The following is a 144,179-nucleotide window of genomic DNA, read 5'->3' on the forward strand; positions in this document are numbered from 1 at the left end:
CCATTTCTGACCTTATGACGGAGATAAGGTTATTGACAAAGTAGCAGCCTATGGTTGGGCGCAGGACACAACCTCGAGGAACTCCTGCAGCATGTGCTAGCGCAAAGATGAGTGGCCTTCAACAACCATAAGCAGCTTACTTTGTGCTGGGCATGACTCCAGACGGTGGAGAGACTCCTCCTGATTGCTATTAACTTAAATGTTACAATTTCTCCATGATGCCACACTCAAGTCAAGTGCTGCCTTGATATCAAGGGCAGCCATCCTCACCTCACCTCTAGAATTGAGCTCTTTTGTATTTTTGGACCATGACTGTAATGAGGTTTGGAAGCTGACTTATATTGGCAGAATCCAAACTGAGCAACGGTGAGCTGGTTTTAATGAGTAAGTTTCTGACCCAGAAACGCTCATGCATTTAAAAAGAAACACTTCGATATGTGCTTGAGATGCTGGAACCAACGGGGCTACGGACAAAGAGCTGGAATGTGTCATTTAGATTTCACAGCACTTTTTCTGAAGTCACGAATATCATGACCTGAATTGCCTCCTTCAGAACAGTACATTTTTCTGTGTTCTACGTTTCTCTGAACCCCAGGGAATGGACTGAACTAGATCATAGCAAAAGGTGATAGTCCGTGATATAAAACCAAGGGGAATCGATTGAAATAGCCGTAATACAGGCGATGATCTGATATAGAAATCACAAAGCAAAGTTTGTACTTGACTATAATACTGAACAATCTAAAAATAAAGCCCAGGAGGTGGACTAAATTGGGTCATTAAATAGGGGAGAATCTGGGAATGGGGATTGCGAAGGTTAGTCTGCAGTTTGCAAACAAAGACATATTTCCATTTACGAGTGCAAATGCGATAGCGTCAGACAGCCGGACTTCCACTAAAAAAACAAAACAAATATCAAACTGGAAACACAGAAAGACAATGTGTATTCCATGGAAAGATGGACCTATTGATAAAAAAAACAATGTGTAAACAAGGGATAATGGACTCAGTGAGATCAGACAGTGTGTAACCCAAAGAGGATGGACCCAGAGAGATGAGACAGTGTGTAACCCGGGGTGGATGGAACAACTGAGATTTGACAGTGTCGAACTCAGAGGAATGGCCCCAGTGTTAACAGACAGTGTGAAACAATATGAGGAAGATTCCAGTGTGATTAGACAATATATAATTCAATAGATATGGGACCAGTGTTAGCAGAAAGTGAGTAACTTGTTGCAAGTGGGCCCAAATATATTAGACAATGTGAAGCTGGAGAGGATGGAGCCAGTGAGATCAGACAGTGTGTAACTGAGGGAGAATGGGCCAAGTGAGAACAGACAGCAAGCAACCCAGGGAGGATGACCCAGTGCTTTTGGCTATGTGTAACCCAGTGAGGATGGTCCCAATGAGATCAGACAGTGTGTAACCCAGGGAGGATGCGCCCAATGTGTTCAGACAGTGCATAACCCATGGAGAATGCAAGTACAGAAGAAACAGTAGCAAAATAGACCACTTGGCCCATCGAGCCTGCTCTACCAGTTAATAGGATCACGGATGATCTCCGGCTTCAATTCCACTTTCCTGCCCGCTCCCGATATCCCTTGATTCCATGCGTGACCAAACATCTTCCGATGACAGCCTTAAATGTATTCAATGTGCAGCATCCACAACCTTCTGGGGTAGAGAATTCCAAGGACTCTGAACCCTTTGAGTAAAGTAATTTCTCCTGATCTCAGTCCTGAGTGATTGACCCCTTACCCTGAGATTGTGTCCCCATGTTCTAGATTCCCCGACCAATGGAAACAATCTCTCAGATTTTACCCTATCAAGCCCTTTCAGAATCCTGCATATCTCAATTAGATCGCCTCACATTTTACTAAACTCCAGAGAATATAGTCCCAATTTACTCAGTCTCTCATCATAGGACAGCCCCCTCATCCCAGGGACCAATCTAGTAAATCTTTGCTGCACTGCCTCCAGTGAAAGTATATCCTTTCTTAAATGTGGAGACCAAAACTGCACACAGTCTTCCAGGTGTGGTCTCGCTAAAGTCCTGTACAATTTTAGTCAGTCTTCTTTAGTCCTGTACTCCAATCCCTATTGCAATAAAGCCCAACATGTCATTTGCCTTCCTAATAGCCTGCTGCACCTGTATGTTAACTTTGTGTGTTCCATGGATGAGTACCCCCAATCTCTTTGTACATCAACCCTTACCAGTGTCACACCATTTAAAAAAAATATGCTCTTCTATTTTTACGACCAAAGTGAACAACTTCACAATTCTCCACATTACACTCCATTTGCCATCGTGTTTCCCACTCACTTAACTTCTCTATATATCTTTGCAGTCTTTCTACATCCTTCCTGCAGCATACCTTTCCACCGAGCTTTGTATCATCAGCAAACTTAGACACATTACTCTCCGTCTCTTCATCCAAGTCATTAATATAGAGTGTAAGTAGCTGAGGCACCAGTACTGATCCTTGGATGAGCTGGATGAGCCAGAGGCCTTATTTGCTGAAACTTTCTTCAAGGACCTGTCCGAAGGGGAGGATTTGCTCAGCCAAGCCTCCCTAATTAACGCTCAGTAGGCAGACCCTGAAATAAAGCATATAGCACAGACAGCTTGTTCTGAGGTAAAGGCCACCCCAATCCCTGAGTGTTACTATGTAAGATATGGGGTAGTAATGTGGAAGTGGAGACCTGCGGAAGAGGTGTGGACAGTGCTCCAGCAGATTTCAGTGGCCCCAAAATACCAGCCCGAGATTTTAAGGATAACCATGGCTGGAGATATGGGTATTTGGAAAACTTTAGACTGAGTAAGAAAACACTTTTTCCGGCCTCGCCTCTGGTCTGATGTGGCCGAAAATTGCAAAACTGGCCATGCTTGCCAGGTTGCAGGCAAACCCCAGGCCACAATTAAACTGGCCCCCCTCAAACCCATTCCGGTGTTCGGTGAACCCTTTAACTGAATATTGATAGACAGTGTGAGACCACTACCTAAAACCAAAACCAGCTATCAATACCTCATCATCAGAATGGACTTAGCCACCCGATTCCCCAAAGTCATCGCTCTCAGGAAAATCACAGGCTAGGCCATGATCGAAGGAGTAATCCAGGTCTGCTGAGGGAGATTTAATCAGAGCAGGTATCCAACATCGTGTCCCAAGTGTTTCAGGGAGTTGTACATGGCTTAGGAATCACCCAGCTGAAGTACTCAGTGTATCACCCTCAGTCCCAGGGAGCACTAGAGAGGTATCACCAGAACCTGAAAACAATGATTAGGAGCTACTGAAACAAAAACAAGAAATGCTGGATTCACTCAGCAGTTCTGGCAGCATCTGTGGAAAGAGAAGCAGAGTTAACGTTTCAGGTCACTGACCCTTCTTCGGAACTGACAAATATTAGAAAATTCACAGATTATAAACAAGTGAGGTGGGGGTGGGGCAAGAGATAACAAAGGAGAAGGTGCAGATTGGACCACGCCACATAGCTGATCAAAAGGTCACGGAGCAAAGGCAAACAATATGTAATGGTGTGTTGAAAGACAAAGCATGAGTACAGATTAGGTGTGAATACACTGAATATTGAACAGCAGCAAGTGCAAACCTGAAGAAAAACAAACTGAAAAAAACAGTGGGTAAGCAAACTGAACAAACTAAGATGAAATGAAGAAGGGTCACTGACCCGAAACGTTAACTCTGCTTCTCTTTCCACAGATGCTGCCAGACCTGCTGAGTGGTTCCAGCATTTCTTGTTTTTGTTTCAGATTTCCAGCATCCGCAGTATTTTGCTTTTATATTAGGATCTACTGCTCTGATGATCCACATGACTGGGATAAAGGTTTATAACCAGCAATATCTATGTGGAAATAGAGAGACAGAACATCCGAACGGGATCAGGGTAAGGGTAATGTAGCTTCCAAGTTGCAGTTATGTATTTTACTACAGCTACAGGAGAAGTGCCACGAACAACAGATGCCCCTCCACATTGCTTTCATTGATCTCACCAAAGCCTTTGACCTCGTCAGCAGACGTGGTCTCTTCAGACTACTAGAAAAGATTGGATGCCCACCAAAGCTACTAAGTATCATCACCTCATTCCATGACAATATGAAAGGCCCAATTCAACATGGTGGCTCCTCATCAGAGCCCTTTCCTATCCTGAGTGGCGTGAAACAGGGCTGTGTTCTTGCACCCACACTCTTTGGGATTTTCTTCACCCTGCTGCTTTCACATGCGTTCAAGTCCTCTGAAGAAGGAATTTTCCTCCACACAAGATCAGGGGGCAGCTTGTTCAACCTTGCCCGTCTTAGAGCGAAGTCCAAAGTACGGAAAGTCCTCATCAGGGAACTCCTCTTTGCTGACGATGCTGCTTTAACATCTCACACTGAAGAGTGCCTGCAGAGTCTCATCGACAGGTTTGCAGCTGCCTGCAATGAATTTGGCCTAACCATCAGCCTCAGGAAAACGAACATCATGGGGCAGGACGTCAGAAACGCTCCATCCATCAATATTGGCGACCACACTCTGGAAGTGGTTCAAGAGTTCACCTACCTAGGTTCAACTATCACCAGCAACCTGTCTCTAGATGCAGAAATCAACAAGTGCATGGGAAAGGCTTCCACTGCTATGTCCAGAAAATGGCGCACTGACACGGAACACAAAAGTCCGAGTGTATCAGGCCTGTGTCCTCAGTACCTCGCTGTATGGCAGCGAGGCCTGGACAATGTATGTCAGCCAAGAGCGACATCTCAATTCATTCCATCTTCACTGCCTCCGGAGAATACTTGGCATCAGGTGGCAGGACCGCATCTCCAACACAGAAGTCTTCGAGGCGGCCAACATCCCCAGCTTATACACACTACTGAGTCAGCGGCGCCTGAGATGGCTTGGACATGTGAGCCACATGGAAGATGGCAGGATCCCCAAAGACACATGGTACAGCGAGCTCGCCACTGGTATGAGACCCACCGGCCGTCCATATCTCCGCTTTAAAGACGTCTGCAAACGCGACATGAAATCCTGTGACATTGATCACAAGTCGTGGGAGTCAGTTGCCAGCATTCGCCAGAGCTGGCGGGCAGCCGTAAAGACGGGGCTGAAGTGTGGCGAGTCGAAGAGACTTAGTAGTTGGCAGGAAAAAAGACAGAGGCGAAAGGGGAGAGCCAACTGTGTAACAGCCCCGACAAACAAATTTCTCTGCAGCACCTGTGGAAGAGCCTGTCACTCTAGAATTGGCCTTTATAGCCACTCCAGGCGCTGCTTCACGGGCCACTGACCACCTCCAGGCGCGTATCCATTGTCTCTCGAGATAAGGAGGCCAAAGAAAAAAAAACTATGCAATCGCATAATAAGACGACAATTGCCAAAACGACTAATTGTGGCAGTCAACACACGTTCTGCTCAACACTAACTACTCGATCAGTTTGACTTTTATTTTGAATTTCTGGCAGGTTTGTTTTTACAGATAACTTTCTTTGAATGCAATATTTAATAAGTTTATAACAATGTATTCATTGCTACATTCCTTTAGCATTCAGTTATGGAAACTGAGACATAAAAACAATCCTATTTCTCATGATACTGTTCTCGACAGCACAGAAAGAAGGCTCAACCCGTGATGAGTGGGAGACACCAGTCAGTGGATAATCGACATGTTAATTAAATATCTGGAGCAAAAGAGGTGAAACGTCACATTGATTAGTGCCTGACAGTTTCCCCCATTCGAAAACTTATCATGTGACAAAATCCCTGCTCCATTATCAATGAGGAATTAGGATCAATATTCACAACAAACTTCTCAGAATGTTATCAATATGGACAATCGCAGGATCTTTGATTGTTTCCGCATCAAATGAAGCCTGATTGATGAAATAAGCTGACGCTCCCACCAGTATCTCGAATGTAAGGCCGTTCCCTCTGTTACATATCCGACGCCACTGCTGAAGCCCATCATCGTTATTTTTGAAATGTGAACTTGAAATGTGCTGAATTTACAGGAGTAAGTTATGTTTACTCAATGAAGAAAGGTTGAAGAACGAATGCAATGAAAGTATCAAACTGCTACAAACAGTGCGCACAAAATCGAATCTACTTTTCACATTACCGAAAAGAAGGACGTTGAACGATGGGAAATGAGTTAAAATTGAGCTTCAGATTTGAACAAGCTTCCTCTAATTTTATCCGCATTTTCTAACTAATCTGAGAATTAATGCCCAGAGAGATTTCAACACATTCTTCAGCTCTTCTCTGAATTGTCTCTGGGTTGCTACATAAATACATGGGTTTTGAATACAGCTCAAATACTTAAGAAAAGTTCCAGTTTCATAGGCGATATATCCTGGGGCTGTGTGGTCACCTCGATAATAATTGGTGTTTGGCAGTCTGATCACCACGAAACTCACGGCAGCTGTCAACCACAACAGTATAAAACTGCCCGATACAGTGAACAATAAAATAATGGATTTCCTGCGGTTCTCCATTTCTGAATCACTGCGATTCTCACTCCTGTTACCCCGGAGTTTCCTGCGGATTTTATTGGCCACTAAAATACGTCCAATGGTTGAACAATTAAATGAGACAATTAAAGTAAAAGGAAGCCAAACGACCCAGGCGCTGTGAAACCAGATCCACGCTGTACCGAGTGGTGAAGAAAAAAATTCCACTCTTGCCCGACAGCCCCACTGCATATTGTTAATTATTTGCTGAGGTTCGAATGCAAATAAAAAGCGAATATTCTTGAAAAAACTCAAGAAACAGAACACTGTTATAACCACACCTGCAGTTCTTGCTGAGCAATATCTTGTTTTAAACTTCTGGAAGCAGACAGCTACAAAACGGTCAAATGTGAAGGAAACTGTGAACCAAACAGACAAATCAAAGGTGACAGTACATAGGTATAGAATAACCCTACACACAGGAGTGTAAGACAGGAATGAAAGTGGGAAGCGATAGCTGAAAATACGTAACACTGTTCCGTTGATGATCATAACCAGAAGATCTGCTGTTGCCATGGCCACCATATAAACAGAAATACATTTGGACAGATCGCACTTTCTTCGGGAGAGAATTATAATTGTCACCGAGTTCACTGTGAGAAAGAGAGATGAGATAAATAATATTATAGTGGTTGTTTGAAATATATATGGCGATATTTATTGACAGCACTCTCTTCCATTCATTATGATTATATAGGATTATCCGTGGAGGCATTTCCTGGAAAACCTGACCATATATTTTAATGAGCTGCTGTAGCGCTCACTCTGTACGGGTGATACTTGATTCTTTGAATAGGACCTTCAAAGAACATTATAACATCAGTAAAACTATCAGTTTAAGGGAAACAGAGAAAGTGTGGACCCCTGGTTCACAAGTTTGCTCTGTAACCACCGACTGTGTAATGCCGACATCGGGGAAACACGTTATCCTATTCAACATGTGGTATAAATAGGGAGATATTCACCACAGATTATGACAAAAAATAGTTTATAATGGCTCACCAAGGACACCCACGGCTGCGACAATCGGGCAGTAAATGTCTTTCATCAACAGAATAGCTGGTTTCCTCATTTTATCTAAGAATGGGTGAATGCTGTAGGAGCTGAAAGACTGGTGCACGTCTGAGCTTATGCGGGGGAACCTATAATTATACTCACATTAATCCTCCAAGGAGCCAATCAGCTTTGATCATAATTAGCATTGGTTATAGTCATTTAACAAATAGACTCAGCAAGTTGTTTTTTTTTCCGAACAATTCAGAATTAGGGGAAAGGTTTTCTAAGTCAGTTTTAAAAACACTAAATTAAAACATTATTTACAAGTGCAATGGATATGGATCCTGTTCCCAAAGGACCAGCCAACGCAGCACACTGAGACTGAATTGTTCTGACGCTGTCCTTGACTCTAACCTAATGATTCAACACCTGCACATCAGGCAGCAGAAGAAATCCTGCAATATTTGTGATGAAAATAGTCCTGCAGTAATGCAGGTGATTTTAGTTTTTTTTTAGACTAGTGGGACCAGTACATGTACACAGAGGTCTGCATGCTTATCCTTGCTGCAGTTACACCACATTCACAGTGGAAGTGGCCATATTCCTCGGGTACTATTGGTACCTTTCAATTATGCTATAGCTGAGCAGGTTGGCCCCAGAATAGTGCTAATGTCATCACTTACTCCAGAGGTGAACAGGTTCCTCTGATACTAATGGTATCTATGATTACAGTAAATGTGCCCAACTTCCTCTGTACTAGTGGCACCTACACTTACAGGAGATGTGATCATCCTGCTCCAATACTCCTGGTTAAGCACACTTACATTGGAGATAGCAACCCTTTCCTGATACTGGTTGTGATTCCCTTTGTTTACTCTAGTGTTGGCCACTGGTGTTAGTCCGACAGTTATGTGAGATAAAACAATATTCCTCTGGTACTTGTGATATTCTATAATTGTAATGGTGGTAACAGCACTCCTTCACTCCTAATGGTTCCCTACACTTACATAAGAACTGAAGAACAGATGAAATAGGAGCAGGAGTAGGCCATATACCTCTCAATCCTGCTCCACCACTCAATACGATCATGGCTGATCTTCCACCTTAACTCCACTTTCATGCCCGCTTCCTAAAATCCTATTCCTGGAAAGGCTCAAAAAGTATCCATCTCAGTCTTAAATATATTCATTCAACGATGGTACATCCATAATCCTCTGGAGTACGTAATTCCAACGGTTCAGAACCCTTTGACTGAAGACATTTTTCTTCATCACAGACCTAACCCTAACCATAAACTCTTATCCTGAGAATGTACCCCTACATGTTCTGGATTCCCCAGGCAGGAATCCCTCACAAACACCTTCAGATTCTGATTTGTTTCAAAGAGATCACCTCTCATTCTTCTAAACTCCAGAGAGTAAAGGCCCAATTTACTCAATCTGTTATCATAGGACAACTCACTCATCCCAGGAACCAATCTAGTGAACCATCGCTGTACTGCTTGATATGAAGGCCCAAAGGCCTGACAGAAGGCGGGGTGGGATCTTCTTTGCTAAAGAATAATGATCATAACGTCAAACGATACCCTTTCCATCTGCAATACCTAATCACCCATGAAAACCCTGTGCATCTAAGTACTCTTCTTCATTCTTTTGCACTGTCAGCTGAGATGGAGGAAGACTGCTGGCCTTGCAGCCCCTTTGGCTATCGATGTTATCCTCTGTTTGCCTGAAGCCTGGTGGACCCCGGAATTATGGTGTCCTCTTGTGCAAATACAGCAATACCCTCTGTCGTCAGGCATGAAGGAGCATTTGGCGTCACTGCAAAGGGGAAGAGGAACTGCTGGACTCAGCAGGAGCACCCTGATACGAGCCCCAGAAGTGGTGGACAGCCGCTTCCCCGCTCTTGCAAGGCAGACTTGTGCCTCCCTGTGGACATGAGCTGGTGGTGACTGCAGGTCCCCTGTCACCCTCTCACCTTGCCGCTGGTGCCTTGACCCATGGTCAATCCGCGGGTATTTTGGTCTGTACGAATATTCTGTAGACACTGATTCTTTGCTGAATGTGGCTCTCCATCAGAGCTGCCAGACTCTCAACCGAGGACGCCACTCATGCACTATTCAGAGACAGCACAACCCCCAAGGCCTGGGTGGACACCTCCATCATCCATGCTTGGGCATCATAACCTCTGCCATCTCTGCCAGATGTTGCCTAATGTCTCACTGCAGCCACAGCATTTCCCATGATGCTGGCGAGACCATAATCAAGTCATGCAACTGGAGCTCAGCATGGGCCTTGCCTCCCACAATTCTTCAACTGACAGTAACCTGGGCTGTCACAGCCTCTATCAGTCACTCGGGTGCATGTGTAATTTGCTCACCAAGTTCTGTGTCTGAACTTAACTATCAACACATACCCACCAACCTGCAAGTATATGTGCTGGTGGAGGAGTCAGGGCTATGAGTTAATGCTGGACCCTTGGAGGCCACGTCCTTCCCTTCAGAGTTTTCAGGCTCTTCCAGTGTCTTGGAGGCTGCTTGAGTAAGCACTGCTTGACCTACATGAGAGAACAGAGACATTGACTAGTCAAGGACCTTCCCTACCAATACAGCACACACCCCTACGTAGGAAATCCCTGTAGGCACCGGATGCCTAATGAGCAGCATGGCTGTATCACTGCTGATGTAGCCTTGTGCACCATGACATCATAACTCTGTCTTGGGAAGGTGCTCCTGAGTCTCTGTCATCATCGCTTCCTCTATCATGTTGTCCAGCATCTCTATGGCCTCCTCCACCTCCATCAGTCTCAGGACGTGAAGAATCAGCAGCCCACCACCAGTCTTGGTCTGCTGTCTCTAATTGGGTGCAGTCTTCTCCTGCAGACAGAGGGATGGCAGCTGTTGGTCGCCCAGCAAGAGCAATCCAAAGACATAGGCTAGTCATAGAATCATAGAAAGTTTAAGGCACAGAACGAGGCCACTTGGCCCATCGTGTCTGCGCTGGCCGATAAACGATCCACTTATTCTAATCCCACCTTCCAGTATTTGCTTCATTGCTCTGCAGTTTCCGGTCATCATCCAGCTGTTACAGAAACAGACAGACTTGCATTTATATAAAGCATTTCATAACCACTAGATGTCTCAAAGTGCTTGGAAGCTAATGAAGTATTTATGAGGCGTTGTCACTGTTGTAAAGCAGGAAACACAGCAGCCAATTTTCACACAGCAAGATCCCACAAAAGGCAATGTGAAAATGACCAGATAATGTTTTGGTCAAGTTGATTGTTGGATAAAAATTGGTCAGGACAGCAGGGATAACTCGCGTGTTCTTCTTCAAAATAATGTCATGGAATTGCTTACATTCACCCGAGGAAGCAGCTGGGGCAACGGTTTAATGTGTCATCCAAAAGGTGGCACCTCTGACAGTGCAGTAATCCCTCAACATTGCTCTGCAGTGCCAGTCTTGATTTTTGTGCTCAAACCCTGGAGTGGGATTTGAACTTGAAACCTTGTGACTGAGATGCAAGAGTGCTACTAACTGAGCCTAAGCTGCCAGAAATTGGGGTACACAGATGCCTCCTCCATGGGGCTCCTTTCCAGGGACCCCATGAGGGTCTGCAATGACGAAGGGCCTCCATTCAGGGCCATTTTAGTCTGCCTCAGACAGTTCCTTTGCATCACCTGCCCCTATGTCCACGTCTAGTTGGGTACTCCCTCTACACCTAACGCAACCCCCTTCTATCTCAGATGAAAGACCCAAAGAGGTGAAGGCATTAAGAGGTACCAACGTTCACTGCCTGGATTATTGATCCATTTGTGGCACTGAATCCAGGTCCTTGGTGTGACCCCAGGGCTGTTGAACTCCTCCACAATCTGCAGCCAGGCTCGCTTGGTCAGGCTTCTAGGTCTCCTCCTCCCATCTCTAGTGAATAGTATACGCTGCCTTTCCCAGACAGACTGTAGGAACACCTGGAGGGAGGCATCACTGAAGAATGGGACAACCCGGGGTTTAATTTTTACCATCTATCTGCAGCCTCCATGAGCTCTGTCACTCCTGTGGCTGCAGACAGCAGGATTGAATACAGGGCTGGTAAGCTTTAGTAATGGCACCAGCACCTGCTGTGGCATCAGCTCATGGCAGCGTCTCTACCTCTGCTCCCGCCACTGACCACGGGATTGTCGGCACCCATGCCTCATGGCTCTTACTTGGCTGACTGCCACTGCATCGCGTACTACCGGTCACTGCTGGTATTGACATGGCATTCACTCACTTCTGGTCCAGACAGTGGGACTGGTGCCTACGCAGCAAAATCCAGACTGCAGTTTTGCCAGTTGTTCAAATATCCCTCGTTCCATTTTGATCAGTATCACTGGCTGCCTGCTCGCAACAACAGCAGCAGCAACAGCAACCAATCTGTATTTACATAGCACCTTTAATGCAATTAAACAGCTCCCAAGGTGCTTTACATAGGCGTTAGTCAGACAAATATCTCACAGCGAGCCACATAATAGGGTAATAAAAGCAAAATACTGCGGATGCTGGAAATCTGAAACAAAAACAAGAAATGCTGGAATCACTCAGCAGGTCTGGCAGCATCTGTGGAAAGAGAAGCAGAGTTAACGTTTCGGTCAGTGACCCTTCTTCGGAACTGACAAATATTAGAAAAGTCACAGATTATAAACAAGTGAGGGCGGGGTGGGGCAAGAGATAACAAAGGAGAAGGTGCAGATTGGACCAGGCCACATAGCTGACCAAAAGGTCACGGAGAACAGGCAAACAATATGTTAATGGTGTGTTGAAAGACAAAGCATTAGTACAGATTAGGTGTGAATACACTGAATATTGAACAGCAGCAAGTGCAAACCTGAAGAAAAACAACCTGACAAAAACAGTGGGTAAGCAAACTGAACAAATTAAGATGAAATGAAATAAATGCAAACAAAGATTGTAAAAAATGTAAAAGGGAAGAAAAAACAACTAAAAATGAAAGTAAAATGGGGGGCTGTCATGCTCTGAAATTATTGAACTCAATGTTCAGTCCGGCAGGCTGCAGTGTGCCTAATCGGTAGATGAGATGCTATTCCTCGAGCTTGCGTTGATGTTCACTGGAACACTGCAGCAATCCCAGGACACAGATGTGAGCATGAGAGCAGGGGGGAGTGTTGAAATGGCAAGCAACCGGAAGCTCAGGGTCCTGCTTGCGGACTGAGCGGAGATGTTCTGCAAAGCGGTCACCCAGTCTGCGCTTAGTCTCCCCAATGTAGAGGAGACCACACTGTGAGCAGTGAATACAGTATGTAGTTTCCGCCACCTCCAGCGTGATGCCACTACCAGTCATATCTTCCCCTCCCTTCCCCTGTCAGCATTCCGAAGGGATCGTTCCCTCCGCGACACCCTAGTCCACTCCTCCATTACCCCCACCATCTCGTCCCCATCCCAGGGCACCTTCCCCTGCAATCGCAGGAGGTGTAATACCTGCCCATTTACCTCCTCTCTCCTCACTATCCCAGGCCCCAAACACTCCTTTCAGGTGAAGCAGCGATTTACTTGTACTTCTTTCAATGTAGTATACTGTATTCGCTGCTCACAGTGTGGTCTCCTCTACATTGGGGAGACCAAGCGCAGACTGGCTGACCGCTTTGCGGAACATCTCCGCTCAGTCCGCAAGCAGGACCCTGAGCTTCCGGTTGCTTGCCATTTCAACACTCCCCCCTGCTCTCATGCTCACATCTCTGTCCTGGGATTGCTGCAGTGTTCCAGTGAACATCAACGCAAGCTCGAGGAACAGCATCTCATCTACCGATTAGGCACACTACAGCCTGCCGGACTGAACATTGAGTTCAATAATTTCAGAGCATGACAGCCCCCCATTTTACTTTCATTTTTAGTTGTTTTTTCTTCCCTTTTTACATTTTTTACAATCTTTTTTTGCATTTATTTCATTTCATCTTAGTTTGTTCAGTTTGCTTACCCACTGTTTTTTTCAGGTTGTTTTTCTTCAGGTTTGCACTTGCTGCTGTTCAATATTCAGTGTATTCACACCTAATCTGTACTAATGCTTTGTCTTTCAACACACCATTAACATATTGTGTGCCTGTTCTCCGTGACCTTTTGGTCAGCTATGTGGCCTGGTCCAATCTGCACCTTCTCCTTTGTTATCTCTTGCCCCACCCCCACCTCACTTGTTTATAATCTGTGACTTTTCTAATATTTGTCAGTTCCGAAGAAGGGTCACTGACCCGAAACGTTAACTCTGCTTCTCTTTCCACAGATGCTGCCAGACCTGCTGAGTGATTCCAGCATTTCTTGTTTTTGTTCCACATAATAGGGTATTTGGAGAGGTGACATAAAGCTGGTTCAAACAGAGAGGTTTTAAGGAGTGTTTTTCAGAAAGATGTGGAGAACAAAGAACAAAGAACAAAGAAAATTACAGCACAGGAACAGGCCCTTCGGTCATCCAAGCCTGCGCCGATCCAGATCCTCTATCTAAACATGACTCCTATTTTCTAAGGCTCTGTATCTCTTTGCTTCCTGCCCATTCATGTATCTGTCTAGATACATCTTAAAAGACGCTATCGTGTCCGCGTCTATCACCTCCGCTGGCAACGCGTTCCAGGTACCCACCACCCCCTGCGTAAAGAACTTTCCACGCATATCCCCCCTAAACTTTTCCCCTCTCACTTTGAACTCGTGACCCCTAGTAATTGAATCCCCCACTCTGGGAAAAAGCTTCTTGCTATCCACCCTGTCTATACCTCTCATGATTTTGTACACCTCAATCAGGTCCCCCCTCAAGCTCCGTCTTTCTAATGAAAATAATCCTAATCTACTCAACCTCTCTTCATAGCTAGCGTCCTCCATACCAGGCAACATCCTGGTGAACCTCCTCTGCATCCTCTCCAAAGCATCTACGTCCTTTTGGTAATGTGGCGACCAGAACTGCACGCAGTATTCCAAATGTGGCCGAACCAAAGTCCTATACAACTGTAACATGACCTGCCAACCCTTGTACTCAATACCCCGTCTGATGAAGGAAAGCATGCCGTATGCCTTCTTGACCACTCTATTGACCTGCGTTGCCACCTTCAGGGAACAATGGACCTGAACACCCAAATCTCTCTGTGCATCAATTTTCCCCAGGACTTTTCCATTTATTGTATAGTTCACTCTCGAATTGGATCTTCCAAAATGCATCACCTCGCATTTGTTGTCTCCTACCTGAAAATCCCTGTGCATGGCAGTCACAAATCAGTGCCTTTAAATTAACACCCATAATCGGCCAAGCAAACAAAAAAAGTCCCAGACACATGAAACATATTAGAAAGTATGTTTCTGGAGAGCTTTAAGGAGGGAATTCCAGAGCGACGTGCGTCAGCAGGTAAAGGCATGACCGTCAATGGAGGAGCAATGGAAATCGGGGATGCAGATGGTCAGAATTGGAGGAGCACGCTGATCTTGGAGGGATTGTAGGGCTAGAGAATACTACAAGATAGGGAGGGTGAACCTCTGGACGAGGCTTCAGAGATAAGGAGGGCTGTAGGGCTGGAGGAGGTTATAGCGATGGGGAGGTTCGTAGGGCTGGAGGAGGTTACAGAGATCGGGGGTATTGTGGGACTGGAGGATGTTGCAGAGTCAGAGAGTGTTGGAGGAGCTGGAAGAGGTTGCAGACAGAGGGAGGTTCGCAGGGCTGCTGGAGTTTATAGCGATAGGGAGAATTGAGGGGCTGAAAGATGCTACAGAGATAAGGATTATTGTGGGACTGGAAGATGTGACCGAGATACGGAGGGTTGTAGAGCTGGAGAAGTTACAAAGATAGGGAGGGGGGTGAATGCCAGGGAGGGATTAGAAAATGGGGATGAGAATTTTAAATTACAGGTTTTGCTGAACAGTCTCAATACGTTCATCACAGATGGCGCCTCGGCGCTTTATGTTTTATTGATATTTTTCACTCCCGCTGATAAAACATGTGTCATATGGCATGGCATCTCACAGGGAAAGAGTGAGAGAAATGATAAACTCAGAGCTTGCTGGATTGCTGCTCACACTGGCTGACATACTCTCCATTTCCCTCCCGAGTTTTTGTGACCTGTCTTCTCTCTGACATTTCCACAGGGCGCGAACTGGCTTACGAACTAATGAGGAGAAGAACATATAAATTAGAAGCAGGAGTAGGCCACTCGGCCCCTCGAGCCTGTTCTGCCATTCAACAAGATCATGGCTGATCTGATTGTAACCTCAACTCCACATTCCCACCTACCCCCGATAACATTTCACCCCTGAAAAGAAACAGTTTGGAAACAGAAAACATTTTATGAAAATAAATGAATCATGACATCATTCATGAGACTAGCGTTCAAATGCAGATTTTTATCAATTAATTGAAATTAAATTCCATGGTATTCTGTTGATTTAAAGCATTGCATTAGTTTGAGGTGCTGTATCAGCTTGAGATTCTGTATTAGTTTGTGGTGTTGAATTAGCTTCAGATACTGTATTAGTTGAATTCTGCAATGCAAAGTCATAAATAACATACATTTATCACTTTCTTAAAATTCATTCATGGGATGTGGGCGACGCTGGCCAGGCCAACATTTATTGCCCATCCCTAATTGCCCTTGAGAAGGTGGTGGTGAGCTGCCTTCTTGAACCGCTGCAGTCCATGCGGGGTAGGTACACTCACAGTGCTGTTAGGAAGGGAGTTTCAGGATTTTGACCCAGTGACAGCGAAGGAATGGCGATATAGTTCCAAGTCAGGATGGTGTGTGACTTGGAGGGGAACTTGCAGATGGTGGTGTTCCCATGTATGTGCTGCCCTCGTCCTTCTAGTTGGTAGAGGTCACGGGTTTCGAAGGTGCTGTCTAAGGAGCCTTGCTGCATTGCTGCAGTGCATCTTGTAGATGGTACACACTGCTGAAACTGTGCGGCGGTGATGGAAGGAGTGAATGTTTGTAGATGGGGTGCCAATCAAGCGGGCTGCTTTGTCCTGGATGGTGTCGAGCTTCTTGAATGGCACAGCCAGTTGCACAACATACAGAGTCAAAAACTCAGCAATATAGAGTCTGGAATCTATAGTCAGACAAATAGAGGTATAGAGTCAGACACACCATAACACACAGTCAAATACAGAGATTTGTGGACTCGGTCACACAAAGATACAGAAACTGGCAAAAGTATGGAAGAGACAAGCAGAGATACAGAGTCATATACACGTGTACATAGTTATACACGTGGGTATATAGTCAGACATACAGGGTTAGAAACGCATGTAAAGTGTCAGAAAAATTGGGACACGGTTAGACACAGGGATACAGATTCAGGCACACACGGGTACATAGTCAGATGCACTGGGATACAGAGTCAGAGGACATCGATACAGAGTCAAGAATACATTGGTACAATTAGTCAGACATACAGTTACCCAGAGTCAGACACATGGGTATGCAGAGATAGATACACACACAGACAGAGTCAGACAGTCAGGCACATAGAGAGACCCACAAGAACACAATCAGATACATGGGGTATATAGTTGAACACATAAGATGCCAGGTCACACACAGAGGGGTCCAGAGTCATACATGCTGATACCGTCTCACACATAGAGACACAGGGTCAGATACACAATACCTGAATGGTCAAGGGCGTATTGGATGACATCCTCAGAGGTCACCTCTTCATCCCAAATTTCCGTATCAAAATTAGCTTTGATATTGTTTGACAATTCACTAAAGAGCATTTTCTTAAGGTCTCCCTCTTCTAATTCGGGGTGAATTCTTTGAAATGTTGTTCACAGCTGTTTCACAGCGATTGGGCTGTCTCCGTCCTAAGTGGACACCAATTCTCCAGCTAAGCACTCTGCATCCGAATGAGTCAGAGGTCTTGACTCCGTCATGGTGTTTCCTCCGAGCGAGCCCTCGTCTTGCCTTTTCACAACCATTGTCAATGCAACAGCCTGTGACGCCTGAAAGTTACTTGTTCCTCTTTCCTCAATCTGATACCACTCCCTTCCCCAGTCTTCCCTGATGTTCCAAATCTTATTTTTTAAACATTCATTCTCCTCCTTCTGTTGTTTCAACTGACTTTTATTTTATTGAGGTCAATCACGGCAGTGTCAGCGTTCAGGTTGCGTTCAGATTTGCCGCTGCTGTAATAGAGCGGTCGAACACTTGTCGCACAGCGGAAAATCTCGAACCCGCTGGTTCAGTCGCTCAACCTCTTTATCTTTCTGAGTAGCGGTCTCCTGCATCCACTTCTTCTGGCCTATCTTATCTTGAATGAACTCTATAACTTCCTTGCATTTATGCTCGAAGATCCATTGAATATCTTTAGACAGCAGGACTTTATTTATATAAAAGCGAAATACTGCAGATGCTGGAAATCTGAAATAAAATCAGAAAGTGCTAGAAATACACAGCAGGTATGGTGGCATCTGTGGAGAGAGGAGCAGAGTTAGCGCTTCTGGTCTGTCACTCTTCATCAGAACTGGCAAAGGTTAGAAAAGAATTAGGTTTTAAGCATGTGAGGTAGGGGGCGGGAGCTGGTGGGAAAGAGAACAAAGGGGAAGGTGTGTGATAAGGCAGAGGGGAGGAGAGATTAAATAAGAAAGCTGTCATGGAACAAAGGCAAAGAGCGAGTTAATGATTGTGTTGAAATACAAAGCATTAGTCCAGAGATAGTGTTAACAACAGAATAATGAACAACTCTGTCTACATGAAATACAGGCACATGGTTAAAAAATAAAATGAAATATATTCAAAAAAGGCCAGCCGTACCCTAAAATTATTGAACACAATGCTCAGTCCACAAGGCTGTAGAGTGCCTAATCTAAAGATCAGGTGCTGCTCTTCGAGTTTGTGTTGATGTTCACTGGAACACTGGAGCAGTCCAAGGACAGAAATGTGGGCATGAGAGCAGGGCATGTGTGTTGAAATGACAAGCAACCGGAAGCTTGGGGTCATGCTTGGCATTTCAACATCTTTGTTCGCAACATACGTGGAAAGTGTTAGAATTCAACAGTTCAGAGAAGGGTAGATTTAGGGATGAGTTGATCATCTCTGACAGGATGATGAAGGAAATATATTGTGTTCCAGTTGAGTTTGTCCCAAATAAATAGGTTCAAGCGGACGCTGGGTCAGAATTTGAAATTGTACAAGGCCAGGCCTAGGTTCGATGTCAGGAGATGTCAGGAGATGGTTCATCTCACCGAGAATATTGGACCTTTGCACCAGGCTGCTTTCTCATGCGGCGGATAGTGATTTACTGAATTCTCTCAAGTGAGAGTTGAACCTGCTTCTGGTTGAGACAGATATCACCTCTGACAAAAGGAAAGTGAACAGGGGATAACATGTGGAAGGTGGGGGTCTGCAAGCAATATTTTAATCCTGTCCCATTTCAAAGTTTATTTGTTGAAATCATTTTTTTGTCTTTTCCCTTCACAAAGATGGCGGTCTCTGAGGGGCGACGATGCTGGCCATGGCCACCATTGTTGACGAGGAGGATTTGAGAGGGCACAAGAGTGAACCTAATCTATCCATCTATTCAATAGCGCCATCGGGAGCTTGTGGTCATCAAGCAGCAACCATCAGATTGCTTTGTTTGATTAAAATATATATTGAACAAAATATGTTACTTTTCTTACAGGCAATTTCTTCCTTAGCTTCCCTCATTCAAGTGCCCAATCATACTCTGTGAAAGCAGACAGGGAGTTTTGACAGACTATGCGGCCAAGGAAGGCTGCAGAACTAGGCCAGGTCCTGGAACTCCCTCAATAACCAACAACTGTGGGAGCTCCTTCGCCAGAAGGAGCAGCAGCTGGTTTAAGAGAGAACACCATCTCCTCAAGGGGCATGTAAGGATGGTCAATTATTGCCGGCATTGCAAGGAATGCCCACATCCCGCAAATCAAACTATACAGTGAAAGAAATGCTTCCACAGACGAATATTATTTATTTAATGTTTTTCACAGACCCTGCTGAGTGGAGAATTATTCTGCAGTATGTAATCAAGGTCTGTGAGTCTGTACATACGGTTAAGGAATGGATTCATGTGTGGTCTAAATATCACAGTGCCACTCAGTGTTTGCTGGTGGGTGAATATTGCCCGTCACCTCCTTTGCCTCAGCTCACTTGCTGCTGAAATCCTCATCTCTGCCTTTGTTACCTCCAAACTTGTCAAATCCAACGTTCTCCTGATGGGCCCCCCATTTTCCACCTTTCTGCTTCCCCCATGTCCTACCTCACAGCAGCTCATGTTCACCCATCTCCCCGCCTTCACTAACCAACATTCACGCCTGGTCCAGCAACATCTCAATTTTAAAATATTCATCCTTGTTTTCAAATCGCTCTGAGGCCTCGCCCACCTTACCCCCACCCCCATGCTTTTAACCTCTTCAAGCCCTACAATATCCTCCAGTCGATATATTAGTCCCTATCTGTGTGACCTCCCCCAGACCCTGCATTTCGCCCTATCTCTGTAACCTCCTCCAACCTATCCAACGTGCACTTTTTCTGTAACTACCTCCAGCCACTACCACCTTGCCTATCTTTTTAACCATCCCCATTCATATCTCTGTAACCTTCTCCAGACCAGATAATCCTCCATGTCTCAGTAACCTCTTCCAGCCCCACAATCCTCCTTATCTCTGACCTCTTCCAGCCCCACAACCCTCCTGGATCTCTGCACTCCTCTATTTCTTGCACCTTGTGAATCCCCCAAGCCCTCCCACACACACCACTGTTTGACTTGTGGAAAGAGATAGAGTGTGACGGCATTGTCTAGCTTGGAGGAATGAAAGGTCTCAATAAAGAGTCCCCTAAAATAAAGTAATTAATAATAATCAACTGACACGAGAGAATTTCCAGCCTCTGCAGCATTTTATTTTTGTAAGAAAAGATTTTGTTTCCTCAGCAGAAGTGAGGAACTGAGAATGGAATCATGCAGGTGAAGGAGAGTCTGTGTCTGTTGTTGCCCCTGCTGCACTGTAGAGGGCGCGCTGACTCACTTACGACCCCTTTCTGCCCGCTCCTCCAATGGCCAACTCTTGCCTCCTGCCCTACTGCTCTTTGGCATGTGTGACCACCGCACTCCCCGCCCCCCTTCCCCCGCAACACCAATTCCACCCCCCCCACCCCCACCCACATCTGCCCATACCCTCCACCCTCAAGTGTATCCCAGGTCATCCAGCTGTCAGTCACGTGTTGTCTGCAGCCCTGCTCCCCTTTGCCCTTTGTGACGTCCCCCCTCACCCACCCCCACCTCCGCCAGTATATTTTGAGCTGTGGGTCACCTCTTTCCCTCTTCACTACTGCTCTTTTGCGTGTGTGACGCACCCGGACAATGTATTTAGGATCATCCAGCTGTCAGTCACCACTTGCCCATTGAGGATAAATGTTATATTCATGGACTGGAAACACTGGGATCTGTTTCTGGGTTGCTCTCAGTTATATTGTTTATTCATTCATTGAATAATTGATGTCAGTGGATATTTCACCGCGCTCTGAACCCTCAGCCCCTTACGGATTCGACTGGTCACTAAAATGTGTCTGACTGTCAGAGCGTTCAGGAACACAATTAAAGCGAATGGTAGCAAAGGGGTTATAACTGTAGTAAACCAGTCAAATCCCACCCATCCGGGCTCAGTAAAAAGGCTAGACTTTGCAGTGCAGCCCCATGGTACACTTTCTACTATGTCTCCAGGTTCATATGTAAAGTAGAATGGGACATTTTTTAAAGAGAACAGAATGCAGTATGTTGATAGAATCACAGCCGCAGTTTTCTTGGTGCAATAATTTGTTTTCAGCTTCTGGCAACAAATGGCCACATGTCAATCAAAGATGAAAGTAACAGTGAACCAGACAGGGTGGCACAGTGGCGCAGTGGTTAGCACCTCAGCCTCACAGCTCCAGCGACCCGGGTTCAATTCTGGGTACTGCCTGTGTGGAGTTTGCAAGTTCTCCCTGTGTCTGCGTGGGTTTGCTTTGGGTGTTCCGGTTTCCTCCCACATGCCAAAGACTTGCAGGTTGATAGGTTAATTGGCCATTATAAATTGCCACGAGTATAGGTAGGTGGTAGGGAAAATATAGGGGCAGGTGGGGATGTGGTAGGGATATGGGATTAGTGTAGCATTAGTGGAAATGGGTGGTTGATGGTCGGCACAGACTCGGTGGGCCGAAGGGCCTGTTTCAGTGCTGTATCTCTAAACCAAACCAAACAAAGAAGAGTCTGTGGCTGCACGGAGCAGGACAATGATAACAGTACACACAGGGGTGATGCCCAGGAAAGATCCCGGGAAGTAATAAAAACTGATCCTGTACAATATGACCTGAGTGATAATGACCAGTAGATCCGCCGTTGCCATGGCCACCAGGTAGAGTGTGGTGCAGGTGGAGAGTCCACACTTTCCCCGGGACAGGATCACAATCGCCAGTAGATTCACTGTCAGAGAGAGAAGGGAGAAAAGACTGGAAATTACTGATCAAATATTCTCCGTGTCAGACCCAAAGCAGGACTTTAGCACCAAAAACAGGTGGGTTGGAGGCGGTTCAGAGGTTGAAATTTAAAAATCTCAAGCTCAGCTCCAATCCACTTCCCACCCGCCCACAACTGGGCTTAACGGAGTTGGGAGAGGGCATGGGCAGACAACCACGACCAGAATGCTTATTGGCAGTTTCACCACTTCAATGAGGCTGGAGGTATCTGATTTTAACTGTTTTCCAGGTTTTACTATGACTGGCCATGTTTCCCTGTTATACCCCATTCCACACAAAGGTATTGGCAATCGGAACCATTCCACACCTGGGCCCGACACTCCCCCGGGAGCAACACATCAGATCCCACTACCCACTACCAGGATTGGACCACCCCAGGATTGGACCCTCCTACATCAGATGCCCCCAAAGGATTGGATCACCTTATGGCATTTAAACACCCCCGGGATCAGATCACCACCCCCCCAAAATCGGTCACCCAAAGGATCAAGACTACACATCGAGTCTTGGATCAGACAGTCCCACCACCCCCTCCACCTCCCCGGACTCAGACCACACTCCAGGATTGGAGAACCCTCCCCAAGGTTGTGGATCAAACACTCCCCATTACCCTTCCTGTCTCCAGGCTCAGATCACTCTCCAAGATAGGCTAACCCTCCTGGCGTTGGCAGCTCAACGATTGGAGATGTCTCCACTCTCTTCCCATTGCACTTGGTGATTGGACACCAGCCACACCCTCCCCAATATTAGGCAGATCCCCCATACCCCGGGGTGAGTATTTGGACGGCCCTGGTCCTGGGTCCTGTTCCACTGTCCTCTCTGCCCGGCTGGAAGCCAAGCCTGTCACTCAGGCTCACTTCAGGCGGGGAATTGTCAAGGGTAAAAGAGGCAGTCTGTGGAGTTCAAACTCTGTTCCGACCGATGTCACTCACTCCTGTTAATATCCAGGCCTAAGCATTGGAGAAAAAAATATAAATACTGAAAACCTGATAAAATAGGAGAATGTTGGAAACTCTCAGCATGTCAGGTAGATTCTGTGGAGAGAGAGAAACAGAGTCAACGTTTCAGGCAGATATGCTTTTATCAGCACTGAAAGATATAAGAGATTAACAGTTTTAAAGTTATCACAGAGCCAGGGAAAAGTGAGATAAAGGGGGAGGGAAAATGACAGGTCTGTGATTGGGTGGAGGGCAGGAGTGATTTAATGACAAAAGGGATGATGGTGCAAAGCGTATGGGAAATTTAAAAACAGGATGGATCCAGAGGAGGTGTAAATGGTTCCATCAGAATAACAGGGCGGGAGGGGAGCGGAAAATCTGGCAAAGTGGAGAAGGTTCCAGTGTTCCTGAAAAGTGGCAATGTTGCATAGACCAGCCTGGCAGATGTGTACCAACAGGGGATCCTCACCCCAAGCACCAGCCCACAATCCTTCCACTCCCAGTGGCTCTGGTTCAGGCATCTTCCATTGCCAGCACCAGCCATCCAAGAAAGTGAGAGCAATAGTTATAATATGAAGCTTTTAATCTCAGTATTGTGTTCGACAGGCTATAAAATGTGTAATCGAAAGATCCACTGCTGTTCCTCATTGTGTTTCAGTGGAAGAGTGTACGAGGTCGAGGGTAGAGCGGGATATAGAATGAAAGTGAAAAGTCACCGGAACCTCAGGGTTATGCTTGCAGACTGAACAGAAGAGTCAAGCAAAGCAATCACTAATTCTGTATTTCCTCCTCTCCCAATGCCCAGGAGATACCATCGTGACCAGTGAATGCTGCTGCTAAATTGCAGGAAGTAGAAGCAAGTCCCTTTATCACCGAGAAGAATTGTTTGGGGCTTTGGTCAGTGGGAATGGAGGAGGTGAAAGGTCAGGTGTTACATCTCCTGCGCTTGAATGGAAAGCTGCTCTACAAAAGGGAGCAGATGTTCTGGATGATTGAGGGGTAGACCAGCGTTTCACAAAGAGCTTGGGGACCGGAGGGAAGCAGTATATATGTTTGGTGATTAACTTAGCTGGTCGTGGCATAAATGTTGTAGGACATTGCATAGCATATGAAAGCTAGAAATCATAGAAAGGCACAGAAAGAGGCCACTTAGTCCATCGTGTCTGTGCCGGCCGAAAAACGATCCACCTATTCTAATCTCACCTTCCAGTAATTGATCCATAGCCCTGCAAATTACAGTATTTGAGCTGCGTATCCTGACTCCTTCTGAATGAATTAAGGGTCGCTGCCTCAACTGCCCTTTCAGGCAGTGAGTTTCGGACCCCTCTGGGTGAAAATGTTCTTCCTCATGTCCCCTCTAATTTTTCTACCAATCACTTTAAATGTACCCCGCCGCTGCACCACTGATGTTAGACTTACCGGACTGTAATTACCTGGTCTGTCCCTGCTACACTTCTTGAATAATGGTACCATATTCACTGTCCTCCAATCCTCTGGCACCTCTCCGATGGTCAGAGAGGATCTGAAAATTTGTGTTCGAGCCCCTGTTATCACCTCCTTTGCCTCACATAACAGCCTGGGATACATCTCATCTGGGCCTGGGGATTTATCCACTTTTAAGCCCGCTAAAACATCTAATACTTCCTCCCTTTCAATGTTAATATGGTCAGGTATATCACAATCCCCCTTCCTGATCTCTCCACCTACATCATCCTTATCCAACGTGATATACTAATTGCTAGGGAAATCTTTACGATTTAGTTCAGTAACTTTACCCTTTGGTACTTTGCTACTCAATTGCTCGCTAACTCTGTTTCCATGTTTTAATGTCTATAAATCACCTCTGTTCCCAGCTTTAACTTTAGTTTGTGATTTGTAAGAGTTCAATTTGGTCAGTGCATGACGTCAGGTTTACATTCTTCCTTGCCGATTTGTAAGAAATAGTTAACTGACTCACTCAGCAGCTTGAGGATAACCAAATCGATGGTTGATAAATGAAATTCATTTTGATCCGAACTGGGTTAAATGCAAACCAAGTCAGACATCAAACATCCCTATATCTGCACTGGGATGTAAACACCACGCCTCCCTCACCCCACCCCAGGTAATTGCTTAGTCAGGAGATAAAGGAGGGAATGAAAGATTTGTCCGATTTCACAGCCTTTATCTTTCAGGACAACAAAAAACACCTTTCTTGCAACAGAGTCTCCATGTTTTAGGAGAATACTTGGATTTAGTGCACAGGAAATTCCGTGTTCCTGATACTATGTATGGATTCTATGCAACAACAAAAACTAATTTTTCTGCTTGTATTTCAATAAGGTGCAGATATCTGGGTTGACAGGTTTTGATTTGTAAAAGTAGGAACAGGTGCTGCAAACTATCCCACTCACAACTGTCAAGATAAATGTGTAACTTTCTACAACAATGTTAAATACCGGCTTTTCCTTGTTAAATAGCATCAGAATCTGGGAAAGTCTGTTCCTGCCATGGCTGAAGGTTCAAGCAGAGGGCAAGATTCAAAGTGAACAGGACAGAGGATGAGTAGAAAGAGGGACTTAGTGACCGCCTATAGGGGTATTGCAGTCACAGGTGGAGGGAGTCCTTGAGTACTGGAACTGTCTGATAGATACCTGGCATTTGGGACTGAAAGCTGGATAGAGATGGATCTTCCTGAGCGACAGCGTAGCACCATGGGTCAAGGGACCATTTCGAGTGGCGTGGGGTGAGAAGCGAAGCAAAAGGGACACAAGAATAGCAGAGCAATAGAGCTGGTAAATTCTCTCCCGGGGGGATAGAGAAACAGATTTGCAGACAGCAGCAGGACCTGAATGGAAAACGGTCTCACTGGTGCCAGAGGAAAGAATATCCTGGAACGGGTGGCATCATCTGTTTGATGAAAATGAGAGCAGACTCTTGTTATGGTCAGAACCAATAATACAGATAGAAATACATTTATAAGGGGAATATTAGGGCCTGAGCTGTAAACTAAAACAAGACATCATGGTGGTGATTTCGAGATTGTTTCCCACTGCGCTGTCTATGGTTGGAAATATAAGGCAGGTGTGGTAGCAGTGCTGGTGCAGGAGGAAAGGCACGTTGTTCAGGCACGAAAGTGAGTTGAGGGGGAAGGGAAGGGAAGGGATGGCTGCGATCTGAACTGATCACCAAAAATGGTTTTACAGGAAAAGTACATGAAGCCATTGAAGGACCATCAGCCTTTATGACTGGATGGGTGAGCGGGAATATCCGGATCCGAGACTAGAGAGCGGAATTAATAGTATTGTTGGAACAGAAACATAAAAATATATAAAATGGTGAAAATGTATTAGCAGGAGTAAGGAATGTGGCTTTGAAATTGTGAGAGGGAAATGCTGGGTACTTTTAAAATTAAAAAGTCAAAATTACTGAAAATTGGAGTGATTGTTGAATGTTTTGTCTGTGAATGTCCAAATCATTCAAACATATTTGGAAAGCCAGAAGTATGAGAGATGTTATCTACTATCTATTCGATAGAGCCTGGGTTTTTTCAGGATTCAGAGAGAAATGTTTCTGTTTTCCAGCACATTTTGAGGGGATAGAAAAAAAATGTGGCCCTGTCAGAACTTTCCATTGCTCCTTCTTTGGCCTCTACAGCATCTCCCACTTCTTCCAGCCGCTATTGGCAGCTATTCCTTCAGTGTTTTAGGCCCAAACCTCGCTGCCTCTTTCGCATACTTTAAGACGCTCCTTAAAGCCTATCTCATTGGCCAAGTAGTTGGTCATCTGTCCTCATATCCCCATAAGTGGAACGAAGGCAGTTTCCTCTGAACATTGTTTTCAAGAAGTTCTGCACTAAACTCTCAACATCAAGATTGGCTGGATGGAAGCTCTCAATTTCTTCAAAGAGGCCCACTTTCTCCGGATCAAACCGCTCTCCCTGAAAGTCGTGGTGAATTCAGGAGAAATCTCCCAGCTAATCCCATATCTCCATCAGTCTGAGAGATCAACCTCTACACTGAATATCACTTTGATGTCACTATCAGCAAAAGAAAAGTCGTTATCTCAAATATTTTGTCTGAAAAATCTGGTCACAGCTGATTCAGTCGGAACTTTCAAAAGGGAACAGGATATATACTTCTAGCGGAAAACATTGCAGCAATGTCGGGGAAGAGCAGGAGAGTGGGACTCATTGGCAGTGTGTCAAAACCTCCTTAAAAAGTGTTCAAAGCCACAGGTTGCCAGAAAGGGAGTCAACGTTTTAAGAAGTATATAACAACAAATTAACTTATAGAAATAAGACCTCCATGAATCTGTAGCCCAGTCTGCGGTGCCCAAAGGAGAGAAATAGAGAAAACAAATTGTGTACAAGTTACATGACCAGATGCCATGCACGGACCACAAAGTTTGCTCTACATCACAGATCATTTTTTGAAAGAGTCAGCACAGACAGTGATGGGTGGAATGCTGTTCTGATTGATTCTCTGGCCCCTATTTTGCAGTCAGCAGTGAAGTGACTGTGCTTGCCGCTGACCTCGACCAAAAATGTCAACTTCCCGAACTTTATGATCCAGGTGAAAATTTTAATGGGATTCCCAGATGATTTCCTCAGGATGTGGGTCCCACCAGATCTCTCCGGTACAGTTCAATGTAATTGTAAATGTCAGAGCACGTACAGGAGTGAAGAGGAGACAGGCTCACGGAATCAGCCAAAACTAACAGCAGCATAAGGCATGTCCCAAAAGTTACCTGGAGCTTACAGGAAGGTCAGTAGTGTTTACCTAACCTATTAAGTCCTTTTTCCCCTAAAACTGGTGAGTAAAACTTTTATAAACGTTGATTTTTTTAAATTTTCCAAAACATTTTAAAAACGTTTAAATAAATGGCAAAGTGTATTGGACTGTTTGTAAAAAAAACATTGAGCTAACATAAATAACAGTTTTTCGAGGTGTGCGAAATAATTAACAGTCATTCAAAGACATGGACGGAAACAAGAAATAGAGGGAACCAGAAAAAGTAATATGTTGACTTGGAAGGAGGTGGCATGGAGAGTCGACGAATGGCAGAGGAGTTTGATTCATGAAACATGATCTATTAGAGCCGAGGAGCGCCAGGAGCCAGAGAGCAGCAATGGCCGAGGAGTGGCGGAGCCAGGAAACATCGAGGGCTGGGGAGTAGCTGGAGCCAGCAAGCAGCGATACCCGAGGAGCAGTGGAAGCAAGGGTGTGGCGATGACAGAGGAGTGGAAAGGGCTGGTGAGTGGCAGGAGCTGGGACAGGGCCCAGGACCGGAGTTGAATTTTGAGGCGGGCATTACTGGGAGGGTCCGATGTTAAGGCTGGGTTTCACTGAGGGAATTTGATGTTGAGGTGACTTTTTATTTCTCAGCGGGTTGAATGTTGAGGTGGGCAGTACTGGAGGTGTTAATGTTGAGGTACTCTCAAACCCAGACAAGAAGTTTTGAACAGCGAAAAATGGAATGTGAGGACACCCGACCAGAGTGGTAAAATAGACATCTGCATGAAAGAGTTGTTTAGACTCAACATCAATAATTTAGAAGAAGGGTCAGTGACCCGAACGTTAACTCTGCTTCTCTTTCCACAGATGCTGCCAGACCTGCTGAGTGGTTCCAGCATTTCTTGTTTTTATTTCAGATTTCCAGCATCCGCAGTATTTTGCTTTTCGATTTTCTGATGATCAGTGAAAGAAACAAGAACAACATCAAGAAAGCCTTCACTTGCCCAAGTACAGCCATTAATTCAGATCATTGCCTGCTTGTCATGACGATGAAGATTGGCAGAAGCTGCAGTGAGACAAGGACACCAGGAGATGGAGATGGTGAGAGGGGGCAGTAACTGCAGTGAGACAAGGACACCAGGAGATGGAGATGGTGAGAGGGGGCAGTAACTGCAGTGAGACGGGTACACCAGCAGATGGAGATGGTGAGAGGGGGCAGTAACTGCAGTGAGACAAGGACACCAGTAGATGGAGATGGTGAGAGGGGGCAGTAACTGCAGTGAGACAAGGACACTGGGAGATGGAGATGGTGAGAGGGGGCAGTAACTGCAGTGAGACAAGGACACCAGCAGATGGAGATGGTGAGAGGGGGCAGTAACTGCAGTGAGACAAGGACACCAGGAGATGGAGATGGTGAGAGGGGGCAGTAACTGCAGTGAGACAAGGACACCAGCAGATGGAGATGGTGAGAGGGGGCAGTAACTGCAGTGAGACGGGGACACCGGGAGATGGAGATGGTGAGAGGGGGCAGTAACTGCAGTGAGACGGGGACACCGGGAGATGGAGATGGTGAGAGGGAGCAGTAACTGCAGTGAGACGGGGACACCCGCAGATGGAGATGGTGAGAGGGGGCAGTAACTGCAGTGAGACGGGGACACCAGCAGATGGAGATGGTGAGAGGGAGCAGTAACTGCAGTGAGACGGGGACACCAGCAGATGGAGATGGTGAGAGGGGGCAGTAACTGCAGTGAGACAGGGACACCAGCAGATGGAGATGGTGAGAGGGGGCAGTAACTGCAGTGAGATGGGGACACCAGCAGATGGAGATGGTGAGAGGGGGCAGTAACTGCAGTGAGATGGGGACACCAGCAGGTGGAGATGGTGAGAGGGGGCAGTAACTGCAGTGAGATGGGGACACCAGCAGATGGAGATGGTGAGAGGGGGCAGTAACTGCAGTGAGATGGGGACACCAGCAGATGGAGATGGTGAGAGGGGGCAGTAACTGCAGTGAGACAGGGACACCAGCAGATGGAGATGGTGAGAGGGGGCAGTAACTGCAGTGAGATGGGGACACCAGCAGATGGAGATGGTGAGAGGGGGCAGTAACTGCAGTGAGACGGGGACACCAGCAGATGGAGATGGTGAGAGGGGGCAGTAACTGCAGTGAGATGGGGACACCAGCAGATGGAGATGGTGAGAGGGGGCAGTAACTGCAGTGAGATGGGGACACCAGCAGATGGAGATGGTGAGAGGGGGCAGTAACTGCAGTGAGACGGGGACACCAGCAGATGGAGATGGTGAGAGGGGGCAGTAACTGCAGTGAGATGGGGACACCAGCAGATGGAGATGGTGAGAGGGGGCAGTAACTGCAGTGAGATGGGGACACCAGCAGATGGAGATGGTGAGAGGGGGCAGTAACTGCAGTGAGATGGGGACACCAGCAGATGGAGATGGTGAGAGGGGGCAGTAACTGCAGTGAGATGGGGACACCAGCAGATGGAGATGGTGAGAGGGGGCAGTAACTGCAGTGAGACAGGGACACCAGCAGATGGAGATGGTGAGAGGGGGCAGTAACTGCAGTGAGATGGGGACACCAGCAGATGGAGATGGTGAGAGGGGGCAGTAACTGCAGTGAGACGGGGACACCAGCAGATGGAGATGGTGAGAGGGGGCAGTAACTGCAGTGAGATGGGGACACCAGCAGATGGAGATGGTGAGAGGGGGCAGTAACTGCAGTGAGATGGGGACACCAGCAGATGGAGATGGTGAGAGGGGGCAGTAACTGCAGTGAGACGGGGACACCAGCAGATGGCGATTGTGAGAGGGGGCAGTAACTGCAGTGAGATGGGGACACCAGCAGATGGAGATGGTGAGAGGGGGCAGTAACTGCAGTGAGATGGGGACACCATTCCCACTGACCGAGAGAGAGAGAGAAACCCACACAGAGAAACATATATCCACATTGACCAACTTAGACAGGTAAACACAAACACTTCCCTCTGTGTAAATAATGTTTTTACAAACATCAAAATCTCTCTTTTTATCCTTTCATATTTCACTCTTGGGGTTTAAATTTATTGTCAATCTGATTTCACAGGGACCAGAAGTTTTGCTTTCCTTTTCCTTGGGGTTAGGGGGTTATGGGTCAATGCCTGTGTCTGTGCAGTCTGTGACCCCTGACCCAGTGTTGTGACCCCGAGGGGGAACAGGGAGAGGGTTAGTCCCAACCTCTTAAAGGGACCCCGCACCGCCAGAACTGCTCCTCAGATTTAAACCTTCGAGTGAGTCAGTAGGAATTTGAACAAGGATGGGAACAAAGTGACATTGAATCTTCAAATATTTATTTATTCAGTGATGTTAATAAACAGCAAATTATCTGTCAAGCCCAAATTTACACATGTAAAATTGTGAATTCGGATTAATAATTTTAAAGGAGAAACTATTGTTAGTTAATTCCATTTAATTTGCTAAAAATGATCATCACTACCTTGTTTAGTTCAGTATGTAATACTAATAAAGCCCTTAGGAAGAGAGGAGGAGGCCATTTGGCCCCTCGAGCCCGTCCTATCTCTTTGAGATATTTTATTCCTCACCCTCTCCCTTACTGTGTGTGTCTCTCTCTGTCCCTCAACCAGTCTCTCTCTCTCCTCCTTACCTGTCTCTCTCCCTCCCTCACCCTGTCTCTGTCTATCTCTCTCTCACCCCGTCTCTCTCTCTGTCACCCCATCTCTGTATCTTTCTTTCTCTCTCTCTCCCAAACCCATCTCTCTCTCTGTCTCTCCCTCACCCCATCTCTCTCTCTCTCTCTCTCTTACCCTATCTCATTCTCTCTCTCTCTCAGAACAGGACCATCGAATCATAGAGTACTATAGCACATTAGGAGGTGATAGGATCAGTAATCTTAAAGGAGAAACTATTGTCAATTAATTCCATTTTATTTATTCAAAATTATCATCGCAACCTTGTATATTAGTAAAGCCCTGAGGAAGATAGGAGGAGGCCGTTCGGCCCCTCAAACTTGTTCCATCCCTTTGGGATATTTTATTCTTCACCCTCTCCTTCACCCGGTCTCACTCTCTGTCCCTCAGCCAGTCTCTCTCTCTCTCTCTCCCCCACCCCCACCCCCCTCAGTCCGTCTCTCTCTCTCTCTCTCCACCAGTCTCCCTCTCCCCGTTTCTCTCTCCCTCCCTCCCACTCTCTCACTTGCCCTCCCTCTCTCCCTCCCACTCGCTCTCTCTTTCTCCCCCTCCCGCCCCCTCTCTATCTCTATCTCTCTCTCTCTGTCCCTCTTTCTCTCTCTCTCTGTCTTTATTTCAGTTCTTTCAGATATATGGATAGATTGGAGAGCTTGGGTTGTTCTCCATAGGCCCTTCCTATCCACTGTATCTAGGCTCTTCACAATTTCATACACCTCCATTAAATCTCCCCTCAGCCTCCTCTGTTCCAAAAAAAATAACTCCAGCCTGTCCAATCTTTCCTCACAGCTAAAATTCTTCATTCCTGACAACATCCTCTATAAATCTCCTCTGTATCCTCTCTCCTACAATCACATCCTTCCTGTAATGTGCTGACCAGAACTGTATGCAGTACTCTAGCTGTGGTCTAACTAGTGTTTTATGCAGTTCCAGCATAACCTCCCTGCTCTTATATTCTATACATCGGCCAATAAAGGAAAATACAATCGAAAATCCTGTGAGTAAAACAATCCTTATTGTTAAAAAAAAACTGCTAACAATTGTCACAGTGCAACACAAGTGTGAGTTATTAAACTTTAACACAACAGAGTTTGTTACTCAGTCGTGTAAAATGCATTGCACTGTTACTGACCTTTACTCCAGTCCCTCAATCCCACTTCATCTCTGGGAGATTGTTATAAGATTCACCCCATCCTTTCAAACATAAATATTACCCACATCAAACCAGAGCAATTAGAAATTGTCTACAGCGGCTGATAGCTAGTAACAAGACTGAAGATATTCTAACAACCAGAAATGATTACATCTCCAACCGAGACAAATATATATCTTTATTTATATTAATATCCATCCATCCATCTGAATGGAGTCAAATGGAGGCCAGGCCTCTCCCATAACAACATTGTTTAACCATTTCACTTTTTATGACAGACTGAAAGCTTTCACCGATCTGGTCTCTATTTTACTCCAATTCTCTGTCTGATATTAATGAGTTGTTTATTTCTGTAGGATCTGCGATGACCTCTCCCATGACAGAGAATCCTGTGACAAGAACATCAGGTGAAACCTTTCTCTCCTGAAATCCCTGTTTCCTGTTTGTTTCTTGCTGTCTTGTTGCCAATTCCGTCTGGAGGGAGCTGAGTGAAAAGGCTGAGGGGATTTACGGGGAAGGAGGTTTTTTTAAATCTCAAACTGTACCGGAGCAAGTGGAACTCTCTTCCATAAACAGCAATTGATGCTGAGCCACTTGTTAATGTTTAAATCTGAGTTTGATAGATTATTGTTAACCAAAAGTATTAAGTGATAAGGGGCCAAGACTGTATATGGTCTTAGATCACAGATCAGCCATGAGCTTGTTTAATGACAGAACAGGGTTGAAGGGCTAAATGGCCTCCTTCTCTTCCTATGTTTTTTTTTAGAATTAGAATATTACAGCGCAGTACAGGCCCTTCGGCCCTCGATGTTGCGCCGAGCTGTGAAACCATCTGACCTACACTATTCCATTTTCATCCATGTGTCTATCCAATGTCCACTTAAATGCCCTTAAAGTTGGCGAATCTACTACTGCTGCAGGCAGGGCATTCCACGCCCTTACTACTCTCTGAGTAAAGAAACTACCTCTCACATCTGTCCTATATCTATCACCCCTCAACTTGAAGCTATGTCCCCTCGTGTTTGCCATCACCATCCGAGGAAAAAGGCGCTCACTATCCACCCGATCTAACCCTCTGATTATCTTATATGTCTCTATTAAGTCACCTCTCCTCCTCCTTCTCTCCAACGAAAACAACCTCAAGTCCCTCAGCCTTTCCTCGTAAGACCTTCCCTCCATACCAGGCAACATCCTAGTAAATCTCCTCTGCACCCTTTCCATAGCTTCCACATCCTTTCTATAATGCGGTGACCAGAACTGCACGCAATACTCCAGGTGCGGTCTCACCAGAGTCTTGTACAGCTGCAGCATGACCTCGTGGCTCCGAAACTCGACCCCCCTACTAATAAAAGCTAACACACCATATGCCTTCTTGACAGCCCTATTAACCTGGTTAGCAACCTTCAGGGATTTATGCACCTGGACACCAAGATCTCTCTGCTCATCTACACTAACAAGAATCTTCCCATTAGCCCAGTACTCTGCATTCCTGTTACTCCTTCCAAAGTGAATCACCTCACACTTTTCCGCATTAAACTCCATTTGCCATCTCTCAGCCCAGCTCTGCAGCCTATCTATGTCTCTCTGTACCCTACAACATCCTTCGGCACTATCCACAACTCCACCGACCTTAGTGTCATCTGCAAATTTACTAACCCACCCTTCTACACCCTCTTCCAGGTCATTTACAAAAATGACAAACAGCAATGGCCCCAAAACAGATCCTTGCGGTACACCACTAGTAACTAAACTCCAGGATGAACATTTGCCATCAACCACCACCCTCTGTCTTCTTTCAGCTAGCCAATTTCTGATCCAAAGCTCTAAATCACCTTCAACCCCATACTTCCGTATTTTCTGCAATAGCCTACCGTGGGGAACCTTATCAAACGCCTTACTGAAATCCATATACACCACATCCACTGCTTTACCCTCATCCACCTGTTTGGTCACCTTCTCCAAAAACTCAATAAGGTTTGTGAGGCACGACCTACCCATCACAAAACCGTGCTGACTATCTCTAATGTACTTATTCTTTTCAAGATGATTATAAATCCTGTCTCTTATAACCTTTTCCAACATTTTACCCACAACCGAAGTGAGGCTCACAGGTCTATAATTACCAGGGCTGTCTCTACTCCCCTTCTTGAACAAGGGGACAACATTTGCAATCCTCCAGTCTTCCGGCACTATTCCTGTCGACAATGACGACATAAAGATCAAGGACAAAGGCTCTGCAATCTCCTCCCTAGCTTCCCAGAGAATCCTAGGATAAATCCCATCTGGCCCAGGGGACTTATCTATTTTCACACTTTCCAAAATTGCTAACACCTCCTCCTTGTGAACCTCAATCCCATCTAGCCTCGTAGCCTGAATCTCAGTATTCTCAACAACATTTTCTTTCTCTACTGTAAATACTGACGCAAAATATTCATTTAACACTTCCCCTATCTCCTCTGATTCCACACACAACTTCCCACTACTATCCTTGATTGGCCCTCATCTAACTCTCTCTGTTCTGTGACAAAATTACTGCTATCACTCTCTGTGTGTCACTCACCCTCTCGGTCTGTGTTTTCTCTCTATCTGCCTGTCTGACTCTCTCTCCTCTCTCAGAACGTAAAGACCAGACATCAGTCAGACATTTTAGGTTTGTTCTGTGTTCTCTGTTCTGAGGGGTCCAGACAGGTTAAAAGTTTGGGACAGTTCTGGCAGTGCAGGGTCCCTTTATCTGAGGCAAAATTTTGTGGATGCTGGAAATCTGGAAACCATCTCTCTGTCTCTCTCCCTCCCTTTCGCTTTCTCTCTCTCTCCCTCCCTCTCTCTGTTTCTGTCACTCTCTCACTCCATGCCTCTGTCTGCCCTCTCTTACTCTCTCTGTCTCCCTTGCTCTGTCTCTGCCTCTCTCTCTGTCTCGCTCTCTTCTCCCTCTCTGCCTTTCTTTCACTCCCCTCCCTCTATTTCTCTCTCTCTCTCTCCCTACATGTCTCTCCCTCCCTCTCTTTCTTGCTCCCTCTCTCTGTATGTCTGTCTCTCTACCCCTCCCTCACTTCATCTCCCATTCCCTCCCTCTCTGTCTCTCTCTCTCCCTCCCTCCCACTCTATGTCTCTCTCTCACCCTCCCTCTCTCTGTCTCTCTATGCCTCCCTCACTTCGTCTCCCGCTCTCTGTCTCTCTGTTTATCTCTCCCTCCCTCTCTCTGTCTCGATGTCTCCTTCTCTTTGTCTCTCCCTCCATCCCTCCCTCTTTCTCTCTCTCCCTCCCTCTCTGTCTCTCTCTCCATCTCACTCTGTCTCCTTATCTCCGTCTCTCTCTCTCTCTTTCCCTCCCTCTCTCTGTTTCTGTCACTCTCTCACTCCATGCCTGCCTGTCTCCCTGCTCTGTCTCTCTCTCTCCCTGTTCTGTCTCTCTCTCCCTCTCTTTTCCCTCTCGCTCGCCCTCTATCTCGCTCTCCCTCTCTCTGTTTCTGTCACTCTCTCACTCCATGCCTATCTGTCCCTCTTGCTCTGTCTCTCTCTCCCTCTCTTCCTCTCTCACATCCTCTTTCTGTCTCTCTCTCTCTCTCTCTCTCCCTCTCCCTCTGTCTATCTCGCTCTCCCTCTCTCTGTTTCTGTCACTCTATCACTCCATGCTTCTGTCTCGCTCCCTCTCTACCTCTCTCTGTCTCCCTTGCTGTGTCTCTCTCTCACTCTGTCTCACTCTCTTTGATGTCTCACCTCTCTCTCTATCCCACCCTCTCTCTGTCTCTCTATACCTCCCTCTCTCTCTATCTCTCCCTCCCTCGCTCTCTCTAGCTCTCCCTCCCTCGCTCTCTCTAGCTCTCCCTCCCTTGCTCTCTCTTTCTCTCCCTCCCTCTCTCTGTATCTCTCCCACCCTCTCTCTGTCAATCTATGCCTCCCTCTCTCTATCTCTCCCACGACTTGCTCTTTCTCTCTTCTCTCCCTCCCTCTCTCTGTCTCTCTCCCATCCTCTCTCTCACTCTCTCTGCCTCCCTCTCTGTTTCTCTCCCTCCCTCTCTCTGTCTCTATGTCTCTCCCCCACCCTCTCTCTGTCTCTCTCTATGCCTCCCTCACTTCTGTATCTAACATTGACCAAGAGACAGAACACAGAGAGTAGTGGTGAACGGTTGTTTCAGACTGGAGGGAGGTATAGAGTGATGTCCCCCAGAGGTTTGTATGGAACCACTGCTCTTGCTGATGTATATTAATGACCTGACTTGGGTTCACAGGGCAGAACATCAAAGGAGTGTGAGCTGTGAGGAGGATGCAGAGAAACTCCAGTGTGATTTGGACAGGTTGAGTGAGTGGGCAAATACATGGCAGATGTGGATAAATGTGAGGTTATCCACTTTGGTGGCAAAAACAGAAAGGCAGATTATTATCTGAACAGCGATAAATTGGGAAAGGGGGAGGTGCAGCGAGACCTGTGTGTCCTTGTGCACCATCGCTGAAAGTAAGCATGCAGGTGCAGCAGGCAGTTAAGAAGGCAAATGGTCTGTTGGCCTTCATAGTGAGAGAATTCGAGTACAGGAGCGAGGATGTCTTGCTGCAATTATACAAGGCCTTGGTGAGACCACATCTGGAGGATTGTGTGCAGTTTTGGTCTCCTTATCTGAGGAAGGATGTTCTTGCTCTGGAGGGAGTGTAAAGAAGGTTTACTAGACTGATTCCTGGGACTGACGTATGAAGAGAGATTGGGTTGATTAGGCTTGTATTCGTTAAAGTTTAGAAGAATGAGAGGGGATCTCATAGAAACCTGCAAAATTCTAACAGGACTGGACAGACTAGATACAGGAAGGATGTTCCCGATGGCGGGGAGTCCATGACAAGGGGTCACAGTCTAAGGATAAGGTGTAAGCCATTTAGGACTGAGATACAGAGAGATATCTTCACCCAGAGAGTGGTGAACCTGTAGAATTCTCTACCACGGAAAGCAGTTGAGGCCAAATCATTAAATATATTCAAGAAAGAGTTAGATATAGATCTCAGGGCTAATGAGATCAAGGGATACGGGGAGAAAGTGGGAAGAGGTTACTGAGTTTGGATGATAAGCCATGATGATATTGAATGGCGGAGCAGTTTTGAAGGGCCGAATGGCCTACTCCTGCTCCTATTTTTCACTGTTTCGATAACACAAAACTTTGGAAATGTAGTAAAGAGAGAAGAGAATAGTAGCAGACTTCAGGAAACTATTGGCAGTCTGGTGAATTGGACAGACACACGGCTGGTTAACTTCAATGCTGAGAAATGTGAAGTGATGGATTTTAGAAGGAAGACTGTGGGACAGGCAATATAAACTAAATGGAACAATGTTAAAACGGGTACAGGAACAGAGAGACTTGACGTTCTACCCACAGTACGTTACACATACAGGAGCAGGCAGTCTCTCTGTCTCTCTCTGTCTTTCCATTTCGCTCACTCTCTTTCTCTTTCAATACCTATCCTGACTTTTCTCTGAATACTTCTTGGTTGAGTAGGCTCCTGAAATATTTCAGTCTCAATGTTTAAAATACAGCTGACGTTTCTTTCTTTCAATTCAGACATTCCTGCATTGTGGAACTGTCAGTTATCTGTGCAGAGACAGGATATCAGGGTGTTTGAATGAAGTTGAAGATTTTGTTTGATTGAATATGCTGTGAATTCGATTGTGGATTGCGTCCCTTGCAGATACACACAACTGAAGGTCTTTACAGTAGATGTCCTGAGAGATTGAAGTGGTTCACAATGTCTGACTAACATTAGACACATGAAAGAAAAAGATTGGGGACAATATACGATAGCGACGTTTAAGAGGCATCTTGACAAACACATGAATAGGATGGGAATAGAGGGATATTTTCCCCGGAAGTGCAGAAGGTTTTAGTTTAGGCAGGCATCAAGATCAGCGCAGGCTTGGATGGCCGAATGGCCTGTTCCTGTGCTGTACTGTTCTTTGTTCTTTGTTCTAATATGCAAAAGCTGAGACAGTCAGTCAACAGTAGGAAGGTGAATGTCTTTTGTGAACTTGAATTTCTCTGAAAATAAAAAATAAATCTGGAATAATAAATCCTCCAAGATGAAATGATTCCCTCTCACTGCTCTGACACTGATTTACCTTCAAGTAGGTTTTTCCAGTCCACTTTTTCTAACTCGCCTTCCAGCGGCCCAGCTTCATTCCCGAAAACTAAGTGTAGAACTGACCCATCTCTTGTTGGCCTTGCTACGTACTGGCCTAAAATAGTTTCCCTGAATGCATTTGAAGAATTCTGCATCCTCGCTACCTTTTACACTAGCCTCAGTTATCAATGCACTAGTTAGGATTGCACTAGACCCCATCTTACACATGGCCTTGTCTCTGTTATAAAAATTGTGTTAAAATGTGAGAGGTGTATGTGGCCCCGCCCTCCATTTTACACATCTGGTGAGAACACCCTCCATTTTATACACAAGATCATAAGAAATAGGAGTAGGAGGAGGCCATTCAGCCCCTCGGGCCTGCTCTGCCATTCAATAAGATCATGACTGATCTGGTAGAGGTCTTAACTTCACTTTCCTGCCTGCCCCCCATAACCTTTGACTCCCTTGTTGCTCATAAATCTGTCTAACTGAGCATTGAATATATTCAATGACACAACCTCCACTGCTCTCTGGGGAAGAGAATTCCAGAGTCTAAACAACCGCTGAGAGAGAAAAATTCCTCCTCATCTTTGTCATAAATGGGAGACTCTTTATTTTTAAACTGTGCCCCCTAGTTCCAGACTCCCCCACAAGTGGAACACCCACCCAGCATCCGCCCTGTAAAGTCCCCTCAGAATCTTGTATGTTTCAATAAGATTACCTCTCATTCTTCTAAACTCCAATGTGTACAGGCCCAACCTGGACAACCCCTTCATCCCAGGAATCAGCCCAGTGAACCTTCTCTGAACTGACTCCAGTACATCCAGGCCTGACCATTTATTTACTTTCAAAACTGCCAAACACCTTAATATTTCCCTCTCACTCTGTTTATCCCATCCAATATTTCACACCCTCCTCTTTAACTACACTGTCTGCATCGTTCCCCCTCTTTTATGAAGACAGAGACATGGTATTCATTAAGAACCATGCCCACATCATCCACCTCCACAGGTAGGAAGAAGGAGGAGAGGCAATCTAAACTAAAGGATACAGTTATAAAGGGGCTAACGTTATATGCCTCTTCCTTTGCTCTGATATAATCCTTGATTTCTATCGTTATCAACGGTTGGAACAATTTACTGAGGTTCTGTCAAGGTCCATTCACATTCTTTATCTGTGTCTCTCTGTCTCAGAGAGATGGTGAAAAAACTATTGATGTGTTTCGTTCAGTTAAGTTTGATGTCAATGTTTCCCCAGGATGTTGATGCTGGTGGATTCAGCGATGGGATAATGCTTTGAATGCCATGGGGAGGTGGTTGGATTCTCTCGTATTGCAGATGGTCATTGCCTGGCACTTGGGTGATGTGAATGTTAATTGCCACTGGTCGGCCCAAGCCTGAATGTTGTCCGGATCTTGGTGCATGTGGCTCTGGATTGCTACATTATCAGAGGCAAATACTGTGGATGCTGGAAATCTGGAAACCATTGAGCTGAATCGCTAACTCTATTTTTCTCTCCACAGATGCTGCTTGCCCTGCTCAGTATATCCAGCATTTTCTGCTGGGATCTCAGCTGAAGATGGTTGGGCTGAGGACATTACCCTGAGGAACTCCTGCAGTGGTGGCCAGGGACCGAGATGATTGACTTCCAACAAGCACAACAATCTTCCTTAGTGCTCGGTATGATTCAAACCAGCAAAGTGTTTTCCCCCTGATTCCCACTGACTTCAATTTTACTCAGGCTCCTCGATGCCACACTCAGTCAAACGCTGCCTTGATGTCAAGGTCAGTCTTTCTTCCCAGTATCAGGCAGGTGTGAATCATTCCCTTTGACCCGTTGTGTACTGAACATGCTCTGCTTCCTCACAGCCTGATACAGGACTGTATGTGGCCGATTAATGTAGCCCATCAAACACTCCATTGAATGCTGGAACAGGGTTGTGGAGTTAAATTGCATCCTCCTCTTCCAATATCCGATGTTAAATATCCTTCTTTCACTCTCAGTCACCCTGTCAGTCTATGTCTCTCTGTTTCTCACTTTCTGTCTCTCACTGTGTTTGTTTCTGACAGTGTAGAGTGAGATTCTTTCTGTATCCACCCCATGATCTTCCTGCCCTGGGAATGCTGGATGGGACAGTGTAGAGGGAGCATTACTCTGCATCTAATCCATGCTGTACCTGTCTGGGGAATGTTGATGGGAGAGTAGAAACAGAGAGATCCGGGACCAGGGTCCTCATGGGGAGGACTTAACGGTGCCTCATAATAGACCCGTTAGCAATATTAGTGCTCCATGGATGAAAGGGGCAGTGGCTGATTGGATACGACATTGGCTGAGAGAGTGGACAATGGTTGTTTCAGACTGAAGGGAGGTATACAGTGGAGGTTTATATTAGAACCACTGATCTTTTTGATATATACTAATGACTTGGACTTGGGGTTACAGGGCATAACTTCAATGTTTGCCAATGTTTGTGTCATCTGCAATGTAATAAACAGGGAAGGGAGTAGTAGCAGACTTCAGGAGGATAGAGGCAGTCTGGTGAAATGGAACACACAAGAACAAATGAATTAGGAGCAGGAGTAGGCCATTCGGCCCCTCGAGCCTGCTCTGCCATTCAATGGCTGATCTGATTGTGACCTCAACTCCACTTTCCTGTCTGACCCCCATAACCCTTGACTCCCTAATTGATCAAAAATCTATCTAACTCAGCCTTGAATATATTCAATGATCCAACCTCCACTGCTCTCTGGGGAAGAGAATTCCACAGACTAACCACCCTCTGAGAGAAAAACATTTCTCCTGATCTCACTTTTAAATGAGACGCCCCTAATTTTTAAACTGTGTCCCCTAGTTCTAGTCTCCCCAACAAGTGGAAACATCCTCTCAGAATCCTCCCTGTCCAGTTCCCTCAGGACCTGAGATGTTTCAATAAGATCACCTCTCATTCTTCTAAACTCCAGTGGGTATAGACCCAACCTGTTCAACCATTCCTCATAAGATAACCCCTTCATCCAGGAATCAGCTCAGTGAACCTTCTCTGAACTACTTCTGATGCAATTATATAATTTCTTAAGTAAGGAGACCAAAACAGTCCACAGTACTCCAGATGTGCTCTAACTTATGCCCTGTGCAGCTGTACCAACACTTCCCTACTTTTATATTCTATTCCCCTTGCAATAAACAACAACATTCCATTTGCCTTCCTAATCACTCGCTGTACCTGCATAGTAACATTTTGTGATTCATGTACCAGGACACCCAGATCCCTCTGTACTGTACAGTTCTGCAGTCTCTCTCCATTTAAATAATATACTGCTTTTTATTCTTCCTGCTAAAGTGGACAAGCTCACATTTTCCCAGATTGTACTCCATCTTTTTTGCTCACTCACTTAACCTATCGAAATCTCTTTGTAGACTCTTTATGTCCTCTTGACAGCTTACTATCCAACCTATCATTGGACAGACACATAGCAGGTTAACTTCAATGCTGAGAAATGTGAAATGATGCATTTTGGAAGGAAGGCTGAGTGATATAAACTAAATAGTACAATGTTAGAATTGGTGCCAGGACAGAGAGACCTGGGATTTCATCTATGTTACCTTTTCTACCATAAAGCTCAATTTGGGGCTTGGAATCTGTGAGTTGTAACTAGCTCCTCATCCTGAAATGTGTCGGGAAATGTGTCAAAAGCTGTTTCCATTCAGACATTCCTGCATTGTAGAAATGTGAGATATCTTTACAGAGACAGGAATTAGGGGTGTTTGAATGGACTTGCAGGTTTTGGTTGATGAGATAAGGTGAGAATTTGATTTGTATCCCTTGCAAATACACAGAATTGAAGGTGTTTACAATTCACCACATGAAGGGAACAATATACAAAACCTGAGACAGTCAGGCAATAGCAGTAGGAAAGTGAATCTCTTTTTAATGGTTTTAATTTGAAGGCCTGAGTTGATGATTGAAAAAAGCAGGAGTTCAAATCCCACACTAACTGCTGGGAACTTGAATTCTGATTTTTTCTTTGAAAAAACATAAATCTGGAATTAAAAACCTCTAGGATGGAATGATTCCCTCCTGTCTGCTGGTACAAAGCCTGTGTGTGTCTCAGTTTTACTGTATTTATTAATGATTGAAGATGATGGGGTAGAATGCCACATTCCCAGGTTTGCCATTGACACAGAAATAGGCAGCATTGTCAGCAGTGTAGCTAGAAGCATAAATTTACTAAGAGATATTAATGTCTCACGTGAATGAGCAAAACTGTGGCGGATGGATTTCAATGTCAGCAAAAAAGAACAGAACAGAAACTTTATAGATATGAAAAACTAGAAACACTGGAGGTGCAAAGAGACTTGGCGGGGGGTGGGGGGGTTCCATGTCCATTTGAGTGCAGTGTAGATTTACCAGAATGATAACTGGACTCCAAGGGTTAATTACGAGGTGATATTACACAAGCTCGGTATGTATTCCCTCGAATTTAGGTGGGTCAGGGCTGATTTGATCAATGTTGTTGAGATATTAAAGGGAATTGATGGGGTAGTTTGGGTAAAACTATTTCGGTAGGTTGGGGAGTCTGGGACAAGTGAGCATAGTCTAAAAATGAGAGGCAGACATTTCAGGAGTGAAGTTAGGAAACACTTCTCCACACAAAAGGTGGTATTAGTTTGGAAATGTCTTCTGCAAATACTCATTGATGCAAAATCAATTGTTTATTTTTAAATCAAAGATTGACTTTATTGAATTCCTTCTGGAAATTTAAAAATACTTCTGTCGCTCTCTGTCCCTCAGTCACTCTGTCTGTGTGTGTGTGTTACTGTCTGTCTGTGTGTGTTTCTGTGTCTGTATTTGTGTGTGTGTCTCCAACAGTTGCTCTCTGCTCTCTCAGAACCTCAGTAAAACTATACATACATCTGTTTACCATTTTAAGTCATAGATTGTGCATAGATCTTTGAATGTGGCAGGGCATATTGAGAGAGTGGTTAGTAAAGTATGTGGGATCTTGGGATACAAAAGCAGGGAAGTTTTGGTGAAACTTTATAAAGCTCTGGTTAGGCCCCAACTGGAGAAAACTGTGTCCAGTTCTGGTCACCACACTTCAGGAAGGATGTGAGGGTCCTTGAGAGGGTGCAGAGGAAATTTACCAGACTGGTTCCAGGGATGGAGAATTTAGTTACAAGGTTAAGGTGGAAAAGCTGGGTTAGTTTTCTTTAGAACAAAGGAGATTGAGGGGAGATTTAATAGAAGTGTATAAGATTATAACAGGCTTCGATAAGTTAAACAAGGAAAAGCTGTTCCCATCAACAAATGTTACAAGGACTTGGGGACACAGATTGAAAGTTTTGTGCAAAAGATGCCGGGGGGAATATGAGGAAACACTTTTTTACACAGGGTGGTAATGACCTGGAACTCACTGCCCACAAGGGTAGTGGAAGTGGAGACGATCAATGACTTCAAGAGGAAGTTGGATGGTCACCTGAGAGAAATAGACTTGCAGGGCTACGGGGATCGAGCCAGGGAGTGGGACTGACAGCATAGCTCTGTGGAGAGCTGGCATGGACTCGATGGGCTGAATGTCCTCCTTCTGTGTTGGAAATGACTAAATCACTGTAAGACTCAGTGGTAATGAATGGAGTGGACGGAGAACCACAGTCTGATATTTTAAGCAGCGACTTACGGACACAAGGTGTATTGTATTAACTTACAATGCTTACTGTTATAACCTTGTAATGTATCACCATAACTGCTAGACTAACCTTTTTACATGTGTGAAATTCAGTGGTTCACTCCATATCATATTTTAGTTGAATTATTTGAAGTAACACAAAACCCTGAAATGTAAATACTGAACTCAGTAAGTGTCAGGTGCGGTGCCCAAGAGATCAGAAAGATTACTCACCCTTGGATGAATGTTTTCAGAGTAATTTAAATAAAGCAGCCAGTTTCACAAGAAATAAAAGCAGAAAATACAGGTAACATTCCCCGGTTTAGGTAATATCTGGGATTTCACACTTTGCCTTAGTTTATCCAGTAAACCGTTTTCAGGGCTGACTAAAGGTCTCTGTACGAATAGACCAGCTTTAACAATAATAAGAGGCCAATCAACCTGCCGTCTCTTAATTCAATTTACTTACATTTGTTTCCTAACCCTTTCTGCCTTTTTACTCACACATATTCTCCCTCTCGCTAAGAGAGAATAAATGTGTCTGAAATCAACAATTCTAAAAGGCCTGAAACCTTCCGTTGTATAAATCCTCCTGGGGCATAAATGAACAGTATATTAATCTCATCTCTGTGATTATAACAACTCAAACATGACCACTAGGAGGTCATTCAATCACTCTGTGTGTTAAACCCATTGACCAGCCTTTACACATTGTCTAACTCATCAGTCAGGTCCATCAATATGTTTTCACTTTTCAAATACACCCTCAGCATCCACAGTCGTTTCGGTGAGGATCCAGATTTCCACTTTTCTTATTGGGGGAAGTGCTTCCTGACATCACCCTGATCAGCCTAGATCTGATTGTAACTTTATAACCCTGGTCAATAGTAAACTTCAACAGAGATGCAGTAGAGTGTGAAAACAGGTGACCTGCTGTGTGAGAAGTAAAAGATAAACACCTTAGCAGAATCTCAGAGGCTCAGATATAGGTAGTGCCGAGGCAAATTAACTGGATGTTAAGGCCACATCATTTCTACTTGCTTTTACCAGGCGTTCACATTCGAGCTGATAGGAGTCCGAGTGTGGGAAGTCAGAGATTTTGAGATTCTGACCTGGTTTGGGTGGACAGATCGTTTCCTAATTGGACAATTCAAACAATAGTGAGGTCACGATTGAATGAACTCAGTCTCCAGAGGCTTTTCTATGACCAGAAAATATAAGAAGGGATTCCATGGTCAAAACTCTCTGAAACTGTTCTCAAATTTGAAGTTGGTAAGAAGTCCTGAGATGTACTTGTTAAGATAATACATCATTTAATTCAACATCACACAATAACAATTCTCATCAGTACTGTTACATCATCCAGGAGGCAGTGATACAGAGGTGAAGTTTAATAAAACATTTCCAAGTGGAAGTCATTATACAAATCCAGGTGAGTACAGGTAACAAGTCCGTTCATCGACACCTCAGTTTCCTCAGGATGTTTCACAGGGTCATTGCACCTTTTCACAATCTCATGGTTTACAGTCTCAGGTGATTCCGTTTGAAAATTCAGTCCACAGTAAGTACACAATGTTTAATTTCCATGGTAACACCAGTACCTGCTCCCATGTTGGTACCAGAAACACGTTAAGTTCAGGATCCTTAAACACTACAAATACTCACGATCACCCAGACAGAACAGTGGGATTCCCGACTGGCACTTTCCCCATTTCTCCTCTCGCAGTGCTGACCCATCCTGGGTGCACCAGTTTCAGGAACCTCCCCAACAGGATACTCCCTCTGGGTGACCCCAGACACTGGGTATTGGTATCTATTGGACGGTGGGATCAATCCAAGCTGAACAGAGCCTGTCTCCATCCTGAACACACACAGGTTCACTTCCCAGTAGGGTCACTGGGTACTGATACTGAGTGTGAACCCTGGATAATGTAATTGCCAAACCCAGGGATATTGAGTGTAATTACCAGTGTCCCACTGCAGCCCAGACTGAGCCCCACCCTGGACCCTTCCTGTCTGTACATTTCCCCAGTGCCCCATTGGGGAACATTCAGTCCCGGATATCCTGCAGAAACAGCGCTGTGGGGCCGGGTGGCTGAGTCACGTGACCCTGTTGCTGGGCCTCTGATGTCACAATGGGAGATGACACTCGCTCAGCTCGAACTAGAAACAGTGAAACAGCCAATAGGATTTAAACCTGGAGCGCGGCCAATTAAAGGGGAAGGACAGAAAATTGGCCAAAAATGTTCAGAGAGAGAGACCAGTGATGTTTACAAATTGAAATGTTCACACACCCACTGTCAGTCCGGGTCTTGTATCCTGCAGCGACTTCAGCTGATTCTTTCCATTTGAACTGAACCGATTCTCCCACAACCTGAAACAGATTAAAGATTAAACAGGAAATAAACAGATTGAACAATAGTGTAAATAACAGGGAGACTGGGATTAATATTTTAATAATAATTAGAGATATTACTGATAAGAGTGACTGAATCACATTTATATTTTATTTATTACATTAAACATGAACACAAACACTCTCACGAGCCACTGCAGACTCCTGCAGTTCAGAATGAGGCGACGGAGAGCGGGGACAGATCGATCTGTGAAGGAGTTTGATCTCAGGTTCAGATACTTCAGTGACTGGTTTGAACTGAGAACAGAGGCACAAGAATCTGTGAGACCGACATCCAATAGACTGGGGATCAGAGAGAGAAATAACAGGAATCAGTGTAAATCTCCAGGGTTCATTAATAACACTGTTACTGATATTAATAAATAATAATTATATAATAATTAATAATATGAATTAGTAAAGATATTGAAAGGTTCTTCACCATTTCCACAAAGTAGATGGGATTTGAACAAACTAAACAGGAAAGACTGGACTAAGAGCTGCAGCCAGGGAGAGCAGGTGAGAGAGAAATTCAGGCTGGAATACACAAGAATGTACAAGAGCAGCTTTAATGCTCAGCTATTTCAGTGAACCCTTCATTCATCTACTGGGAGCTCGATGGGGAGGAGCAGGTGGCCCGAGTGCCCATGAGGTGGTCGTCGAGGCTCAGGACCTCTTTCCGGCCTCGGTCGCCCTTCCACCGTCACAGCTGGGAGCCGGGAAAGAAGTTCCACCGGGAGCTGGATGGTGACCAGGAGGACAGAGTCAGCCTGGAGGACGGTGACATCGAGGAGGCCGTGCAGGCTGTGGGCTGGCCCGCTCGCCAGGGTTGCGACCCCCGCCAGACACCTCCCCCCGCACCCCCCTCGCACCCCTTTCCCCTTCGCACCCCCTTCCTGCTCACCTCCCCCTTCCCCCCACACACCCACTCCCCCTCCCCCCTCGCATCCCCTTCCCCACTCCCCCTTCTCCCCACACTCCCCTCGCATCCCCTTCCCCCAGACCCCCTTCCCCCCACTTCCCCCTCGCACCCCCTTCCCACCCCCCTCCCCCTCGCACCCCCTTCCCACTCCCCTCCCCCTCGCAACCCCTTCCCCCACCCCTCCCTCCTCTTACCCCACCCCCTCCCCCCTCGCACCCCTTCCCCCACCCCCTCACCCCCCTGCCCCCGCCCCCTTACCCCCTCGCACTCCATCCCCCACCCCCTTACCCCTTCCCCCACCCCCCCTCACACCTACTCCCCCTCGCACCCCCTTCCCCTCCCCTTGCACCCCTCGCGCCCCCTTCTGCCCGCCTCAAACCACACAGCCCCCGGTCACTAAGGTTCTGTCCTGCCACAGTCCACTTGCTTCAATAGGTGCTTGGAGCTCAGGGTCATTGCCCGACAAGTGGACTGTTATACCGCACCAAACAGCACGACCAAAAAAGGAAAGAAGGTACCAGCCCTTCGTTTTGCAAACTGGAACGTCAGAACTATGTGTCCTGGCCTGTCGGAAAACCTTACACAAATCAACGATTCTCGGAAGACCGCCATCATTAACAAACGAGCTCAGTAGACTCAATGTAGACATTGCAGCACTTCAGGAGACACGCCTGCCTGTGAGCGGATCTCTAAGAGAGCAAGACTACACCTTCTACTGGCAGGGTAGGGATCCTGAAGAACCAAGACAGCATGGAGTGGGCTTTGCCATCAGAAACTCTTTGCTCAGCATGATCGAGCCACCTTCAAATGGCTCGGAACGCATACTGTCCATCCGACTGCTCACTGTCTCTGGTCCAGTACACCTACTCAGCATCTAAGCTCTAACACTCTGCTCCCCACCTGAAGTTAAAGACCAGTTCTACAAGGAATTCCATAATGTCATTAGTAGCATTTCTAATACCGACCATTTGTTCCTGCTGGGGGACTTTAACGCCAGGGTTGGGGCCGACCATGACTCATGGCCCTCCTGCCTCGGGTGCTATGGCATTGGAAGGATGAATGAGAATGGACAGAGACTGCTGGAGTTGTGTATCTATCATAACCTCGGCATCACAAACTCGTTCTTTCAGACTAAACCGGCATTTCTTTCAAGCCAGCAAGGTCGATCTGGAACCTTTTCTGACACTTTTAGTAGAATGTGCATCAGCCAACAATGAACAATTATCTACATAACATTCAATGAGTATGTGATCTTCAGTAAACCCCTTGTATAGAATCTCACTTACAATATTTGACAAATAGAATCCCATATCCACTGTCTCCACAAGGGCCAGTGTGTCAATCAGCTGAAGTACTTTTAACAACCCTTTTTATTTTCTGAGCTTCCCAAGCTGAAGGACGGTATCTCCCATTTTCACCCATCAGTAATATTATGAAACCAGCTGCACTAGAATACCCATCAGGAAGATTAGCATGTGAACCATCGCTAAAAATGACTAGTTTCATGTTCTTTGGGTCACCGAGGGATGGGAACTTAAACACACATTTCTCCAGATTTCTCATCGGGACACAACCCATGTCCACATCTCCACTTCATGCTTCCACTGGTTATTTTTTATACTTATTTGTTTTGTGGGATACAGCGAGGGGGCAAGCGGGAAGAGAGCGAGGGGGGGAAGCGTGGGTGAGCAAGGGAGGGAAGTGGGAAGAGAGCGAGGGGGGGTAGCGGGTTAGAACGAGGGGGGAAGCGGGAAGAGAGCGAGGGGGGGAAGCAGGGGAGAGCAAGGGAGGGAAGCGGGAAGAGAGCGGTGGGGTTAGCAGGAAGAGAGCGAAGGGGGTAGCGGGAAGAGAGCGAAGGGGGGAAGCGGGAAGAGAGCGAGGGGGGGAAGCGTGGGTGAGCAAGGGAGGGAAGTGGGAAGAGAGCGAGGGGGTGGGGTAGCGGGTTAGAACGAGGGGGGGAAGCGGGGGAGAGCAAGGGAGGGAAGCGGGAAGAGAGCGGGGGGGTTAGCAGGAAGAGAGCGAAGGGGGTAGCGGGAAGAGAGCGAAGGGGGGAAGCGGGAAGAGAGCGAGGGGGGGAAGCGGGAAGAGAGCGAAGGGGGGAAGCGGGAAGAGAGCGAAGGGGGGAAGCGGGAAGAGAGCGAAGGGGGGAAGCGGGAAGAGAGCGAAGGGGGGAAGCGGGAAGAGAGCGAAGGGGGGAAGCGGGAAGAGAGCGAAGGGGGAAGCGGGAAGAGAGCGAAGGGGGGAAGCGGGAAGAGAGCGAAGGGGGGAAGCGGGAAGAGAGCGAGGGGTGAAGCGGGAAGAGAGCGATGGAGAGAGTGGCGGAGAAGGGGTAGGGGAAGTGGGGAGAGGGCGATGGAGAGAGCAGGGGGAAGTGGGGAAAAGGGAGGAAGAGGGGAGAAGCGGGCAGAGTGCGGGCGGCGGAAGTGCGGGGGAGGAGAAGTGCGCGGGGAGAAGTGTGCGGTGTGAAGTGCGGGGGGGAGGTGTAGAAGTGCGGGGGGGGAGAAGAGTGGGGGAGCAAGTGCGGGGGGGAGAAGTGCAGGGGGAGAAGTGCGGAGGGGGAGAAGTGCGGAGGGGGAGAAGTGCGGGGGTGGCAAGTGCGGAGAGCGCAGTGGGGTGAAGTGCGGAGATTGCGGGGGGGGTGTGAAGTGCAGGGAGTGGGCAGTGCGGAGAGTGTGGGGGAGGGAAGTGCGGAAAGTGTGGGGGGGTGAATTGCGGAGAGTGTGTGGGGGTGAATTGCAGAGAGTGTGGGGGGGGGAATTGCGGAGAGTGTGGGGGGGTGAATTGCGGAGAGTGTGGGGGGGGAATTGCGGAGAGTGTGGGGGGGAATTGCGGAGAGTGTGGGGGGGTGAATTGCGGAGAGTGTGGGGGGGGAATTGCGGAGAGTGTGGGGGGGTGAATTGCAGAGAGTGTGGGGGGGTGAAATGCGGAGAGTGTGGGGGGGTGAATTGCGGAGAGTGTGGGGGGGTGAATTGCAGAGAGTGTGGGGGGGGGAATTGCGGAGAGTGTGGGGGGGGGAATTGCGGAGAGTGTGGGGGGGTGAATTGCGGAGAGTGTGGGGGGGTGAATTGCGGAGAGTGTGGGGGGGGGTGAATTGCGGAGAGTGTGGGGGGGAATTGCGGAGAGTGTTGGGGGGGGACGTGCAGAGAGTGCGGGGGGGGACGTGCAGAGAGTGCGGGGTGGGGGAGTGGGGAGAGTGAGTGGGGGGGGAATGCAGAGAGTGTGGGGGGGTGGAGTGTGGAGAGTGTGGACAGAGCAAGGTGAAGGCGGGCAAAGAGCGAGGGGAGAAGCAGGGAGAGAGCGGGGATAGTGGGGAGAAAGGGAGGGAGAAGCAGGGTGAGTGCGAAGAAGGTGGGGGCGAGCAGCCCGAAGAACTTGGTGGCGGCGGGTCCGACTGCGCTCTCCTCCTCCCCACCCCCCGGCCACTAACTGCAGGCAGCTCACACCCCGCGCTACCCCCATCCTCCCACTCACTCCCTGCTTCCCCCCCCCCACTCTCCCTCCTTCACTCCCTGCTCCCCATGCGCCACCCCCCCTCCTGGCTCCCTACGCGCCCCCACCCCTCGTTCCCGGCTCCCCACCCCACACTCACTCCCCACTCCCCATCCCTCTTTGTTCTCCGCTCCCCACCCTCTTTGTTCCCCGCTCCCCACCCTGCCTTTGTTCCCGACCCCCACTCTCCCCCTTTCCCCACCCCGAATCTCCCCACTCCCTACCCCCCTTGCTCGCCGCTCCCCACCCCCCTTCATTCCCCCCTCCCCACTGCTCCTCGTTCCCCTCTCCCACCACACCCCCCCCCATCCTCACTCCGGCCACCCGCTTCCCCACCCCTCCCTCTCTCTGCTTCCCCCCCCCACCCACTCCTCTCTTCGCCCCACCACCGCACTCCCTGTCTAGCGATTGTGTGCTGCCATGGGTTTAGGTTGCCTTTCTGTGATTATTTGAGCAGCGCCATCTTTAGTCCTGGCAGTTACCCGAACACCGCAGACAGTGATATTTCAGTGCAGCAGGCTGTATTTACACATGTGCCAGTGCAGCGCCACCTAGTGGTTAGTTTGTCAGCAAACGCAGCCTTTTTTCATAACCTTTGACCTTCACTATGAGGCGACCATTCTCTGTTACCATATTCTACTCTGGAAAGCCAGTTGGTGAAGAATATTACTGGAGCTAATCTTTACTCAGTCTTACATTAATTTTGAGTTTAGCATTACAAACATACATCTCCTCACTCAACCACACCACAGTATCAATAAGTGCCTCTTTATATGTGCTCAAGTGAAACCCCAGTTACTGCCCACTACCTGAACGTAATTAATATACAACTAGCACTTACTCCAGTCTCTGTATTTTACAGTCCGGGTTCCTCAGAGCCTCAAACGGTAGTTTCACTCCTGAATCTCCCAGTTTATTATCACTCAGGTCCAGATCCGTCAATGACCGGTTTGTACTGAGAGCGGATGAGAGATCTTTGAAACAAGAATCTGTGAGATTGTTTCTTTCCAGCCTGGCATCAAAGATGGAGAAATAACATGAATCAGATGAGAGGGGGGGAGGAAGTGCAGAGAGTGCGGGGTGGGGGGGGGGGGGGGGTTAATTAATAACATTATTACTGATGGTGTTATTTTAGTTTTAGTTTTAGTGATACAGCACTGAAATAGGCCCTTCGGCCCACCGAGTCAGTGCCGACCATCAACCACCCATTTATACTAATCCTACACTAATTCCATATTTCTACCACATCCCCACCTGTCCCTATATTTCCCTACCACCTACCTATACTAGGGGCAATTTATAATGGCCAATTTACCTATCAACCTGCAAGTCTTTGGCACGTGGGAGGAAACCGGAGCACCCGGAGGAAACCCACGCAGACACAGGGAGAACTTGCAAACTCCACACAAGCAGTACCCAGAATTGAACCCGGGTCGCTGGAGCTGTGAGGCTGCGGTGCTAACCACTGCGCCGCCCCACAGTAGAGTAATATGTAGTGCTTAGCAACAACACTATTGCTGATACTAATAATAATGCACAGTGTTTATTGATAACACCATTACTGATATTAATAGTAATGTACAGTGTCAGATACCCAGTTATTATAAACACAATCTCACACAGTCTGGTACTTACTCCAGTTTCTGTATTTTACAGTCCGGGTTCCTCAAAGCCACAGACAGTAGTTTCATTCCTGAATCTCCCAGATTATTGGAATCCAGTCTAAACACAAACAGACAGAGAGTGAGAAACAAACTGAATCAAACCCTGGACCGGATACAATTCACTTTCAGTTGAATGTTACAGGAAACACTGAAAAAGACTTGAGGAAATTAACAACCAGATTTTTCCATCACTGACAATGAATCTCACACTGTAGAACTCCTCATATATTCAGGAGCTGTCAATAAACATCAAAGAGGGAAGTAACAGGACAGAAGGTAGGTGATTGGTTGGTGAGTATTACAGTGTGTTTTTGTCTCTCCAAGTGACAGCATTTGAATAAAGTATTGCTTGGGGAAATAAATCTATTATTTTATTAAATTAATCAGATAAATCAATTAATTAATACATTTATTATGAATTGTTTTAAAAGACCTAATTCAAGTTATCAATAAGCAAATTAATTATAAAAGACTAGAGAACTACGTGTTGGGACTGTAGGATGTGGGAGTTTGAGGATAGCGAGACTGTCCCACATTCCCACACCAGCAGGAAATGTCTCCATCTTCAGTCATTCCAGCTCAGAGTCAATGGGCTGGAATGTGAGTTGGAGACACTCCCAAACATAAGGGAGGGGGAGGAATTTCTTCAGTTTTATCCAGAACACAGTCACAGCTCAGAGAAAATCACAGGTTCAAGAAGAGGGTGTAACCATTAGGGAGCAGCATGGTGAGGACTGAGGAGAGATTGAGAAGGAGGTTCCTCAAACACAGGTCCTGTCCAAAAGGTACAATGTAATTGTTACCTGTGAGGACAAGGAGAAAGACTGTGGGGAGGACAGTCACAATGTAGACCAAGACACTGTGGCTCAGAAGACTGTCCAAGGGGGAAAAGAACAGAATAGAATGTGGTAGTGATATCTTCTTTGGCCTCCTTATCTCGAGAGACAATGGGTAAGCGCCTGGAGGTGGTCAGTGATTTGTGAAGCAGCTCCTGGAGTGGCTATAAAGGAAAATTCTAGAGTGTCAGACTCTTCCACTGGTGCCGCAGATAAAATGGTTGTCGGGGCTGTTACACAGTTGGCTCTCCCCTTGCACGTCTGTCTTTTTTCCTGCCAACTGCGAAGTCTCTTCGACTCACCACACTTTAGCCCCGCCTTTATGGCTGTCCGCCAGCTCTGGCGATCGCTGGCAACTGACTCCCCGACTTGTGATCAATGTCACAGGACTTCATGTCGCATTTGCAGATATCTTTAAAGCGGAGACATGGACGGCCAGTGGGTCTGATACCAGTGACGAGCTGAATGTACAATGTGTCCTTGGGGATCCTCCCATCTTCCATGCCGCTCATATGGCCAAGCCATCTCAGGCGCCGCTGGCTCAGTAGGGTGTATAAGCTGGGGATGTTGGCCACCTCGAGGACTTCTGTGTTGGAGATACGGTCCTGCCACCTGATGCCAAGGATTCTCCGGAGGCAGCGAAGATGGAATGAATTGAGACGTTGCTCTTGGCTGACATACGTTGTCCAGGCCTCGCTGCTGTAGAGCAAGGTACTGAGGACACAGGCTTGATATACTCGGACTTTTGTGTTCTGTGTCAGTGCGCCATTTTCCCACACTCTCTTGGTAGTGATAAGGGTTTCTATAATTAGAGGGATGGATAGCGTCCTCTGCAGACATGAATGAGAATCCTGTCGGACGCGTTGTCTACAAGGTGCCAGGGTAAGGGATATCTTATGGTGGCAGGAGAGCAATTTGGAAGGGGAGGGAATAATCCAGTTGTCGTGGTCGATGTTGGAACAAACAACATATGTCGGAACCGGGAGGAGATCCTGCTGAGGGAATATCAGGTGTTAGGAGCTAAATTAAAAAGCAGGACCTCAAGGGCAATAATCACTGGATTATTTCCCAAGCCACATGCAAATTGGCAAAGAAACAGTCAGATCAGGAGAATTAAAGTGTGGCTAAAGAGCTGGTGTGGGAAAGAGGGGTTCCTTTAAAGGAAACACTGGCACCGGTACTGGCACAGGAAGGAGTTATACTGAGTTTACAGACTCCACCTGAACCGGGATGGGTAAATAGGGAGGTGGTAAAGGCTTTAAACTAATAAGATGGGACAGGGTGGGGGTGTGGGGGAGATGGGGAGGGATGAACAGAAATTGAAATCAGCCTGAATATAAACAAATCAGGAAAGTGGAGCATTGGCAAGAAAAAAAAAAGTGAGGACTTCGATGGAAAGGAGGTAAATAGAATTATGGAGCATGAGTGTAAAAAGATGGTTAAAAAAAAGTAAGAGGAACTGCTATTACAAATGATTTAAACTTTTCATACAGCAATACACACAGTGTCTGTAATAAAACAGGGGAACTGGAGGCAATACTACATTGTGAGGATCCATATTAGGGATTACTGAGACATAGCTATGGAAAAATCTGGACTGAGCATTAAACATTGCAGGATATAAACTACTTAGAAAAGAGAGAGAGGAAATTGGGGAGGTGGAGTAGCTGTACTTAATACTGAAAACAATGGCAGGAGCAAAAAGTGACACGGCCATCAGCAAGACAGAATTAGAATCCACATGGATAAAGATAAAAGATAATAAAGGATCAACCACATTAACAGGGATAGTCTACGGATCACCTAATAGTGGAAGGAAAGTGAGGAAGAAGTATACAAAGAAATCAGGGAAATTAATAAAAAAACATGGAATAATAATCATGGGGAATTTCAACTAACATGAGATTAATTGGCCAGAAGAGGTATGTAAAGGAAATAGGGAATGAAGTTCCAACAATGTGTACAAGACTCCTTTCTAACCCAATATGGAAGAAGCTCAACAAGGGAGGATTCCCTACTGGATCGAGTAATGGGGGAATGAGCCAGAGTAGATAAAAGAAGTAAAAGTAGGGGAACATCGAGACAATAGTGAACATTAATATTATATACTTTAAGACAATAATTGAGAAGGACGTATGACGAAGACCAGGGAATAGATTGGAGAAAAGTGGATTTTGAGGGTCTGAGAATAGAGCCGAGGAAAATAAAACTGACAACAATATTGTCAAACAGTGATGTAGAACAGCAATGGGAAACATTTAAAATCATGTTCGACATAGTCCAGGAAAAATATATTCTGTGTAAAAGACAAGAACAAATGAAACACTAATGAGTTACCATGGATGAATAAAGACATCAGATAAAGAAAAATGAGGTATTGGAAAAAGACAGACACTAAGTACATGAGCAGCAGGGGAGAGCATGACAAAGAGATCAGAAGAAAAAAAAAAGGACAAAAAGGAACAATTACATTTTCAAGGAATAAATAGTAAAATATTTTATAGGTACATAAATAAAAAAAGGAAAATCATGATAGAAATAGGGCCAATTATTGATGGTCAGGATTATATCACAACAGGAAACGATAGAGAAATGGCAGAAATATTAAATAATGACCTTGCTTCAATATTTACCAGGAAAACAGGATAGGTGGACAGATTAGAAATCAGATAACAGCATTGAAAATAAAAAGGTGAAGTTTGAAATAAATTAATCAAACTCAGAGGATAAAAACCCCTGGTCCAAATGGATTACATCCACACATTTTTAAAGAATCTAGGGAAGAGATAGCAGAGACATTACTGCACATTTTTAATCATTCTTTAGAGAAAGGTGTAGTGTCAGAAGACTGGCCGATAGCTAACATTATACCGATATTTAAGAAAGGAGATAGAACATGTACAGGGAACTATAGACCAGTTGGCTTAACATCAGTGGTAAAAAATAATGGAATCTCTACTAAAGGTGGGAATAGAAGAATATCTCGAAAACAAAGATATAATAATGAAAGGTCAGCATGAATTTAAAGAGAAAGTCTTGCTTAACCAACCTTGTTGAATTCTTTGAAGAGGTGACAGAGAAAGTAGACAATGCTAATGCAGTAGATGCAATTTATCCAGATTTTCAAAAAGTCTTTGATAAGATATCACACAACAGACTAATGAATAAGGTCAGAGATTGCAGGATCAGGGATCAAGCAGAATGGACAGCTAGCTGGCTTCAAAACAGAAAGCAGAGAATAGGGATAAAGAGTAGTTACTCAGAATGGCAGAAGGTGGAAAGTGATGTTCCACAAGGATCAGTGCTGGGATCACTGTTTTACAATTTATATTAATGATTTAGACTTTGGAATCAAAAACCCAATTTCTAAATCTTCAGATGGCACCAAACTTGGGGTTGGGGGGATAGTTAATCTGAGGAGGATAGCAACAAAGTACATGAAGATATTCACAAACTTGCAGAATGGACATGTAATTGACAAATTAATATCAACATAGATAAATGTGAGGTATTACATTTTGGAAAGAAAAGTAAAGAGGTTACATATTACTTACAAAATAAGAATCTAAATAGGGCAGAGAAGGTAAGGGATCTGGGAGTACAAATACACAAATCACTAAAAGTAGTTACACAGGTTAACAGTAATCCAAGCACTAAGGTTTATTCCTAGGGGGTAGAATTGAAAAGTATAGAAGTTATGCTAAACTTGTGTCAAACCCTGGTTGGACCACACCTGGAATACTGCATATAATTCTGTTCACCATATTATAAAAAAGATATGGAGGCACTGGAGAGGGTGAAAAATATTTACAAGGATGATACCAGAAATGTAGGGAATACCGATCAGGAGGGAATGAACAGGCTGGTCTCTTTTCTCTAAAAAGAGAGCAGGCTGAGGGGTGACCTAATAGAGGTGTTTAAAAGTATGAAAGGTTTCAATAGAGGAGACACAGAGAGAATGTTTCCACTTGTGGGGGAAAGCAAAACTAGAGGCCATCAATGTAAGATAGTCACCCACAAATCAAACAGTGAATTCAGATTGGTCAGTCCTGTATGATGTGTTACCTCCCTGGTGCTGGGGTAAAGGACATCACGGAGAATGGGCTAAGTACATTCCAACAAGCTGGAAAGGTCGGAGAATCAAAGCCAGGGCTCCTTGGATAATGAGGGAGATAGAGAATATGACAAAATTTAAAAACAGTGGATGGAGCATGTCAGGTGAATTCTTCAAGCACGAACCAGGCCAAACACAATGGGCTGGATTTTACCGAGCACCTGATTTCAGGCTCCGTGGTGGGGGAGGTGGAAGATGCTTCTGGCAGAGGCTCACCATGGAGCCCGACTCCGGGAGGGCCCGGCCTGATCCTCTTGGAGGTGACAAGGCTCTGTGACGGCACCCCTGTCGCTGGGCAACGGGACCTGCATTTAAATATTTTAATGAATCGATTGAAATAAACTTACCTCGAATCTTCCGGGCCCACCACGGTCTCCAGTGCAGCAGCCGGCACTCCCACACCTTCACTTCCCCGTCTGGGAAAAGCAGGCAGGACACTGGTGCGGGGTGGGGGGGGAATTAAGATTTTTCGTGTGGGGGGGGGAGCGGTGATGGGGAGACGGGGTCAAATAATCATCATTAGTACAGGGGATTGTGGGAAGGGATGAACTTTAAACATTGTACAGTCTGGGGGCAGGGGTGAAAGGTCACTTTCAAAGGTAAGTGTTGTGTGCAGGGAAAGGGCAAATAGTTAATGTAATTCTTATTGGGGGTGGGAAAGGGGCGTTACAATTTTATTTGGTTAATTTTGGGGGCGGGGATACTTCTTTAAAAATTCAAATTGGCGGCAGAACTGGCTGCCCTTGAAAGATGGCGGCAGTGCCTGTGCACAGACATCTGACACCATTGCCGATGTCAGACAGCTCACCCTCTCCACGTTGTCGGGGGAGGCCGCGCCGGCTATTTAAATGAGCTGCCGTGCGGGAGATTGCTGTGGCTCTGATGTGTGTGGTCATCTGAGAATGGAATGGCAGTTAACATAAAAGGGAACCCAAAAATCATCTAATGGTTTGTAAATGGTAAGAAACATAGAAACACAGAAAAAGTACAGCACTGAAGGAGACCATTCAGCCCATTGTGTCCGTGCTGGCCAAACAAGCTATCCACCCAAACTAATCCCATCTCCCAGCACCTGGTCCACAGCCCCGCAGGTTACAGCACCCTCGGTACATGTCCAGGTACCATTTAAAAGAATTGAGAGTTTCTGCCTCCACCACCATTCCTGACAGTGAATTCCAGAAACCCACCACCCTCTGGGTGAAAACGTTTCCCCTCATGTGCCCTGTAATCCTTCTGGCAATCACCTTAAGGGCTTAAGGGGGTAGTAAGATGTGGGGTGAGGCCTCTTAGGGTCAAAGAGGGTGATATATGCTTGGAGGTGCAGGGCAAGGCGAGAACATGAAATGAGTAATTCGTATCGGTGTTTACTAAGGAAGCGGAATGTGATAAAATACCGGTTGAAGTGGAGATGGTAGGGGTAATGGATGGGGTGAAAATTGATAGGCAGGATGTACTGGAAAGGCCGGCACTGCTTCGAGTGCATATGTCACCTGGTCCAGATGTCTTGCACCCAGGTTGCTTCAGGAAGTGAGGGTGGAGATATGGAAGGGCTTTCCATAAACTTCCAATCTTCACCAAGATACGGGGAATGTGCTAGAGGATTGGAGAGTGGCAGATGTGACACCCTTGTTCAAGAAAGTTTGTAAGAACATGTGTAGTAACTACAGACCAGTCGGTTTAACTGTGTTGGGTAAGATTTTGGAACCAATGATCAGGGAAAAAATTAACAGGTGTTTGGAGAGGTTTGAGTTAATTAAGGAGAGTCAGTACGGATTTGTAAAAGGCAGATCATGTTTGACTAATCTAACTGAATGTTTTTAATGATGTAAGAGAGAAGGTTGATGAGGGGAATTCGGTGGACGTTCTCGATATGGATTTTAAAATAGCTTTTGACAAAGTTCCACATAAAAGGCTGGTTAATAAAAAAAAAATCGAGGTGCCTGGAATAGAAAGGTCAGTGTCAGCTTAGACAAAAAAACTGATTTAAGGATGGAAACCAGCGAGTGGTGGTAAATGATTGTTTATCAAACTACTGGATGGTGGACATTGATGTTCCCCAAGGGTCAGTGCTGGTGCACTGATTTTATTTGTGACATTTCTAAATGACTTGGATGTTGTAACGGAGTAAAATTTCAAAATTTACTGATGATACCAAACTCGGAGATGTAGCAGACTGTGAGGATGTCACCAATCGACTGTAACAGGGCAGAGATAGACTAGTAATATAGGCAGACAAGTGGAAGATGGAATTTAATACAGTGAAGTGTGAGGTGATGCATTTTGGCAGAATGGGGAGGGAGAGGCAATATAGACTTAATGTCATAGTTCTAAAGAGTGTGGAGGGACAGAGGGACAATGTCTTCCCTAATCAGTACTGTCAGCACACTTCCCTTTTATCCTTCCCTATCTTTACATCAGTTCTGATGAAAGGTCACAGACCTGACACGTTAAATCTGCTTCTCTCTCCACAGATGCTGCCAGACCTGCTGAGTATTTACTACACTTTCTGTTTTTATTTCATATTCCCACATGCTGTTTGTACTTGTAGCTCAACAAACTGATTCACCACACTTTGTGCTTATACACACATGTCTATACATGTCTTTGTATTCCTTGTAATCCTTCTTAATCTCTCTATCTCTGTAATCTCCTCCGGCCCCACAACTCTCCAAGATATCTGCGCTCCTCTAATTCTGGCCTCTTGTACATCCCTGATTTTAATCGCTCCACCGTTGGTGACCTTCAGTTTTCTAGGCCCCAAGCTCTGAAATACCCTCCCCAGACCACTTTCTTCCAATAAGAAACTCCTTAAAACCTACTTTTAACCAAGCTTTTGGTCACCTGATCTAATATCTCCATATAAAGAAAAAGACTTGCATTTCCATAGCGCTTTTCACAACCACCGGATGTCTCAAAACACTTTACAGTCAATGAAGTAAATAAAGAGTCCACAAAGAGATATAGATAGGTTAAGTGAGTGGGCAAAACTTTGGCAGATGGAGCATAATGTGGGAAAATGTGTACTTGTCTACTTTGGCAGGAAGAATTGAAAAGCAGTATATTATTTAAATGGAGAGAAATTGCAGAACTGCAGTACAGAGGGATTTGGGTGTCCAGGTTTCATGGAGACACCCAAGATCACGTCGTTGGCACCAGCTGGACCTCATCGTCACAAGGCGAGCCTCTATAAGCAGTGTCCAAATCACATGCAGCTTCCACAGTGCGGACTGCGACACCGACCACTCCCTGGTATGCAGCAAAGTTAGACTCAAACCAAAGAAGCTACATTACTCCAAGCAGAAGGGCCACCCACGCATCAACATTAACAGAATTTCTTATCCACAGCTGTTACATAAGTTTCAAAATTCACTTGAGAAAGCCCTTCAAAACACTCCGACAGTGGATGCAGAGACCAAGTGGGCCCACATCAGAGACGCCATCGTTGACTCAGCAATGACTACCTTTGGCAAACATGAGAAGCAGAATGCAGACTGGTTTCAATCTCACTTTGAAGAGCTGGAACTTGTCATAGCCGCTAAGCGCATTGCACTGCTGAACTATAAGAACGCCCCGAGTGAATTAACATCCGTAGCAGTTGAAGTAGCCAGATGCACTGCACAAAGAACAGCCAGGTGCTGTGCAAATGACTACTGGCAACACCTATGCAGTCGTATTCAGCTGGCCTCTGACACCGGAAACATCAGAGGAATGTATAATGACATTAAGAGAGCTTTTGGACCAACCATCAAGAAGATCGCCCCCCTCAAATCTAAATCAGGGGTTACGATCACTGACCAACGCAAGCAAATGGACCGCTGGGTGGAGCACTACCTAGAACTGTACTCCAGGGAAAATGTTGTCATTGATTCTGCCCTCAATGCAGCCCAGTCTCTGTCAGTCATGGATGAGCTGACAAACAGCCAACAAAATCGGAACTCAGTGATGCCATTGATTCTCTAGCCAGTGGAAAAGCCCCTGGGAGGATGGCATTTCCCCTGAAATAATCAAGAGTGCCAAGCCTGCCATACTCTCAGCGCTCCATGAACTGCTTTGCCTGTGCTGGGATGAGAGAGCAGTACCACAGGATATGCGCGATGCCAATATCATCACCCTCTGCAAGAACAAGGGTGACCGCGGTGACTGCAACAACTACCATGGAATCTCCCTGCTTGGCATAGTGGGCAAAGTCATTTTAAACAGCCTCCAGAAGCTGGCTGAGCGTGTCTATCCTGAGGAACAGTGTGGCTTTCGAGCATAGAGATCCACCATTGACATGCTGTTCTCCCTTCGCCAGATACAGGAGAAATGCCGCAAACAACAGATGCCCCTCTATGTTGCTTTCATAGATCTCACCAAAGCCTTTGACCTCACCAGCAGACGTGGTCTCTTCAGACTACTAGAAAAGATCGGATGTTCACCAAAGCTACTAAGTATCAACACCTCATTCCATGACAATATGAAAGGCACAATTCAGCATAGCGTCGCCTCATCAGACCCCTTTCCTATCCTGAGTGGCGTCAAACAGGGCTGTGTTCTTGCACCTACACTGTTTGGGATCTTCTCACTGCTGCTCTCACATTCCTTCAGAAGAAGGAATTTTCCTCCACAGAAGATCAGGTGGCAGGTTGTTCAACCTTGCCCGTCTTGGAGCGAAGACCAAAGTACGGAAGGTCCTCATCAGGGAACTCCTCTTTGCTGACGATGCTGCTTTAACATCTCACACTGAAGAGTGGCTGCAGAGACTCATCGACAGGATTGCGGCTGCCTGCAACAAATTTGGCCTAATCATCAGCCTCAAGAAAACAAACATCATGGGACAGGACGTCAGAAATGCTCCATCCATCAATATCGGCGACCACGCTCTGGAAGTGGTTCAAGAGTTCACCTACCTAGGCTCAACTGTCACCAGTAACCTGTCTCTCGATGCAGAAATCAACAAGCGCATGGGAAAGGCTTCCACTGCTATGTTCTGACTGGCCAAGAGAGTGTGGGAAAATGGCACACTGACATGGAACACAAAAGCCGAGTGCATCAAGCCTGTGTCCTCAGTACCTTGCTCTACGGCAGCGAGGCCTGGACAACGTATGTCAGCCAAGAGCAACGTCTCAATTCATTCCATCTTCGCTGCCTCCGGAAAATCCTTGGCATCGGGTGGCAGGACCGTATCTCCAACACAGAAGTCCTCAAGGCGGCCAACATCCCCAGCATATACGCCCTACTGAGCCAGCGGCGCTTGAGATGCCTTGGCCATGTGAGCCGCATGGAAGATGGCAGGATCCCCAAGGACACATTGTACAGCGAGCTCGACACTGGTATCAGACCCACCGGCCGTCCATGTCTCCGCTTTAAAGACATCTGCAAATGCGACATGAAGTCCTGTGACATTGATCACAAGTCGTGGGAGTCAGTTGCCAGCGATCGCCAGAGCTGGCGGGCAGCCGTAAAGGCGGGGCTAAAGTGTGGCGAGTCGAACAGACTTAGCAGTTGGCAGGAGAAAAGACAGAACGCAAGGGGAGAGCCAACTATGTAACAGCCCCGACAACCAATTTTAATTGTAGCACCTGTGGCAGTCTGTCACTCTAGAATTGGCCTTAACTCGCCACTCCAGACGCTGCTTCACAAACCACTGACCACCTCCAGGTGCTTACCCATTGTCTCTCGCGATAAGGAGGCCAAAGAAAGAAAGATTACCTTCGAGGTCTGACTTTTTAACTTTCGCCTGATGTCCTGAAAATCAGACGATAGGACCTCAATACCTGCCCTCTCTAGGTCGTTGGTACTGATGTGTACCACAACTTCAAGCTCGCTTCCTTCCCCCTGCAAACTATTCTACACTCTCTCCTTTACCCCGGCATTAGGGAGGCAACACACCATGTGAGACTCACAATGAGGGTTACAGAAATGCCTGACTATGGGCGGCACAGTGGCGCAGTGGTTAGCACCGCAGCCTCACAGCTCCAGTGACCCGGGTTCAATTCTGGGTACTGCCTGTGTGGAGTTTGCAAGTTCTCCCTGTGTCTGTGTGGGTTTCCTCCGGGTGCTCCAGTTTCCTCCCACATGCCAAAGACTTGCAGGTTGATAGGTAAATTGGCCATTAGCAATTGCCCCCAGTATAGGTAGGTGGTAGGGAAATATAGGGACAGGTGGGGATGTGGTCGAAATATGGAATTAGTGTAGGATTAGTATAAATGGGTGGTTGATGGTTGGCACAGACTCGGTGGGCCGAAGGGCCTGTTTCAGTGCTGTATCTCTAAACTAAACTAAACTATGGAATCTCCTATAACCACTCTACACTTTGCTGTTCCCCCCTGTGCAGTCTCTTGCTCATTGGTGCCATGGTCTGGACTGCTCTCCAATGTGTTGTCATTCTCAGCAGTCTCCAATGGAAGGAGATGTTTCAGGTACAGGTTCAGTCCATTCGAACAAGGGTAAAAGTTAGTGGAACCAAAGCCAGGACTCCTGGGATGATGAACGAGATAGAGAATATACTGAAACAAGAAAAGGGTGTATGATTCATGTCAGCTGGATTCTTCATGAGAGAACCAGGACAAATACAATAAGCTGAAAGGGGAAGTGAAGAGCAAAATAAGACTGGCAAAGAGAGAATGTGAGAATAGAATGGCAGTTAATATAAAAGGGAATCCAAAAATCTTCTGCAGGCATGTAAATGGTAAGCGGGGAGGCAGGGTGGGGTCTATTAGTAACTAAGAAGGTGATATATGTTTAGAGACACAGGGCAAGGTTAAAATACCTAATCAGTACTTTGTATTGGTGTCTGCTGAGGAAGATGATGCTGACAAAATAGCAGTAGAAGTGGAGATGCTGGAAGTAATGGACGGGTGAAAATTGCTCGGCCGGATGGACTGGAAAGGCTGGCTTTGCTTGGAGTGGATGGGTCGTCTGGTCCGGATGGCTTGCATCCCAGGTTGCTCAGGGAGGTGGGGTGGAGAGAGCAGAAGGGCTTGTCATAATCTTCCAATCTTCCCTAGATACAGGGGAGGTGTCAGAGGATTGGAAAGTGGTAAATATGACACACTGACTCAAAATAGGGTGCAAGGACATTCGTAGTAACTACAGGACGGGCAGTTTAACATCAGTGGTGGGTAAGGTTTTAGAAAGAATAATCAGGGAAAAAACATTGATCAGCACTTGGAGAGGTTTATGTTAATTGAGGAGAGCCAGCATAGATTTGTAAAATCTATGAGTCATGTTGTTTTTCAGAGTGGAGGATGGTAGACAGGAGTCAATACTGGGACCACTGCTTTTTTGATATATACAAATGACTTGGATATTGGAATACAGAGTAGAATTTCAAAATTTGCCAACGATACCAAACTTGGAGATGTGGCAAACAGTGAAAATCAGGAAGCAAAAGGGAGGGAGGAATTTAAAACAATCACCCTCACTGGAGAAAAAGTAATGGGAACACTAATGGAACTAAAGGCTGACAAGTCCCCTGGACCTGATGGCCTGAATCCGAGGGTCTTAAAGGAAGTGGCTGCAGAGATAGTGGATGCACTGGTTTTAATCTTCCAAAATTCCCTCGATTCTGGAAAGCTCCCAGTGGATCAGAAAAAACACAAGTATAACACCTCTGTTCAAGAAAGGAGAGAGACAGAAAGCAGGAAACTACAGGCCAGTTAGCCTAACATCTATCGCTAGAATCCATTATTTAAAGAGGTAGTAGCAGGATATCTGGAAAAATCACAATACAATCAGGCAGAGTCAACATGGTTTTGTGAAAGGGAAATCGTGTTTGACAAATTTATGAGAGTTCTTTGAGGATGTAACAAGCAGGGTGGATAAAGGAGAACCAGTAAATGTAGTGTATGTTGATTTCCAAAAGTTATTCGATAAGGTGCCACATAAAAGGTTACTGCACAAGATATGAGCTCCTGGTACTGGGGGCGATATATTAACATGGATAGAGGACTGGCTAACTGACAGGAAACAGAGAGTCAGGATAAATGGGTCATTTTCAGGATGGCAAACTGTAACTAGCAGAGTGCCACAGGGATCAGTGCTGAGGTCTCAACTACTTACAATCTATATTAATGACTTAGATGAGGAGACTGAATGTATTGTAGCCAAATTTGCTCATGATATGAAGATAGGTATGAAAGCAAGTTGTGAGGAGTCTGCAAAGGGATATCGATACGTTAAGTGGGTGGGCAAAAACTGTTTGTGAGTCATGTACAAGGTCACCCAGGTCCCTCTGGACCACAGCATTCTGCAGTCTCTCTCCATGTAAATCATTTTATTCCTGATGGCAGATGGAGTATAATGTGAGAAATGTGAAGTTGTCCACTTTAGCAGGAATACAATTATTTACATGGAGAGAGACTGCAGAATGCTGTGGTCCAGAAGGACCTGGGTGACCTTGCACATGACTCACAAACAGTCAGCATGCAGGAACACCAAGTAATTAGGAAAGCAAATGAATGTTGGCCTTCATTGCAAAGGGGATGGCGTATAAAAATAGGTAAGTCTTGCTACAACAGTACAGATCATTGTTGTGTCCGCATCTGCAGTACTCTGTGCAGTTTTGGTCACCTTATTTAAGGGGGGACACACTTGCATTGGAAGTAGTTCAGAGGTCACTAGGCTAATTCCTGAATGAGGGTGTAGGCCCTGAAAAGTTGGTCAAGTAACACTTTATACCCAGCCTGCTCTTGGGCAGCTAAAGATAAGTGCAGAACTTGCTGAAGTAAGCTAACAGACATGTCGAAGCTTGTGGTGAGGGATATGTGACCATTAGACTAGAGTGTTGAACAAGAATAGATAAAAGAGGAACAGATATAGGGGAATGAACAGTGGTTATTGTAAACAAGTCTGGACTTCTGTCCAGGTGGCTAAATGGCTAATGCTGTTCAAAGATGAGATAATGCTTCAAGATTTGTGCAAAACAAGATCATGTGAGTCATGGGTTGAACAAGGAGCCTTCAAAGAATATATAAGGGTTAAAACTGGAAGGTATTCTCGGCGGGAAGCCGGGAACAACTCTCGAAGACAGGACCCTGAGTCTGGAGGCTCAGTGATCAACCGTGACAAGAGACTGATCACCTCTGTGTTGACGGGTAGTATCTTGTGCAAGAAGTGAGACTTGTACTTATTTGGTTTCTAAATAAAACTGCTGTAAGCTTTTGTATGCTTTAAGTGATTCGAGTACTAATAAAGTGAAGTTATCCGAGATTTTGGTTTTAGTGTATCTTTGTCTGTCACATCAGTTGATACCCTACAGAGAAAAAGGGTCAACAAGGGGTTTGTCTGATGAGGAAAGGTTGAGCAAGTTGGACGTATACTCATTGGAGTTTAGAAGATTGAGATGTGATCGAATTGAAAAATATAAGATTCTGAGGGGACTTGACAGGGTAGATGCTGAGGGGATGTTTCCCCTAGTGGGGAATGTAGAACTGGGGGGGATGGGGGAGGGGGAGGGGGGGAGCACAGGTTCAAACTAAGGGGCCTCCCATTTCAGACGGAGATGAGGAGGAACTTCTTCTCCGAGGGTTGTTAGTGTTTGGAATTCTCTTCCCCAGAGAGCAGTGGAGGCTGGATCATTGAATATATTCAAGGCTGAGTTAGACAGGTTTTTGATTGACAAGGGAGTCAAGGTTTAGTGGGGGCTGACAGAAAAGCAGAGATAAGGCCACAATTAGATGAGCCATGATCTTATTGAATGACAGAACAGACTCGAGGGGCTGAATGGCCTACTCCTGCTCCTATTTCTAATGTTCTTATGAGGATGATACCAATCGCCTGCATCAGGACATAGATAGGCTATCAGAATGGGCAGACAAATAGCAGATGGAATGTCATACAGAGAAGTGTGAGGTGATGCATTTGACAGAAGGGATAGGGAGAGGCAATACAGACTTAGTGGCACAGTTCCAGACTGTGCAGGAACAGAGGGACCTGGGGATTCATGTGCATGGGTCTTTGAACAAGGTAGGACATATTGGGAGAGTAGTTAACAAAGTTTATGGGATTTTTAAAATGTTTTTTATTCATTCATGGGATGTGGACATCGCTGGCTGTGCCAGCATTTACTGCCCATCCCTAATTGCCCTTGAGAGGGTGGTGGTGAGCTGCCTTCTTAAACCGCTGCAGTCCATGTGAGGTAGGTACACCCACAGTGCTGTTAGGAAGGCAGTTCCAGCATTTTGACCCAGCGACAGTGAAGGAATAGCGATATAGTTCCAAGTCAGGATGGTGTGTGACTTGGATGGGAACTTGCAGGTGGTGATGTTCCCATGCATCTGCTGCCCTTGTCCTTCGAGGTGGTAGAAGTCGTGGGTTTGGAAGGTGCTGTCTAAGGAGCCTTGGTGCGTTGCTGCAGTGTATCTTGTAGATGGTACACACTGCTGCCACTGTGCGTCGGTGGTGGAGGGAGTCAATGCTTGTGGATGGTGTGCCAATCAAGCTGGCTGCTTCCTTCTGGATGGTGTCGAGCTTCTTGAGTGTTGTTGGAGCTGCACCCATCCAGGCAAGTGGAGAGTATTCCATCACACTCCTGACTTGTGCCTTGTAGATGGTGGACAGGCTTTGGGGAGTCAGGAGGTGAGTTACTCGCTGCAGGATTCCTCGCCTCTGACCTGCTGTTGTAGCCATGGTATTTATATGGCTACTCCAGTTCAGTTTCTGGTCAATGGTAGCCCCTAAGATTTTGATAGTGGGGGATTCTGCGATGGTAATGCCGTTGAATGTCAAGGGGAGATGGTTAGATTCTCTCTTGTTGGAGATAGTCATTGTCTGGCACTTGTGTGGCGCAAATGTTACTTGCCACTTATCAGCCCAAGCCTGGATATTGTCCAGGTCTTGCTGCATTTCTACATGGACTGCTTCAGTATTTGAGGAGTCGCGAATGGTGCTGATATCACGCGGAGTGAATCGAATTGGCTGAAGTCTGGCATCTGTAATGCTGGGGACTTCAGCAAGGGGTCGATATGGATCATCAACTCGGCACTTCTGGGTGAAGATTGTTGCAAATGCTTCAGCCTTATTTTTCACACTGATGTGCTGTGCTCCCCATCATTGAGGATGGGAATATTTGTGGAACCACCTCCTCCAGTTAGTTGTTTATTTGTCCACCACCATTCACAACTGGATGTGGCAGGACTGCAGAGCTTAGATCTGATCCGTTGCTTATGGGATCGCTTAGCTCTGTCTATTGCATGCTGCTTATGTAATTTGGCATGCAGTTAGTCCTGGGTTGTGGCTTCACCAGGTTGACACCCCATTTTGAGGTATGCCTGGTGCTGCTCCTGGCATGCCCTCCTGCACTCTTCATTGAACCAGGGTTGGTCTCCTGGCTTGATGGTAATGGTAGAGTGGGGGATATGCCGGGCCATGAGGTTACAGATTGTGGTTGAGTACAATTCTGCTGCTGCTGATGGCCCACAGCGCCTGTTGGATTCCCAGTTTTGCATTGCTAGATCTGTTCGAAATCTATCCCATTTAGCACAGTGATTGTGCCACACAACACGATGGACGGTATCCTCAATGTGAAGGCGGGACTTCGTCTCCACACGGACTGTGCGGTGGTCACTCCTACCAATACTGTCATGGACAGAAGCATATGCGGCAGGCAGATTGGTGAGGTCAAGTATGTGTTTCCCTCGTGTTGGTTCCCTCACCACCTGCCGGAGACCCAGTCTAGCAGCCATGTCCTTTAGTCCTCGGCCAGCTCAGTCAGTAGTGGTGCTACCGAGCCACTCTTGGTGATGGACATTGAACTCCCCCACCCAGAGTACACTTTGTGCCCTCGTCGCCCCCAGTGCTTCCTCCAAGGGATCTTGGGCTTCATAAATAGAAGTATTGAGTACAAAAGCAGGGAAGTTATGTAGCATCTTTATAAAGCTCTGGTTAGGCCACAATTGGAGTATTACGCCCAGATGTGGTCACCACACATTAGGAAGGATGTGAGGGTCCCTGAGAGGGTGCAGTGGAGATTTAGCAGAACAGTTCCAGGGGTGGGGGATTTTAGCTGCAAGGTTAGATTGGAAAATCTGGGGTTGTTCTCCTTACATAAGAATTAGTCGGCGGAGTAGGCCACTCAGCCCCTCGAGTCTGCTCCATTCAATAGGATCATGGCTGATATCCTGCCTATCCTCAATAACCTTTCACCCCCTTGCATACAAAGAATCTATCTCCCTCTAATTTAAAAACATTCAAAGACTCTGCTTCCACCACCTTTTGAGGAAGGAATTTCCAAAGACTCACGAACCTGAGAGAGAAAAAAATTCTCATCTCTGTCTTAAATGGGCGATCCCTTATTTTTAAACAGTGACCCCTGATTCTAGATTCTCCCACAAAAGGAAACATCCTTTCCACATCCACCTTGTCAAGACCTATCAGAATCTTATATGTTTCAATCAAGTTACCTCTTACTCTCCTAAACTTCCAGCGAATACAAGTCTAGCCTGTCCAACCTTTCCAATAGGACAACCCACCCATTCCAGATATTACTCTAGTAAACCTTCTTTGAACTGCTTCCAATGCATTTCCATCCTTCCTTAAATAAGGAGACCAATGCTGTACACATTACTCCAGATGTGGTCTCAACAATACCCTGTATAACTGAAGCATAACCTCCCTACTTTTGTATTCAATTCCCCTCACAATAAATGAAAATATTCTATTAGCTTTCCTAATTACCTGCTGTACCTGTATACTAACCTTTTGTGATTCATGCACTAGGACACCCAGATCCCTCTGCATCTCCGAGCTCTGCAATCTCTCACCATTTAGATAATATGTTTCTTTTATTCTTCCTGCCAAAATGGACAATTTCAGGATCACAGAATTGTTACAGTGCAGAACGAGGCCATTCAGCCCATCGTGTCTGCACCAGCCCTCTGAATGAGCAATTCACCCAATGCCATCCCCCCGCAAATCTTTCCTTTCAAGTATTCCCTTTTGAAAGTTATGATTGAATCTGCTTCACTGTCATTTCAGGCAGTGCAATCCAGATCACAGCAAATGACTGTGTAAGACTTCTTCAAGACACTACTTCAGCCTCCGCTGGAGTATTGTGTCCAATCCTAGGCACCACACTTGAGGGAAGACGTGAGGGCTTTGGAGAAAGTACAGAAAAGATTAAAAAGAATGGTTCCAGGGATGAGGAACGTCAGTTATGAAGATAGACTGGGGAAGTTAGGACTGTTCCAGAGTCTATAGAATTTTGGAAAATGACCACCAATACATCCACTATTTCCAGGGCCATTAATGAGTAGTAATGACTTGGAACTCACTGCCTATGAGGGTGTTGGAAGTGGAGATGATCAATGATTTCAAAAGAGAGTTGGATCGGCAATTGATGGAAATAAACTCGCAGGGCTATGGGGATAGAGCAGGGGACTGAGTGAACTACAATACAGAGAGCTGGCATGGACTCAATGGGTCAAATGGCCTCCTTCTGTGACATAAAGACTCTCGAATGAGAATGTGGAACCTGCTACCACAGTAGGTATTTGTGGTGAATAGTTTATATACATTGAAGGAGAGGTTAGATAATCAGATGAGAGAGAAGACAATAGAGAGTTATGTTGATAGAATTAGATGAGGAAAGACAGGAGGAGGCTCGAGTGCAGCATAAATGCCTGCATGGACTGGTTGGGCCGAATGGCCTGTTTCTGTGCTGTATATCCTCTGTAATACAGTACTGTCTGTGTGAAGTCTTTAACTGTCCCTCAGTCTGGTCTCATTGCCTGATGATCAGAATTACTCTCCTGGAGATTAGTGACCAGCCTCGTCATGTTTGGGGGAAATGGTCTCATTTCTGTCACTTCTTAAATCCTGGAGTTTATGGGAATGGGGTGATTTCCCCTGAATTAAATGATAAAACGGTGATTTCCTGTACTTTTTACTCTGTACAGTATATCTTCTTCTTTGGCCTCCTTGTCTCGAGAGACAATGCGTAAGCGCCTGGAGGTGGTCAGTGGTTTGTGAAGCAGCGCATGGAGTGGCTATAAAAGCCAATTCTAGAGTGACAGACTCTTCCACAAGTGCTGCAGATAAAATTGGTTGTCGGGGCTGTTACACAGTTGGCTGTCCCTTTGCGCTTCTGCCTTTTTTCCTTCCAACTGCTAAGTCTCTTCGACTTGCCACATGACTGTATTAAATGTATTAAATTAAATCCAGATCCTGAATTAAATGATAAAACGGTGATTTCCTGTACTTTTTACTCTGTCCAGTAGATCAATCTGTATAATACCTGGGGTGAGTTATATTGTGAAATGGTGCTAACTGCTGCTGTAAAATCCATTCCCCCAGGATTTTATATAACAAGGAGAATTGATTCTGTCCCATTGCAAGTTTTAAATGTGCCTGTGCTCCTATTTTACAGGGGAGGGGAGTCTCTCACTTTATTCCCCATTAAACTGGCACTGCATTTATTTCAAAGGTTAACTGGTCCGACAGTTTTGGGGAATTTTTGGAAGTTCCCTCCTAGATTGGGACTTCACACAAGGGGACGGATTATGGGAAATTCCCGGGTTCAGGCCCCTGGCTTACCCAGGAGCTGCTGCTGTGAGACTCCACCACTGACCGGTGTGTGTCTGTACTCCGGGTTTAATACCCCATAACACGTCAGACTGGAGTCTTTTTATCAGCAAGTTGAACCTCCCAAATGTCACTCTTTACTTAATGTTCAGGACTGTGAATAATTCTAAACATTTACAGAAAAAATAATTCCTGTTTTCCCAATACTCCCAATCCAGGAAACGTCTCCCTCGACATACACATCCTGCATGGGATTGGATTAAATATCTAATGTTAATTATTTAAACTCAGGTTTCTGTCCTGTTTCTAGTTAAAATGGTGGATGTGGAAAATATTTGACATTAATTTTCTGTACTACTGGTTTATATTATATATTTACATTCTGCTGTCCAGCCTTATTAATGATGATTTATTGTAATTAAATTATCAGACCCTTTCAGTGACCTGTATTTACTGATTCCATACAGATTCTAAAATCCCTGATGGTTCACAAGGATCCATTTTAGATTTTCCAGTCCTGATGGTAAAACTAAACAATCCTCTTATTATTTGTCATTGTTGTGTTAAATCTGTTTCTCTCTGGTTTAACTGAACTGCAGCCGAAGGTTAACAGCTAAAACTGTGCAAGGCATGAAGGGAAAAGTTGCCAGCTTTACACAAGGAGAAGGAGCTGTGAAGCAGCTGAAGTCATTATTTTCCAGCCTGCTAGGCAGTGGGAGATAAAACATTCAATGAGACTGTGGGATGCTGTGGTAACAAGGTTACAGATAAGAAGGAAGGCCAGCAGATGGATTTTGATTTTAAACCTAAGCAGACAGACGACTCCAGGCCCTGAGTGTACGTGACAAAGAACATTTGCGATGCTGGGAGAAACTGGATAAGAAGGGGAGGCTAGGAGCCCCGAAAGGAGAAGACCTGCAGGACCATCACGGAAAGGGAACCCTGAGTCCACTTCAGTGAAGAGAACCCATCAGAGGGAGACTGATCACCTCACCTCACAATGGGTCGTATTGAAGTCCAAGCCGTGAGTCTTGTGATTTATTGCAACAAGTAGTTGAACAAGTGAAATTACAAGTAGCTAAGTGATTTAAGTAACAATAAAGGTGTTTATACGAAGTATCTTGTGCAGGTGTCTTTTGTCTGCCACATCAGTTGACACCCGAGTTTGAGGGTCAACAGAACGGTTTCTTTCCCTTCATTACGGAGCAACAACACAATCTGTGACTGTTCAACATTTCAACAGTTAGAGACAAATAAACAGTTACCTCAACACCTGGATTGTGTGCAATACGGGTCCCAGCTGTTGGAGTCCTTCACACTGAATGTTGCAGTTATATAGATCAATGTTTTTTATGGTATCACAGAGACCAATAACGTGAGACAGAACCGCACAGTCAATTGGAGTCAGTCGCAATTCACTAAATGTAAGTGTGTTCACAGATCCCACTGTGTCCTGAACTAGTGCTTTATTCTGAGACTCAGTCAGGTAGTGCAATGTGTTCAGGAGGTTCCTTTTATCATTTTCACGGTTTGTGTTTCTAATCGCTCCTTTAAACTTCTCCTTCACCCAGTCAATCACTCGGCAGGTTGTTTGATGAGGAAATGGACCCAGAAACTCCTCCAGGGGTCGAGCTGCCTGTGGGGAGGAGAGACCAGCAACAAAACGCAGAAATATCTCAAATCTTCCATCCTTCATCCTGCGGGCATCACTGAGGAGTTTCCGGATGTCCCCGGGATTTGGAGACAGGAATTGTGCGAGTGCGGCTACAAACTCTTGGATGGTGAGGTGCGGGAATGTGTAAACCACATTCTGGACAGAATCATCTCTCTCCAAAAGTTCCATCAGGAATCCAGACAGGAACTGGGAAGGTTGCAGATTGTACTCGATCAAATCTCCATCTCTAAACACAATCTTCTTCCTGGAGACTCCTGTGAAGGCCATCTCACCGATCTTCAGTAACACATCACGGGGGTTTTCAATCTCTCGGCTATGGTTTTTCAGAATGTTGTAAATATAGTAGGAATATAGCTGGGTGATGGTCTTGGGAACTTGCTGCTGTTTCCTGTCTCTTTGTGTAAAGAAGGGACCCAGTGACAGACAGAGGATCCAGCAGTAGGAAGGGTTGTAGCACATGGTGTACAGGATCTCATTCTCCTCCACGTGTTTGAAAACAGCTGCTGCCACCATCTGATCTTCAAAAAACTTGTTGAAATATTCCTTCCGTTCATCACCAACAAATCCCAGGATTTCAGTCCAGACACTGATCTCAGCCTTTTCCAATAAATGTAATGCAGTGGGACGACTGGTCACTAACACTGAACATCCTGGGAGCAGCTTGTGTTGTATTAAACAGTACACAATGTCAGACACTTCACACCAGCATTCGGGATCTGTGCACATAGACTGAGGTTCTGTATTTCTCCGATTGTCACCAAAATCGATCGTGTCCTTGAATTCATCCAAACCATCAAATATAAACAGCAATCCCTCTGGATTCTTCCAGAGCTCTCCCAGGATATTCCCAAAGTAGGGATACTGATCCAGTACCAGATTCCTCAGGTTTATTCTACAGTTCATAGTATTCAAATCCCGGAATTTAAAACTGAAAACAAATTGAAAGTTTGGGTATATTTTCCCAGTGGCCCAGTCATAAACAATCTTTTGTACCATTGTTGTTTTTCCAATCCCTGGGACTCCACTCACTGCTGCTGAACTCCCAGATTTGGATTTTCCCCAGGAAAAACTGCTCTGGAATAATTGATCAGGTCGGATTTTTTCCAGTTCTCTCCGGAGATGTTTCTCTCTCCACTCTTCATGGTCTCGGCCTCTTATCAGCAGTTCATGTTCTACAAGTGTCCGATCTCGAACAGTAGAAATGACCGTTAGCTCAGCGTATCGATCAACCAGCTGGAAAATCTTAACCTTCTCCTTTATTAGGATAGTGTTCACTCTCAGTGTTTCAGTTTGTACCCGGAGTGTTTCCTTGTGTTTCTGTTGAACATCTTCAATTAGAACAGACAGAAAGTGTTTTTCAATGTTAGCTGTATTGATATAAAAACAACTTCTGAAAACATTTTATTATTCAATAAATGTTGCAAGATTTAACTCAAAGCTTCAACAGAGGTGTGTGTATAAATTAAAACTCAGTTAATTAAAACTTCACCTGAAAATGAACAATGGTGAAAAGAAGTTTTAAATCCTGATTTGATTCTAACATTTACTGAACATGGAGATGCCTACACAGGTGATATTTTCCCTCTGATGGTTAACATGATCTGTCCTGCCCTGTATGATAAGAAATCTCATTACAAATCCACACGTGATCTGGGATATACAACAGTAGAGGTTCCATTGGATTAATTTTTAAAACTATCAGCAGTAAAAATGGGAAATATGACATCGGACACAAGTGGGTTATACTGTGAATTGTCAGTAATCCCACTGTTATTGTATCAGACAATGAGCAGTTTATCTGGCTGGACATTGGCTCCCAGTTCGGCAACATATCAATTTAAAAATTCTCACTGTTTTCAAATCCCTCCATAGCCTGGACCCTCCCTATCGCTGTAACCACCTCCAGCCTGTCAAAACTCTGAGGTCTCTGTTTTTCACCAAGGGTAAAGTAACACACTTATGTCACTGGACTAGTAAGCCAGAGGCCTGGACCACTGATCCGGAGATATGAGTTTCTATACAACCATGGCAGCTGGGGAATGTTAATTCTGTTCAGTAAATAAATGTGGAATAAAGCTGGTATCTATTTATTTTATTTATTTCGAGATACAGCACTGAAACAGGCCCTTCGGCCCACCAAAGTCTGTGCCAACCAACAACCACCCATTTTATACTAACCCTGCAGTAATCCCATATTCCCTATCACCTACCTACACTAGGGGCAATTTACAATGGCCAATTTACCTATCAACCTGCAAGTCTTTTGGCTGTGGGGGGAAACTGGAGCACCCGGCGAAAACCCACGCGGTCATAGGGAGAACTTGCAAACTTCGCACAGGCAGTACCCAGAATCGAACCCAGGTCCCTGGAGCTGTGAGGCTGCAGCGCTAACCACTGCGCCACTGTATCAAGAATGTTGTCCATGAAAACTACGAGATTGTCATGAAAACCCACTTGGTTCACTAATGTCATTTAGGGAAAGAAATCTGCCAACCTTATCCAGTCTGGTTCCAGGTGACTCCAGACACACAACAATGTGGTTGACTGCGAACTGCTGGCTGAAATGGCCTGGCAAGTTACTCAATTCTATCAGATCAGTATTTAAAAAGGTATTTAAAACCAGACAAACCACTGGCATCGACTGAGGCCTCAATGACACAACCAGCCCAGTCAACCCTGTAAACTTCTCCTCACTAACATATGGGTTCTTGTGCCAAAATTGGGAGAGCTGTCCCACACTCAAGCAACAGCCTGAGATATTCATAATCACAGAATCATAACTTTCAGCCAATGTCCCAAACGACTCGATCACCATCGCTAGTTACATCCTGTCAGACTGGCAGGTCATACCCACCTGAAGTGGCAGCACAGTCGTACAGAGTCAGGAGGGAGTGGCCATCACAGTCCCCAAAAATGACTCCAGACCCTATGAAGTTTTATGGTATCAGATCAACCATGGACAAGGAAACATTCTGCTGATTATTACCGACTGCCCTCAAATCATTACTCCTCCATATTGAACATCATATGGGAGAAGCACTGAGGGTAGGAAGGGCACAGAATGTTTGCTGGGTGGGGAATTTCAATGTCCATCATCCAGACCGTCTCTCTTGCTCCACTACTGACTGAGCTGGCCGTGTCCTGAAAGACATAGCTGCCAGACTGAGCTTGCGGCAGGTAGTGACAGAACCAACAAGAGGGGAAAATCTACTTGGCCTTCTCCTCACCATTCTACCTATCGCAGATGCATCTGCCCATGATAATATTGGTAACAGCGACCACCACACAGTCCTTGTGGAGACAAAGTACTGTCTTCACACTGAGGGCACCTTCCATTATATTGTGTGGCACAACCACCATGTTAAATGGGACAGATTCAGAACTGATCTAGTAACTCAAAACTGAGCATCCATGAGACACTACAGGCCATCAGCAGCAGCAGTGGTGTCTTCCACCACAATCTCCAACCTCATATCCTTCATTCTACCAAGACCATCAAGCCAGGGTATCAATAAAAGCAAAACACTGCAGATGCTGGAAATCTGAAATAAAAACAAGAAATGCTGGAAATACTCAGCAGGTCTGGCAGCATCTGTGGAGAGAGAAGCAGAGTTAACGTTTCAGGTCAGTGACCCTTCTTTAGAACTGGCAAATATTAGCAATGTGAAAGGTTATAAGCAAGTAAAGCAGGGGTGAGGCAAGAGATAACAAAGGAGAGGGTGTAGATAGGACAATGTCACAGAATAGCTGACCAGAAGGTCATGCAACAAAGGCAAACAATATGTTACTGGTGTGTTGAAAGACAAAGCATTAGTACAGATAGGGTGTTAATGGACTGAAAATTGAACAGCTGCAAGTACAAACATGAAAAAAATCAGTGGGTAAGCAAACTGAACAAACTAAGATGAAATAAAATAAAATAAACACAAAAAAAATCAAAAAGAAAAAAATTACTAAAAATATAAGTAAAATGGGGGGCCCCGTCATGTTCTGAAATTATTGAACTCAGTGTTCAGTCCGGCAGGCTATAGTGTGCCGAATCGGTAAATGAGATCTGTTCCTTGAGCTTGTGTTGATGTTCACTGGAACACTGCAGCAATCCCAGGACAGAGATGTGAGCATGAGAGCAAGGGGGAGTGTTGAAAGGACAAGCAACCGGAAGCTCAGTGTCATGTTTTCAGACTGAGCGGAGGTGTTCTGCAAAGCGGTCACCTAGTCTGCGTTTGGTCTCCCCAGTGTAGAGGAGACCACATTGTGAGCAGCGAATACAGTATACTACATTGAAAGAAGTACAAGTAAATCGCTGCTTCACCTGAAAGGAGTATTTGGGGCCTGGGATAGTGAGGAGAGAGGAGGTAAATGGGCAGGTATTACACCTCCTGCGATTGCAGGGGAAGGTGCCGTGGGAAGTGGACGAGGTGGTGGGGGTAATGGAGGAGTGGACCAGGGTGTCGCGGAGGGAACGATCCCTTCGGAATGCTGACAGGGGAAGGGAGGGGAAGATGCGTTTGGCAGTGGCATCATGCAGCGTTTGGTCTCCCCAGTGTCGAGGAGATCACATTGTGAGCAGCGAATACAGTGTACTATATTGAAAGAAGTACAAGTAAATCTTCTTCACACTTCTTCACACCCTGCCTCCTGTAAGAACTCCATTCCACTCTCCCAGTTTCTCCGGCTCCGACATATCTGCTCTGATGATGCTACCTTCCATGACAGCGCTTCTGATATGTCTTCTTTTTTCCTCATATGAGGATTCCCCTCCACTGGACACAGAGCCCTCAACTGTGTCCGGCCAATCTCCCGCACCTCTACCCTCACCCCTTCCCCTCCCTCCCAGAACCGCAAGAGGGTTCCCCTTGTCCTCACTTTCCACCCCATCAGCCTCCATATCCAAAGGATCATCCTCTGCCATTTCCGCCACCTCCAGCGTGATGTCACTACCAAACGCATCTTCCCCTCCCTTCCCCTATCAGCATTCTGAATGGATCGTTCCCTCCGCGACACCCTGGTCCACTCCACCATTATCCCCACCACCTCATCCCCTTCCCACGGCACCTTCCCCTGCAATCGCAGGTGGTGTAATACCTGCCCATTTACCTCCTCTGTCCTCATTATCCCAGGCCCCAAACACTCTTTTCAGGTGAAACAGCGATTTACTTGTACCTCTTTCAACGTAGTATACTGTATTTGCTGCTCACAGTGTGGTCTCCTCTACATTGGGGAGACCAAACGTAGACTGGGTAACCGCTTTGCGGAACACCTCCCCTCAGTCCGAAAGCATGACCCTGAGCTTCCGGTTTCTTGCCATTTCAACACTCCCCCCTGCTCTCATGCTCACATCTCTGTCCACGGATTGCTGCAGTGTTCCAGTGAACATCAACACAAGCTCAAGGAACAGCATCTCATTTATCGATTCGGCACACGACAGCCTGCTGGACTGATCATTGAGTTCAATAATTTCAGAGCATGACGGGCCCTCCAATTTACTTATATTTTTAGTAATTTTTTCCTTTTTGATTTTTTTTGTGTTTATTTTATTTTATTTTAGTTTGTTCAGTTTGCTTACCCACTGATTTTTTTTCATGTTTATATTTGCGGCTGTTCAATTTTCAGTCCATTAACACCCTATCTGTACTAATGCTTTGTCTTTCAATACACCAGTAACATATTGTTTGCCTTTGCTGCATGACCTTCTGGTCAGCTATTCTGTGACCTTGACCTATCTACACCCTCTCCTTTGTTATCTCTTGCCCCACCCCTGCTTTACTTGCTTATAACCTTTCACATTTCTAATATTTGCCAATTCTAAAGAAGGGTCACTGACCTGAAACGTTGGCCGGAATTTTACGCTGGGCGGATGGGAGTCAGACTCCAACGTAAATGTCGGCGCCGATCCCACTCCCGCTCAGCCTGGGGATCTGTCCTGTATTTTATGGATCCCCAGGCTGTCACTGGCCCGAGGCGGGACTTCCACCCGCTTGAGAGAGGAGATCCTGCCTCAGTGAGCTGCCGGCCAATCAGCGGGCCGGCAGCTCTTAGTCTCAGCAGCGTCACCGGGAGCAGTGGCCACTGCTGAGACTGCAGGCCAGCTGACCGAGGAGGACACAATGGAACCAGGACAGAAGGTAAGTTCGGGCAGCCTCACCAGGGGAATCGGTCGTGCCCTGGTGAGGCTCGGGTGGTCCTCTGGGGGGAGGTGGGCATCTTGGATCCCAGGGTTGGGTTGGGAGGCGGGGGCGGCCCTCAATCGGGTACCCTGTGCCCGATTGCCAGGCCACCTCCCCAGGGTGCGGAAAAGCTGGCAGCTATAGCTGGGCGGCCATTCACGTCCCCGGCACACCTGCTTGCCACAGGTAAAATACCCGTGGAGGCGGGCGAGGGCCGTTGAGTGGCCATTAAGTGGTGAGGCTGCCCGAACTTACCTTCTGTCCCAGTCTCACACCCCCGCCCCCTCTACTGGACCTCCGTAAACTTGGTCGGCGGCAGAATCGGGGTGTTTAAGCCTCCCGGAGCCTGCTGCTCAATTTTACGCCGCACCCGCGCCACCATCCGACCCGCTGGGGCGGCGTAAAATTCCGGCCGTTAACTCTGCTTCTCTCTCCACAGATGCTGCCAGACCTGCTGAGTATTTCCAGTATTTCTTGTTTTTAAGCCAGGGTATCAACCCTGATTCAATGAGGAGTGGGGAAGAACATGCCAAGAGCAGCAGAAGGCATATATAAAAATGAGGTGACAACCTGGTAAGGCGACAACACAGAACTATATGCATGTTAAACAGAGGGTTGAGGGCACTGCCCTGAAGAACTCCTGCAGTGATGTCCTGGGTCTGAGATTAGTTTTTATTCTTTCACGAGATGTGGGCATCACTGGTTGGGACAGCATTTATTGCGCATCCCTAATTGCCCTTGAGAAGGTGTTGATGAGCTGCCTCCTTGAACCACTGCAGTCCATGTGGGTTAGTTACACCCACCGATGCTCAGTTTGGTTTCCATTAGCGTCACTTGGCTTCTGAACTCATTACAGCATTGGTCCAAACATGAACAAAAGAGCTGAATTCAAGAGGTGGGGTGAAAGTGACCAAGTGACTGCCCTCGATATCAATGCAGCATTTTACCCAATATGGCATCAAGGAGCCCTGGCAAAATTGAAGTCAATGGGAATCGTGGGGGGGGGGGGGGGGTGAGCTCTCCACTCGTTGGTGTCATACCGAATACAAAGGAAGATGATTGGGGTTGTTGGAGGCCAAACATTTAAGCTCTGGGACATCACTGCAGGGGTTCCTCAGGGTAGTTTCCTACCATCTTCAGCTGCTTCATCAATGACCTTCCTTTCATCATATCAGAAGTGAGGATGTTCATTGATGATTGTAGTCTTCAGTACCATTTGCAACTCCTCAGATACTGAGACTGTCCCCATCCACATGCAGCAAGTCCTGGGCAAAATTCAGCCTTCTGCAAATAAATAGAAAGTAATATTCGTGCCACACAAGTGCCAGGCACTGACCATCTCCAACAAAAGAGAATCGAACCATTTTGCCTTGACATTCAATGGTATTACCATCACTGAGCATCCCACTAAGCCTCCCCCACCCCACCTCAGCATCAATATCCTGGGGGTTGTCACTGACCTGAAAGCTAACTTGACCAACCACACAAATACTGTGACTACAGTATTGAGGCTGGGAATTCTGCAGCGAGTAACCTACTTCCTAACTCTCCAAAGCCTGTCCACCATCCACAAGTCAGGGGCGTGATCGAATACTCTCCACTTGGCTGGATGAGTGCAGCTCCAACAACACTCAAGAAGCTCGACACCATCCAAGACAAAGCAGTCTACTTGATCGGCAGCCCATCCACCAACTTAAACATTCACTCCTCCACCAGCAGCACACAGTGGCAGCAGTGTGTACCAGATACAAGATGCAGTACAGCAACTTGCCAAGCCTCTGCCGACAGTACCTTCCAAACCCACAACCTCTACCAACCAGAGAACAAGGGCAGCAGCTGCATGGTGTCACACTCACGAGAAGTGCAATGGTGGAAATACAGAAGCAAACTGACAATTTATAAAAACTGACCGTCCCTTTGAAAAGTGGACAGTGTGCTGCAAAATGGCTGCCGAACGTTGGGCTGACTTGGCCTGTATATTCAAACTGTCTCACGATCTGTTAAGAACAAAAGGATACATTCCAGGCTCGGAGGTGTCAATTACACCCATCCTGAAAACATCAAGAGACATTCCTGAATTGAATGGTTTCTTCTGAAACAAAGGATGTGCGACGTAGCCACATTCTGGGCCACTTTGTGGTCACAACAGGGAGGGAGCAGGCATCTCCTAACAGTGACTAATGTGAGTGGTTTTTTTTTAACCTTAAAAAGGTCTCTCTGGAGAGCGAAAGAGAGACACAGAGAGAGAGAGAGAGAGAGAGATAACAGGAATATCTCCAAAAAGAAGTCCAACCAAGGGCTATGAAAAGTAGCCCAGCAAAAACCAAAGAAGGAGCCCTGCTGCAAATTCTCCACTTCAACTTGGTACAGCAGAGAACTGAAAGTGACCAGCGCCTCCTCCAGTCTGAAGTCTTAACTACCAGAAAATGGCAAACACCCAGGCCTGCAACTTTAAAGAAACTGTCCTCGGAGAAGATTCAACAGGTTTACCATGAACCCCTAACACCTACCTAATTTCAAACTATTTACCCTTTTCCTCTCTATCTATCGATTCTTTTGTCAGTGTGTGAGTGAAAACGTGCATGGATGCAGTTACGACCATTTCAGAAATGAAAACTGTTCAATAAATAGTTAATCTTCTGTTTTAAACCTCCAAGAAAACCTGTCACTGTCTGTTTATTTGACAAATAAAACACAAGGGGTTAAAACCTGAACAACAAAATCACTTGCTGTGGTCAGTTGGGAAGTGAACAGTGGGAACAAGCCAGGCCTCACCCACCTGGCCATAACAATGGGAACACCACCACCTACAAGTTCCCCTCTAAGTCACACATCATCCTGACTTGGATCGGTTTTGCTGTTCCTTCACTGTCACTGGGTCAGAAACCTGGAACTCCCTTCCTAACTGCAGTGTGGGTGTACCTACACCAGATAGTCTGCAGCAGTTCAAGACAGCTCCCCATCACCTTCTCAACAGCAATTAGGATGGGCAACAAATGTGGGCCTTGCCAGCGATGCTCAAATCCCATGAACGTATAACAAAAATGTACAGGACTGCTAAGCATTGATCTGATACGTTGGTTGTGGGATCGCTTAGCTCTGTCTACAGCATGCTGCTTCTGCTGTTTATAATGCATGTAGTCCTGTGTCATTACATTATCAGGTTGGTGCCTAATGTTTAAGTATGCCCAGTGCTGATCCTGCAATGCTCTCCTACACTCACCATTGAACCAGGTTGAACCCCTGGCTCCACAGTAACTGTAGAGTGAGAGATATGCCATGCCACGAGGTTACTGGTCACGATGGAATACAATTCTGCTGCTCCTGATGGTTCACAGTGCCTCATGGATTCCCAGATTTGTGTTGTTAGATCTGTTCTGAAACTATTACATTCAACACTATGGCAGTTGCCCCTCAGCACGATGGAGGGGGTCCTCAGTGTGAAGATGGGATTTACTCCACAAGCATTGTGTGGTTGTCACTCCTACCAATACTGTCATGGACAGATGCATCTGCAATAGGTAGATTGGGGAAAATGATGCCAAGCAGGTTTTTACCACGTGTTGGTTCTCCCATCTGTCGCAGGCTCCGTCTGGCAGTTATGTCCTCACGACTTAGCCAGTTCGGTCAGCAGTGGTGCTGCACTGAAGTGCCCCATTCAGAGTACATTCTGTGACATCTCTTCTCAGTGTGTCTTCTGTGTGGTGTTCAACATGAACAAATAATATTTTATCAGCTGAGGGAGTGCTGTAGGTGGTAATCAACAGGATATTTCCTTGTCTATATGTGACCTGATGCCATGAGAATTCAAGGGATCTGGAGTCAATGTTGAGAGCTCCCAGGGCCACTCTCTCCTGACTGTGTAACACTGTGCCACCACCTGTGATGGGTCTGTCCTGTCAGTGGGACTGGACATATCCAGTGATTGTGATGGAGGAATCTGGGCCATTGGCTGAGATATATGATGATGTAACTATGACTATTTCAGGCTGTAGTTTGACGAGCCTGTGGGACAGCTCTCCCAATTTTGGCACAATTCCCCAGATGTCAGTGAGAAGCACTTTGCAGGGTCGACTGGGCTGGTTATATCTGGTGCCCAGGTCAATACTGAATGGTGTCAGCAGTGGCTCAGTTGGTAGCACATTTACTGTGAGTCAGAAGGTTACGGGTCCCACTCCAGAAACCGGAGAATAAAAATCAAGGCTGATACTCCAGTGCAGTACTGAAGGAGTGCTGCACTGCCAGAGGTGCTGTTTTTATGCTGAGACATTAAACCAAAACTCCTTTTCCCTCTGACGTGAATGTACAACTTCCCATGGCAATATTTCGAAGACGACCAGGGGAGTTATGCCAAGGGAGTTATTGCCTGTGTCTTGGTCAACATTTACCCCTCAATCAACATCACAAAAGCAGATTATCTGGTTATTTTTATTGCAAAGTATGACAGATCCTGGGTTCATCAATAGAGATACTGAATACAAAAGCAGGGATGTTATGCTGAACCTTTAAAAAGCTCTGGTTAGGCTACAACTTGAGTATTGCAGCCAGTCCTGGTCACCCACACCTTAGGAAGGACGCGAGGGTCCTTGTAATAGAAACATAGGAGGAGTAGGCTATTCAGCCCATTGAGCCTGCTCCATCATTCAATTAGATCATGGTTGATCATCGACCTCAATGCCACTTTCCCACGTTATCTCCATATCCCTTGGTGTCATTAGTACCCAGATATCCATCAATATCTGTCTTGAACATGCTCAATGACTGAGCTTCCACAGCCCTCTGGGGTAGAGAATTCCAAAGATTCATCACCACTCTGAGTGAAGAAATTCTTCATGATCTCAGTCTTAAATAGCCTACCCCTTATTCTGAGACGATGTCCCCTTGTTTAGACTCAAAGCCATGAGAAACATCCCATCTACATCCACCCTGTCACACCCTGTAAGAATTTTGAACGTTTCAATGAAATCAGCTCTCATTCTTCAAAATTCGAGAGAATACAGGCCCAGTTTCCTCGATCTCTCCACATAAGACAATCCCGCCACCCCAGGGTGATGCAGCAGAGATTTACCACAGTTGTTCCAGGGATGAGGGATTTTAGCTACAAGGTCAGGTTGGAGAAGCTGGGGTTGTTCTCCTTGGAGCAAAGGAGATTGAGGGGAGATTTGACAGACAGGTTTGGACAGAGTAGACAGAGAAAAGCTATTCCCATTAGCTGACTGTTCCCAAGACCGTGTACTCAGCTTTAATGTATTCGGCAAGAGAAGCAGGGGGAATGTGAGGAAAAACTTTTACACTCAGCGAGTGGTAATGACCTGGAACTCACTGCCTACGAAGATGGAGGAAGCAGAAACGATCAATGATTTCAAAAGGAAATTGGATGGGCACTTGAGGGAAATAAACTATGGGGAAAGGGCCGGCAAACGGGGCTGATTGGATTCCTCTGCAAAGAGCTGACGTGGACTCAATGGGCCAAATGGCCTCACTCTCTGTGTGGTTATGACTCTATGATGTTTATGGGAGTTTTGTGTGTGCAAGTTGGCTGCTGAGTTTCCCACATTACAACAGTGACTGCATTTCAAAAGTACCTCATGGGCGAGAAAGCGCTTTGGGACGTCTGGGGGTCAAGAAAGGCCCTATATAAATGCAAGGTTTTTATAGTTTACAGCAACTATACATTCCTTCAAGACACAAAAACCACAAAAGCAAAGGCAGTCAACCATGGATAACAAAGGAAGTTAAGGATTGCATAAGATCAAAAGAAAAGGCCAAAAATGAGCCTGAAATAGTAGCAAACCTGAGAATTGGGAGGATTTTGAAATACAGCAAAGCAGAACCAAGAAACTGATAAAGAAAGGAAGAATAGATTATGAATGTAAGCTGGCAGAAAATATAAAAACAAGCTGTAAAAGCTTCTACAGGTATGTAAAAAGGAAACGTTTGGCTGAGACAAATGTGGGTCCATCACAGGCAGAGTCAGGAGAATTTATAATGGGGAATACAGAAAGGGCAGAGAAGCTAAATGATGACTTTGTGTCTGTCTTCACTGAGGAAGATACAAGAAATCTCCCAGAATTAGAGATCCAAATGATTGGGGGGGGGGGGGGGAAGAGGAACTGAAGGAAATTAATATTAGTGAGAAGGTTGTATTGGAGAAATTAATGGGGCTGAAGGTTGATAAGTTCCCAGGACCTGATATTCGACATCCCTGAGTGTTGAAAGAGTTAGCTATGGAGATAGTAGATGCATTGATCATTTTCCAAAATTCTATAGATTCTGGAGTGGTTCCTGCAGATTGGAACATCACAAATGTCACCCACAATTTAAGAAGGAAGGGAGGGAGAAAACAGGGAATTACAGACCTGTTAGCCTTACATCAGTCATTGGGAAAATGCTAGAATCTATTCGAAAGGATTTGATAAATGGTCACTTGAATAATAATGATCTAATTGGGCATAGGCAACATGGATTTATGAATGGGAAATCCTGTTTGACGAATCTATTGGAATTGTTTGAGGATGCTACTAACAGAATTGATAAACGGGAGTCAGTGGACGTGGTATCCTTAGATTTTCAGAAGGCTTTGGATGAAGTCCCCCACAGGAGATTGGTTAGCAAAATTAAAGCACATGGGATTGGAGGTAAGATACTGGCATGGATTAAGGATTGGTGAACAGGCAGAAAGCAGAGAGTAGGAATAAACGGGTCACTCCCGCGTTGGCAGGCTGTGACTAGTAGGGTACTGCAGGGGTCAGTACTTGGGCCCCAGCTGTTCACAATATATATCAATGATTTGGATGTGGGGACCAAATGTAGCACTTACAAGTTCGCGGATGAGACAAAACTAGGTGGGAATGTGTGTTTTGATGAAGATGCAAAGCTGCTTCAAGGGTATTTGGCCAGACTTAGTGAGTGGGCAAGAACGTGGCAGATGAAATATAATGTGGAAAAATGTGAGGTGATCTCACTTTGGTAGGAAGAATAGATGTGCAGAGGATCTCTTAAATGGTAAGAGATTAGAAAGTGTAGATGTACAAAAGGACCTGGGTGTCCTTGTCAATAAGTCACTGAAAGCTAACATGCAGGTGCAGCAAGCAATTAAGAAGGCTAATGGTATGTTAGCCTTAATCACAAGAGGATTTGCGTACAGGAGTAGTGAAGTCTTGCTTCAATTGTATAGAACCTTGGTTAAATCACACCTGGAGTACTGTGTGCAGTTTTGCTCCCCTTACCTTAGGAAGGATATTATTGCCATAGAGGGAGTGCAATGAAGATTCACCAGACTTGTTCCCTGGATGGCAGGACTGTCCTATGAAGAGAGATTGGGGAAACTGGGCCTGTATTCTCCAGAGTTTCGAAGGATGAGAGGTAATCTCATTGAAACCTACAAAATACTTAAAGGGATAGACAGGATAGATGCAGCTAAGATGTTTCCCCTGGTTGGGGAGTCTAGAACCAGGGGACACAATTTCAAAGTTTGAGGTAAGACACTTAGGACAGAGATGAGGAGAAATGTCTTTACTCAGAGGGTTGTGAATCTTTTGAATTCACTACCCCAGAGGGCTTTGGAAGCTCAGTCATTGAGTATGTTTAAAGCAGAGATTGACAGATTTCTAAATACAAATGACATAAGAGGATCTGGGGGTAGTGTGAGAAAAAGACATTGAAGTGGTTGAGCAGCCATGATCATATTGAATGGCGGGGCAGACTCGATGGGCTGAATGGCTTACTCCTGCTCCGATGTTCCAATGTAATGGTCTGTCTGTTTTGAGTGCAGTAGCATAGTGGTTATGCGACTGGATTGAAATCCAGATGCGTGAACTAGTGATCTGGAGATATGAATTAATATAAAAACCAGGCCAGCTGGGGCTTTAAAGTTCGGATAGGTAAAAAAAGAAATTGGAATCAAACACAAGGATCACAAGTAATACTTGACAATAAAACTATCAAATTATTGTAAAAAAAAAGCTATCTGCTTCATCAGTGTCCACAGGGAAGGAAATCTACTCCGCAATTCTATGACTCCAGACCCACAGCAATACATTTCATTCTTAACTGCACTCTGAAAAGGCCAAGCAAGTCACTCAGTTGTATCAAACCACCACTATCAAGCCAGGTGTATAAAGGATTTCAGAGTGTATCAGGATCCTGCCAGGTGTGTATGGGGTTTCACAGTGTATCAGGATCCTGCCAGGTGTGTACGGGTTTTCACAGTGTATCAGGATCCTGCCAGGTGTGTAGCGAGTTTCACAGTGTATCAGGATCCTGCCAGGTGTGTATGGGGTTTCACAGTGTATCAGGATCCTGCCAGGTGTGTTTGGGGATTCACAGTGTATGAGGATCCTGCCAGGTGTGTTTGGGTTTTCACAGTGTATCAGGATCCTGCCAGGTGTGTATGGGGTTTCACAGTGTATCAGGATCCTGCCAGGTGTGTATGGGGTTTCACAGTGTATCAGGATCCTTCCAGGTGTGTATGGGTTTCACAGTGTATCAGGATCCTGCCAGGTGTGTTTGGGTTTTCACAGTGTATCAGGATCCTGCCAGGTGTGTATGGGGTTTCACAGTGTATCAGGATCCTGCCAGGTGTGTATGGGGTTTCACAGTGTATCAGGATCCTGCCAGGTGTGTATGGGGTTTCACAGTGTATCAGGATCCTGCCAGGTGTGTACGGGTTTTCACAGAGTATCAGGATCCTGCCAGGTGTGTATGGGGTTTCACAGTGTATCAGGATCCTGCCAGGTGTGTATGGGTTTCACAGTGTATCAGGATCCTGCCAGGTGTGTATGGGTTTCACAGTGTATCAGGATCCTGCCAGGTGTGTATGGGTTTCACAGTGTATCAGGATCCTGCCAGGTGTGTATGGGGTTTCACAGTGTATCAGGATCCTGTCAGGTGTCTATGGGGTTTCGCAGTGTATCAGGATCCTGTCAGGTGTCTATGGGGTTTCACAGTGTATCAGGATCCTGCCAGGTGTGTATGGGGTTTCACAGTGTATCAGGATCCTGTCAGGTGTGTATGCGATTTCACAGTGTATCAGGATCCTGCCAGGTGTGTATGGGGTTTCACAGTGTATCAGGATCCTGCCAGGTGTGTATGGGGCTTCACAGTGTATCAGGATCCTGCCAGGTGTGTATGCGATTTCACAGTGTATCAGGATCCTGCCAGGTGTGTATGGGGTTTCACAGTGTATCAGGATCCTGCCAGGTGTGTATGGGGTTTCACAGTGTATCAGGATCCTGCCCAGTGTGTATGGGGTTTCACAGTGTATCAGGATCCTGCCAGCTGTGTATGGGTTTCACAGTGTTTCAGGATCCTGCCAGGTGTGTATGGGGTTTCACAATGTATCAGGATCCTGCAAGCTGTGTTTGGGTTTCACAGTGTATCAGGATCCTGCCAGGTGTGTATGGAGTTTCACAGTGTATCAGGATCCTGTCAGGTGTGTATGCGATTTCACAGTGTATCAGGATCCTGCCAGGTGTGTATGGGGTTTCACAGTGTATCAGGATCCTGCCAGCTGTGTATGGGGTTTCACAGTGTATCAGGATCCTGTCAGGTGTCTATGGGGTTTCGCAGTGTATCAGGATCCTGTCAGGTGTCTATGGGGTTTCACAGTGTATCAGGATCCTGCCAGGTGTGTATGGGGTTTCACAGTGTATCAGGATCCTGTCAGGTGTGTATGCGATTTCACAGTGTATCAGGATCCTGCCAGGTGTGTATGGGGTTTCACAGTGTATCAGGATCCTGCCAGGTGTGTATGGAGCTTCACAGTGTATCAGGATCCTGCCAGGTGTGTATGCGATTTCACAGTGTATCAGGATCCTGCCAGGTGTGTATGGGGTTTCACAGTGTATCAGGATCCTGCCAGGTGTGTATGGGGTTTCACAGTGTATCAGGATCCTGCCCAGTGTGTATGGGGTTTCACAGTGTATCAGGATCCTGCCCGGTGTGTATGGGGTTTCACAGTGTATCAGGATCCTGCCAGGTGTGTATGGGGTTTCACAGTGTATCAGGATCCTGCCAGGTGTGTATGGGGTTTCACAGTGTATCAGGATCCTGCCAGGTGTGTATGGGGTTTCACAGTGTATCAGGATCCTGCCAGGTGTGTATGGGGTTTCACAGTGTATCAGGATCCTGCCAGGTGACTATGGGGTTTCACAGTGTATCAGGATCCTGCCAGGTGTGTATGGGGTTTCACAGTGCATCAGGATCCTGCCAGGTGTGTATGGGGTTTCACAGTGTATCAGGATCCTGCCAGGTGTGTATGGGATTTCACAGTGTATCAGGATCCTGCCAGGTGTGTATGGGGTTTCACAGTGTATCAGGATCCTGCCAGGTGTGTACAGGGTTTCACAGTGTATCAGTATCCTGCCAGGTGTGTATGGAGTTTTCACAGTGTATCAGGATCCTGCCAGCTGTGTATGGGTTTCACAGTGTTTCAGGATCCTGCCAGGTGTGTATGGGGTTTCACAATGTATCAGGATCCTGCAAGCTGTGTTTGGGTTTCACAGTGTATCAGGATCCTGCCAGGTGTGTATGGAGTTTCACAGTGTATCAGGATCCTGTCAGGTGTGTATGCGATTTCACAGTGTATCAGGATCCTGCCAGGTGTGTATGGGGTTTCACAGTGTATCAGGATCCTGCCAGCTGTGTATGGGGTTTCACAGTGTATCAGGATCCTGTCAGGTGTGTATGCGATTTCACAGTGTATCAGGATCCTGCCAGGTGTGTATGGGGTTTCACAGTGTATCAGGATCCTGCCAGGTGAGTCTGGGGTTTCACAGTGTATCAGGATCCTGTCAGGTGTGTATGCGATTTCACAGTGTATCAGGATCCTGCCAGGTGTGTATGGGGTTTCACAGTGTATCAGGATCCTGCCAGGTGTGTATGGGGTTTCACAGTGTATCAGGATCCTGCCCGGTGTGTATGGGGTTTCACAGTGCATCAGGATCCTGCCCAGTGTGTATGGGGTTTCACAGTGTATCAGGATCCTGCCAGGTGAGTCTGGGGTTTCACAGTGTATCAGGATCCTGTCAGGTGTGTATGCGATTTCACAGTGTATCAGGATCCTGTCAGGTGTGTATGGGGTTTCACAGTGTATCAGGATCCTGCCAGGTGTGTATGGGGTTTCACAGTGTATCAGGATCCTGCCAGGTGTGTATGGGGTTTCACAGTGTATCAGGATCCTGCCAGGTGAGTCTGGGGTTTCACAGTGTATCAGGATCCTGTCAGGTGTGTATGCGATTTCACAGTGTATCAGGATCCTGTCAGGTGTGTATGGGGTTTCACAGTGTATCAGGATCCTGCCAGGTGTGTATGGGGTTTCACAGTGTATCTGGATCCTGCCAGGTGTGTATGGAGTTTCACAGTGTATCAGGATCCTGCCAGGTGTGTATGAAGTTTCACAGTGTATCAGGATCCTTCCAGGTGTGTATGGGGTTTCACAGTGTATCAGGATCCTGCCAGGTGTGTATGGGGTTTCACAGTGTATCAGGATCCTGCCAGGCGTGTATGGGGTTTCACAGTGTATCAGGATCCTGCCAGGTGTGTATGGGGTTTCACAGTGTATCAGGATCCTGCCAGGTGTGTATGGGTTTCACAGTGTATCACGATCCTGCCGGCTGTGTTTGGGTTTCACAGTGTATTAGGATCCTGTCAGGTGTGTACAGGGTTTCACAGTGTATCAGGATCCTGCCAGGTGTCTATGGGGTTTCACAGTGTATCAGGATCCTGCCCGGTGTGTATGGGGTTTCACAGTGTATCAGGATCCTGCCAGGTGTCTATGGGGTTTCACAGTGTATCAGGATCCTGCCAGGTGTGTATGGGGTTTCACAGTGCATCAGGATCCTGCCAGGTGTGTATGGGGTTTCACAGTGTATCAGGATCCTGCCAGGTGTGTATGGGATTTCACAGTGTATCAGGATCCTGCCAGGTGTGTATGGGGTTTCACAGTGTATCAGGATCCTGCCAGGTGTGTACAGGGTTTCACAGTGCATCAGGATCCTGCCAGGTGTGTATGGAGTTTCACAATGTATCAGGATCCTGCCAGGTGTGTACAGGGTTTCACAGTGTATCAGGATCCTGCCAGGTGTGTATGGAGTTTTCACAGTGTATCAGGATCCTGCCAGCTGTGTATGGGTTTCACAGTGTTTCAGGATCCTGCCAGGTGTGTATGGGGTTTCACAATGTATCAGGATCCTGCAAGCTGTGTTTGGGTTTCACAGTGTATCAGGATCCTGCCAGGTGTGTATGGAGTTTCACAGTGTATCAGGATCCTGTCAGGTGTGTATGCGATTTCACAGTGTATCAGGATCCTGCCAGGTGTGTATGGGGTTTCACAGTGCATCAGGATCCTGCCAGCTGTGTATGGGGTTTCACAGTGTATCAGGATCCTGTCAGGTGTGTATGCGATTTCACAGTGTATCAGGATCCTGCCAGGTGTGTATGGGGTTTCACAGTGTATCAGGATCCTGCCAGGTGTGTATGGGGTTTCACAGTGTATCAGGATCCTGTCAGGTGTGTATGCGATTTCACAGTGTATCAGGATCCTGCCAGGTGTGTATGGGGTTTCACAGTGTATCAGGATCCTGCCAGGTGTGTATGGGGTTTCACAGTGTATCAGGATCCTGCCCGGTGTGTATGGGTTTTCACAGTGCATCAGGATCCTGCCCAGTGTGTATGGGGTTTCACAGTGTATCAGGATCCTGCCAGGTGTGTATTGGGTTTCACAGTGTATCAGGATCCTGCCAGGTGTGTATGGGGTTTCACAGTGTATCAGGATCCTGCCAGGTGTGTATGGGGTTTCACAGTGTATCAGGATCCTGCCAGGTGTGTATGGGGTTTCACAGTGCATCAGGATCCTGCCATGTGTGTATGGAATTTCACATTGTATCAGGATCCTGTCAGGTGTGTATGCGATTTCACAGTGTATCAGGATCCTGCCAGGTGTGTATGGGGTTTCACAGTGTATCAGGATCCTGCCAGTTGTGTATGGGGTTTCACAGTGTATCAGGATCCTGCCAGGTGTGTATGGGGTTTCACAGTGTATCAGGATCCTGCCAGGTGTGTATGGGGTTTCACAGTGTATCAGGATCCTGCCAGGTGTCTATGGGGTTTCACAGTGTATCAGGATCCTGCCAGGTGTGTATGGGGTTTCACAGTGTATCAGGATCCTGCCAGGTATGTATGGAGTTTCACAGTGTATCAGGATCCTGTCAGGTGTGTATGCGATTTCACAGTGTATCAGGATCCTGCCAGGTGTGTATGAAGTTTCACAGTGTATCAGGATCCTGTCATGTGTGTATGGGGTTTCACAGTGTATCAGGATCCTGCCAGGTGTGTATGGGGTTTCACAGTGTATCTGGATCCTGCCAGGTGTGTATGGAGTTTCACAGTGTATCAGGATCCTGCCAGGTGTGTATGAAGTTTCACAGTGTATCAGGATCCTGCCAGGTGTGTATGGGGTTTCACAGTGTATCAGGATCCTGCCAGGTGTGTATGGGGTTTCACAGTGTATCAGGATCCTGCCAGGTGTGTATGGGGTTTCACAGTGTATCAGGATCCTGCCAGGTGTGTATGGGGTTTCACAGTGTATCAGGATCCTGCCAGGTGTGTATGGGTTTCACAGTGTATCACGATCCTGCCGGCTGTGTTTGGGTTTCACAGTGTATTAGGATCCTGTCAGGTGTGTACAGGGTTTCACAGTGTATCAGGATCCTGCCAGGTGTGTATGGGTTTCACAGTGTATCACGATCCTGCCGGCTGTGTTTGGGTTTCACAGTGTATTAGGATCCTGTCAGGTGTGTATGGGGTTTCACAGTGTATCAGGATCCTGCCAGGTGTGTATGGGGTTTCACAGTGTATCAGGATCCTGCCAGGTGTGTATGGGGTTTCACAGTGTATCAGGATCCTGCCAGGTGTGTATGGGTTTCACAGTGTATCACGATCCTGCCGGCTGTGTTTGGGTTTCACAGTGTATTAGGATCCTGTCAGGTGTGTACAGGGTTTCACAGTGTATCAGGATCCTGCCAGGTGTGTATGGGTTTCACAGTGTATCACGATCCTGCCGGCTGTGTTTGGGTTTCACAATGTATTAGGATCCTGTCAGGTGTGTACAGGGTTTCACAGTGTATCAGGATCCTGCCAGGTGTGTATGGGGTTTCACAGTTTACAGGGTCTTGATTGAAAGGCTTCACAAGTGATGCCCATCATCAGCTGCATTGTGTGAAATAATGTCAAGTCCACATATTTACAGCATAGATCAGAAATTGTACAAATTGAAATTTGAATCTCTGCAGAATATATGAGGATTGATGACAAATTTCAACAACGTTCAATCCTGTTCCACATTCTTTGAATTTGATTCCCAGATTCTGACAAACGGATGCAGTCAAACATTTTGTTTCTCAAAAGTGAAATAAACGGTTTGAAATCTCTGTATCATCACTTACCTTTCAGGTTACCGGGTACTTCGGATAAACCTTGTGCGATATTCATATCGTCAAATGGATCAGAACCTGTTTAAATTATTTAGATTTCATGAAATCAGATTTGTGTAATATTATAGTAAATTCTGCAGTGTTTGAATCTGAAGTTGAATTCAGTGTGTGATTTTACCGTACCGAGTTCCTGTATTTCTTTCAGTATTTTGTCCAACTTTGGTACTCCGTGACGCATTTTCACAAAGGATTCCCACATCACCCTTCGGGCCTGAGAGCCTTTCTCCATTACCAGATTTAGGAGAAGTTTGGAACTGTCCGCCCTGTTTCCCTTCTTTGTGAGTTCAATGATCTTCTGTGAAGAATAATAATGATTACATTGAGGAGGGGAGTGAAAGACACACATAGAGAATGAGAAGGAAAGGATCTGCTCAATGATGATATCTCCCAGTGGTTTTCAGCACAGAAAGCAGTCACTGGGCTGGTTACTGATCCATTCTGAACATGAGCGGAATATTCTAGAAACATCTTCGGAACATGGGAACAGGAGGAGGCCATTCACTCCTCGAGGCTGCTCCACAATTCAATCAGATCATGGCTGATCTGTACCCTAACTCCATCCACTCACTTTGGCTCCATATCCCTTAATACCCTGGGTTAGCAATAATCTATCAATCTCTGATCTTGATTCAGTCATTAATGGAAATCAATTAGATGGAACCAAAATAGAAATCAGAAGAGTTGTTCCAGGAGAGTGAGGAATCACTGAGAATCTGCAGCAATTTTAATGGGATTAGTTTTCTCTGTCCTTCAGTGTCCAACATGACATCAGATACTGACTGACAAAATGATCCACTTGTTTCTCACACTTTCTTCCTGTTGTCACACTTTCTGATTTACTCAGAAATAAAAGACCAGAGAATCAGAATTCAAGTGACAGGGAAGGGTTAATTCTGAAGTGAGGGAAGCAGCTAGAAAACTGTCTGAGAAATGACCACCGACTAATCGAAATAACCACTGTTGATTTATCGTTCAGGAGGATCAACCAATAATAATGAAAATCCACTCACTTGTCCCTCGCTAATTATACATTTGATTCCCAGTATTTTACATGCCCTCTGTTGGGTGGAAACCTCGACTGGGAGCATATATTGAGCAATGGGGCTTGTGTAGTCAGGACTTTCATCAACAGCTTAGCTCTGTATAGTGGCTTTAATGAAGATTGTCATAAAACCTAATGTCCTTTAGGTCTGGCCTCTACGTGACTCCAGTCCTTCATCAATGTGGTCACCTCTGAAATGGCCGAACAAGTCTCGATAAAGGAGGATATACAAGAACAAAACCGAGTAGGTCACGTACTTTTCACCTCAGCATCAGATTTGGACACGATGAAGGAAAACGGAGTCCAGTCGCCCTTGTAACATCTCACTAACATCTGGGACTAGTGCAAAAATTGGGAGAGCTGCACCACACGTTACTCAACAACAGTGTGAGAAAGGGCAGGACTGGGTGTTAAATATTCCTGGATACAAGGTGTTCAGGAAAGAGAGTAAAGCAAGAAAGGGGAGAGGAATGGAGGTACTGATTAAGGAGAACATTGCAGTGCTGGAGAGAGAGGATATCCCTGAGGGGTCCAGGATGGAATCTGTTTGGCTGGAGATAAGGAACAAAAAAAAGGTGCAATTACATTGCTCGGTGTAGACTATAGGCCACCAACTAGCAGGAAAGGATGAAGAGGAACAAAGTTGCAAGGAAATTACAGAGAGATGCAAGAACTATAGGATTCTTTTTTTAAAATAATTCTTTCATGGGATGTCGGCTTCGCTGGCCAGGCCAGCATTTATTGCCCATCCCTAACTGCCCTTGAGAAGGTGGTGGTGAGCTGCCTTCTTGAACCGCTGCAGTCCATGTGGGGTAGGTACACCCACAGTGCTGTTAGGAAGTTAGTTCCAGGATTTTGACCCAGCGACAGTGAAGGAACGCCGATGTAGTTCCAAGTCAGGATGGTGTGTGACTTGGAGGGGAACTTGTAGGTGGTCGTGTTCCCATGTATGTGCTGCCCTTGTCCTTCCAGTTGGTAGAGGTCGCGGGTTTGGAAGGTGCTGTCCAAGGAGCCTTGGTGCATTGCTGCAGTGCATCTTGTAGATGGTACACACTGCTGCCACTGTGCGTCGGTGGTGGAGGGAGTGAATGTTTGAAGATGGGGTGCCAATCAAGCGGGCAGCTTTGTCCTGGATGGTGTCGAGCTTCTTGAGTGTTGTTGGAGCTGCACCCATCCAGGCAAGTGGAGAGTATTCCATCACACTCCTGACCTGTGCCTTGTAGATGGTGGACAGGCTTTGGGGCGTCAGGAGGTGAGTTACTCATCTCAGGATTCCTAGCCTCTGACCTGCTCTTGTAGCCACGGTATTTATATGGCTACTCCAGTTCAGTTTCTGGTCAATGGTAGCCCCTAGGATGTTGATAGTGGGGGTTTCAGTGATGGTAATGCCGTTGAATGTCAAGGGGAGATGGTTAGATTCTCTCTTGTTGGAGATGGTCATTGCCTGGCACTTGTGTGGCGCGAATGTTACTTGCCACTTATCAGCCCAAGCCTGGATATTGTCCAGGTCTTGCTGCATTTCTATACAGACTACTTCAGTATCTGATGAGTCACGAATGGTGCTGAACATTGTGCAATCATCAGCGAACATCCCCACTTCTGACCTTATGATTGAAGGAAGGTCATTGATGAAGCAGCTGAAGATGGTTGGGCCCAGGACACTACCCCGAGGAACTCCTGCAGTGATGTCCTGGAGCTCAGATGATTGACCTCCAACAACCACAACCATCTTCCTTTGTGCTAGGTATGACTCCAGCCAGTGGAGGGTTTTCCCCCTGATTCCCATTGTCCTCAGTTTTGCTTGGGCTCCTTGATGCCATGCTCGGTCGAATGCTGCCTTGATGTCAAGCGCAGTCACTCTCACCTCACCTCTTGAGTTCAGCTCATTTGTCCATATTTGAACCAAGGCTGTAATGAGGTCCGGAGCTGAGTGGTCCTGGTGGAACCCAAACTGAGCGTCACTGAGCAGGTTGTTGCTGAGCAAGTGCCGCTTGATGGCACTGTTGATGACACCTTCCATCACTTTACTGATGATTGAGAGGAGGCTAATGGGGCGGTAGTTGGCCGGGTTGGATTTGTCCTGCTTTTTGTGTACCGGACATACCTGGGCAATTTTCCACATTGCAGGGTAGATGCCAGTGTTGCAGCTGTACTGGAACAGCTTGGCTAGGGGCGCGGCAAGTTCTGGAGCACAGGTCTTCAGTCCTATTACTATCTTATAAAGGGGGACTTTAATTATCCAAACATAGACTGGGATATTAGAAGTGCAAAGGGCAGAGAGGGGCAAGAATTCCTAGAGGATGTTCAGGAAAATTTTCTACAGCAGTATGTTTCCAGTCCAATGAGAAAGGAGGCACTGCTAGAACTGGCTCCTGGGAATGAGATGGGCCAAGTGGATCAAATATAAGTAGCAGTACGTTTAGGGCACAGTGATCATTGTATCATAAGGCTTAGATTGGTAATTGAAAAGAATAAAGAACAATCTAGAGTCAGAATAATTAACTCGGGTAAAGCCAACTTCAATGGGATAAGAATGGATCTGGGCCGAATAAATTGGAATTAAAGGTTGGCAGGAAAAACAGTCACTGAACAATGGGCCACCTTCAAAGAAGAGATAGTTTGGACACAATCAAGGTGTATTCCTTTGAAGCACAAAGGTAGGGCAAATAAATCCAGAGCTGCCTGGATGACAAAAGAGACAGTGATGAAGAAGCAGAAGTGTGTTTATGACAGATATCAGATAAATAATACAATAGAGAACCAGGCCGAACATAGAAGGTTCAGAGGGAAAGTGAAAAAGAAAATAAGAGAAGCAAAGAGTGAGTATAAAAAGAGACTGGCAGCTTACATAAAATGGAAACCCAAGGTCTTCTATTGGCATGTAAATGGTAAAAGGGTGGTCAAAGGTCGAGTAGGGCCGATTAGATACCAAAAGGGGGATTTACACAAGGAGGCAGGGGGAATAGTTGAGGTCTTAAATGAATACTTTGCATGTCTTTACCAAAGAAGATATTGCTGCCCAGACCACAGTGGAAGAGGAGGTAATTAATACATTAGAAGGATTTAAAATTGATAAGGAGGTGGTATTGGATAAGCTTTCTATACTTAAAGTTGATAAATCACCAGGGACAGATGAGATGCATCCAAGGTTACTGCAGGAAGTGAGAGTGGAAATTGCAGAGGCCAAATTTTTCTGTCTTCCTTCGACTCAGGGGTGGTGCCAAAGGACTGGAGAGTGTTATGAAAGTTCCTCTGTGTTTTAGTTTAGTTTAGTTTAGAGATACAGCACTGAAACAGGCCCTTCAGCCCACCGAGTCTGTGCCGCCCATCAACCACCCATTTATACTAACCCTATACTAATTCCATATACCACATCCCCACCTGTCCCTATATTTCCCTACCACCTACTTATACTAGGGGCAATTTATAATGGCCAATTTACCTATCAACCTGCAAGTCTTTGGCATGTGGGAGGAAACCGGAACACCCGGAGGAAACCCACGCAGACACAGGGAGAACTTGCAAACTCCACACAGGCAGTACCCAGAATTGAACCCAGGTCGCTGGAGCTGTGAGGCTGCAGTGCTAACCACTGCGCCACTGTGCCGCCCTTTTTGTTAAATATATTTTTTAATGATTCATTTTTGTAAGGTTGAAGCAATGTTAAACTTTGGGGTTTTCAAAATGGGCCATTTAAAGGCCACTTGACTTTGAAAAACAGTCCCTGGAAATGTTTTTTTTTAAAAAGGGGCACAGAGTGGTCTTGTGAGGAAACAAGTCTTTCCAGGAAACCACCTGACTTCCAGCAACAACAACAAGCCTTTCTGGGAAACCACGTGACTTCCAGATCAATAAACAAGAGAACTTTGGACACCTGGACAAGTTGTTTATAAAACAGTGACAGGTCACGATTGATGGAGGTCAACTCCTGTTGTCGGTTTCACTTTTGAATTGGTGTTGAACTGCACAAAAAGGAAGAGAACTTCCAAGGAGAGAAGAGAATTCCTAAGGAAGGAGGAGAAGATCACAACCCAGCTCAGCTTTCCAGCACCTCTCTGAAAGACCCTGAAAGGTCCACTATGTCAACTCATCTCGTCTCCTGTCTTGCAAGAAAAGCCTGCTAAATTAATTCTCAACGCCGCATGAAAAAAACTGTTCTCAAAGATCCCAGTGACGCGTCAACGTGTACTCGGAGGCCAGCCTGTACGCCAATTTTGGAACACAACATATCTCATCTGTTTTTGTTCAAGAATGAGCAGGTATTCGGCTTAAGTGGCTTTTTCATCTTTTTCTTTTGTAACAGAGCTCTAAACAACAAGCCATTTTAAGGTGTGTGTGTGTGTGAGACTAAGGTCAAAAGGGAACTTTCAAATTTCAATCTATGTGTTTATGCTTTACTTCATTACTGGTTAACACTTGTTTTATAATAAACTGATAACTTTGCTGTTTATTAAAGAAACCTGGTGGTTTGTTTCACTCTGGGATAAAAATAGAGTCTATAATTGACCATATCAGTAAGTGGGAAAACATTTCAATATATGTTGTGACCCATGGAGAAGTGGAACCAGAATAAATTGTGCACTCCTCCCACCTCGGTCGTAACAGGAGTTGCAAATGTTACATCTCAGTTCAAAAAATGATGTAAAGAAAAGGACAGTCAGTATATCTTCAGTGGTGGGGAAACGCCGAGAAACAATAATTCAAGACCAAATTAAGTCGCATAGACAAATACAGGTTAATTAAGGAAAGCCAACACCGATTTCTTAAGGGAAAATCATGTTTAACTAAGTTGCTGGAGTTTTTTGAAGAGATAACAGAGAGAGTTGATGAGGGGAATGTTGTTGATGTGGTGTAAATGGACTCCCAGAATGTATTTGAAATGATGCTGCACAAGCGACTTGAGACAAATTATGGCACATGGAATAAAAGGGCCAGTGGCATGAATATGAAATTAGTTGAGTGACAGGAAACAGGGGGTAGTGGTTAATGGATGTTCTTCAGGCTGGAGGAAGCTTTGTAGTGGGGATCCCCAGGGATAAATATTGGGACCCTTGCTTTTCCTGTTATAAATTAATGACTTAGACCTTGGTGTACAGGGCCAAGGGATGGGCAGACAAATGGCAGATGAAGTTAAATGTGGATAAATGTGAAGTGATTCATTTTGATGGGAAGAATATGGAGAGACAATATAACAAAGGGTACAACTCTCAAGAGATGAAAGAGCAAAGAGCAGAGGGACCAGGGGGTATATGTGCAGAAGTCATTGAATGTGACAGGACAGGTTGTGAGAGCGTTAAATAAAGCACACAGTATCTTGGACTTTATTAATAGGGGCATAGAGTACAAGAGCAAGGAGGTTATGCTGAACTTATACAAGACACCAGTTCAGCCTCAGCGAGAGTACTGTGTCCAGTTCTGGGCACTGCGCCTTAGCAATGATGTGAAGGCGTTAGAGAGGGTGCAGAAAAGATTCATGAGAATGGTTCAAAGGTTGAGAAACTTCAGTTATGAAGATACTTGAAGAAGTTGGGACTGTTTTCTTTGGAGAAGACTGAGTGGAGATTTGATAGAGGCATTCAAAATCATGAGGGTTCTGGACAGAGTGGATATGGGAAAGCTGTTCCCACTCATGAAAAGATTGAGAACGAGAGGACACAGATTTAAAGTGATTGGCAAAAGAAGCAAAATGACTTGAGGGAAAACTTCTTCACGCAGCGAGTGGTTAGGATCTGGAATTTACTGCTTGAGAGGGTGGTGGAGGCAGGTTCAACTGAAGCATTCAAAAGGGAATTAGACTGTTATCTGAAAAGGAAGAATGTGCAGGATTATGGGGAGAAGGCAGAGGAATGGCACTGGGTGAATTGCTCATTCAGAGAGCCAGTGCAGATACCTTCTGCACTGTAACAATTCTGTGATTCTGTGAAATTATACTCATAAAATCACATTTATTGGCCAACGTCCCAGACTCCTTCAACAGCATCCCTGGGTAGGTTCTGTTGCACTGGCAATGGGGCACAGTGGAATACACTCGGCTGGGTCTGACCCTGAGAATCTACCACACTGACTGCAGACCCAATGTAGTCTCATGAATTCAGTAAAACTAGAGCATGGAAATCTCCTGCTCATTACAACCTGTCACCCTCCGGAACTGAAGACTCAGTTCTGTTCCATGTTGAAATGCACATGGAGGATGCACTGAGGATATAAAATGCATAGAACCTAGGCTAGGTGGGGAATTTAATTGTTCAGTTTCCAACCAATTTGATTCACCTCACAGATCATCAAGAAATGGTTGAACACATTGAACGAAGCAAAGGTTATTGGTTTGGAAGAATGAGAGGTGATCTCATACAAACATACAAAATTCTTACAGGGCTCGAAAGGGTAGATGCAGGAAGGATATTTCCCCTGGCTGGGGAGTCTATAATCAGGGGACACAGTGTCAGAATAAGGGGCAGGCCATTCAGGACTGACATGAGGAGGAATTTCTTCACTCAGATGGTGGTGAATCTTTGGAATTCTCTGCCCCAGAGGGCTGTGGAGGTTCAGTCATTGAGGATGTTCAAGACTGAGATTGATAGATTTCTACATATTGAAAACATCAAGGGATATGGGGATAATGCAGGAAAATGGTGTTGAAGTAGATCAACCATGATCTCATTGAATGGCGGAGTGGGCTCGAAGGGCTGAATGGCCTACTTCTGCTCCTATTTCTTAGGTTATGTTCCTTTCTGCACCTCATTCCTCTTTTCTACTTCTATATGCTGGTGCTGATCCACTGAATAAAACAGTCCTGTTGAGGTGAAACCCATCCCTTTTGAATTTGTGCCGCCTGGCCCAAAACTGGTCCCAATGGCCCAAGAATCTAAAGCCCTCCCTCCTGCACCATACCTCAAGTCACACATTGATGCTCCTTACCTTCCTACTTCTACTCTCTGTCTCCAATAAGGGACAGTCTAACCACTTTCCTTCCTCCTTCAATGACATTACCATCTCCGGCCACCATTGGTAAGGCAAAGAACTAGGTGCTGGGTGAGTGCACAGAGGCCAGTGTAAGAGGGAACAGAGAATTCCAGTGGCACCAGAAGTTTACAGGGATAGAGCAGTTTACAGAGATAGGGAAGGGCAAGACAATGAAGGTATTTAAATTGGAAATGGGGAATTTTAAATTGGAGTCAGAAATAAAAACTGAAAATGCTGAAAATACTCAGCAGGTCAAGCAGCATCTGTGGAGACAGAAACAGAGTTAACATTTCAGATCAATGACCTTTCATGTGAACTTTCATGGAGTCATTAGAGAATCAGGAACCACAATAAGTGAGTGAGCAAACGAGTGGTAGCTGAGCAGGACGTGGACAGGACAGGGAACAGGCAGCAGAGTTTTAGATGAACTGAAGTTTACAGAATGTGACAGTCGGGAGGCTGGTCAGGGAATCATTTAAATAATCGAGTTTAATGACTTAGACACGGATGATGGTTTAATCAGCAGATGGGCTAAGATAGGAGTTGAGTCAGGCAATATAATGGAGACAGCAGTGTAGACCCAGTAAAAACACATATAGTAAAAGCACATCAGAACTTAGTTGAAACAAAGGGGCTAATCACACGACAATGAACAGTGTGTTAAGGCATAGGGGGGCTGGGTAGAAAGGGGCCACAGCACACGGATGGCCAAGGAATTGTAGACAGTATAGAAAAGACATATTGATGATCCAATACACAGTCCTTGCACATAACAGATAAACATGGACACCAGATATAATTAGACTCATAGTAGACAATGGGAAACTGTAAAATGTTGAACAGGTTCTCACTGAGCCAAATAAGGAATTATCATTCTGTCATTATACCAGATCCCTATGAGTAAGTGAGAGGGGAGGGTCTTGGAAATAAGATTTAATCCCTGACTGAAACTGGGAAAGGCACGAGAACCCCGGGGAAGAACACTCGAGAAGATACCCCTGAGCCAAGGGCTCAGAGAAGAGCAGCCACAAGTCCGAGACTGATCACCTCGTGCCTTGGCGGGTAGAATACTGAGCAAGTAGTGAGAGCTTGTACTTTGATGATTTAGTGTGTGAATAAAATATTGATATACCTTTCACCAATCGGATTCCGTGGATTCTTTCAGAGTAAGTGCAGATTAGGCACAACAGCAGTATGGTGTATTTTTGATGTGGAGGGTATGGGATCGAAAGCTCAGTTCGAAGCAAATAGAATCTTAGTATCAAAGACTGTTAGACAGGAGGCCCTTTGTCCATTGTGTCCGTGCTAGCTCTCTGCAAGAGCAACTCACCTAGTCCCACTTCCTTGCCTTTTCTCCGAAGTCCTGCAAATTTTTTTCCTCTTCATCTCTTCAGATAATTATTCAATTCTCTTTTGAAAGCCTCAATTGAATCTGCCTCAACCACACTCTCAGACAGTGTATTCCAGATCCGAACCACTCACTGCATAAAAAAACTTCTTCCTCATGTCACTGTTGTTTCTTTTACCAATCACCTTCAATCAGTGTCCTCTGGTTCTCGATCCTCTGCCAACGGGAGTAATTTCTCCCGATCTACTCTGTCCAGACCCCTCATGATTTTGAATAATCTCCTCTCAACCTTCTCTTCTCTGAGCAGAACATCTCCAGCTTCTCCAATCAATTCACCAAAATAAAGTTCCTCATAAAGGCCTGCTTGGGTCTGCAAATGAAACCCGACCCGAGTCCAACAGCACTACATCCGAGCCGAGCCCAACCTGGCCCGAGCTCTTTCATTTTTCCCGCGCCTGACCCAACCACCGGAATATAATCAAATTTATTGAAGATGTTGTGCTCTACCTTCGATGGAATCACTCACTGCATACTGGTGCGCAGTGTTTCCCAACTTGACATACTGGCTGTCACTGTGTCTGACCCAGCCCAACCCGACCTGAACCCGAATGCTGGACCCGGAAGAGCGACCCAACCCAACCCGAACCCAACACATGTCATCGGGTCCCGTCGGATTCGGGTTGGGTAGCCATGCTCTAGTTCCTCATCCCTGGAACCATTCTCCTGAATCTTCTCTGCACCCTCTTTAATGCCTTCACATTCTCCTAAAGGGTGGTGCCCAGAACAGGACACAATATCCTGGAGGGTCTGAACCAGTGTTTTACACAGGTTTATCTTAACTGCCTTGTTTTTGTACTCTATGCCCCTAATTATAAAGCCCAGGATGCCGTATGCTTTGTGAACTCCTTTCTCAACCTGCTCTGCCACCTTCAATTATTTCTGCACATATACCCCAGGTCCTTCTGCTCCTGCACCTCATTTAGAATTTCACTCTTTATTTTATATTGTCTCTCCTCATTCTTCCTATCAAAACGTATCACTTCATACTTCACTGCATTAAATTTCACCTGCTACTTGTCCACCCATTCCACCAGCCTGTCTACGTCCACTTGAAGTTCACTGTCCTCCTCACAGTTCACAATACTTTCAAGTTTTCTGTCATCCACAAATTTTGAAATTGTGCCCTGTACACACAACCCTAGGTCATTAATATATATCAAGAAAAGCACTGGTACCAACACCGACCCCTGAGGAAACTCACTATATAACTTCCTCCAGTCCGAGGAAATGGGATGCAGAGTTTATGAACATTTAGGTGCAGCCTCAAACAGTGGTCATGGAGGGGGATGGAAAGAAGTGGCAAGGAGACAGAGTTTGTGTTAAAAGAAGAAGACAATGTCATTAGTCATCACAATATTTAACTTGAGGAAAATTCAAACTAAATAAACTGTGAAAGAACAATGAGCCGGATTTTGTGATCAGTGGTGAAAGGATTACACCAGTCAATCATCACACTGGCAATTGTCCATCAAAATTTTATAGGCATTTGTGCTGGAGGTTCTTCTCAGTCAACTCTTGAAAACACACAAACCCCTTTACAAAGCATCTGGGATCCGTGTGAACAGGGGAAGATAGTGTGTATCCTTAACCAGTCAGATTGAAAATTTGTTAATAAACAGCACGGAGTCTGAAGCAGGAAGTGTCAGTTTGGATATTTAATTCAATGTCAAACCAGGTACAGAAAGCACAATAACATGAGGGAAAGAATAATCAGATCGGGAGAGAGGGAAAAGAGACAGCAAGAAAAAGTAATAAATATTAAAATGCATTTATTTTCTTTAATCTCCAACAATAATTTAAATTTGAAGGAACGAGACTCCACAATTGTAAAAGTTATTTTTCCATGCCAGAGAGGTTGTTTGGCAGTAACTAAGATTTATCACTCTGCTAAAAAATTACTTACACTGGAATGAACAAGCTGTAACATTTTTTTTGACCAGTTTAATGTGTATCTATTCGGTAAATTCAGCAATTTCACACAGTTCAATGGTAAATCACCAATGAAGCTTTTGGAGGAGCACGGTGTCTCAGACAGAAACTGTGAGATTTCTGTGTTTAACTGGGCATGTGCAGTGGCTAAAAGTTACTGTCCGGTTTAATGTTAATAATGACAAGCGCTGTTAGCCTCACTATTATTTCTACTGCAAAATCCAGCTGCTGATAAAAACATTAAACTACAACATTTTATCTCCTAGTCATGCTTTCCAGAACCAAAATGGAGCAGAAGTCAATCCATTTATCGGAAAATAACAGACAGAATATATTCAATTTCCTGATGTTCCGCCAGGCTGTGGTGTTCCACAGCAAGAGCACAGGGGTAGGAAATTACAGAGTGAATGAGCTCAATTTCCTGCTATTTCTCTGCAGTGAGGTTCCACAGTAAGACACGTATAGGAAGTAAAAGCATCGGGGAAAGAAAAACTGACATGCAGATTGCTAGGATGCTGTTAATGAGGAATGTGGAATTACTGTTACAGTGAGGGATTTGAGAACTTTAGGCTCATTCCACTCGAGGGTGAGCAGATTAAGTGAGAAGTTGCTGCAGGTCTTCAGATTCTGAAGAGAAATGATCAAATAAATAGATTATAGTTTTCACTGATTGGCCAAAGAGCAAATCTTTAAGTAAATTTGATGCATTCAGGTTGAATTTGGAAAAATGTCTTCATACACACAATGTGTTTAAAAAGCATAATTTACTCCCAAAAACTACTGGGCAAATGTTTATTAATGAGAATTCTGTTGGTGTGTGGAGAAGTAGGAAAGCTAGAGTATGGAGAATGATCATAAAACTGGGAGTAGATTGAGTGGATATTAATGTTAATGGGTGGTAAACAGATGCTTGAGATTAGAATAGTTTTTCAACTTGTGCAGGTGGTAGCAGATCCATCGTCCATTATATACCCTGTCTCATTTTCATTCCCATTTACTTCTCTTCCATTAAAAGGAACTAACAGAACATTACAGGCTGTTTGTATGGAATTTTCTAAAGTGCTCTTCCGGGGAGTGACCCTCCACAGCAAGTTCTACTGTCCAGATTGTGCCTGCACTGAAGTTGGAATTGGTGATGTGTGGGGGAGAATAAACCCTGCACAACATCAGGTTTTCAATCCCCATCGCTGGCTTCTGGTTAGTTTCCCTGTTTGGGTCTCACATTTTATCCATTTGAAGATTTTTGTTTTTGTTCTTGAAATGCCGGTAATACCCGCTGGGTATTTTCACCTCTTCATATCATTGTTTCAGATTCATAATATGTTCAGGTTTATCCATTTCTTTCCTGTTTAACCTGTTTCTCTTCTGTAACATTCTATGATTGTAAAATCTGATATCCTGTTAGTTCTGTGGTGTTTAAATAATCCAAACTCATTCTGTGTCCCTCTCACTTACCCGATGTTCTTGTCCACTGAAATGTCTCTCATATGTTAACAATGAACTGACTCCGTCCACTCCTTCTTCAATCGCCTGTTCTAGTCTGTCCCGGTAGAATGTTGTCAACTTGAACAACTGGTAATCGTCGTAATTTGTGAAGAAATCATTGATGGTGGAGTTCGGATCTGTGAACACAAATGGAGAAAACTAAACACATTATCGACATTCTATCCAGAATGTGACATTTCCTCTTATAACAAACGGCTACAACCTTCACTGAGACAAACATCTTCTGAAAACCCAGATATACCACATGTGCTACATTCTATAAATCTCAACAAAGATGTCTCTTAATGTGTTCGGATATTGTGCTCATGAATGGAAAATAATGTTTACTTTGGATAGATACTTACATACTTATAAACACTCTACACATGGGTAGGGTAAATGCTCAATATTCACAAACCCTTCAGGGAAAAGTATTGAAGAAATTGGAGAAAGTGATTGGGGATTCTAGTGGTTACTGACCGGTGATAAGGGGTGTGGGTGGTTCCCACTCTTTACCTTCCAACTGACCGAAAATGTGTTTGGTTAAAGTGATGTGCCAGTGCTCTGAGTGTCTTTTGGTCAAATAAACAGACAAGTGACAGGTTTTCTCATAGGTTGAAAACAGAAGATTAAATATTTTTTCACTATTCCCAAAATGGCTGTCACCTCATTCATGTCCACATTTACTCTCACACTCATGCACAGGGATAGATAGATAGAGAGGTAAAGGGGTAAGTAGGTCAAAGTGAGGTTGGTGTTCGTGGTTTACAGTAACCCTGTGAGAACTTCTCTGGTGGATGGGCTTTTTCTTTTAAAGTTGCAGGCTTGGGTTGCTTGTAGACTTGAGCTTGTTGAAATGTTTGTAGGATTTCTGGTGGTTACGATTTCAGACTTGAGTTTATCTTAAATCTAATCTGTCTTTTATTTCGCAGATCAACTTAACAGTTGCTGTTAGGGTTGGGGAAGGTGAGTTTTCGACCAGCTTTAAACAGGGTTCACTCAGGCTCTGCTTGCAGCTGCACCTCGTTAATTAGAGAATTGGTTTAAACCAGTTTTCAGGGGGCGAGAGTGAGTCAGTATAAAAGTGAGCCACCTTACAGTGCTGACTTTCTTTGCATTGGAGTGCTGACTTGTGTTGCAATGGAGTACTACAGTGGAAGTTTGGTCAGTGAGGAAGTTCGGGAAGGAGGGAGCGAGGAGCTCCTTTCATTTCCTACCTGTCCTCAGAGTGAGGGGAGCCGAGAGCTTCCAAAGAGCACAGCTGACTGGGAGAAGACTCGGAGGGCGGTGTTCTGGACCGGTAAGTATAAAAAACTTACCTCTGGTAAAAAAAAACTGAACATGATGTCACAGGAAATCTGTGACCTGATTGGCTGGTAGGGATTTTTTTTACTGAATTTGAAAAAATTGATAAAAATAGATTAAAACCTTAATTAACTGATAAATGAGTAACTAAACCAGAGGGAGGAGATTACTGTACTTAGTTAGCATTTAATATTTATAGTAGGAATCTAGCACAAGGGACCATATAGTTATAACAATTTAGTAAGGATTTAATAAATTAATTTAAGATAAATAAATACTTATTAATTAGTGATAGAAATGTCAGTTAGAGGGGTGAAGTGCTTCACCTGTGAGATGTGGGAGGTCCGTGACACTTCCAGCGTTCCAGACGACTACATCTGCAGGAAGTGTACCCAGTTGCAGCTCCTCACAGCCCGCATGGATCGGTTGGAGCGGCAACTGGATGCACTTAGGAGCATGCAGGTGGCAGAGAGCATCATAGACAGGAGTTTTAGAGAAGTGGTTACACCCAAGGTGCAGGCAGATAGATGGGTGACCGCTAGAAGGGGCAGGCAGTCAGTGCAGGAATCCCCTGTGGCTATTCCCCTCTCGAACAAAATACTGTTTTGGATACTGTTGGGGGGGTTGGTCTATCAGGGGAAAACAGCAGCAGCCAGAGCAGTGGCACCACGGCTGGCACTGTTGTTCAGCAGGAAGGGACAAAGCGCAGAAGAGCAATAGTTATAGGGGACTCTATAGTCAGGGGCACAGATAGGCGCTTCTGTGGACGTGAAAGAGACTCCAGGATGGTATGTTGCCTCCCTGGTGCCAGGGTCAAAGATGTCTCTGAACGGACAGGGGGCATTCTGATGGGGGAGGGTGAACAGCCAGATGTTGTGATACACATCGGTACCAATAACATAGGCAGGAAGAGTGATGAGGTCCTGCAGGGGGAGTTTAGGGAGTTAGATAGAAAGTTAAAAGACAGGACCTCGAGGGTTGTAATCTCGGGATTACTCCCTGTGCCACATGCCAGTGAGGCGTGAAATAGAAAGATAGTACAGCGAAACATGTGGCTGAACAGCTGGTGTAGAAGGGAGGGTTTCAGATATCTGGAGCATTGGGATCTCTTCAGGGACAGATGGGACCTGTACAAGAAGGGCGGGTTGCATCTAAACTGGAGGGGCACAAATATCCTGGCTGCGAGGTTTGCTAGTGTCACTTGGGAGGGTTTAAACTAGTGTGGCAGGGGGGTGGGAACCAGAACAGTAGGACAACAAGTGAAATAAATGAGGGGGAACTAGTAAATAAGGCCAGTAAGACTAAGAGGAAGAGCAGGCAGGGAGATGTTGCGGAGCACAGCGGGACTGGTAGTCTGAAGTGCATTTGTTTCAATGCGAGAAGTATAACAGATAAGGCAGATGAACTTAGAGCTTGGATTAGTACTTGGAACTATGATGTTGCTATTACAGAGACTTGATTGAGGGAAGGACAGGATTGGCAGCTAAATGTTCCAGGATTTAGATGCATCAGGCGAGATAGAGGGGGATGTAAAAGGGGTGGGGGAGTTGCATTACTGGTTAAGGAGAATATCACAGCTGTACTGTGGGAGGACACCTCGGAGGGGTCGTGCAGCGAGGCAATATGGGTGGAGCTCAGGAATAGGAAGGGTGCAGTCACGATGTTGGGGGTTTTCTACAGGCCTCCCAACAGCCAGCCGGGGGGGGGAGGTGTAGAGGAGCAGATATGTCGACAGATTTTGGAAAGATGTAAAGGTAACAGGGTTGTGGTGGTGGGTGATTTTAACTTCCCCAATATTGACTGGGACTCACTTCGTGCTAGGGGCTGAGATGGGGAAGGATTGGTAAGGAGCATCCAGGAGGGCTTCTTGAAACAGTATGTCGATAGTCCAACTAGGGATGGGGCCATTCTGGACCTGGTATTGGGGAATGAGCCCGGCCAGGTGGTTGAGGTTTCAGTGGGGGAGCATTTCGGGAGCAGTGACCATAATTCCATAAGTATTAAGGTACTTGTGGATAAGGATAAGAGTAGTTCTCGGGTGAAGGTGCTAAATTGGGGGAAGGCTAATTATAACAATATTAGGCAGGAACTGAAGAATTTAGATTGGGGGCGGCTGTTTGAGGGTAAATCAACATCTGACATGTGGGAATCTTTCAAATGTCAGTTGATTAGAATCCAGGACCAGCATGCTCCTGTGAGGAAGAAGGATAGGTTTGGCAAGTTTCGGGAACCTTGGATAACGCGGGAATATTGTGAGCCTGGTCAAAAAGAAAAAGGAAGCATTCGTAAGGGCTGGAAGGCTAGGAAGAGACAAATCCCTTGAGGAATATAAAGACAGTAGAAAACAATTAAGCAAGGAGTCAGGAGGGCTAAAAGGGGTCATGAAAAGTCATAGGAAAACAGGATTAAGGATAATCCCAAGGCTTTTTATACATATATGAAGAGCAGGAGGGTAACTAGGGAAAGGGTTGGCCCGCTCAAGGACAGAGAAGGGAATCTATGTGTGGAGCCAGAGGAAATGGGCGAGGTACTAAATGAGTACTTTGCATCAGTATTCACCAAAGAGAAGGATTTGGTGGATGATGAGCCTAGGGAGGGGAGTGTGGATAGTCTCAGTCATCTCATTATCAAAAAGGAGGAGGTGTTGGGTGTCTTGCAAAGCATTATGGTAGATAAGTCCCCAGGGCCTGATGGGATATACCCCAGAATACTAAGGGAGTCAAGGGAAGAAATTGCTGGGGCCTTGACAGAAAACTTTGCATCCTCATTGGCTACAGGTGAGGTCCCAGAGGACTGAAGAATAGCCAATGTTGTTCCTTTGTTTAAGAAGGGTAGCAAGGATAATCCAGGACATTATAGGCCGGTGAGCCTTACATCAGTGGTAGGGAAATTATTAGAGAGGATTCTTTGGGACAGGATTTACTCCCATTTAGAAACAAACAAACTTATTAGCCAGAGGCAGCATGGTTTTGTGAAGGGGAGGTCGTGTCTCTCTAATTTGATTGAGTTTTTTGAGGAAGTGACCAAGATGATTGATGATGGGAGGGCAGTGAATGTTATCTATATGGACTTCAGTAAAGCCTTTGACAAGGTCCCTCATGGCAGACTGATACAAAAGGTGAAGTCACACAGGATCAGAGGTGAGCTGGCAAGATGGATACAGAACTGGCTCTGTCATCGAAGACAGAGGGTAGCAGCGGAAGGGTGCTTTTCTGAATGGAGGCATGTGAATAGTGGTGTTCCGCAGGGATCAGTGCTGGGACCTTTGCTCTTTGTAGCATATATAAATGATCTGGAGGAAAATTCAGCTGGTCTGATTAGTAAGTTTGCAGACGACACAAAGGTTGGAGGAGTTGCGGATAGTGATGAGGATTGTCAGAGGATACAGTAGGATATAGATCGGTTGGAGACTTGGGCGGAGAAATGGCAGATGGAGTTTAATTCGGACAAATGTGAGGTAATGCATTTTGGAAGATCTAATGCAGGTGGGAAGTATACAGTAAATGGCAGAACTCTTAGGAGTATTGACAGGCAGAGAGATATGGGCGTATAGGTCCACAGGTCACAAAGTGGCAACGCAGGTGGATAAGGTAGTCAAGAAGGCATACGGTTTGCTTGCCTTCATCGGTCGGGGCATAGAGTATAAAAATTGGCAAGTCATGCTGCAGCTGTACAGAACTTTAGTTAGGCCGCACTTAGAATATTGCGTGCAATTCTGGTCACCACATTACCAGAAGGATGTGGAGGCTTTGGAGAGAGTACAGAAGAGGTTTACCAGGATGTTGCCTGGTCTGGAGGGCATTAGCTGTGAGGAGAGGTTGGATAAACTCGGATTGTTTTCACTGGAACGACGGAGGTGGAGGGGTGACATGATAGAGGTTTACAATGTTATGAGCGGCATGGACAGAGTGGATAGTCAGAAGCTTTTTCCCAGGGTGGAAGAGTCAGTTACTAGGGGACATCGGTTTAAGGTGAGAGGGGCAAACTTTAGAGGGGATGTGCGAGGCAAGTTCTTTACACAGAGGGTGGTGAGTGCCTGGAACTTGCTGCCGGGGGAGGTGGTGGAAGCAGGTACGATAATGACGTTTAATAGGCATCTTGACAAATATATGAATAGGATGGGAATAGAGGGATACGGACCCCGGAAGTGCAGAAGGTTTTAGTTTAGGCAGGCATCAAGATCGGCGCAGGCTTGGAGGGCCGAATGGCCTGTTCCTGTGCTGTACTGTTCTTTTTGTTCTTTGAGTTGATGGTCACTTTAAACTCTATGTTGTGGTGCAGCAGGGTTTGTCCTCCTTGGCTGGGCTGCTTTCGAAGGTGTCACCTGGATGATTTGTTGAAATCTCTGTCTCTCTGCAGAGGGCTGGCTTTCGAAGGTAAAAATCTCTCACAATTCAAAAATGTCTCTTGACGGTTCAGGATGAGTGTAATTGACACCGCTTAGCTTGGAATACATATACTGTTTGATCCTCGGTGGAAAAGTGATTTTTTTTTATACAAGTCTTCAATTTGAGTTCTACATTTTCAATTGAGGGAGGAAGGAAGGAAGGAATGGGGGTCACACGACTGCACACATGATACACACACCTCAATTTTCCAACTGCTGCAGCTGGCATTAACAGCCATTTCTTGTTTCAGTGTTTTAGATCATCCCCTTCTTTGAGGCACAATTATACTTAAAATTCCTTTCACATCTAAATGTAGCCCCAGAATTTGTTTTAAACCTGGTGCTGTGAATTGTCTCTTGCCTTTAAGTCCGAGTTACGTGTTGTCAAACAGAATTGGTTTTACTCTAGCATCTGTAGTACTTTGGGAACTTTAATATCAAACATGTCGTTGTTTGTGAGGTTTTGCCTGAAGAGTAATTCAATTTTGGCTCCTGAGTCCTTGAAGTGATCATTTTTTTTCAGGGGGATGCAGGGACCTCTTTTCTGAGCCAAGGTTTGTAATGTGGAAATTTCTGTTACTGCATTGTTTTTGGCTGGTGGCAAGAGATACTGTCTGTACAGACTTTAACCCCTTAACTGCTGTTTCCACAACACATGGACTCAGTAGCTCAAACTCCAGCATATCGATAACTCATCTCTCGGTTGATAAACTGATTTTTAGCCCCAGTGAAGCATAGGGATTCTCCTCCTGCACTTTGTCCTTAGTGGATTCTAATCGCTGGGTTTCATTAGCTTTGGATTTAGAAACTGATTGTTTGATTCTTCAGTGTACAAATCCACACTGACCTCACTCCTAGTTTTCTTGTGACTTTCACAAATGCTGCTTACCTCAGGAAATTTTACCTTCCCTTTTCCTTTACCTCGGGGATGGGTTTTTCTTTAACCTGACCCATGCCCTCTGGGATATTATTGTTCGCAGGTGGCTGTCCAGCTTCCACTGCACTTCCTTGTGGCACTTAAGCTAGATGAGGCAGCTCCCTCACTTTTGACTTGCCTGTTTGGCAACTTTCTTTGTCCCTATTTAAATCTTTAAATAAGGTTTCGGCTCACCATATATCTGGCACTTTTCCTTCAATCTTTGCTGCTTTTATCACAGCTCCTTTAAATTCTACTGGCTCCATCCTGGCCTTTTTAAATTCTACTGGCTTTCCTTTAGTGTCTTTAATTTTTATTGACCCCCTGTGGGATTTTTGGAACTTCCTCAGCCCACAGCAGCTGCACAGAAATTTGCTTGTTCACTTCAGTTTCCCCAGTCTCCGTGGACTGTTCTGGACCTTCTGGAAAAAATACTGTGCTTCCTGCCAAGTCATTGCCCAGCAATAGGTCGACCCCGGCACTGGTAAGCTCAGAATGACCCTAACCATCACTACACTGGTGACCAACTTACTTCGCAGGTTAACATTAAATGAGGGAACCTTTAAGCATTTGCTGGTCGGCCCTTTACCAATACAATGGTACTTGTTCAGCTTTCGTGCAGCATTTTTGCAATCTTTACTACCAGCAGTGTTTGTAGACAACTGGTATCCCTGAGGATAGTTATCTCTTTGCCTGGTGCCTGGGATACAAAAGGAGTAATTTTCCCGTTGTGCAAAATTTTTTGTAGCCAACCTGATATTGTGTGATATTGGAACACATGCTCACAACTTGTATCGCGATAGTCACTGGCTTGACTGCAGTGTCCAATCTACCTTAACAGGCCCAGATTTTCCACAGTGGTAACACACTGTGCGTGCACCGACTGGTTTATCATCTTGGTTCCTTCTTTTAATCGTTGAAGACTGATCTGTTTTTCCTTCCCTTCTCTCCTTTTCTCAAGCCCATTTCTGCTTCTTCTACATCCATCTCATTTCTCCCTGACCTGTAAGAGTTACTTGTTTATTCTGAATTTAAGGTCTGTGTGTTAATTCATAATCGGTCATTTTTGCTGTGTCTCTCACCCTGTTAATTCTTTGTTCTTCAATTTGGGTTCTTATATCAGTTGGCACATTACTTTTAGATTCTTCCAGAAAAATCACTTCTGTCAAATTTTCACATGAGGGTTTTAGCTTGAGAGATCGAGAGCCAAATGTTTAATTCTTTCAAATTCATTGCCAGTCCAGGCAGGTCTCTTCCTAACATTTCAAACCTGTTACCGACAGGCTTCAGGGACTAACTTGTCCACATTCAGAATTGCTGTTTTAGTTTGTTCATAATCGAGACAGCTTTCTTCTGATAACAGAGAAAAAGCTTTACGAGCTCTTCATGCCAATTCGTCTTGCAAGAGGAGAGTCCAATATTCTTTCAGTCACTTTAGCCAATTAGCTATTTTCTCAAATGAGTTAAAATAGGACTCGACCTCTTCCTCATTGAATTTTGGCACTAACCGTGAGTGTCTCAAAACATCAAAATTTTGCTCCGAATTGGGGATAAGGTTTGAGTGGCTGGTAACATTTCCACCTTGTACTGGCAGCCTGTTTAACTCGAACTCTCTCACCTCCCTTTCTTCCTGCAATTGTATTTACTCCCTTTTCAACTGAAACGCTCTTTCCTCTTTTTCTTTCTGAAACTGCATCTCCTCTTTTCGACTGAATTTTAGCTGGGATTATTTTCTCAGACTCCAGTTCAATGCTTTTTTTTTCCTTCTGGTTGAGAGGTAAATTTAAAATGGCTAGCTAGACTCTTCAATATTTCAGGTTTCTTTGTTTTCTGTATAAAAGTGTCTCCCACGTCAGTAACTACAACTTTTAAATCTTCAATACTTAATTGAATGTATTATGGGATATGTCTCCCTGCTCTACAACTCCTTAGCATTAAAGATGGCCATGTCTTTTGTTTTTACCAACGTGGAGAAGAAAAGAATGAACCTCTACGTGTCTCTGGTTAGGCCCCAACTAGAGAACTGTCCAGTTCTGGTCACCACTCTTCAGGAAGGATGTGAGGGTCCTTGAGAGGGTGCAGAGGAGATTTACCAGAATGGTTTCAGCGGTGGAGAATTTAGTTACAAGGTTAGGTTGGAAAAGCTGGGTTTGTTCTCCATGGAACAAAGGAGATTGAGCGGAGATTTACTAAAAGTGTGCATGATTATGACCGGCTTTGATAAGTTAGATAAGGAAAAGCTGTTCCCATTAACAAATGTTACAAGGACTAGGGGACACAGATTGAAAGCTTTGGGCAAAAGATGTCGGGGGAATATGAGGAAATACTTTTTTACACAGGGTGGTAATGACCTGGAACTCACTGCCCACAAGGGTGGTGGAAGTGGAGACGATCAATAACTTCAAGAGGAAGTTGGATGGTCACCTGAGAGAAATAGACTTGCAGGGCGACGGGGATCGAGCCAGGGAGTGAGACTGACAGCATAACTACGTGGAGAGCTGGCATGGACTCGACGGGCCAAATGGCCTCCTTCTATGCTGTAAATGATATGAGAAAACCTGTTTGCTTAATTTTCCACAAATCTCTTGTCTAACCTGCTGGTTCAGCTGCTGGCTTCAAACCCCCAATTTCTTACTGACAGGTGGTAAGGGGTGTGGGTCATTCCCACTGTTTAACTAAACACGTTTGTGGTCAGTTGAAAGGTAACGTGATGGGTTAGTCCTTTGAGTATCTTTAGGTCAAATAAACAAATAAATGACAGGTTTTATCACAGGGTTAACACAAAAGATTAAATATTTATTTTTTCACTATTCCCAAAATGGTGGCAACCCCAGTCACATCCGCATTCACTCACACACTCATACACAAGAATAGAAAGGAAAAGGGGTAAGTAGGTCAAAGTGAGGTTGGTGTTCGTGGTTTGCAGTAAACCTGTTGGAACTTCTCTGGTGGATGGGCTTTTTCATTTAAAGTTGCAGGCCTGGGTTGCTTGTAGACTTGAACTTGTTGAGATGTTTGTATATTTTCTGGTGGTTCAGATTTCAGAATTGAGTTGATGGTCATTTTAAATTCTGTGCTGTGGTGTAGCAGGGTTCATCTGCCTTGGCTGGGCTGCTTTCAAAGCTGTCAGCTGGATGACTTGCTGAGATCTCTCTCCCTCTCCCCAGAGTGCTGCTTTTTTAAGGTAAGAAATCTCTCACATTAGCTTCTGTTAGGAGACACTTCTTCCCTGTGGTGACCAACAATGGACCAGGATGTGGTTATTTCACACCTTTGTTGTTTCAGAAGAATCCATTCAATTGAAAAATGTCTCTTGATGGTTCAGGATGAGTGTAATTGACACCTCTTAGCTTGAAATGTATCCTTTTGTCCTTGCCAGACAGGAAGACAGTTTGAATATACTGTGACCTTCAGTGGCCATTTCCTTCCAGCACATTATCCACATTTTTAAAAGTCAATTTTTTTATAACGCTTCAATTGAGTTCTGTATTTTCAATCGCTGCACTCCACATGAGCATGACATAATGCACACATCTCTAAAGGTAGACAAATAATGTTGTGAAGAGATAGCTGGTGAAAAATGGGTGTATTCATAGGATAGCTGACATCAAGTCAAAGGAGGGGGCAATAGAACAACAAAGTGATTCCTGACAACGCAGCAGACCGCTGACATCAGAGTGCACCAAGATGCACAGACACGCAGTTACATCTTGCCAGGACTAAGTGGCATGCGCGGGATGATGTCATCATGCAGCACTAATGTCATCGCGTATCGGCACCTGGTCCATCTTCGCACATGCGCATTGAAGCATCGGGTATCCAGCACCACGCCCCCCCCCTGTTTCGCTGGAGGAAGTGGCTGAATGGGAGACTTTGAGGCTGGACCTTGATCGCCTCGGCAACTCACTCTAAGCCTCGTCCCTTCCTTCCCTTAGTTGCTCGCTCCAGACCTCGCTGCTCCCCCTCCCCACAACCGATTGTTACTCGCTTCGTACCACCCCGCTCTCCGGCTGCTAGCTCTGGGCTGCGCTGCTTCCCTCCTCTCGGCCACTTGCTCTGGAGAGTGGGGTGGCGTGAGCGGGGATCAATTGGAAAATCAAGTATAAAATTCCTTTTGCATTCAATAGGATTACTGGAATATTAAATGTTTCTGAGGATTACAGTTAGTATCCGATAACTACATAGTAGCATATGACTGGGCTTCCATCCAACTTAATGTAAGGTTAGTTTGCTGGAACAATGTCGCTATAAGCATTTCCTGTGATAAATTGAGCAGCACCATCTTTAATCCTGGCAGCTGACTGAACGTCGCAGACACTGACGTTCCAGTTGAAGAGCCTCTATTTGCGCATGTGCAAGCGCTGCGCCACCTAGTGGTTGTATTGTCAGCAAACGCAGCCTGAGAACAATCAAAGTTTGCTCAACGAGCTGGGCTTGAAGGAACATCTCAAAAAGTGAGGTGGAGAGGCTGAGGGGATCAGGCAGGGAATTCCAGAACTTAGGATCTGGACAGCTGAAGGGCCGTTGCCAACGGCGAGGCAAAAGAAATGGGGGCTGCACAAGAGACCCGAGTTAGAGGAACATTCTCAGTGTTGTAGGATTGGAGGAGGTTACAGAGATGTGTAAAGGAAGTCAATGGAAGGATTTGAACACATGGATGAAAATGTTAATATCAGGTGGTGATTTAAAAATTATGGGATAAAGGGGGCAGTAGCAGCATGGATACAAAATTGGTTAAGGGTTAGAAAACTGTTGGTTCCCATGGTTCAGCACTAGGACCACTGGTGTTTTTGATGCACCTTAATGACTTGGAATTGGGTGTGCAAGTGCAGGGAACAATTTAGGAATTTGCAGGTCACATGAAACTTGGAAGTATAGTTAATGGTGAGGAAAATGATAATGGACATCAAGAGATCATAGACAGGCTGGTAGAATGAGTGGGCACATGGCAGCTGAAATTCAATACAGCAAAGTGTGATGTCTGGAATAATGAGGAGAGACAATACAAGCTAATGGTACAATTTTAAAGGAGGTGTCAGAACAGAGAAGCCTGGGGTGTTAGTGAACAAATCTTGGACAGTGGCAGGGCAGGCTAACAAAGCAGTTAATAACACATATGGGATCCTGGGCTTTATAAATAGAGACATAGAGCACAATAGTCAGGAGGTTATACTAAACCTATATAATACAGTTCAGCACCAACCATACTGTCCAATTCTGGACACCACACTTTAGGAAGAGCATGAAGGCTTTGAAGAGGGTACAAAAAGATTTAGTAGAATGGTTACAGGGCTGAGGGATTAACGTTACAGATATACTGTACAAACTGGAGTTGTTCTCAGAAGAGAAGGCTAAGAGGAAATTTGATAGTGACGTTTAAATTATCAAGACTTTGAACAGTAAATAAAAATAAACTGTTTCCAATGGTTGAAGGTCAATGACCAGAAACACAGAATTAAGGTGATTGGCAAAAGAGTCAGAGGCAGCATGAGGAAAAACTTGCTTCAGAGAGTATAAATTCAGGGGCCTCTCAGTGCTGCTTGTCTACATTGAGTGCTGCTGGAGGGCACAGAGTGTGAAGCAGGGAGTTTGGTAAGTGAGGAAGTTCGGTAAAGAGGGCAACTGTAAAATAATTAAGAGAAAATAATTTAACTTAAATTAACAGAATAAAGAAGGCAGGACAAGTGATGTGTCGCGACTGCAGTATGTGGGAGCTCCTGGATGCCACAGCAATCCATGGCAACCACATCTGTAGTGAGTGCAGCTTGAGAAGCTTCAGCTCAGAGTCATTGAGCTGGAGGCCGAGCTGCAGACACTGCAATGCATTAGGGAGGGGGAAAGTTACCTGGACACTTTGCTCCAGAAGGCAGTCACACCCCTTTGGTCAGTGGTCAGGGACAGGAGGGTGTGACTGCGAGTCAAGCAGGTAAAGAGATCAAGAAGGTGGGAGCGGAGGAGGCACAGCCCATGCAATTGAGCAACAAGTTCGAGGTTCTTGCATCTTGTACGGAAAAGAGCGAGGGCTGTAGTGTGGGGGAGCAGACTGACCATGGCACCAGGAAGCCATTCAAGTGGGGGGATCAAAAAGGAAAGTACTGGTAGTCGGGGACAATATAGTGGGGGAGATTGACACTGTTCTCGGTAGCAAAGAGCGAGAGTCCAGAAGGCTGTGTTGCCTGCCCGGTGCCAGGGTGCGTGACATCTGCTCAGGAGAGGAGCTTACAGTGGGAGCGGGAGTATCCAGTCGTCGTGGTCCATGTAGGTACCAATGATACAGGCAGGACAAGGAAGGAGGTTCTGCAGAGTCAGTATGAGGAACTGGGCACCAAATTAAGAAGCAGAACCTCAAAGGGAATAATACTGGGGGAGGTGGTGGCGTAGTGTTATTGTCAGTGGACGAGTAACCCAAAGATCTGACGTACTGCTTTGGGGACATGTGTTCGAATCCCACCACGGCAGAAGGTGGAATTTGAATTCAACTAACAAATCTGGAATTAAAAGCTAGTCTAATGATGGCCATGAAAATATCACATTGTCATCAAAAACAACTGATTCACTAATGGCCTTTAGGGAAGGAAATCTGCTGTCCTTACCTGGTCTGGTCTCCATGTGACTCCAGACCCACAGCAATTTGGTCGACTCTTAAAATGGCCCAGCAAGTCACTTAGTTGTATCTAACTGCTACAAAGTCAGTAAAGAATGAAATTAGACGGACCACCCGGCATTGACCGAGGCACCAGAAACGACAACGGCAAACCCAGCCCTGTCGACTCTGCAAAGTCCTCCTTAGTAACATCTGGGGGCCTGTGCCAAAGCTGGGAGAGCTGATTCATAGACTAGTCAAGCAACAATTTGACATAGTCACACTCAGAGAATCATATCTTGCAGATAATGTTCCAGACACCACCATCACCACCGCCCAGCAGAGGCGGGCAGCACAGTGGTATGCAGCATGGCCCGGGTATAAAATTAAAACCTGACCTGACCACAGCCAACCCGAGCTGTTTAATTATTTTTCGCACCCGACCCGACCTGACACGAAAATCCTTCATCTGTTCCAGCAGCAGGCTATTTCTGCAGATGGAGTTGTGGGGAATCATGGGTAAGCCTGATCCCGTGACTTCCCGGAAACAGCACTGTCCAGCCCGATCCGAGCCGAGCTCTAATGCTGGATTCGGAATTTCGACCGGACACTAACCCGACACATGCAGTCAGGTCTATTTGGGTTCGGGTTGGGTAGCCAGGCTTTACAGTGGTATACAGTCAGGAGGCAGTTGTCTGGGGAGTCCTCAACATGGACGCCAGACCCCATGAAGTCTCATGGCGTCAGGTCAAAGATGGACCTCCTGCTGATGACCACCTCCCTCAGATGATGAATCAGTACTCTTCCATGTTGAACAGCACTTGGAGGAAGCACTGAGGGTAGCAAAAGGGCACAGAATGAAATCTGGGTGGGGAACTTCAATGTCCATCACCAAGAGTGGCTCAGTAGCACCACTACTGACCGAGTCCTAAAGGACATAGCTGCTAGACTGAGTCCACAGCAGCTGGTAAGGGAACTAATAAGAGGGAAAAATATACTTGACATTGCCCTCACCAATCTACCTGTCGCAGATGCATCTGTCCATAGCAGTATTGGTAGGAGTGACCACCTCACAGTCCTTGTGGAGACGAGGTCCCGCCTTCACATTGAGGATATCCTCCATCCTGTTGTTTAGAACTATCACCGTGCTAAATGGGATAGATTTCGAACAGATCTATCAATGCAAAACTGGGCATCCATGAGGCGCTGTGGGCCACCAGCAGCAGCAGAACTGTACTCAACCACAATCTGTAACCTCATGGCCTGGCAGATTCCCCACTCCACCATTACCATCAAGCCAGGAGACCAACCCTTCTTCATTGAAGTGTGCAGGAGGGTATGCCAGGAGCAGAACCAGGCATACCTGAAAATGAGGTGTCAACTTGGTGAAGCTATAACCCAGGACTACTTCCATGCCAAACTGCGTAAGCAGTATGCGATAGACAGAGCTAAACGATCCCACAACGGATAGGATCTCATCTTTGCAGTCCTGTCACATCCAGTCGTGAATAGTGCTGGACAATTAAACTACTAACAGGAGGAGGTGGCTCTACAAATATCCCCATCCTCAATGATGGGGGAACCCAGCACATCAGTGTGAAAGATAAGGCTGAAGCATTTGTAACAATCTTCAGCCAGAAGTGATGAGTGGATAATCCATCTCTGCCTCCTCCTGGAGTCCCCAGCATCACAAATGTCAGTCTTGAGCCAATTCGAGTCACTCTGTGTGATATCAAGAAACGACTGAAGTCACTGGATACTGCAAAGCTATGGGTCCTGACAACAGTCCGGCAATAATACTGAAGACCTGTGCTCCAGAACTTTCCTTGCCCCGAGCCAAGCTGTTTCAGTACAGCTATAACACTGGCATCTACCCTGCAATGTGGAAAATTGACCTGTTATGTCCTGTACATAAAAAGCAGGACAAATCCAACCTGGCCAATCACCACCCAATCGGTCTACTCTCAATCATCAGTAATGTGATGGAAGGTATCGTTGACAGTGCTATCAAGCGGCACTTGCTTATCAATAACCTACTCTGACGCACAGTTTGTGTTCCGCCAGGGTCATTCAGCTCCTGACCTCATTTCAGCCTTGGTTCAAACATGAACAAAAGAGCTGAACTCAAGAGGTGAGGTGAGAGTGATTGCCCTTGACATCAAGGCAGCATTTGACCGAGTATGGCATCAAGGAGCCCAAGGAAAAGTGGTCAAACTCTCCGCTGGTTGGAGTGTACCTAGTGCAAAGGAAAATGGTTGTGGTTGTTGGAGATCAATCATCTCAGCTCCAGGACATCACTGCAGGAGATCCTCAGGGAGTGTCCTAGGCCCAACCGTCTTCAGCTGCTTCATCAATGACCTTCCTTCAATCATAAGGTCAGAAGTGAGGATGTTCGCTGATGATTGCACAATGTTCAGCACCATTTGTGATTCCTCAGGTACTGAAGCAGTCCGTGTAGAAATGCAGCAAGCCCTGGACAATATCCAGGCTTGGGCTGATAAGTGGCAAGTAGCAGTCACACTATACAAGTGCTGGGCAATGACTATCTCAAACAAGAGAGAATCTAACCATCTCCTCTTCACTTTCAATTACATTACCATCACTGAATCCCCCACTATCACACACTGGGTTACCATTGACCAGAAAATGAGGAGTAGCCATATAAATACTGTGGCTACAAAAGCAGGTCAGAGGCTGGGAATTCTGCAGCATGTAACTCACCTGCTGACTCCCCAAAGCCTGTTCAACATCTCCAAGGCACAGGTCAGGAGTAAGATGAAATGCTCTCCACTTGCCAGGATGGGTGCAGCTCCAACAATACTCAAGAAGCTCAACCCCATCCAGGACTCAGCAGTCTGCTTGACTGGCACCCCATCAACAAACATTCACTCCATCCACCAGCGAGGGAGGTGCACAGTGGCAGCAGTGTGTACTATCTACAAGATGCACAGCAGCAACTCACCAAGGCTCCTTCGACAGCACCTTCAAAACCTTCTCCTACCTAGAAGGGTAAGGGCAGCAGATGCTTAGGAACACCACCACCTGCAAGTTCCCCTCCAAGTCACAAACCATTCTCACTTGGAACTATATCACCGCTCCTTCACTGTCACTGGTGCAAATTCCTGGAACACCCTTCCTTACAGCACTGTGGGTGTTCCAACCCCACATGGACTGCAGCAGTTCAAGAAGGCAGCTCACCACCACCTCCTCAAAGGCAATTAGGCATTGGCAATAAATGCTGGCCTGGCCATCGATGCCCACATCCCATGAATGAATTAGAAAAGAAAATCCTCCTGACTATAGAATCTCCCACCACTACACTCTCCTATTCCCTTGCTCCACCTGTCTCTCACCCCCACTCACTCGTGGTGACCTCCTGCTCCCTGGTGTCACCCTGTTGCAGAGGAAGATCCTTCTCCAAGCCACTGTCTCTATCCATCTTTCAGTCCCCAATAACATCTATCTCCTGGACAGTTCCAGTACTCAGGGGCTCCCTCCACCTGTGACAGCAATATCCCTCTAGTTTAGTTTAGTTTAGAGATACAGCACTGAAACAGGCCCTTCGGCCCACCGAGTCTGTGCCGACCATCGACCACCCATTTATACTAATCCTACACTAATTCCATATTCCTGCCACATCCCCCCCTCCCCCGTCCCTATATTTCCCTACCACCGACCGATACTCGGGGCAATTGCTAATGGCCAATTTACCTATCAACCTGCAAGTCTTTGGCATGTGGGAGGAAACCCACGCAGACACAGGGAGAACTTGCAAACTCCACACAGGCAGTACCCAGAATTGAACCCGGGTCGCTGGAGCTGTGAGGCTGCGGTGCTAACCACTGCGCCACTGTGCTGCTTGAGATGGTCACTCACCTCCCTCTTTCTACTCAGCCCATTCTGTTCCCTCTTGCTGTGTGAGCTGCAGGTTCTTGCACAAGATCAGGTCAGAGATGATATTTTCAAGTATTTTGTGAACCTACCTGTATCCATTCTCATTCTTTTTGAAGATGTTGGATCTTCTCCCCTATTTGGACATTCAGCCATGGTGGTGAAAGGCGTTCCCAGATTCTGGTTCTCTGTAATAAAGGTAAAATTAATAAGAGGGTTAGACAGAAATACTAAAAAAAAGAGAACGTTGCCTAGTTAAACATGATATCAGTCCCTCCTCCCCATCAGTATAACAGCTGTTATCTCTGGGATCGAGCATCAGGTGTGACCCAGACAGCTGCCCAGTCAGTCCCGCTGAGCTCCATCACCCTGTTCCAGATGGACACCCATCACCGAGACTCTGCACTAGAAGTGGGAAAGACAAAGGTGTAATGATAATGTCACTGAACTAGTAATACAGCAGCTGGTGGAATTTAATTCAATAAATTAATAACAATCTGGAATTAAAAGCTCGTCTCAGTAATGGTGCCATAAGAACATAAGAAATAGGAGCTGGAGTAGGCCATTCAGCCCCTCAAGCCTATGAAACTATCAATTGTGGTAAAAACCCATCTGGTTAACGAATGTCCTTTAGGGAAGGAGATCTGCCATCTTTACCTGGTCTGGTTTACGAGTGACTCCAGACCCACAGCAATGTGATTGACTCTTATCTGCCCTCTGAAATGTCCCATCAAGCCACTCAGGTCAATTAGGGATAAGCAATAAATGCTGACCTAGTCAGCGACACCCACATCCCCCAAACAAATAAATAAATCATTTCTGAAAGCTTTCCCACCACTGAGGTTAATCTGACTGGCCTGTAGTTGCTGGGTTCATCCTTACACTCTTTCTTGAACAAAGGTGTAACATTTGTACTTGTCTAGTCCTCTGGCACCACCCCTGTATCTAAGAAAGATTGGAAGATTATGGCCAGTGGAGATTTTGATAGAGGTTTAGAACCATAGAAAAGTTACAGCACAGAAGGCGGCCATTCAGCCCATCGTGTCTGCGCCAGCTGAAAAACCGAGCTACCCAATCTAATCCAACCTTCCAACACCTGCTCCATAGCTTTGCAGGTTACTGCACTTCAGCTGCAGGTCCAGGTACCTTTTAAATGGGTTGAGGGTTTCTGCCTCCACCACTGATCCGGGCAGTGAATTCCAGACACTCACCACCCTCTGGGTGGACAAGATTTTCCTCAAGGCCCCTCTAATCCTTCTACCAATCACCTTCAATCTGTGCCCCCAGTAAGTGACCTCTCCGCGAGGGGAAACAGGTCCTTCCTGTCTACTCTATCTTGGCCCCTTGTAATTTTATGCACCTCAATTCAGTCAGCCCTCAGCCTCCTCGGTTCTAAGGAAAACGACCCCAGCCAAACCAATCTTTTCTCATAGCTGCAACTTTACAAGATTATGACCGGTTTGGATAAGGTCAACAAAGAAAAGCTGTTCCCATTAGTTGATGGTATGAGGACGAGGGGCCACAGATTAAAGATTTTGGGTAAGAGATGCCAGTGTGGGCTGGTGGGGGGGCGGGGGGATGTGAGGAAGAATTTTCTTCACAGCAAGTGTCAATGAGCTGCAACTCGCTGTCTATAAGGACAGTGGAAGTGGAGATGATCAATGATTTATAAGTGAAATTGGATGGGCACTTGAGGGAAATAAATTTGAAAGGCTATACGGATAGAACAGGGGTATGCGGCTGATTGGATTGCACGAGAGCCAGCATGGACGCAATGGGCTCCTTCTGTGCCATAATGATGGATTTTTAGACTTGCAGTCAAACTTGTAGCATGAAATCGCAGAGGCAGTGGAGGTGTCGAGAGAGGTGGAGCAGAGTGTTGTCAGTGCACATGTGAAAGCTGAGTCCTTGTCTTTACATCGTGTCTCCAAGGAGCAGCATAAGGATGAGAAATAGGAGGGAGCGAGGAGAGATCCATGGGGGTCTCCAGAGGTAATGGTGCAGCGGCAGAGAGAGAAGCCACTGAACAAGATTCTCCAGTTATCATTGGATGGGTAAGAGTGGAAACAAGTGAGTTGAGTCCCACTGAGCTGGTCAATGAAGGAGAGGCACTGAAGGAGGATGTTGTGCTCGACAGTGTCAAAGACTGAAAGGAAAGTGAGGCTGGAGATGGAGACGTACATGTTGAACTCTTCACCCACAGGTCAGACTGGGCGAGTCTCTGATTGAACCCTATCTTCTGGAATACACAATCTAATTTGTGGTTTAATGTTATAGAAACCATTAAAGTCAGTTCACTTTTACAGGATATTCCACGTGCTCCAGCTGGAAGACTGGAATCTTTCAGTTCCATCAGAGGAGCTTGCTTGTTGCAGCTGCAGAAGAGGATGTGGGTGCAGGGTACAGAGGGCCGGTAACACACTGTCTGATCTCACTGGGTCCATCCTCCCCAGGTTACACACTGTCTGATCTCACTGGGTCCATCCTCCCCGGGTTACACACTGTCTGATCTCACTGGGTCCATCCTCCCCGGGTTACACACTGTCTGATCACACTGGGTCCATCCTCCCCCGGGTTATTCACTGTCTGATCACACTGGGTCCATCCTCCCCCGGGTTATTCACTGTCTGATCACACTGGGTCCATCCTCCCCCGGGTTATTCACTGTCTGATCACACTGGGTCCATCCTCCCCGGGTTACACACTGCCTGATCTCACTGGGACCATCCTCCCTGGGTTACACACTGTCAGATCTCACTGGGTCTATCCTCCCCGGGATACACAATGTCTGAACTCACTGGGTCCATCCTCCCCGGGTTACACACTGTCTGATCACACTGCGTCCATCCTCCCCGGGTTACACACTGTCTGATCTCACTGGGTCCATCCTCCCCGGGTTATTCACTGTCTGATCACACTGGGTCCATCCTCCCCGGGTTACACACTGTCTGATCACACTGGGTCCATCCTCCCCGGGTTACACAATGTCTGATCACACTGGGTCCATCCTCCCCGGGTTACACACTGTCTGATCACACTGGGTCCATCCTCCACGGTTACACACTATCTGATCTCACTGGGTCCATCCTCCCCAGGTTACACAATGTCTGATCACACTGGGTCCATCCTCCCCGGGTTACACACTGTCTGATCACACTGGGTCCATCCTCCCCGGGTTACACACTGTCTGATCACACTGGGTCCATCCTCCCCGGGTTACACAATGTCTGATCACACTGGGTCCATCCTCCCCGGGTTACACACTGTCTGATCACACTGGGTCCATCCTCCCCGGGTTATTCACTGTCTGATCACACTGGGTCCATCCTCCCCGGGTTACACACTGTCTGATCACACTAGGTCCATCCTCCCCGGGTTATTCACTGTCTGATCTCACTGGGTCCATCCTCCCCGGGTGACACACTGACTGATCACACTGGGTCCATCCGCCCCGGGTTACACACTGTCTGATCTCACTGGGTCCATCTTCCCCGGGTTACACACTGTCTGATCTCACTGGGTCCATCCTCCCCGGGTTACACACTGTCCGATCTCACTGGGTCCATCCTCCCCGGGTTACACACTGTCTGATCTCACTGGGTCCATCCTCCCCGGGTTACACACTGTCTGATCTCACTGGGTCCATCCTCCCCGGGTTGCACACTGTCTGATCTCACTGGGTCCATCCTCCCCGGGTTACACACTGTCTGATCTCACTGGGTCCATCCTCCCCGGGTTGCACACTGTCTGATCACACTGGGTCCATCCTCCCCGGGTTATTCACTGTCTGATCTCACTGGGTCCATCCTCCCCAGGTTGCACACTGTCTGATCACACTGGGTCCATCCTCCCCGGGTTACACACTGTCTGATCTCACTGGGTCCATCCTCCCCGGGTTACACACTGTCTGATCACACTGGGTCCATCCTCCCCGGGTTATTCACTGTCTGATCTCACTGGGTCCATCCTCCCAGGTTGCACACTGTCTGATCACACTGGGTCCATCCTCCCCGGGTTACACACTGTCTGATCTCACTGGGTCCATCCTCCCCGGGTTACACACTGTCTGATCTCACTGGGTCCATCCTCCCCAGGTTGCACACTGTCTGATCACACTGGGTCCATCCTCCCCGGGTTATTCACTGTCTGATCTCACTGGGTCCATCCTCCCCGGGTTACACACTGTCTGATCTCACTGGGTCCATCCTCCCCGGGTTATTCACTGTCTGATCTCACTGGGTCCATCCTCCCCCGGGTTACACACAGTCTGATCACACTGGGTCCATCCTCCCCGAGTTATTCACTGTCTGATCTCACTGGGTCCATCCTCCCCCGGGTTACACACAGTCTGATCACACTGGGTCCATCCTCCCCGGGTTACACACTGTCTGATCACACTGGGTCCATCCTCCCCGGGTTATTCACTGTCTGATCTCACTGGGTCCATCCTCCCAGGGTTACACAATGTCTGATCTCACTGGGTCCATCCTCCCCGGGTTACACAATGTCTGATCTCACTGGGTCCATCCTCCCCGGGTTACACAATGTCTGATCACACTGGGTCCATCATCCCCGGGTTATTCACTGTCTGATCACACTGGGTCCATGCTCCCCGGGTTATTCACTGTCTGATCACACTGGGTCCATCCTCCCCGCGTTACACACTGTCTGATCACACTGGGTCCATCCTCCCCGGGTTACACACTGTCTGATCACACTGGGTCCATCCTCCCCAGGTTACACACTGTCTGATCTCACTTGGTCAATCCTCCCCGGGTTACACACTGTCTGATCACACTCGGTCCATCCTCCCCGGGTTACACACTGTCTGATCACACTGGGTCCTTCCTCCCCGGGTTATTCACTGTCTGATCACACTGGGTCCATGCTCCCCGGGTTATTCACTGTCTGATCACACTGGGTCCATCCTCCCCGGGTTACACACTGTCTGATAACACTGGGTCCATCCTCCCCGGGTTACACACTGTCTGATCACACTGGGTCCATCCTCCCCAGGTTACACACTGTCTGATCACACTGGGTCCATCCTCCCCTAGTTACACACTGTCTGATCACACTGGGTCCATCCTCCCCGGGTTACACACTGTCTGATCTCACTGGGTCCATCCTCCCCAGGTTACACACTGTCTGATCACACTGGGTCCATCCTCCCCGGGTTACACACTGTCTGATCACACTGGGTCCATCCTCCCCGGGTTACACACTGTCTGATCTCACTGGGTCCATCCTCCCCAGGTTACACACTGTCAGATCACACTGGGTCCATCCTCCCCGGGTTACACACTGTCTGATCACACTGGGTCCATCCTCCCTGGGTTACACACTGTCTGATCACACTGGGTCCATCCTCCCCGGGTTACACACTGTCTGATCTCACTGGGTCCATCCTCCCCGGGTTACACACTGTCTGATCTCACTGGGTCCATCCTCCCCAGGTTACACACTGTCTGATCTCACTGGGTCCATCCTCCCCAGGTTACACACTGTCTGATCACACTGGGTCCATCCTCCCCGAGTTACACACTGTCTGATCACACTGGGTCCATCCTCCCCAGGTTACACACTGTCTGATCTCACTGGGTCCATCCTCCCCGGGTTACACACTGTCTGATCACACTGGGTCCATCCTCCCCGGGTTACACACTGTCTGATCTCACTGGGTCCATCCTCCCCGGGTTACACACTGTCTGATCACACTGGGTCCATCCTCCCCGGGTTACACACTGTCTGATCTCACTGGGTCCATCCTCCCCGGGTTACACACTGTCTGATCACACTGGGTCCATCCTCCCCGGGTTACACACTGTCTGATCACACTGGGTCCATCCTCCCCCGGGTTACACACTGTCTGATCTCACTGGGTCCATCCTCCCCAGGTTACACACTGTCTGATCACACTGGGTCCATCCTCCCCGGGTTATTCACTGTCTGATCACACTGGGTCCATCCTCCCCGGGTTACACACTGTCTGATCACACTGGGTCCATCCTCCCCGGGTTACACACTGTCTGATCTCACTGGGTCCATCCTCCCCGGGTTACACACTGTCTGATCACACTGGGTCCATCCTCCCCGGGTTACACACTGTCTGATCACACTGGGTCCATCCTCCCCCGGGTTACACACTGTCTGATCTCACTGGGTCCATCCTCCCCAGGTTACACACTGTCTGATCACACTGGGTCCATCCTCCCCCGGGTTACACACTGTCTGATCTCACTGGGTCCATCCTCCCCAGGTTACACACTGTCTGATCACACTGGGTCCATCCTCCCCGGGTTACACACTGTCTGATCTCACTGGGTCCATCCCCCCCGGGTTACACACTGTCTGATCACACTGGGTCCATCCTCCCCGGGTTACACACTGTCTGATCACACTGGGTACATCCTCCCCCGGGTTACACACTGTCTGATCTCACTGGGTCCATCCTCCCCAGGTTACACACTGTCTGATCACACTGGGTCCATCCTCCCCCGGGTTACACACTGTCTGATCTCACTGGGTCCATCCTCCCCAGGTTACACACTGTCTGATCACACTGGGTCCATCCTCCCCGGGTTACACACTGTCTGATCACACTGGGTCCATCCTCCCCCGGGTTACACACTGTCTGATCTCACTGGGTCCATCCTCCCCAGGTTACACACTGTCTGATCTCACTGGGTCCATCCTCCCCAGGTTACACACTGTCTGATCTCACTGGGTCCATCCTCCCCAGGTTACACACTGTCTGATCACACTGGGTCCATCCTCCCCGGGTTACACACTGTCTGATCACACTGGGTCCATCCTCCCCCGGGTTACATACTGTCTGATCTCACTGGGTCCATCCTCCCCGGGTTCCACACTGTCTGATCTCACTGGGTCCATCCTCCCCAGGTTACACACTGTCTGATCACACTGGGTCCATCCTCCCCGGGTTACACACTGTCTGATCACACTGGGTCCATCCTCCCCCGGGTTACACACTGTCTGATCTCACTGGGTCCATCCTCCCCAGGTTACACACTGTCTGATCTCACTGGGTCCATCCTCCCCAGGTTACACACTGTCTGATCTCACTGGGTCCATCCTCCCCAGGTTACACACTGTCTGATCACACTGGGTCCATCCTCCCCGGGTTACACACTGTCTGATCACACTGGGTCCATCCTCCCCCGGGTTACACACTGTCTGATCACACTGGGTCCATCCTCCCCGGGTTACACACTGTCTATTCACACTGGGTCCATCCTCCCCCGGGTTACACACTGTCTGATCTCACTGGGTCCATCCTCCCCAGGTTACACACTGTCTGATCTCACTGGGTCCAATTTCCCCAGGTTACACACTGTCTGATCTCACTGGGTCCATCCTCCCCAGGTTACACACTGTCTGATCACACTGGGTCCATCCTCCCCGGGTTGCACACTGTCTGATCACACTGGGTCCATCCTCCCCAGGTTACACACTGTCTGATCTCACTGGGTCCATCCTCCCCAGGTTACACACTGTCTGATCTCACTGGGTCCATCCTCCCCAGGTTACACACTGTCTGATCACACTGGGTCCATCCTCCCCGGGTTACACACTGTCTGATCACACTGGGTCCATCCACCCCGGGTTATTCACTATCTGATCACACTGGGTCAATCCTCCCCGGGTTACACACTGTCTGATCTCACTGGGTCCATCCTCCCCGGGTTATTCACTGTCTGATCACACTGGGTCCATCCTCCCCAGGTTACACACTGTCTGATCACACTGGGTCCATCCTCCCCCGGGTTACACACTGTCTGATCACACAGGGTCCATCCTCCCCGGGTTATTCACTGTCTGATCACACTGGGTCCATCCTCCCCGGGTTACACACTGTCTGATCACACTGGGTCCATCCTCCCCGGGTTACACACTGTCTGAGCTCACTGGGTCCATCCTCCCCGGGTTATTCACTGTCTGATCACACTGGGTCCATCCTCCCCGGGTTACACACTGTCTGATCACACTGGGTCCATCCTCCCCGGGTTACACACTGTCTGATCTCACTGGGTCCATCCTCCCCGGGTTATTCACTATCTGATCACACTGGGTCAATCCTCCCCGGGTTATTCACTGTCTGATCACACTGGGTCCATCCTCCCCGGGTTATTCAATGTCTGATCACACTGGGTCCATCCTCCCCGGGTTACACACTGTCTGATCTCACTGGGTCCATTCTCCCCGGGTTATTCACTATCTGATCACACTGGGTCAATCCTCCCCGGGTTATTCACTGTCTGATCACACTGGGTCCATCTTCCCCGGGTTATTCACTGTCTGATCACACTGGGTCCATCCTCCCCGGGTTACACACTGTCTGATCTCACTGGGTCCATCCTCCCCGGGTTATTCACTATCTGATCACACTGGGTCCATCCTCCCCGGGTTATTCACTGTCTGATCACACTGGGTCCATCCTCCCCGGGTTACACACTGTCTGATCTCACTGGGTCCATCCTCCCCGGGTTATTCACTGTCTGATCACACTGGGTCCATCCTCCCCGGGTTATTCACTGTCTGATCTCACTGGGTCCATCCTCTCCGGGTTATTCACTGTCTGATCACACTGGGTCCATCCTCCCCGGGTTATTCACTGTCTGATCACACTGGGTCCATCCTCCCCGGGTTATTCACTGTCTGATCTCACTGGGTCCATCCTCCCCGGGTTATTCACTGTCTGATCACACTGGGTCCATCCTCCCCGGGTTATTCACTGTCTGATCACACTGGGTCCATCCTCCCCGGGTTACACACTGTCTGATCACACTGGGTCCATCCTCCCAAGGTTATTCACTGTCTGATCACACTGGGTCCATCCTCCCCGGGTTATTCACTGTCTGATCTCACTGGGTCCATCCTCCCCGGGTTATTCACTGTCTGATCTCACTGGGTCCATCCTCCCCGGGTTATTCACTGTCTGATCTCACAGGGTCCATCCTCCCCGGGTTATTCACTGTCTGATCACACTGGGTCCATCCTCCCCGGGTTATTCACTGTCTGATCACACTGGGTCCATCCTCCCCGGGTTACACACTGTCTGATCACACTGGGTCCATCCTCCCCAGGTTATTCACTGTCTGATCACACTGGGTCCATCCTCCCCGGGTTATTCACTGTCTGATCTCACTGGGTCCATCCTCCCCGGGTTATTCACTGTCTGATCTCACTGGGTCCATCCTCCCCGGGTTATTCACTGTCTGATCTCACTGGGTCCATCCTCCCCGGGTTACTCACTGTCTGATCACACTGGGTCCATCCTCCCCGGGTTATTCACTGTCTGATCACACTGGGTCCATCCTCCCCGGGTTACACACTGTCTGATCTCACTGGGTCCATCCTCCCCGGGTTATTCACTGTCTGATCACACTGGGTCCATCCTCCCCGGGTTACACACTGTCTGATCACACTGGGTCCATCCTCCCCGGGTTACACACTGTCTGATCTCACTGGGTCCATCCTCCCCGGGTTACACACTGTCTGATCTCACTGGGTCCATCCTCCCCGGGTTATTCACTGTCTGATCACACTGGGTCCATCCTCCCCGGGTTACACTCTGTCTGATCTCACTGGGTCCATCCTCCCCGGGTTATTCACTGTCTGATCACTCTGGGTCCATCCTCCCCGGGTTACACACTGTCTGATCTCACTGGGTCCATCCTCCCCGGGTTATTCACTGTCTGATCTCACTGGGTCCATCCTCCCCGGGTTACACACTGTCTGATCACACTGGGTCCATCCTCCCCGGGTTACACACTGTCTGATCTCACTGGGTCCATCCTCCCCGGGTTACACACTGTCTGATCACACTGGGTCCATCCTCCCCGGGTTACACACTGTCTGATCTCACTGGGTCCATCCTCCCCAGGTTACACAGTGTCTGATCACACTGGGTCCATCCTCCCCGGGTTACACACTGTCTGATCACACTGGGCCCATCCTCCCCGCGTTACACACTGTCTGATCACACTGGGTCCATCCTCCCCGGGTTACACACTGTCTGATCTCACTGGGTCCATCCTCCCCGGGTTACACACTGTCTGATCACACTGGGTCCATCCTCCCCGGGTTACACACTGTCTGATCTCACTGGGTCCATCCTCCCCGGGTTACACACTTTCTGATCACACTGGGTCCATCCTCCCCGGGTTACACACTGTCTGATCTCACTGGGTCCATCCTCCCCGGGTTACACAGTGTCTGATCACACTGGATCCATCCTCCCCGGGTTACACACTGTCTGATCACACTGGGTCCATCCTCCCCGGGTTACACACTGTCTGATCACATTGGGTCCATCCTCCCCGGGTTACACACTGTCTGATCTCACTGGGTCCATCCTCCCCGGGTTACACACTGTCTGATCACACTGGGTCCAACCTCCCCGGGTTACATACTGTCTGATCACACTGGGTCCATCCTCCCCGGGTTACACAGTGTCTGATCACACTGGGTCCATCCTCCCCGGGTTACACACTGTCTGATCACACTGGGTCCATCCTCCCCGGGTTACACACTGTCTGATCACACTGGGTCCATCCTCCCCGGGTTACACACTGTCTGATCTCACTGGGTCCATCCTCCCCGGGTTACACACTGTCTGATCACACTGGGTCCATCCTCCCCGGGTTACACACTGTCTGATCTCACTGGGTCCATCCTCCCCGGGTTACACACTGTCTGATCTCACTGGGTCCATCCTCCCCGGGTTACACACTGTCTGATCACACTGGGTCCATCCTCCCCGGGTTACACACTGTCTGATCACACTGGGTCCATCCTCCCCGGGATACACACTGTCTGATCTCACTGGGTCCATCCTCCCCAGGTTACACACTGTCTGATCACACTGGGTCCATCCTCCCCGGGTTACACACTGACTGATCACACAGGGTCCATCCTCCCCGGGTTATTCACTGTCTGATCACACTGGGTCCATCCTCCCCGGGTTACACACTGTCTGATCACACTGGGTCCATCCTCCCCGGGTTATTCACTGTCTGATCACACTGGGTCCATCCTCCCCGGGTTATTCACTGTCTGATCACACTGGGTCCATCCTCCCCGGGTTACACACTGTCTGATCACACTGGGTCCATCCTCCCCGGGTTATACACTGTCTGATCACACTGGGTCCATCCTCTCCGGGTTACACACTGTCTGATCACACTGGGTCCATCCTCCCCGGGTTATTCACTGTCTGATCACACTGGGTCCATCCTCCCCGGGTTACACACTGTCTGATCACACTGGGTCCATCCTCCCCGGGTTATTCACTGTCTGATCACACTGGGTCCATCCTCCCCGGGTTATTCACTGTCTGATCACACTGGGTCCATCCTCCCCGGGTTACACACTGTCTGATCACACTGGGTCCATCCTCCCCGGGTTACACACTGTCTGATCTCACTGGGTCTATCCTCCCCGGGTTACACACTGTCTGATCACACTGGGTCCATCCTCCCCGGGTTACACACTGTCTGATCTCACTGGGTCTATCCTCCCCGGGTTATTCACTGTCTGATCACACTGGGTCCATCCTCCCCGGGTTACACACTGTCTGATCACACTGGGTCCATCCTCCCCGGGTTACACACTGTCTGATCACACTGGGTCCATCCTCCCCGGGTTATTCACTGTCTGATCACACTGGGTCCATCCTCCCCGGGTTACACACTGTCTGATCACACTGGGTCCATCCTCCCCGGGTTACACACTGTCTGATCACACTGGGTCCATCCTCCCCGGGTTATTCACTGTCTGATCACACTGGGTCCATCCTCCCCGGGTTACACACTGTCTGATCACACTGGGTCCATCCTCCCCGGGTTATTCACTGTCTGATCACACTGGGTCCATCCTCCCCGGGTTATTCACTGTCTGATCACACTGGGTCCATCCTCCCCGGGTTACACACTGTCTGATCTCACTGGGTCCATCCTCCCCGGGTTACACACTGTCTGATCTCACTGGGTCCATCCTCCCCGGGTTACACACTGTCTGATCACACTGGGTCCATCCTCCCCGGGTTACACACTGTCTGATCACACTGGGTCCATCCTCCCCGGGTTACACACTGTCTGATCTCACTGGGTCCATCCTCCCCAGGTTACACACTGTCTGATCACACTGGGTCCATCCTCCCCAGGTTACACACTGTCTGATCACATTGGGTCCATCCTCCCCGGGTTATTCACTGTCTGATCACACTGGGTCCATCCTCCCCGGGTTATTCACTGTCTGATCTCACTGGGTCCATCCTCCCCGGGTTACACACTGTCTGATCACACTGGGTCCATCCTCCCCAGGTTACACACTGTCTGATCACACTGGGTCCATCCTCCCCAGGTTACACACTGTCTGATCACACTGGGTCCATCCTCCCCGGGTTACACACTGTCTGATCACACTGGGTCCATCCTCCCCAGGTTACACACTGTCTGATCACACTGGGTCCATCCTCCCCGGGTTACACACTGTCTGATCTCACTGGGTCCATCCTCCCCAGGTTACACACTGTCTGATCACACTGGGTCCATCCTCCCCGGGTTATTCACTGTCTGATCTCACTGGGTCCATCCTCCCCGGGTTACACACTGTCTGATCACACTGGGTCCATCCTCCCCGGGTTACACACTGTCTGATCACACTGGGTCCATCCTCCCCGGGTTACACACTGTCTGATCACACTGGGTCCATCCTCCCCGGGTTACACACTGTCTGATCACACTGGGTCCATCCTCCCCGGGTTATTCACTGTCTGATCACACTGGGTCCATCCTCCCCGGGTTATTCACTGTCTGATCTCACTGGGTCCATCCTCCCCGGGTTACACACTGTCTGATCACACTGGGTCCATCCTCACCGGGTTATTCACTGTCTGATCACACTGGGTCCATCCTCCCCAGGTTACACACTGTCTGATCACACTGGGTCCATCCTCCCCAGGTTACACACTGTCTGATCACACTGGGTCCATCCTCCCCAGGTTACACACTGTCTGATCACACTGGGTCCATCCTCCCCAGGTTACACACTGTCTGATCACACTGGGTCCATCCTCCCCAGGTTACACACTGTCTGATCACACTGGGTCCATCCTCCCCAGGTTACACACTGTCTGATCACACTGGGTCCATCCTCCCCAGGTTACACACTGTCTGATCACACTGGGTCCATCCTCCCCAGGTTACACACTGTCTGATCACACTGGGTCCATCCTCCCCGGGTTACACACTGTCTGATCACACTGGGTCCATCCTCCCCGGGTTATTCACTGTCTGATCACACTGGGTCCATCCTCCCCGGGTTATTCACTGTCTGATCTCACTGGGTCCATCCTCCCCGGGTTACACACTGTCTGATCACACTGGGTCCATCCTCCCCAGGTTACACACTGTCTGATCACACTGGGTCCATCCTCCCCAGGTTACACACTGTCTGATCACACTGGGTCCATCCTCCCCGGGTTACACACTGTCTGATCACACTGGGTCCATCCTCCCCAGGTTACACACTTTCTGATCACACTGGGTCCATCCTCCCCGGGTTATTCACTGTCTGATCTCACTGGGTCCATCCTCCCCGGGTTACACACTGTCTGATCTCACTGGGTCCATCCTCCCCAGGTTACACACTGTCTGATCACACTGGGTCCATCCTCCCCGGGTTATTCACTGTCTGGTCTCACTGGGTCCATCCTCCCCAGGTTACACACTGTCTGATCACACTGGGTCCATCCTCCCCTGGTTACACACTGTCTGATCACACTGGGTCCATCCTCCCCTGGTAACACACTGTCTGATCTCACTGGGTCCATCCTCCCCGGGTTATTCACTGTCTGATCACACTGGGTCCATCCTCCCCAGGTTACACACTGTCTGATCACACTGGGTCCATCCTCCCCTGGTTACACACTGTCTGATCACACTGGGTCCAGCCTCCCCTGGTTACACACTGTGTGATCACACTGGGTCCATCCTCCCCTGGTTACACACTGTCTGATCACACTGGGTCCATCCTCCCCGGGTTACACACTGTCTGATCACACTGGGTCCATCCTCCCCGGGTTACACACTGTCTGATCACACTGGGTCCATCCTCCCCTGGTTACACACTGTCTGATCTCACTGGGTCCATCCTCCCTGGGTTACACACTGTCTGATCACACTGGGTCCATCCTCCCTGGGTTACACACTGTCTGATCACACTGGGTCCATCCTCCCCAGGTTACACACTGTCTGATCACACTGGGTCCATCCTCCCTGGGTTACACACTGTCTGATCACACTGGGTCCATCCTCCCTGGGTTACACACTGTCTGATCACTCTGGGTCCATCCTCCCCAGGTTACACACTGTCTGATCACACTGGGTCCATCCTCCCCGGGTTATTCACTGTCTGATCACACTGGGTCCATCCTCCCTGGGTTACACACTGTCTGATCACACTGGGTCCATCCTCCCCAGGTTACACACTGTCTGATCACACTGGGTCCATCCTCCCTGGGTTACACACTGTCTGATCACACTGGGTCCATCCTCCTCGGGTTACACACTGTCTGATCACACTGGGTCCATCCTCCCCAGGTTACACACTGTCTGATCACAATGGGTCCATCCTCCCCGGGTTATTCACTGTCTGATCACACTGGTTCCATCCTCCCTGGGTTACACACTGTCTGATCACACTGGGTCCATCCTCCCCAGGTTACACACTGTCTGATCACACTGGGTCCATCCTCCTCGGGTTACACACTGTCTGATCACACTGGGTCCATCCTCCCCAGGTTACACACTGTCTGATCACACTGGGTCCATCCTCCTCGGGTTACACACTGTCTGATCACACTGGGTCCATCCTCCCCAGGTTACACACTGTCTGATCACACTGGGTCCATCCTCCCCGGGTTATTCACTGTCTGATCACATTGGGTCCATCCTCCCTGGGTTACACACTGTCTGATCACACTGGGTCCATCCTCCCCAGGTTACACACTGTCTGATCACACTGGGTCCATCCTCCCTGGGTTACACACTGTCTGATCACACTGGGTCCATCCTCCCCGGGTAAAACACTGTCTGATCACACTGGGTCCATCCTCCCCAGGTTGCACACTGTCTGATCACACTGGGTCCATCCTCCCCGGGTTATTCACTGTCTGATCACACTGGGTCCATCCTCCCTGGGTTACACACTGTCTGATCACACTGGGTCCATCCTCCCCAGGTTACACACTGTCTGATCTCACTGGGTCCATCCTCCCCAGGTTACACACTGTCTGATCACACTGGGTCCATCCTCCTCGGGTTACACACTGTCTGATCACACTGGGTCCATCCTCCCCAGGTTACACACTGTCTGATCACACTGGGTCCATCCTCCTCGGGTTACACACTGTCTGATCACACTGGGTCCATCCTCCCCAGGTTACACAGTGTCTGATCACACTGGGTCCATCCTCCCTGGGTTACACACTGTCTGATCACACTGGGTCCATCCTCCCCAGGTTACACACTGTCTGATCTCACTGGGTCCATCCTCCCCAGGTTACACACTGTCTGATCACACTGGGTCCATCCTCCCCAGGTTACACACTGTCTGATCACACTGGGTCCATCCTCCCCAGGTTACACACTGTCTGATCACACTGGGTCCATCCTCCCCAGGTTACACACTGTCTGATCACACTGGGTCCATCCTCCCCGGGTTATTCACTGTCTGATCACACTGGGTCCATCCTCCCCGGGTTACACACTGTCTGATCACACTGGGTCCATCCTCCCCAGGTTACACACTGTCTGATCACACTGGGTCCATCCTCCCCGGGTTATTCACTGTCTGATCACACTGGGTCCATCCTCCCCGGGTTACACACTGTCTGATCTCACTGGGTCCATCCTCCCCGGGTTATTCACTGTCTGATCTCACTGGGTCCATCCTCCCCGGGTTACACACTGTCTGATCACACTGGGTCCATCCTCCCCGGGTTATTCACTGTCTGATCACACTGGGTCCATCCTCCCCGGGTTACACACTGTCTGATCTCACTGGGTCCATCCTCCCCGGGTTACACACTGTCTGATCTCACTGGGTCCATCCTCCCCGGGTTATTCACTGTCTGATCTCACTGGGTCCATCCTCCCCGGGTTACACACTGTCTGATCACACTGGGTCCATCCTCCCCGGGTTACACACTGTCTGATCTCACTGGGTCCATCCTCCCCGGGTTACACACTGTCTGATCTCACTGGGTCCATCCTCCCCGGGTTATTCACTGTCTGATCTCACTGGGTCCATCCTCCCCGGGTTACACACTGTCTGATCACACTGGGTCCATCCTCCCCGGGTTATTCACTGTCTGATCACACTGGGTCCATCCTCCCCGGGTTACACACTGTCTGATCTCACTGGGTCCATCCTCCCCGGGTTATACACTGTCTGATCTCACTGGGTCCATCCTCCCCGGGTTATTCACTGTCTGATCTCACTGGGTCCATCCTCCCCGGGTTACACACTGTCTGATCACACTGGGTCCATCCTCCCCGGGTTACACACTGTCTGATCTCACTGGGTCCATCCTCCCCGGGTTACACACTGTCTGATCTCACTGGGTCCATCCTCCCCGGGTTATTCACTGTCTGATCTCACTGGGTCCATCCTCCCCGAGTTATTCACTGTCTGGTCTCACTGGGTCCATTCTCCCCGGGTTACACACTGTCTGATCTCACTGGGTCCATCCTCCCCGGGTTACACACTGTCTGATCACACTGGGTCCATCCTCCCCGGGTTACACACTGTCTGATCTCACTGGGTCCATCCTCCCCGGGTTACACACTGTCTGATCACACTGGGTCCATCCTCCCCGGGTTACACACTGTCTGATCTCACTGGGTCCATCCTCCCCGGGTTACACACTGTCTGATCTCACTGGGTCCATCCTCCCCGGGTTATTCACTGTCTGATCTCACTGGGTCCATCCTCCCCGGGTTATTCACTGTCTGATCTCACTGGGTCCATTCTCCCCGGGTTACACACTGTCTGATCTCACTGGGTCCATCCTCCCCGGGTTACACACTGTCTGATCTCACTGGGTCCATCCTCCCCGGGTTACACACTGTCTGATCACACTGGGTCCATCCTCCCCGGGTTATTCACTGTCTGATCTCACTGGGTCCATCCTCCCCGGGTTACACACTGTCTGATCTCACCGGGTCCATCCTCCCCGGGTTACACACTGTCTGATCACACTGGGTCCATCCTCCCCGGGTTACACACTGTCTGATCTCACTGGGTCCATCCTCCCCGGGTTACACACTGTCTGATCACACTGGGTCCATCCTCCCCAGGTTATTCACTGTCTGATCCTCCCCGGGAAATTCTCCATCTTGTCTACGAATTGCAGATTAACCCAACCAGGTCTAAACCTGTACTAACACTCTACATTAATATATAACTGTATTAATACTATATCACTCTATATTCCTGCTATTTTACTCGATATTAATACTATTCAATGCTGCAGCTTTTCCTCACCGTCACTGAGACAACAGCTCGCGCTGCCCGTCACTGGGAATCCCCGGATTACCGGAAGCGAGGAACGGTGCGCCTGCGCGGGAAAGGCTGTAACTGCGCCTGCGCGGCCGAGGAGCCGTTGAACGATTTCGAATTCGCAGTGAATTTAAAATCCTGCTGAGTCAGTGGGTGAACAAACTGAAATAAAATAAACACAAACAATTCAATAATATCGGAACATGATGGGGCTCCTCATTTTACTGTTATTTTTAGTTATTTTTTTCTTTTTTGTTTGTGTTTATTTTATTTCATCTCAGTTTGATCAGTTTGCTCACCCACTGTTTTTGTTCATGTTTATACTTTAGTCCATTCAGTCCATTAACACCCTCTCTGTACTAATGCTTTGTCTTTCAAAACATCATTCACATATTGTTTGCTTTTGGTCCATGACCTTCTGGTCAGCTATTCTGTGACCTTGTCCTATCAACATCTCCTTTCTTATCTCTTGCCCCATCCCCGTTTTACTTGCTTTTAGTCTTTTACATTTCTAATATTTGCCAGTTCTAAAGAAGGGTCACTGCCCTGAAGCGTTAACTCTGCTTCTCTCTCCAGAGCTGCTGCCAGACCTGCTGAGTATTTCCAGCATTTCCTGTTTTTATTTCAGATATTCCAGCATCCACATATTTTGCTTTTAGTGAAATATTCAGCAGCTTTGGCAATAACTGTGCAGATAGAAAGAAAATTAATGTTTCAGTTCAAAAAAGGTTCATCATTTCTGTTTGATCTGTCTGCACCAATTGTTTCCATATTCTCACTGATGGAGGTGGAAATTCACCAGTTACAGGAACAGCAGATTAATTAACCGGGCCCTGTACTGACAGCTGAAATTAATATTGTATCACTTTATATTTATATCACTTTATATTTATATTGTCCAATGTTGGGGCCGGAACTGTTCATCAGCATCACTCCGATCAGCCCCTGCCGCCCGTCACTAGGAAACCCGAGAGTAAAGGCAGCGAAATGGGAAAAGGGGGAGAGTCAATGGGAAAAGGGAGGATGGAGCCGGGGGAGAGTCAATGGGAAAAGGGAGGATGGAGCCGGGGGAGAGTCAATGGGAAAAGGGAGGATGGAGCCGGGGGAGAGTCAATGGGGAAAAGGGAGGATGGAGCAGGGGGAGAGTCAATGGGAAAAGGGACCATGAAGCCAGGGGAGAGTCAATGGGAAAAGGGAGGATGGAGCCGGGGGAGAGTCAATGGGAAAGGGGAGGATGGACCGCGGGAGAGTCAATGGGAAAAGGGACGAGGGAGCCGGGGGAGAGTCAACGGAGAAAGGGACGATGGAGCCGAGGGAGAGTCAGTGGGAAAAGGGAGGATGGAGCCGAGGGAGAGTCAGTGGGAATGGGAAAAGGGAGGATGGAGCCGGGGGAGAATCAATGGAAAAAGGGAGGATGGAGCCGGGGGAGAGTCCATGTCAATGGGAACATGGGGAGTCAACACCAGGAGCTCCCGGACAAAAACAAACAAAATAAATTTAAAATAGACCTGGGGCAGAGGTTCTGCCCTGATCGAGGCTGAATCTGGAGGCTGTAAAGAGCTGAATTGAAAGATGAGCTGTTGTTCCTGGACCTTAGGCTGAGTTTCATTGGAACAGGGCTGGAGGCCAAGGCCAGAGCGAACAGTGTGGGAATGGAGACCAGAATTAAAATGACAGGGATCTGGGAGTCAGGGCCAGGTTAGTTATCTGAATGGAGGAAGGTGAGCACTCAAACATGTTTAGTCTCCTCAATGTAGAGGAGATGGCATCGTAATCAGTAAATACAGTTACTAAACTGAAAGGAGTAAAAGTCAATTACTATTTCACCTGGAAGGGGTGTTTGGGGCCCTGGATGATGATAAAGGAGGAGGTGAAAGGGCAGGGATCGCACCTCCTGTTTACATTTCATTCACCCATTCCTTCTCAAAGACCGTATAAATTAACAGTAATAATAATATAATATAATTTAATTTAGTTCCCGAACCTGTTTAGTTCCCGTTGCCATGTCCTAGTCAGGGCTACAATATAATATCCTCCAAGCTGACTCTGCACCGAATTCAATTTATTCTTTACACTCTGTGTGTTTGTATTAAGAACGCTTATTTTGGACTTTGGTCACAACCCCTAACCTGTGCTTCTGCTCAAATATGTTAATCACGTTTATTCCTTTCTGCCCATTAAATTTC

At 46.8% G+C, this 144,179-nt stretch overlaps 1 protein-coding gene across 1 annotated transcript; it reads right to left on the reverse strand.

Moving 5' to 3' along the window:
- Positions 1 to 46,289: 46,289 nt before the first annotated feature.
- Positions 46,290 to 117,696, reverse strand: LOC137345184 (NACHT, LRR and PYD domains-containing protein 3-like). Its single transcript, XM_068008649.1, has 12 exons — positions 117,645 to 117,696; positions 114,463 to 114,630; positions 113,727 to 113,807; positions 107,293 to 107,459; positions 94,619 to 94,790; positions 94,448 to 94,513; positions 73,427 to 75,164; positions 52,681 to 52,767; positions 51,887 to 52,057; positions 46,784 to 46,937; positions 46,538 to 46,613; positions 46,290 to 46,402 (listed from the first exon to the last, which is right to left on the reverse strand). The coding sequence occupies exons 1-12, from the start codon at positions 117,694 to 117,696 to the stop codon at positions 46,290 to 46,292; spliced, it is 3,045 nt and encodes a 1,014-aa protein (XP_067864750.1).
- Positions 117,697 to 144,179: the final 26,483 nt, after the last annotated feature.

Source organism: Heterodontus francisci, chromosome 28 (assembly GCF_036365525.1).
Source record: "Heterodontus francisci isolate sHetFra1 chromosome 28, sHetFra1.hap1, whole genome shotgun sequence".
Taxonomy (NCBI): Eukaryota; Metazoa; Chordata; class Chondrichthyes; order Heterodontiformes; family Heterodontidae; genus Heterodontus; species Heterodontus francisci.

Coding starts and splice junctions, on each gene's coding strand:
- LOC137345184 (XM_068008649.1), bottom strand. CDS start 117,696: ATGACATTAGTGCTGCATGATGACATCATCCCGCGCATGCCACTTAGT. Junction 107,460..113,726: donor TTCACTGGGGCTAAAAATCA/GTTTATCAACCG, acceptor TTGTGTTCACAG/ATCCGAACTCCACCATCAAT. Junction 94,514..94,618: donor GAAAGAAATACAGGAACTCG/GTACGGTAAAAT, acceptor TAATTTAAACAG/GTTCTGATCCATTTGACGAT.